The sequence below is a fragment of the Mercenaria mercenaria genome, chromosome 7 (assembly GCF_021730395.1).
Source record: "Mercenaria mercenaria strain notata chromosome 7, MADL_Memer_1, whole genome shotgun sequence".
Lineage (NCBI taxonomy): Eukaryota > Metazoa > Mollusca > Bivalvia > Venerida > Veneridae > Mercenaria > Mercenaria mercenaria.
The window spans coordinates 77,687,036-77,831,214 of NC_069367.1; the positions used below are offsets into that span (position 1 = coordinate 77,687,036).

The window sequence follows — 144,179 nt, forward strand, 5'->3', positions numbered from 1 at the left end:
CAAAAAAACTAAGGACTATTTGTGTCCGCCATTATGCGACTACCATTTTTTTTCGCGCCATTTTTCTATTTAGTGTCTGTATGCCTATAAGAAAACTTTTTTCTCTGACAGTGTGCCAGTTTCATTTGAAATGTACAAGAAACCCAAATGCATGAAGAAATACAAGGTTTTAGCTTGATATCACCAGTTTCCAAGTTTTTACGGCATTTTCAGTACCATAAGACAAAGCATCAGATTTTGTCAAAAATAGCTGTCGCGACATAATTTTGAAGCAGCTACCCTAAATTCAGCCTTGTTTTGCCCTGTTTTGACATTTTCTACTCTGATCTGCATGCAAAGTACACATTTAAACTGTTATAGATGTTCACTTTTACCTCTGATGGCCAGAATATAGCAATCAGTAGCCTATAAATATGCAGTTTTTGAAAAAAATACACCCAAAACAGTGAAAATGTGATATTTTTGGGTTTTATCCTCATTTTCAATAAAATTGCAATTAATTTGTCATTTTCTATCAAATTCTAATCAAACTAGCCCATTCCCACCATCATCTGGCCAGATTTCATTTTTTACCAATGTCATGTTATATACGCCAGTTCGGTAGGTTCATTGATATGACGAATCACGGTTTCATAGTGTTTAATGTATTTCTTGTATTATGATATTGATAGTCTGAGATACAGGTGTATATTAAATAACCTAAAATTGAAACAGACAATGTTATTTTGATCAACAAACATAACAAACAATATGAATAATAATAGCATCATATATCATGTATATTTTTAAAGGCACTCGCTACAGTTTTTCCGGACGGGTCGATATTTACCCCAACACCGTGCCAATTTGTAATCGATGTAGCTCACTGCAGATTTGGTGCGGTCTTCTGCGCATGCCCGGAAGTGATTATCTAATGTCGCGTACGGCAAAAATTCGCAAATTATTGTATGTTCGCATGCATTTAATGTACAAAATGTATAATATACTGACTAAAGGTTAGGGTAAGTATCACCATTGTTACAAAATATATACATTTAAAGTACTTTTAGTTCAAATTGCTTCAATCCGACATATACTGGAGTCTGTTATTTATACCAGCGCTCAAACTATTATGTGAAACTCGATACAATAGCAGAAGTACCAACTTAAAACTGACAAAAATATGCAAAAATAGCCCTTGGGTCTGCTGAACAAGTATTCCTTTCTTTACAAAATCATGTTCTTTTGATTTCTCTGAGCATGTTTCAAATAGATATATTGTTTTCCGTTATAAAAATCTTAGATAATCAATTTTATGCTGATTATTGTACTTTACTGAAATATATTTTAGGATTACAGAAAGTTTGAAAAATGTTTAAAATAGCACCATATCTAGGGGCAAATTAAATTGAAACAAAGCTGGTGACCTAGTATTTTTATTTCATTTTTCAATACATCATAACATGGTCTTTTAAAGTGGAATTATATGCATTTTTCAAGTATTAATCAAGCTTAAATAGATGTGTATGTAAAAAAGGTGGAGGAAATTATAGCTTTTAACCCAACATACCAAACTCTTCCTGTCACCAGTACAAAATAATAAGTTTCCAAATATGACTTTTCTTATTTTGACTGGGGCAGTCTTAATTATGGTGGATAAATATGTCGTGCCGGTACCCGCTAAACGTCTTGTTTTCGCCTCGCCAACAAGCCAGAAGGACATGACAGAAATCAACCATCATACCTTATTTACTTGTGTTTCATGGAGAACATTCAACTTTATTATATTTTGATATCCACTTAAGCTAGTACTAGAGTTGAGAAGGGTGTTGCACTTTTCATAACTTTCCATGCTTCAATACGCTCAGTTAGTTATGTCGAGACTACTATAACGTTGCTTGGTTGCATTTCATGCTTCAATACGCTCAATTGTATCGAGACTACTATAACTTTGCTTGGTTGCACTCCATGCTTTAATACGCTCAGTTGTATCGAGACTACTTTAACGTTGCTTGGTTGCACTCCATGCTTCAATACGCTCAGTTATATCGAGACTACTATAACGTTGCTTGGTTGCACTCCATGCTTCAATACGCTCAGTTATATCGAGACTACTATAACGTTGCTTGGTTGCACTCCATGCTTCAATACGCTCAGTTGTATGGAGACTACTATAACGTTGCTTGGTTGCACTCCATGCTTCAATACGCTCAGTTGTATCGAGACTACTATAACGTTGCTTGGTTGCACTGCATGCTTCAATACGCTCAGTTGTATCGAGACTACTATAACGTTGTTTGGTTGCACTCCATGCTTCAATACGCTTAGTTATATCGAGACTACTATAACGTTGCTTGGTTGCACTCCATGCTTCAATACGCTCAGTTGTATCGAGACTACTATAACGTTGCTTGGTTGCATTCCATGCTTCCAAAGGATCTTTTCCCCGCCCGCTTAGCTCAGTAGGGAGAGCGTTGGTCTACGGATCGCGGGGCCAAGAGTTCGATCCCCGGGCGGGGCGTATGTTCTCCGTGACGATTTGATAAAAGACATTGTGTCTGAAATCATTAGTCCTCCACCTCTGATAATTCATGTGGGGAAGTTGGCAGTTACTTGCGGAGAACAGGTTTGTACTGGTACAGAATCAAGGAACACTGGTTTGGTTAACTGCCCGCCGTTACATGACTGAAATACTGTTGAAAAACAGCGTTAAACCCAAAACAAACAAAACAAACAAAGGATCTTTTGAATGATTTTATTTCGTTTCCTTTTGTCAGATTTTTGTTATTATCTATCTTCATTATTATTTCAAATAACAACTTTAGAGTAAATATCTGATTATAGGCAATGTATAATTTGGTATGTAAAAATGTGCAGTTTTAGTACAGTCATTTCAGTTATTGCTAACATTTATCATCAACACTCAAACAGTTGTACAGGTTGTCATATAACATTTTCTTCCTTCTTCCTTTATATGAACTCCTTTGTCCTTTTTCAATTTTACACGCATGTTTGCACATAATAATCAACTCATCTTTCCTATGCGGACTCAATAGAATATATCGTCAAGATAGTTTGATAAATCTGTTGGTTTGGTGAAAATGTAAATTTGTATTTGTAAAATTCGTTTAGTTCGTCTGCAACCCAATGTGCTATGAAAATAGACGCAATTCAAGAAAAACGTTTGAAGGACATAATTTTATTGAATTAATGTTAATTCGTTTTGAAACTAGAAACTAGTACAACGAAGTCGAAATCGTTCGTAAAGTATATTTTGTTGAAATAAAACTTCTTTCAGGACTTGAAAAATATACATAGCTTTCTATAATGAAAACAGCAAGTTTCTTTTCGCTCTTGAAACAAAATGGTCACGTTTTACTATCATTGTCTGGAATAGGCTGTCTGGTACTATCTTTGTTTTTGATCGCGTCGTCTAACAGCGAAAGTGATCGGAGGTACAACGAGATATTGGATCATCTTGCAGAAATGAAAAAAGGAGGAGGTTCCATGAACGCAGACATTGCGTTAAAACAGGTAAGATTCTTTTTCTTTACCTTAAAAAGGCATGAGTTTACTGTTGTCAAAGTTATGAAAAGCGATAAAAACGTGTGTTAACTGAAAAATAAATTATTAGTATTTAGAATGATTTTTTTAAGGTTAAGAAATAAGGTATATAGAATACATATTTTGAAGTAAGTAGTATTGTATAATAGCGCTTTTGGCGTTTTGACCCCATTTTGACCTTAACATTTGATCAAAACTGACCAATGCTGACACAGTACCAAGGGTACTGCGAAAACCTTAGGTTTGATGGACCCGAGTCCCCGGGAGCTGGAAGCTCACACAATTAAAAAAGCATTCGGTATGGTCAATTAAAAAAAACTCCGGTTTGATGACAAGGTCCACTTACACAATTAAAAAACCCCACAAGGTTTGAATCCAGGGAAGAAAACATATATTTTATATAAAATATATTTCATTAAAAACCCGGAAGGAAAATTTAAACTCCACACTGAAAAAACAATTTACAATAGTTTTTTCCTTATTGGTAATTACGGTGTATAGGATTTACAACGCTTGCTTTATGAATGACATTCCCACCTACTTTTAAGTCAACCAATGAAAATGTATTGATTTCCACTTCCGCATCTAGAACATTCGAACTTTCGTTTACGTAAACAAGTTAAAGCATAGCAAAAGTTCCTTCTAGGGCACATCTATATAAATATAAAATGATCATCTTGTAAAAGTTTGGTTGCAATGTCTGTTTTATACTGTCAAAAAATGTCAGGTAAGTATTTACGTTAATTATTTAACATAAATTGTTAAATCCAACAACAAATTAAATCTGTTACCACTTTCAGTAGAGTAAATACGGCAATAGACATTGACCCGGTCATTCCTAAACGATTCCATGCGTGAATTTGTTGCGCATAGTTAAGAGGGTCGCAATGGGGTTTGTTTTCACATATTAACCATGCATTTGAAGGTAACGATAATATTCAGTTGTTCACATTTAAATTTGCTGATATATGTCTATCTGGTCGACAGAATGTACATATGTTATGTTCTTCAAGAATAAAGGAAATAAAAGAATCATGCAATCAATCCTCGGGTTTAGTAATATGTAATCCATGGAACGCGTTCAGTAAGACAGTCGCCTCAATTAGGAAAGAATAGTTTAACGTCAGAGGTTATTTCTAAGGTCACGGAGTTTAATTGGCCAGCTTGTAATTACAACAGCTTTCGATATCAGTAGCTCAGTCAAGTGTGACTTACCGAATTAAAATATTCCATCTCAAGAGATGGAACAATAAGCAAACAAGTTTGTGTTGTTGAATTATACAACGGAAATAAGTGGAATTAAACATCTAAAATGTAAGTTTAGCTTTTAACAAGCTTTAGAAAAATAATTATGTGTCTAACTATTTACCCACCGCTTGAATATTTTAATATTGGTGTAAACAGTTTATTTATACGTTGCATAATACATGAGTTGAGATGATTTTTTAAAAGTTATTTTGTTTATTTCGTTTTAGGAGTATATAAGAATTGTTAAGAATCTAACCGGATATTTGAAAGAAAAATATCCCAACAACCCTATATACAAACACGGAATTCGTTATACTGTGGAAAATTTAATGGACTCATTCAACAGTATATCTGGCATCCAGATGAATTACAACGTCAATATGCAAAACCTCATGAAGAAAACGATTGCTTAAAACAAAATATATCTGAAAATACTACTAAGATAAACGAATTACAACAGCAATTGGAAAAACTTCAAGAAGAAAACGTTTTCACTCGTTACTTGTAATCACTCGAGCGTAGGAATGTTTCACAATTGCATACGTGGCTGAATATCATAGATGTTTACTTGTTACTTGTAATCACTCAAGCGTAGGATTGTTTCACAATTTTCTGCAGGATATTAATCTGATGTTAGAAATATCAGTTAATGAGACATGAAATAGGAAGTGATTGTTTGTTCATTATGTTTTACATTGTTAACTCTCAGTATTTTATACAATAAATCATAAATGTTTATACCATCTTGTAACATTTTTAAGAGCTGGTCTTATAGCAATGGTAACAGAAACTAGATGTGTGTCCCTAGGACACAGGTGCCACCACTCCTGCCATGGTTTAATGACTCAGGTTAAACAATTTTAAGATGTTTGCAACACAAGCTTTTAAGAACCTTATGTATATTTTTCACTTAGTTGGCCATAACTCTGGTCTAGCTGAGTAAAATCCTAAAGAGAACACTTCATAGGCTATAAAACAATCCTCTAATGTTTTATGATTCTAGGTCAAGTACATTTTAACATACATGTTTCACAAACATTATTTAGTAAGTCTGAACAAGAAGTCTGGTCTTGTGTAGTGAAATAATGACTGTAGGTAAAATATTTTCGAAGGTGCGTGCGACAAAACATTAAAATGACAATTTTTTCCTAGGTCAGGGGCCATAACTCTACAATACTGAATGGATCCGGACGCGAAACCCCAGGTGCACAACTGTACATGCTAATGTATTCAGAACGGGGATCCCGTGCGATCGGAAAAAAAGATTAATGGCGACATATACCAAACTGTTAGACCATGTCTGAGTGTCACAAAAAGACATGTCGCTAGTCCGAGTTCCACGACTGGACCGATCTATGACGTCATCAATATGGCGGCCAAGTATAAAAATATAACTTTGCGTAATTCATTATTTATTTATGTTACACAGCAAAACTGGATCTTATCATTTCTGGTTTTCCATCCTAGAATATGTGTTGTCAATGTAATAACAATATTGAAGTATATAAACAATTAAATAATGTGAAATAATAAAAATATATCTTACACACCCACATTATTTCAACATATTATTTTCTTGTTGAATATATTTGTTTGATATATGCTATACCATCAAAATATACGAATATCATCATATTCCAATACTGCGGTAGCTGTTTATGTGTGCTTTATGTCTCTGCTACACATGAACCGCACTGTACCAATTTGCTGACCCACCATTCGTATCGTGTTGAACTCTACAATGACCTTAAACATTCGCACTTAATCAAATGCAATGATTAGAATTCCTGCTTTTTTCTAACGTTTCTTTCCCGATAGATATGTCTTATTTTGATAGAAGCCTTTCAGAGTTAGGATTAATAGTTTCCATAGGATCTCAAAACATTACTGAACAATAATGGAGTCTTTAAACAATAAACTTTCAATGTTACACAGTTTGGATTGTTATTTTCATTTTAGAATAAGTCGGTCATATTAGCCCAGTTTGTGAGAAGGAAACTTTTCATGATGGGTATCACGATTTTGTGAGGAAACATTTGCTATCGTCTGGCATTCTGAGAAATCCTGAAAGTTCTGTGATAATTTTGTCAATTGTCAAGGGCTGGCACAACATTTGATAACATTTTTGGAGAATTTTCATAACAGTTCTACGACAGAATTCTTGCTATCAAAAGTGTCTTTCTTGAAATCACAATTGTCAACAGCAAAGAACATATGGCGCCCATTCGCAAAGTTTCTTGGAATATAGACAACCTAATTAGAGAAAGGTTAATAATAGCTATCTGATTCTAATGGGCTAAGAGTAGTCTACATAAATATATAACCTGTGTAAGAAGTATTTTAGTTCTATACTACTTCTTGATGTTTAATGTATGATACACCGGCTGCAACCTGTAAATGTTATTAGTTATAACCACGAAAAGTTGCAGTAGGTTTGTGGATGTATGCGTGCATGTAAGGGTCTAGCACATACGATTCTGTGACGAGTTGGGAACGTGACTGTCCTTGACATGTTTAAATTGTCATTCATGCTTTCCGCGGAAGGACCCAGAATCAACTAACGTAGATAACATTCAATGAAATAGGTATGGACTTCCAAATAAGATCTTGATTATCATGGTCCTGTAAGTACCAGCCTTAGGGATGAGAATCATTTTACCCTAAAGAATTTAGCTGTAGAGGAAAGCTATTGTTTGTAAATCTTTCCGTCCAAAAACTGATTTGCTGTTTCATCGACAATAGTTTGGATTATTCGTGTTTAGTGCCGAATTTAGACGTATTTGAAATATTGTAAGACTTTTTGATCGCCGTTTGTAATTTTTCACCCACAAAGCATTGGCCTCTTTCAACAACTAATATTTGCTATTGCCTGTCTTGACAGAAAACAAACAGGCTTTATTCTACGCCCGAAGGGGGCGTATTATATTATGACGCCGGTGCCGGTTTGTCCGTCCGTCCGTAAGCAATTCCATGTCCGCTCTATAATTCTTGAACCCCTTGAAGGATTTCGAAGAAAATGACATAAATGTTCACAAATATGACTCTTGTTTCGTGTCCGCTCTGTAACTCTTGAACTGCTTGAAGGATTTACTAGACACTTGGCACAAATGTTCACCAAATCGAGAGAACATGCAGAGTGCATGTTTCAGATGGCTGGCTTCAAGGTCTAGGTCACACTTATGGGTCACATGTCATACCTTCGGGGGCGTATACTGCTCCGCATTGCGGTGCCCTTGTTTCCTAAAAAAATCATTATAACACTTCTAGTTAGTACAAGGTGCGTTTGTTTATTTTCAGTCACATTTGACTCTATTGCTTTTGCAACAATAATCGTTTCGTAAGTTATTATAGCGCGATCCATTGTATCCCTACTGACGCTCTATCAATCTTTACAAGATGCAAAATCAATCTATGTCAGAGAAATCGCAATCATTATATTAAATGCATTCTCGAATGGTAGAAAAGACTGTTGCATATACACTAGGGCTCATTTAACCACTGTATGTTTAATGTATCATACCCGTACTTAGTTTCCATGTTGTGTTAAGTTATGCTACTGGAGCTAAGTGTTGTTGTGATCAGACATTTTGATACATATTTACAGAAGATATTAACGAACATATGTTAAAACACTGTCAAGAAAATAATATATATAAATATATAATTAGAAGCAAATTTGTTGATGTTTCATACAGCGGCTTAAACATTTCTGAAATGATTGTAAATGCTTCTCAGACGTCAGTTTTCACTGAATGCTGTGTATATTTTACGGAAGAATGATATTTGATGGTTAAAGGGTTTGACAACGACACATCAATTTGAATGGGTCAATAGCGAAGATACATGAATGTCACAACGAAAAGTAGAAAATAACTTATAAATGTCAAAGATGAATTAGATATAGTTATACTCTTTTATTGTATAGTTATGTCCAGCTGTGTTAAATAGCAAGAGAAGAGGTCACTAGAAAGCAAAGCGTGCACTCATTCAGAAAGATACATGTATAATTATATTAAAGTATATTAATATACAATTTTGAAGGGTCGTGATTGTGCTTTTGGTTATAAGTTTGTCTAATCTATTATTACTGTTTTCAATTATGTAAGATTATTACTACTAGATAATTATTAACAGGTTTCTATTTTTGAATTACATATAATTATGACGCAGCATATAAATTACCTCAACAAAGCTTTTCCTTTATTTCACGTCCCTTTAAAGATGTACTATGCTCACCTTTTACATAAATATTTCATCATTGCAAATTGATCTAAATCTAGTAAATCCTCATTAAACATCTTTACCTTGGCTAAATATATAAACTAACTGTGTATACTGCAATGATAAATCACAATTAAATGTCTGTAAAGTAACAACATTTGTTTCAAACAAACTTCTAGAGTTTTAGTAGCTCAATATATTCATACTGTGTTTACTTACACATTAATTAGCATGTAGTTTTTAAACCTTACACACCGCCTTTCATACTCACAAACATGGTTATTTTATAATTCCATAAATGATATGCGATAATTGTTCATATATTCAGATATGAAATTTGGGCACAAGATATCTTTAATATTGTATAAATGACGCTTTTTTATTTAAAATAAGATAGTGCTAATGATTATGTATGTATACAATGTAAACTACAACAAAATTCACTTTCAGCAACAAAAGCAAACAACAATCAATCATTTGAAGATGGTGATATATATATATTTTTTTTCAAAAATGGCCGCCATTTTGATGACGTCATAACTCGGTCCAGTCGCAGTATTCACCCTGGCGGCATGGCTTAGAATGAACTGCAGACGTTACGGAACAGATTGATATATGTCGCCATTAATCTTTTTTCCTGTAAACTTTGGTGACTCTAGGTCAAATACTTTTGGAGCTACGCGCGACACAACATTAAAATGACCAAATTTTTACTAAGTCTTTGCCATAACACCTACACAACTGAATGAATCCGGACGGCAGACACGAAACCCCAGATGCATAATTACACATGCTGACCAACATTCCTGTAAAGTTTTGTGACTGTACGTCAAATACATTTGGAGCTAGGTGCGACACAACATTAAAATGACCATTTTTTACAAAGTCAGGGGCCATAACTCTTACACGACTGAATGAATCAGGACGCAAAACCCCAGGTGCAAAACTACACATGCTGACCAACATTCCTGTAAAGTTTTGTAACTGTACCTCAAATACTTTTGGAGCTAGGTGCGACACAACATTCTCGGAAGGACGGACGGACAAGAGCAAATCTATATGCCCCCACCACTCATGGGGGGCACAAAAAGGACAAAATTATATGTCTCCCATTATGGCCTGTCAGTGGTGACTGTGCATGTAACTTGCATTTATTTTCAGTATGGTTTGAATTTGAACTTTGACCTATTTGCCAAACACTATAGTGGTCATCTACTGAACATAGGCATTCATGCTAAAATGATGGATGATCATAATAAGTGAAAGTGTTCTCAAGCTTATATAACCTGAATCACTCTTTATCTAATTGTCAGTGACCTTTAACTTTGATCTACTGACCCCAAATTATTCATCTGTTATGATTTAAAGCCTGATGACCATGGGCAAAATTACCATTCAGCTTTCCATAATAAAATATTTCAGTCTTAGGGTCACTGTGATATTGACATTTCACCTACCAACCCCTTAAAGAAAGAGATCATCTACTAAACTACAATGAATTTTGACAGTCATAAGCTAAAGCATTCTGCTATTATTGATCAGTTACTGCTTTCAGTCTTCTCTATATTTTGTGTATAATCATAAATTCCATTTATTGCCTTCCCTTTCCAGTTATTGAAGGCCAAAAATGAGATATGACCAAATGCTAACTATTACTTTAGAAAACGAATGCAATGTATTTTCAGTTAAATACACAAATGATATTAGAATTCATATAATTGTGATACTTGACTATCTTATATGAAGTTAAAGAAAGGAAATATGGAGCTAGTTCCAGTCATAATTATGCAGCTTACTAGAAGACTCTAGACTGTATATATCAGCCTTTTTTCTCATAACAAATCACAATTCTAAAAAATATATATTTATCATATAGCTGCATCATACCTTATCAATATTATTGCCGGTAAGTATTTATTGATTTATATTTGTAAGACCATACTATATTAATTATTATCCACTCCCAACCCACTATATTTATGCCTCCCCTTACTATTTTTAGTTTCCAAGATCATCTATGGAATATTTCTATAAAGAATGTTATAAATTATTAACTTTCAGTTATTATTGCTTATAATCAAATCCATTTGACAAAAATAACTATTATAATTATGTCATTTTAAATCCTCATTAAAGCAAAATAAAATATCTGATCTGAAATAAAAAAATAAATAAAAAAAACTTCCTTCCCCTTGTGAAGAAAATTTAATCTAGCAATTAATTTATGATGGCCCCAGATACAAGTTAGGAAAACTATACAATGTTATGTATATTCTGCTATTCCATGAACTTGTGAAAAGTAACTGCATAACTTTTCATAAGTTCTGTTGCATTTATAATAACTTTTTGACAGATGATGGCCACTGAATGTATCATTTTCATTTTTCAAAAAGCAAGATATTTACACAGAAACAAAATTTATTACCATTTAACCTGACATATATTATATAACTACAAGCATTTTATATAAAATAATGATGTAGGAATGTGATAAATTACACAGTTTGATAAATATTTTCATAAGTTATTAAAAACACTTGATTATCAAGAATTTAGAATTAGCATCCACACTGTAACTTAAATTGAAATGTAACACGGGTAGTCTCTTTCAACACTGTAACTATTACCGCCAAGTAAATGTTACAAACATGAATATTGGACTTTAACATAAGCATTAGCCATTTCTCAGTAAATGTGTATTGTGCAATTATTTATTCCAAGTATGTACTTTCTGATGCTCCAGCATGCACCTCCAAATTCATTGTCCATGGCTGTTTTCAGCCTAGATAGTATACCTAGAATGAAAGAAATAAAAAATATCTTTCTGTGTAAAAAAGTGTAAACATGTTGAAATGTAGATGCAAATTACTAGAAAAAGACTTAGTGTCATGACTAATTGAAATGAAATATTCAATCATAAGGTTAAAAAGAGAAATCAAACATTCAAAATACTTACAAGTCCATAGAAAAACAGCTTAATCTTTCAACATTTTGGGAAGCTGTATACTCTGGTCTGTAATGTAATATAAAGCAACTTCAATGATAAATTTTTAATATATCCTTTTGAAATGAAGTTACTGAAATATTGAATTTTGTTATGACATATATTGAAATCTGTCTGCTTTTGTCATAGTTGATAGAAAATTGATTCTGAATCTTGTGCAGAAACAAATATATACCTACATGAACTATCTTCTCATCTTTATAAAAATAAAAATGCAAGGTACAATCTGTGTGTACATCGGAGCATAATTAGTGTTTTGAAGTTTTATTTATCAGATCTTCCTTTGGTAAATCAATTCCTCAGTTACAGGTTTTGTAATTTTGTGAAAGGCAAGGAAAAGAGTTCTTAATTACCTTCTTATCATACTTGTTGTTTTGGGGCATTCAATGCTTCAAGACATACAGAAATACTCCCTGAAATAAAAAAAGTAAAATAATATTTTATGACATAACCAATATGCACAATTGTGTGATTCTATGGAAGATTATTTATGCAAAAATTCTATTATTGTATTTGATCAAACGCTTTATGATTAATGACAACTATTATTGCATTTGGTAAAGTGCTTTATTGTTGATGACAAACGCATGCTACATGTTGCAATTTAGATCACTTATATATGGATATAAGTAAACCAATTAATGCTTTAAATGCCAAAATCCTTAGTATCTTATGTATAGCTTCATGATAATTTTTCAAAGTATTTTTTCTAACGCCAAGTGCCAAAAGAGAACTGGTAGTCATTTACTTGATTTGGGCTATTGGAGACTAGTTAAATGTTAGCAAATACGTTCTCTCATTGTTAATCAACTGTTTTTATTACAGTTATTACATGCATACACTGTAATGTCATTAAGTACTTGTGTAATGTCAAGAGAGCAACGATTTCTGTATTGCGCTTTATGCTTATTCATATACGTAATTTCATGTCTTCATATTTTGTTAGCTGGGTCCATTTTCGTTTAAATGAAGAACGATAACTCCAGCTTACTTATTTGAGAATACAGTTAATAGCTGATCCCTTCAAGAAACTCTCGTAGAAAGAGGTAGCCGGGGTTATTAATAAACCCGGCCCGACCCAAACCACAGAAATAGCCGATTCCGATTGTACGGAAACCACCGGAAACTTACGGACGGAAGGCTAATATAATTACGAATGGTGATACCGTCATCTTTATCAAGGCCATTATGTGTATTTTATTTCATTATTACAAAAGTAGAAGCAAAGTATTTGATATTGATGATACGTATGTTTGATGAAGTATTGCACTTGACATAAGCGAAGACCTAAAATAACAAGATATTTGAATCACACTCAATCAAAGAAGTAATACGTTCGGCAGTCGATGTGTCATTTTGTGTACCGGACAGACACGAGATAGCAGTTTGCAGGATACTTTCAACAGAACTGGACAGGCTAGTTAAATGTACGTCGTTATTTCACACCTAACGATGTGACATAAGGCGAAGGGGTCTATACCGTGCACTGGAAGTATTTATAAAATTAGGTTGCCCGACCAAGATAGCGTTTTAGCATATTAAGTTTTAATTTAATGAAAATATCTTGTCTTAGGGAACATATGAATATAAACACTCTTATATTAAGGTTGTCAAAGATTTGCATTGGTAAGTACACATTTTGCGAAAATTAACTAGAAATGTAAGTTTATGAAATTATTATTATACCCCTTTTGCCTATCTCGGTTGCGCAACCAAGATAGATCGAAAATAGATGAACTACGAAGCTATGCGCTGTTTTCATACTTGCCATTTGTTTCAGGTTGTTGAAGTATTCAAATTTGAATATAAAACTAAATAAACTAATAAATTATATCAAAATCTAAAAACACAGTCCACTTTTTACATTTTTGTTCATATTAAAGGGGGGCAATTACAAAATTTCATAAAAAATATCAAAGTAAACATTTCCAGAAGAGGTATAACTTTATGTAATAGAAAACTGAAAACAAAATATCACAAAATGTTGCTCAAATGATAAATCATATGATTTAGCTTTAAACAAAACCGGGTGATTTTGTATGGAGATGATACCCGGAGTTACAGTAAGTTGTAGAAATGAATGAGCTGGAGTATAAAATATGAAAGATTGGTGGCAAAGTTTCGAACCCGGACCCCCCCCCCCCTTCCACACCCCGAAACATGTCCGCTCAGTCTGTTTAAAACAAAACAATAAAAAACGGTAAATATCTAATACGAATAAATGGGAGGGTAGTGATAGCAATGAACTTTCATGTTTTAACAATTTACTGCTAACGTTAGTTTTGTTTTTAGATTATTTAATTTTTGATTTCTCTTTCTTTTATATTTGAAATAATACTAGCATATCTTTTTAACACAGAATTAAAAAAAAACCGGTCCGGTCGGACTACGAACTATGCTTTTGCTATATGCTTATACAACTATTCACACAATGTTAACTTTTTTGTTTTTAAAATGAACATTTTAAAGCATGGATTACAAATGTGTGCAATTCAGATGTTAAATTATTATACCCCACACAATGTCCAATGCACTTTTCCCATTCGTTTAACTTGAATAATATATCATAAACGTTTTTATATCTCGTGCGCAAAATCGTTATTTTCAATTTCTGCGCATGTGATATTATACAATAATTGCCTTTTGGTGAGGTCGATATGAGCCGCGCCATGAGAAAACCAACATCCGCCCAGTCTGGTCAGGATCCATGCTGTTTGCTACGGTTTCTCTAATCGCAATAGGGAGCGGTGGTCTAGTGGATAACGTGTTGGCCGCTCAATCCAGAGGTCGTGGGTTCGAGCCCCACTGGGGTCACGACCATGACTTCTCATATGACACCAGTACTGGTTTTTCCAGGAAGCGGACTCGAGAGTGGTTACAATAAGCTTGAAGCTTTCATCAAAATCGAGCTAAAACAAATTTGTATAAACTAAAAACTAATCGCAATAGACAATGTTGGTTTTCTCATGGCTTGGCTCATATGTGGATTTATCGGCCTGATAAAAGCAATATCAACCTCGAGCGAATTTATCGACTTGATATCGCTTTAACAGGTCGATAAATCCACATATCGACCACACATAAAAACGACAATTGTTTTATTATCAAATCCAGCCTACTCATAAGTATAAACATTAGATACAAATGTCTGCAGCCTTAGGTCATCTTTCGTGGTTAATTGTATACGACGTCGCATTGTTTTAACGTAATAACGTGTGGACGTCACAGCTGGAGGTCAATATGAGTGTTTGGCTCCGCCTTCGAGAAAATACGATTTTTTATCGTTGAACATGTGACTACATCTAGAACAATGGAAAGGACTATAAATATAGATTTAATGATAAAAACAATAATTTCATATCACATGCGCAACAACGCTATTTTGTTTTTCTGCGCATGTGATATTACATTTCGTGTCTCCCTATGAGAGATCGATACTTTCGTACTGATTAAAAGACGATGCGCTTATTTATACATAGGGTTAAATTACTTTATCTTGTGTTCATACATGTGTGAACCCGGCCTATTTTTTGTGAAAAAAGAACACACTACTTAGTCATTCCATTTGAAAACATATAGGTTTTAATGGGCCTGCTATACCAAATGAAACATAATCACTTTTTGGATATAATGGAAACCCAAAAAATAAATCAATCTCCGTAAAACAGAAACGTCACAACTATATATATTTAGGGTTGAGCTAAAATGTGATTTCTCGACGCGATTTGCGTAAGGAGTTTCAGTACAATGCAATATCGGGTGAAGATCAACTTTTACTATTATTTAAACAAGTTATGAAGGATGCAACTTGTTTCTGGAAAATCCCGCTCATTACACTTTCTTTACCGTAAAGTTGAAAAAAAAATTGTAAGGTTAAAAACTTTTCTGAGATGCTTTATGGATTTGGCCACACATGGGCAGTTTAACAAACCAATTATAGCTGAAAAATTACACTCAGATCTTTCGTAAAAAACTGCAAACTATCGTACAATTACTCGGTATATACAAAAGAAGAGCAACAGTTTTATTTGCATAATACAATAGGTTTGGTTCTACCAATGAAAAACTCACAAAACGTAAGGTCTCAGAATGCGACAGCATTAAAGCTGCTCAATATAGATCCAAGTACAGTTCACTTCCGGTGTGGTCACGTAACCATAGTAAAGTAAGCAGTGTTAGAGTAAATCGTCTGCAGTACATTGTGATATTGATAAATTTACAAAAAAAATCTTAATGAAGAAATTTGTGAGATTTGAAGAAACAACATCCGTTCAAAGTTGTATTTTGCTTTTTCGAGACTTATTTGTAAATTATGATTAGCGGGCTCAAACGATCCTTCTGTTGTTATTGTATCAAAAATGCGAGCACTAGCAAACTGACTGAAAAGGTATTCTGTATACAATATATATCAAATCAACCTAAATAAATTGCAAAGTTTTGCAAGATATGTCTAACCATTGAAGTTTAATTTTGAAGTATCTAAATTCATAATCTGAAAGTGTAGAGCATTGGTAAATATCCAAACGAACCTTAACAAGTTCAAGTTTACTTGGTCTTTTTCACGAAACAGTGTGAATCGTTCTGTATATTGAGTGCAGTTAAATGGTAATTTGTTCCCATTTAAAAGATTTCTTTTTCGCGTCGAGTTTGGTTCACCAACTAATGTGAAATACACTCGATGACTGCTTCCTGGAAAGTAACCAGTACTCGCACCGAAAGAAGGGACTGTTGGAGTCACGGTCAAAATCCGCTGACAGGATTCGACCCCGCGACCTCCGGTTTACGAGACATCTGTACAAAAATGAAAAAAGGTAAAATTTGTATCTCGATTCTACTCTATATAGTTTTGAACTAATTTGAATATAACTTAAGTATTAAAGTCAGTTTATTCAGAGATCACTTGCAAACTTAAAATATATATATATAAAACATTATAGGAACCTGCCGAATATGAAATCGATTATGCCACAAACTGCAATGTACCACAATATATTCAATTTGTGACTTTCATCGTACGTCAATTCAGTCGACTAAGTTCAAGAGATACTCAGAATCCTGCGTGAACAAACCTATCTCACTATTTGTTTCTATATATTTGTTTTATGGTCTTTGAGATTTTTTAAAAACTTTTTAATAAAAAGTTTTAAAAAACTGCTCATTCTATTTTCTAAAAATTGTCAGTGATATTAGAAATTATTCGTATTCATTTTTTTTGACATAAAAATAATTTCCGTAAAGTCTCATTGAACAAAAAAGTATAAAAAATCCTGCCTTTTTACTACCTATTTTTTAGGCATGTTACCGGACACAAAGAATTATTTAGGCTTTGGGAATGCACAGGTGAAACAAAAACTCTTTGAGGCCCGAGAGGAATTCCTTTCTTCGAAATATAACAACTTTTTGGACAAAACGTGATTATAAGATAGTATATAATGATAACGATACAAAATATCGGGAACTAATTAGAAGGCTCGTCAAAACAACGCTATGTATAACGATTTCCTGTGTACAAGTTTACAAATTATATTAAGACGTTTTTGCAACCAGAAAGAACACGCAGTTTTAACCCATTCATCAAAGAAGTTCCTCGCGGCGGGCATCATAAAGTTCAGTGTTTTTTTTTTTTACTAAATTCTAAATATGTAAGTTGATATCGACACGATATCATTCGTAATTATATTAGCCTTCCGGCCGTAAGTTTCCGGTGGTTTCCGTACAATCAGAATCGGCTATTTCCGTGGTTTGGGCCGGGCCGGGTTTTATTATAACCACGTTTGAACGCGCTAAATTTAGAACCGGAGATCTATCTTACTTTCATTTTCACATTTTTTTATTTTACGATTATGACATTTTCTGTAAGTTTTTTTTCACATGGAAGGTACTCTATATGTTGTTTGGATAGATTGTAAGCAAGTTAGTGAAAAAACAATTTTTATTTTTAAAACATACTGGCAATTTAAAAGAACTTGTTCGTTGTTGTTCCTTTATAGCAATTGAACAAGCCTAGGGATCAGTCCTTATAATTTTAGGACATGTGGCGCCCCTAGCGTTAAAATTTATCAAAACTTGCCGGTTCCCGGCTTCGTTGAAGTCAAGGAACTTAGTGTATGGTGGATAGTGCATTGTCGCTGTGCCAAGTGTCGAAATTTCTTTTTTTCCTATTTAAAACTGTAATTAATGCAAACGCATTATAGAAGAGCTACTTTACAAAATCAAAGTATGGTCATACATGCAAACAGTTGATTTATTCTGTGCATCAGACTAATAGAAGTATATGCATGCGAACATTTGATATAGAGCTATGCAGGAAGTATGTTATCAAACACCAAGCATATAGTGTTTATATTCATCAAAATTGCGTTACATAACATACATTTGTCTACAATCATAAAGCATTTGACCAAATGCAATAATGTTTGTCATCAACAATAAAGCACTTTACCAAATGCAATAATAGTTGTCATTAATCATAAAGCGTTTGATCAAATACAATAATAGAATTTTTGCATAAATAATCTTCCATATGATTCATCAATTAATTTAATTACAGAGTCATATTCATAATGTTTCTCATATTTTAAATTAGAAAATATTTCAACTTCAGGTCTCTAACAAAATATTGAATATCTTACATGAAAATAATCTTAGAAGCTTTATTAATATGCCCTCACGTTTATAGATATAGAGCCACAAAACTGATTTAAAAGCAACTTTCTTGAATTAAAAGGTAATGTTCTGGCAGGTACATTTGTATGATTAGCATTCCACAGCAGCTGATCTTTCATTGTGTTATGAGAACAAGTAAGTCACACACCACAACTATATTTTGAGTCTCAGTTGATCTTGTGTTACTCTTGCAAAATATGACAAACATTTTCTTTTACTCTAGAAAATATAGGTCACAGAAATTTCAAAGAGATCATGTGATACACTGCAACCCTGGATATACAGAATATAGAATAGTTATTTTAAAGTGTTTATGCTTTCAGTAGAAATAAAGTAGGCAGATGGTAAGAACTGTGGAGATTAACTTGGGAGGCCATTAATTATCATAAGAAAAAGTGTGAAAGTAAAATTTTACAATTATCAAAAAGACATACCTTTTGACCACTGACCAGTTGAAGGCAAGTAAATAATAGCCTCAATATTCATATCTGAAATATAATACAAAACAAACAGTGATTAGTGCAAGACATCGCAATATGTCAATAATAATGATAATAAGAAACTACATTAATGGCCTTTATAATTTCAATCATATTCTGTTGACCTTCAATCATTCTTTTATAGCTTACTGCTTCATTAATTTCATATACAGTACATGTATTCAATGTGTACACACTGTTCATCAGGTTGAATCAGAAAAATAATGCAAAATGTAAACACTGTCACTGTGTTAGTAGATTTTTTGTCTTCCTACTGCAAATTATTGTGAGTGTCACAGATAACATTAACAGTCTGTACCGTTGTGCCACTTGTGTGTCAATAATTCTGCTCCATTTCCATTTAAATAGAATGGAATGAATACTTCCCTAGTTAATTTAACACAACAAAAATGGCATTTTATCTACTTACCTTAAAAATTCAACGTAAAAGGGTAAAATGTTGTAATAATTCCTAGATAAACAATCTACTTTCGTTTTCACATGCACATGTTGACAGCGGCGCCACCTATAATATTGCCTGGCAACGAGCACCTGGCTTCAAGGGAGGCCACTCTTATACGTGAGAAAGGCCAGACAAATAATACCATTTTTTCCAAAATTCATTTATTAGCAACCCTTGCTTCAGTTTCTGGTTTAAGGAAAATATTAAATAGAATTAACAAATGAAATAGCTGTATATTGTTAACTGAAGCAATGGTTGCTAATAAGCGAATTTTGAGTCTGAAATGGCCAAATTCAGCAATTTTAACGCGAAATGCCTGCACCGGTCGTACTCTAAACTCATTTTACATCAATACTGAGAAAGTGGTATTATCAAAAACGACATAGTTAGGTAGTTTAAAGTTTATTTTAGTGAAAACTGTCGATTTTCAACACTGTCATCGATCTTATTATTTTTCAAAAATTGGGGCCATCTGCCTATATAAATCCTACGTACGCCTTTAAATATGTAAAGCCGCCATGGCTGGTATTATTTTTGCTTCTCGTAAAATAGAGTTAAAAATTAGTTCAACAGCCCGATATAAATATTTTAGAGTTTTACAAAATAACAAAGCTGAGCCTATTTATAAATTCAAATTTATGTTTATTTTTATTTTTTTTAATTTGTTTCAATTAGTTAGCACAAAGAACTATAAAAATGTATTCTAAGTTTTATTTCTTTTGTTTACATTTAATATTTGAGAGAATACAACAAAATCATAATGCGAACACTTGAAATCTACTAAACATTCTTAAGTAGATATAAATCATACATGTATACACTTGTCCCAAATGAAAGAAAAAGAAGAAATATCCGACACTTAGCAATTTACTAACAAAGAAAAAATGGCATTCACAATGTAAGTAAGTAGGCAAGTAAGTAGGTGATAAGTAGGTAGTTAGGTATGTAGGTAGGTAGGTGTATGTAAGTATAGGAAGGAAGGTAGGTAAGTAAGTTAGTATGTTTTGTAAGTAAGTTACTAAGTAAGTAAGTAGGTAAGTAAGTTACTTTAATAAGTGAGTCAGAGTAAATAAGTAAGTGAATGAATGGTTACTGTAACAAACAATTAATATACCTACTTACTTAAATACTTATCGTATGAATTACAATGCATGATATGAAAGTCCTATGAATTTTAATATTTTTCAGCAATTTAAAAGAGGTAATCAAGCTGAAGACAGAAGAAAGAGGGATGTGGATGAGCATGAAAAACCGAAGCATGTACCTCATTTATATGAGTCAGGTAATTCAGATATATTTCAAACTGACATTATTTTATTCATATAAGCATTTATCATGGTATCAGTCCAAGTTTGTCAGGCGGGATTATATATGACTTATTAATATTATCAGGAACATACGAAACGAATACATTACTCCGTTCAAACAAAAAGACAATAAAGGAGACATTTAGAAATCATTCAACAAAGATTTTTGCATGCACTCTTGGATTAAATTGATTTCTTAGATAAAAGCAATGGTCATTTAATTTCAGAAAATTCCCCTGTGTTTGTCTCAAGTACTGTGGCAAGACTTGCTTATCACCCCTAATGTTCGGTGCTCCGTTAGGGCCAGCGCCTGCTCCCTTTGAACGCGAAACGCGAAGGTACGACGGCACGATGGCAAAGCGCGGCAGTACGATGGTGACAACACGACAGTACGATGGCGAAGCGCGATAGTACGATGATGACGGTCCGTCGTACTGTCGTACTTCACCATCGTACTGTCGCGTATAGGACTTAATCACCTGTACATATATGTCATAAACTGTAAATAAGAAATGTAAATATGTCACCTCCTAGAGTTTATTTATGTAATTATATATCGAAGGTGGTGCACTATATGTAAGATGGGGACGAACATCATGTCCAGACAATTATACAGAATTAGTATATGACGGTATGTATTTGCAGTTACACAGATACTTGGGGTTTGAACCAGCTAGAACCTTGCTCTGATCTAGATAAGAGATCGGTAGATGTATTTATGGTTTAACAAATGTGGATTGGCTTTGATTAAATGTTATTCTTGGAGATTTTATGATGTTGGTCCATGGTCTATGTTGTATTTGGCCAAATTGTGGACCAGGGCAAGGTCGTGGCTGATCCAACCCTAAGTATATCAGGATTTATGATTATAAAAATAGAAGAGTTAAAACAATTTTTCTTAGTTATTTCGCTTGGCTTACTTAAACTCATATCATAACACTGTGTTCGTTATCGGCATGTCAACCTGACAAACAGCCGAATTCAATATGACCGCTCAAGTTCCTATCCTACCAGGCTTACTACATTACTTCTTGTAATGCACCAGCAATGACTGTTTTAATTAACATGACGGGATGCTGTTTTGTTGTAGATAACTAGTCTATCGAACAATCTGTAGACCTCGTGTTCAAAATCCAGCGCGGCATCCGAGATCGCACTTCTCCATAAAACACTAGTTCTGTCTTCTCGAAAATTGTAATATAACTCAAATATGTTTATTGTTTAGTTGCAATCGTGTCATAATGAATTCATTTAGATTAAATGTACCGTTTAGTCAAACTGAACTACATTTTCCTACAGCAAACCTTCATCACAATCTTTCTGCTAAATTCTATATATAGGTATTGTGGGTGGATCTTGGCATGATCATCAAGGAGCAGCTACAAATTTCCAATGCTTGCCACACAACCCTGTCTGGGGCCGTTTCACAAGCAGCGCTGGGAATGCCTTCATGTATGGCGTGGAATATAATGATGGAATGGTTGGCATAATGGATTTAGTCAAGGTTGAAAACAATTTACAAAATCAAAATGTCCCATGTGCCGTTTGTCGAAGCAGTGTTAGAGTTAGCTCACTGATGGTTCCCGGGAAGAATGATTGCTTTGACGGCTGGTACCTAGAATATAATGGATATCTCATGGCTGGTCACCACGGCTCCAAAGCTGGTACTCAATACATATGCGTAGACGAATCACCGGAAGCAGATCCAGCCGGTTACAGGGACGAAGACGGAGCTTTGCTCTACAGAGTTACAGCTCAGTGCGGGTCTTTGCCTTGCCCGAGATACGTTCAAAACAGGGAATTTACATGCGCAATTTGCACAAAATAGTGAGCATTACGCCTTCCACTCACTGTATTGGAATGGGTAACTGTCAGTATAAATCACATAGTGGTTTATGTATTTTTGCCGGTATTCACGATCAAAATTGTTGAAAATAACTGATAATAATAACAACAGGCTGTGGATAGTAACGGCAATGTTTACATGAAGACCTCAAGGATTTTTTTATAAATGATAAATATGCTATAGAATCCAATTGTTTCAGATTTCTGCAATAAACCTATATTGCTTTTTTACTCGATTTTTAAATTAGAAGACAGTTTTATTTTGACCACTTACTTCGTTTAAGCACTATTATATTAAAGTCATAACGCTTGAAAGCGAAATTTAGTCTTCTGTCGTAAAACCGTTTCTTTACAACGACAACGATGTTTCTTATTTTTGAAACAGCGAAAGTGTTGATCATTACATTACTTGCTTTATTACCATACATGGTCTTAGCGGCTGTTCTTAATAATGGTGGATAAATATGGCGTGTCGGCGTCCTCTTAACGTCGTGTTTTCGTTTAAAATATGTCGAGTTTTCGTGCAGTCGTGTCAATCACATACATTATCTACTTGTTTTTCATAGAGAACATTCAATATTTCCTCTTAAGGTAATTCTGCACGTTTGATAAACCGGAAGTAACGGCGTTACGTCATTTATCCGGAAACGTAGAATAAAGCCTGGATTCGGTGTAGGCTGAACACCACTAAATCCAGCTGTTCTTTATTTCATATAAAATCCACTTACTTCATAACGGTTTTTTGACATTTTATAGCATATCAGATTTTCAGAGACTTATATTCCCATAAAGAACTAGATCGCTACTTAAGAAAAACAAAACAAATAGAAAAGGGGGTGTTAACTTTTATATAAGAAAACTACAGTTCGTTAAATACAACCCGCTGAATTTACTATTTTTCGCTTCTTTCAATTTCTCTTTTCGAGTCATTAAATTCTTACGCCGCCATATTTACCTAGCATGCGATAGGAACATGCCGATTTCAATAGAATGCAAAGTGATACATACTGTAACGCGGTAGGGTAAAAATAAGCACGTTGCTGCCGAGAAAATGCACTAGGAAAGGAAAAAAGATTAATACTATTTATATTTGGACTACTTGTGACTAGACCTGCGGAGGCTTACATTCTATTTAGTAGTGATCAGCCTATAAGAGAAAATTTTTGTTTGGTCTTTCCATGAATTTGCATTCATTATCAAGGTACACCTATTTTACAATGATTCTGCTTAGTTTTGGTGCAAAATATTGAGAAAATCTAGAGAAATGACAATTCATTACAGGCCACCCCCTTCCTCAAAAATACGCGAAATTTAGCACTGTGCAAACAGTATTTCAATTTATTTTACCTTATTCGTAGAATTTTTATTTAAGATCCATTTAATCGTTACAATGATTGTCATTTTCATTCAGAAACATGCTAATTTCAATAATATTTAGACAATTGAAGTGCAAAAATGCGAGAAAAGACATTTACTAGGTTCTAAAACGAACCAAAAACACAAGAAATTTAACACTTTTCAGCCATTTGTTACCGTTTTACATCATAAAGAATAGATTAATTGCATTTCCATTCATTTTGAGGAGTTTCAGAAAATACCATGTATTGCCCCCTTATAGGCTGAACACCACTAAATCTAGCTGTTCTTTATTTCATATAAAATCCCCTTACTTCATAACGGTTTTTCGACATTTTCTAGCATATCAGATTTTTAGAGACTTATATTCCCATAAAGAACTAGATCGCTACTTTAGAAAAACAAAACAAATAGAAAAGGGGGTGTTAACTTTTATATAAGAAAACTACAGTTCGTTAAATACAACCCGCTGAATTTACTACTTTTCGCTTCTTTCAATTTCTCTTTTCGAGTCATTAAATTCTTACGCCGCCATATTTACCTAGCATGCGATAGGAACATGCCGATTTCAATAGAATGCAAAGTGATACATACTGAGACGCGGTAGGGTAAAAATAAGCACGTTGCTGCCGAGAAAATGCACTAGGAAAGGAATAATGATTAGTACTATATATATTTGGACTACTTGTGACTAGACCTGCGGAGGCTTACATTCTATTTGGTAGTGATCAGCCTGTATGGTAATGGCAACAGGTGAGTAAATTGATTACAACGGCAACGTTACTATCTTTCTAAAGTTAAAATATGATATTATAACATCTGACATGTTAAATAATTCCAAAAAATGTCTCAAAATCATCTAGAAATGCGCGGATCTCTTTAATCATTGGCAAATATCTCGAAACAAGCACACGGACCTGCACATTTTATTTCACCATATTATAAGCCATATGTTTATGTACAACTGTGAGAGGTTCCATTAAAATATTCATTGTAGAACAAATTCTTTTCGCGAAAATGTTGTCAAAGTTGTGATTTTCCCATAGAATCCCATTTAGGTCCAAATTTTTCAAATCCGTCTAGCAAAAATCGAGCACACCTTTTTCTACATTTTAGAAAAAATTTTGATCCGAACGTGCAGAACTACTTTAAGCGGGAAGAGTGTTGCACATTCCATAACCCCTCATCAATAGGCTCAGTTATATCGAGACTTAATGTTGCTTTCAAGAGAGAGAGAGAGAGAGAGAGAGAGAGAGAGTCTTCGGCATAGGAAACAAACAATCGTTTACAAACATATATAATAAAACAACGGCATTACTAAAACAAAATAATTGTTTACAAACATATAAACATATATAATAAAATAACGACATTACTAAAACAAAATGAATGTAAGTTTCAGTTGAGAAAAAAATAAAACTAATTAAACCATGACATGCTTCCAATACCAAGGATAACACAATAAAGCGCCAGCGCTTATTTCCATTGCATAGGTCCTTATAGTATTGGTGACATGACATAGAGAGGCAAACTTAAAAGACATTGACATAAAACTTAGATAAATTTGCATATCACAGGTTGAAATGTAATTATCACAACTAACTGAATTCAATTTGTAGAGACAAAAATCTAGTGGACAAATTTAACAAACAAAAAATATCACAGAAATACTTAATACTGGTTAAGCAATACCAAATTTTTGAGAAGGCACAACTTGCAAATCGCACTGTAAGCATACCAAGCATCTTTCAAAGATTTTATTTCGTTTTGTTTAGTCGTGTTTTTTTTTGGTCATTATCTTTCTTCATTATTTCACGTATCAACTTTAACAGTAAATCTCTGATAATTGCACATTGTTGATATATAAAACCTTTATATAAACATGTATATAAATGTACAGTTTTAGTACAGTCATTTCAGTTATTGCTAACATGTGTCATCAACAAGTACAGGTTGTCATATAACATTTTCTTCCTTCTTCCTTTATATGAACTCCTTTGTCCTTTTTTCAATTTTACACGCATGTTTGCAGATAATAATCAGTTCATCTTTGTCCCCATGCGGACTCAATAGAATATATCGTCAAGATAGTTTGATAAATCTGTTGGTTTGGTAAAAATGTAAATTTGTATTTGTGAAATTCGTTTAGTTCGTCTGCAACCCAAGGTGCTATGAAAAGAGACGCAATTCAAGAAAAACGTTTGAAGGACATACTTACATTGAATTAATGTTATTTCGTTTTGAAACTAGAAACTAGTACAACGAAGTCGAAATCGTTCGTAAAGCACATTTTATAGAAATAAAACTTCTTTCAGGACTGGAAAAATATACATAGCTTTCTATAATGAAAACAGCAAGTTTCTTTTCGCTCTTGAAACAAAATGGTCACGTTTTACTATCATTGTCTGGAATAGGCTGTCTGGTACTATCTTTGTTTTTGATCGCGTCGTCTAACAGCGAAAGTGATCGGAGGTACAACGAGATATTGGATCAACTTGCAGAAATGAAAAAAGGAGGAGGTTCCATGAACGCGGACATTGCGTTAACACATGTAAGATTCTTTTTCTTTACCTTTAAAAGGCATGAGTTTACTGTTGTCAAAGTTACGAAAAGCGATAAAAACGTGTGTTAACTGAAAAATAAATAATTAGTATTTAGAATGATTTTTTAAGGTTAAGAAATAAGGTATATAGAATACATATTTGGAAGTTCTGTAAACGCGATGAAAAGTTTACATGTACTGATTTCAAGAGTACATCAGACATAGCCCAAACGAATTATTTGGTATAACTAATTCGGTCCGAATAAATATGTAACTTTCAGTTCCATTTTGTCATATTCTGTAAAAACAGATATCAAATATTGTAGCACTTATTCTTGGTCTTTATATAAATATAATAACTTGACTTCATATGCATGCGTGCATTTTAAGAGAATATGCGATGCTGAAATGCTAAATTTCTTGTTGTTTTTTCCCCATCAAAGTATCTCGGTAGAGAGCTTTCCTATATATTTCATTATTACATATTTAGTCCTAATCACTGAATGGCTAGAATTCACTAAATTACTCTATTGTTAACTCGCGTCTTTTTTCGAGTAATAACATCCGCAGAATCCCCGAGGGATAGGTCGGTGCACAAGCGTGTTATCGTTTCTTGAATAAAACACATGGAAATATAGGATTATAAATATAAAGGCATACTAAAATACTTTTTAAGACACTAACCTTCCGGCTTCGGCAAAAGCTGACTCGTGGTCCAGTTTTTTGTTTACGTATGGACCAGAAGAGCTTATCATAAATGTTCATTTACACTTGATTAAGGATAAATGAAAGAACGTTTATAAGTTCGAAACAGAACAAAAACATATGTGGCGACCACTGTCCAGATTTTACACTTCTACGGAATTCAATGTTGTTTTAAATGTTTGAAGATTCCGCATTACTAGTATAGTAAACATAAACTGATCGATGTGGGTTCGAGCCTCACTCGGGGCTTTGAATTCTTCATGTGAGGAAGCCATCCAGCTGGCTTACGGAAGGTCGGTGGTTCTACCCAGGTGCCCGCTCGTGATGAAATAATGCATGGAGGTGCACCTGAGGTCTTCCTCCACCATTAAAGCTGGAAAGTCGCCATATGACCTATCATGTGTCGGTGCGACGTTAAATCCAACAAAAAAAAAAAAAAAAAAAAAAAAAAAAAAAAAAAAAAAAAAAAAAAAATTTGCAAGGACGTATTCTTGAAAATTCATTTGATACAGATATATATTTTCTGGAGAAATATAGCGAAAATGATACTAGTAAAAAATCTTCCATTTTTTTTTTGAATTACTGAAGGCAAAAACTTCCCCGAAATGCATTCGTCTATAGGATAACTCCATGTTAAAATAGGAAATTAAGTATGGCTAATTTTGCAGGAAGGACTGAAAGGGAAACTGAGAAAAAAGAGAGGGGATACTGAAAGTGAAAATCGTACAAGGAGTAAAGGTATTTATCCGATTACTAGTAAGTATTTTACAATAAATCGTTAGAGCGAAATATTACGTTGTTTTCAGAAACTATAGAGTCATGTGAATAAAAACTTGTTATTAAGTAACCTTTCTATGCGGATTTCCGTCGCGAATGGCACTGAGAACTAGATAAATGTAACCTACCACTTGCATTTCTCCAAGGGACTAAAAGTTATTTTAAATTTTGACCGTAAAAGGCGCAGCTTACTTTGTAATGTTCATTAAAGTATCTATTTTATGTCGTAACTGGACACATTTCAGGCGGTGCAGTATACATCAGATGGGGCCGTAAAACATGCCCATGGAACGGCACAGAATTAGTGTACCAAGGTAAATATCATGTAATCAAGATTATTTTTCAACATTTAGTATCGCACAGCATTTATGCATTAATTAAGTGAATATCAAATTCATACTTGCTTAAGTAAAGATATCAATGTCCTCACAATTTGACTAAACATTAATAGGGCAATACTAAACTTACTTATACCAGCTTGATTACAAGTAATTTGATTTCTTTTGAATTTATCATCAGTAATTAATTGGAATCGAAATTTGATCAACCACAATTCTGGTTATTTAATTTTTGTTTTATCAGAAAGTAATTACGAAACAGCTTTTAGGACATGTAAGCAGCACTTTTCTTAAAATATGTAAATTTTAGAAAACTAATGTATTCGTTTTTGTTAGGTTTTAAAATTTGAAATGAAAAGTATATTTAAAGAGACTTTCTACAAAACAATTGAATTTCGTTACTGACAAAAGTGTTCTACATGTACGTGTTCCAATAAGTTTATTTTCAATATCGAAGCTGTGAAAATTGTTAAAATCGGCATACTTTCAAAGATTTCAATACTTAAGCAATTATAAAAATGCACAATTAACCACGACGCATGCAATGCCAATGTCAAACAATGCCAATGTCGGGCTGCAAGAAACCGAGACAAAAATATTAACGATTATGTGGAAAAATAATTAACACTTCATAAACCAAAACATTCAAATTATCTAACTGAAATATCGAAACTACTGTTAGCGGCCACCTTTGTTGATTGTTGACATCCGGGGATTTTTTCGACGTATGAGAAATCCGACGAAAATACTGTACACAGTACTTTTAATTTTAAGTTCTAAATATATGTTTCTATACTCCATAAAAAATCAAGAAAATGGAAATTAGATATGCAAAGTTTGAAATCATAAATAAAAGATATAAATGCTTGCAATCCGATGGAAGGTAACTTTAAACTATCATAAACTGTCATTTGTCAATATTCAAAATTAAATAACACAAATGAACTTTTCGAAAAGTGAATGAAGATCGCTCTAGATTTTCCTTGTCTTGTTCATCGAATTAGTCAGCAAGATGTTAAGCTATTTTTAGAAATTATCACAGGTTTCAGTGCCGGTTCATGGTACGATCACTATGGTGCCGCTATCAATCTTCAGTGTCTACCAATTAATCCTGTTTGGGGTCGCTATACTGACAAAGCCGGGGCTGCGTTCATGTATGGTATGGAATTTCAGGAGACACTCGATGGACTAATGGACATGTCAAACGCTCCAAAACCGTTAACTAATCATAATGTCCCTTGCGCTGTTTGCCGAAGCAAGAAAAGAATAACCTCTCTTATGGTTCCCGCCATGTATGACTGTTTCGACGGCTGGCATTTGGAATACCGCGGATATCTAATGGCTGGTTCCCATAGTGCAAAGTCTGGTACTCAGTATATCTGCGTTGATGAAGCACCGGAAGCGGACGAATCCGGTTACAGGGACGAAAATGGAGCTATGCTATACAGAGTTACAGGCCAGTGCGGTTCATTGCCTTGCCCAAAATACGTACAAAACCGAGAACTTCCTTGTGCTGTTTGCACAAAATGAAATAACTAGAATAAGTTTCTTTTCTCGAGTTCGTTTGATTTCGATTTAGGTTGAATATTCATTACAGTCAGATAGCAATACAATTTTCCTCAGAGAATTGTGTATGTTTGTTAAATCAAAGCACTGAAAGTACTGGAGGATCGACTGTCTCTGAACAACACAGATTGTACACATTATGTGGAAATATCAAGGGAACTTTTGCAAGTGTAAACAAAATTTGACTTCTTACCATATGTGTGAACTTTACTTTTGATATAGGAACGCATGTGTTTGCCTTTTGCATTCAGTTATCATATTTAACCATCCTATGAAGTATCACGGCAGTATCTTGAAAGGTAATCGAGAAGCTGAACTGAAAGTTCAAAGCTTGCACAACGTTAAACGTACTTTTTGTGAATTCAATTCAATACTTATTTACTGTCTGTAAACAATAGAACATTGCAAACATAAGCTATGTATTGCTTTTGACTTTTGTATTTTTTTTTGTGGGGGTGAAGGGGTGGGGGGGGGGGGGGAGATAGGTAGATCAGACTATAATTTTTACATTTCCATTTTAGTAACCTTTTTTTGTAAAGCAGGTATGTTTTTGTCCAGTCTACAACTTTTTATAGTAAAATACTCTCCACTGGGACTTGAACCCAGACCTCTTCCTACATGGTGTAAGAAGCATTCTTACATTGAAATATGGAGAGGAAAGCAAAAATGTTGTAAAACTGGGAAAAAAAAATATTTAAGCAAATTTATCTGTAATCAGAAGAATTCAGAACAAATGTATACACATTATAATGACAAAGTGAAAATGCATGGCTATGCCTACATGTATTTTCCTCCAACTATCTTTTATTTCAAGAAATTGGGAATCATGACATTAATCCAGCAGTAAATTCTTCAACCAAATTCAAGTTTAAGAAATTATCTATGTAATTATTATAAAATAAGATTAGAATATTATTTCTTCATAAATACTTTTAAGTCTTTGTTGTGCAGCATTTTCTAAACCTTTAGTTCTCTTATCAAACTAGGAATAGTCATTTACACTTAAAAAAAACTAGAGTTGTAAGAACATACAAATTGGACATTATGTCTGTTTTTGGCAAACAGGAACAGAAGGGAAAGCACTAAAACTGTAGTACATCAAATCAAAATATTTTCTACAAGAATAGGGCAAAGTAGTTTGAAACTTTTTAGATAAACTAAAGGTTAAATCTTATTTTTAACTTTTGATAACTGTTTTTAAATTAACTACCGGGAGTAATAACCATTAACCAGAAACATCAGTTGAGTTGTACCTTGATTACTAGTACAGTCTAACCTGTCTTAAGCAGCCAGCCAAGGCAAGCAGATAATTTGGCAGCTTAAGCCAGGTGACCGCTGATCGGAGGTGCAGTCAGTATATGTATTTATCAGACTTCTGACCAGTTAAGCCTTTAGTTTAATTTCTTTTCGGTTTTCTATTATTACTTTACTGTGATAATTTACGTGCATTTGCCTTCGCAATACGAATGGTCTTCTGAGCAATCTAAAACTCTGGCGTGTTTTGTTTTTTTTACAACAAAAATTGTTACTGACAATTTTCCAACTTAAAAACAAGTTTGTTTACAATTTTCGCCATTTTGGTAAGGGAAGCTACTCCCCGCATTTTCTGTCTACGCTAAAATCTACGACTGCCGTTACATCCCGTAAAAGATCGAGTGTATTATATTTCTTCCAAACACGATAAATTTCGTATGGATTTAATAGTGTTTTGATGAAAGAAATATAAAAAAAATCACAATATATAATTTATTATGCTACTAATTAGATATCGAGTATTATCTTTAACCGAGATCAAACTGTGAACAACAAAACTGACACGAGGTGACACGCTAATTGCCGCTAATTACTGGCCATTTGATCTAACAAAAAGAGGATCACAACTTTATCAGTTTTAACTGAGAAGCTCATGTCATTTTGTCGTTCTTGTGGTGAAGTCACACGAAACTTAGCAATCAGGTGTTTCTCAAATTTGGGTATCTTCGGCGATTATCATGGCCGCTGGCCACGGACGGGAGGTGGCCACTGAATAAAGTGATGAAATAAAGGATAATCCGTTGGGGGTGTCATAAAATGACCGCTGAACGGAGGTGACTGCTGATCGGAGGTGACTGTTGGTTAAGGTTAGACTGTATTCTAAAAAGCAAATCTGAATTTCAATGAACTTATGGAATTTTATTTGGCTAGATGGAATCCTTAAAAGCTATTTATTCAGTCTAACATTGTACACTTTTGTATATAGTTGTGAATTCCTAAGACCTGAACCTGACGGAGCCTAAGGACATTGCATACTAAATAAGTAATAATTCAAACTGTCCCATCATATGAACATTTAAAGTAATAATATATGCACATGGGTGTCTGTAATTTAGGACTGGGATGATTACTCAGTTAATCGGATCCGATTCGATTACTTCGTAAAACCCGTTTCAATTTTGCAAAACCGCTAACCGCTCTCAATCAATGGATATCCTATAATCCCAGTAAAATGTATATTATTTCACATTACATTCTTGACAACAACGCAGACCTGCAGTAGCCTGTATTTCCGCTGAACATACATCAACAGAATCAGTAATGACTGTCCCTGATTTTGCTTGAAGTTGATTTATTTAAAAAAAAAATACACCAAAATATATTATCATCACACTGCTTCCAAATGATAAATGTTCACGAGTTCCTAATAAAGTCAGCTGCCGGAGCTACCTTGATATGGTCTTCAGGAAGGAAAAAAACATTCTTAATACAGCGGTCGATTAACCGGTTCGATTCGATTTCATACAAACGATTAATCGGTTTCAAAATTTTGAAATTGTCCCAGACCTACTGTAACTGCATATCTGTTAATGTGTTACCTTGTAAAACTGTCCATAATTATCACTAAATATGAAAAATTGAATGTCATTTACAACATTGGGTTTACATGTGACACTTCTCATTTAGGTAAACATTCATGCTTAATATAAACAAGATTGGTCAGACAAAATTGGACACACGGACAGATGGCCGCACACACATACATCGACCTGCCAAAAGTGATGACTGCAGGGGTGGTAAAATCTAATTTTCTGTATATTTGTCTGATGTTTTTTTTTTCAAGATCTATTTTCAACTTGTCTGTCTAACGGTTATATTATTGTAAAATATGATAACTTCTATTTGAATGAATTGGCTCTGGTTAGAGCTGCAAAATTCAGACCATAGATTTTGCCGCCCCTGCCCTGGCAAATACCAGACAACTGAAAAGAATAAGATTCTTATACATCCTAAAAATAACATAGCTTACATATTTATATATACGAGAAAATTAAGGGCAATTTTTGTATGCAGGTAGATACTAGATAGAGGGAAATTAAACAAGATTTCATTTAAAGAAATAAACAACGAGGACTACATATTCCATCCCCACTACAACTAAATTAGAACTGCTGCCCACCCGCTAGCAGTAAAGATACAGAAGCTAATTGTTTCTTTTATACTTTTGCTTAATCTGGAATTTACACAACATGCTACCAGGGGCCGCAAATTCAATTGTACATATTGCCCAGGTTGTCCCAAAGCTTGTATGGACAAGTGAAATTTGAGCAGAATTTACTATAAAACTATCATATGGACAGTACAAAATAGCAATTGACAAAAACGGACAAGCAAGTCAAAATCAGATTCCACCGCCTCTGTAATGTTCACTTAACGATTACTGGACCTAATACTATTCTAAAATCTGAAAGAAATATACCTGTACATTTTTGTTTAATATTCAATATTCTGACATTATCACAGTAAGAGAACAAAGTTGAATTAATTGTCATCGGTACAAAATTATTAAAATATGCAGTGACTAAGAGCCAAAAAACCGAACCTCAAGACAACACATACAGGACAATATGAATACTGAGAATGGTATTTTACACAGAGGAGACATATTTTATCTTTAAATCTGGAGACGATTTCAAAAGATTGCTCTCGTACTATTTTTTCTCGTCTGTTTACATGGTAAGTGAAGGAAACATAAGTATTTATAATTATTTAATCTCCGGTGAAAATACAATTGCAAATCTGACAAATAATAAAATAGCACTTTGTACGCCATAATTGGAACCTTTTCTTAAATTCTTATTTGCCTCGGAACTGATGAATGAAAATAATGTTTTCCTTAGTATATAAGGCATGGATTGTGCTCATGACTTGTTGAATTTGTTTTACTACTTGATTGAGTAAATATATAACAATGACTACCCCAAATCGCTGCTAAAATTTCATATCTATGCCTCGAATCTGGGCCAAAGCTACATTTTTAATTACAAATAAAACATTTACAAAAATCGTGAAAACAACTAATCATAACTTTTACCAGCATCTACTCTATACACTTGCAATACAGTACATTATACGTACATGTTACTTATCATATATTGGGTACCGGACCTCTTAACCAGTTCCATTAAAATTGGGGACGAACTGACTGGGGTGAAATTACGCCTACAGATTATTTACTAACTAGATTATTTACAGACTAAATCAGCACATTGTTGTACAAAAAAGTTATGATTTGAATGATGATCTGAATAGTTAGAATGAGATATTTACCTCTTTTTCATCGAGGAAATATATGGTATTTCTGACATGCAAAGGACGTAAAAAAACAAAGGGAGACTAGTTTTCGCACATTAATAAGTTACTGTTACGACAGTCAGAAAAAAACACAACAGAAATATGTTATCATAACTGAAAAATACACAATTGTATTTTTTGACGTTTCGATAGCTGAAAATACAGTCGTGCCAGAATAGTTATATTTTGATGGTTGACTAAATCCATAGCATAGAATTACTTACGGCACTATTTTGTTTGGTTTGCAGTGCATGACAATCGATCCAAAAACAGTACCATGTTATATTGGAACTGTCCCTTTTCTTCTCAAAACACTAGTTAATAGAGCCAGGAAAGATCAGCCAGATTAAATGAATATATAAGAGAAATGATCAAAAATGTTAAAAAGATTATCTAGCTGGTAGCCAAACTAGTACAAACTACAATTCATGAAAAGGGTGTTGATTCCAGCAGTCATGATTTAAACTAAGGACGATACGTGTCAGCATAAAAGTTCATCATAGACTAGAAACAGGGAAAACCTGCGTATTTGAACAAAATATTTCAACGTAAGTTATTTACATGTGAGTTCAACTTTGGGCAGAATGTACAAACCCCACCAGCCCTACAATATTTACAACTACCTAAGGTACATGTTTCAATGCTTTTACTTCAAAATCTGCACGGTTCACTAAATCACCAATGAAAGGCTAGATTTAATCTGTAATGTGCAAGCCACTGCCCTAAAGTGCAGGCCAAAGGGCCAAATGATTAATTTGCCATTGACATAATTTATGGCTGTCTTTTGAATTCAATATACAGGACTTTATGGTCTGAATAATAGGATTCCAAAATCCCGTTACTAATTAAACGGCACAAAGGCAAGTCAGTATATATATGGTCTAGACAACTACCATAGTCGGTGGTCACTTGGTCAACCAACTGCTTTAAGCTAGTAATGCTACTGAAAAGCTGCGCAACACCTCTATCTTCTGTGTATTCATAATTGAAATCACCCATCAGTACAAGCTTTGCAGTCTTCTCATTCTGGGCAAAATGCTCAGAAACCTCTTCAACAATTGTCGACAGGAAAACAGTGATATTTGCAATAGTTGCTACTTTTGGGGGACAATAAACAAAACTGGTAACAACATCTTCACCCACAGCTACAAGTGCATATTCTATGCCAGACACTGTTTTGAAATTGAAAAAAGGAATGTCCACACTATTTCTGCAGTAAACTGTGATCCCATGACTTGACTGTTCTTGTGTAGAAGACAATATTTTAAATCCATCAATCTCAAATTCAGCAGATAATGTGCTTAACCTTGTTTCAACAAATCCAATAATATCAGCTGTCAGTAAGGTGTGTTCATTTTTGACATCATTAATGTGTTTCCTTAAAGATCTACAATTTTGAAAACATACCCTCAATACATCAGCAGATGAGTTTCTAGTTGCAGGAAAAGATATTTGCCTTTGTGTTCTCAGACGTTCCATTTCTATCTGAACATCTGGTGAAACACTAATTTTGGCAGAGTTAAGGTTCAAAATATGTATGACAGAAAGACTAGTAACCCTACTAAGGCCAACATAGTGAACATGATTAATTGCCTTTGACCCGAAATGCATTACAGCTTCACGGATAGTTGAACCTTGAGCCTTGTGAATTGTTTTACCAGCAGATATATACAGAGGAAACTGACGCCTGACAATCTGATAAGTTTTGTAGTATTTATACATAAATCGTCTGCAAGTTTCCAGAATTGGAGTTCAGGACATTTCTATACCATTTTGATATAAATGCTTGTACTTGGTTCGCCACTTTCTGCCAATTGTTGGATCATCAAACTGGACCCAAACTATGCTACATCTGCATGAATTTTCAACTCGATAGTCAAACTTCTTTATGCAACAGGATGCACCATTTGTAAGTCCATCAGTAGTGTCAACATTTGAACATAGTTCAACAGGCATGCCTAACCCAAGTTCTAGTTTTTTTTGAAGGCCCATTGTTTTGCTTGGGTCTAGAGGAATCCTTGGAAGAATTTTAGTATGAACTGAAGAACTGACATTACCAGAAACAGTGTCAATAGCTTCAATATCAATTTTATCAGAAGAAACAATATCTGCAAGAATAGTTTCATTGTGAGAGCGAACATCAGCTCTTGTACAGAACAAATGAGGCAAATGTTTAATATTCTCTCCACTAGTTCCTAAGTTCTTGACATGTCTTCCCTCTAAAACAGCTAAGTCCTGTTCTGTATGTTTCCCTTCACGCAATCGATTCAAGAGAAGAGCAAATTCTTGATCATCTTTTTGCCGCATCACCTCTGTAAGTTCAAAAAATTCAAACAAGTCCAGCCATAAGTTTGTGCCTATAGACTGAAGCTGTACAGAATTGTACACCTGGGAAAACACACATGTGTCAAGGACAGGTTTCAACTGATAAAGATCTCCAACTGCAAAAACACTGACATTTCCAAAAGATTTGGTGCAACCTTTTATTTCCTGCAACCTGAGATTTACAAAATTCAGCATGCCTCTGCCTACCATAGAAATCTCATCAATAATTACAACTTTCAGGTCACAATAAAGTGCCCGCATGGTATTTAGTTGCTGCATGTCAAGAGGTTTGAATTGGAAACTTTGGTTGGCTGGAATGCAGAATGCAGAATGGATGGTGCTTCCACCAATATTATGTGCAGCTTTCCCGGTAGGGGCACACAACAGTAACTTGAGAGTATTTGGGTTTTCTGCATGTAAATGATTGAAATATTTCATAAGGGCTTGATTAAGTGCTCGCACAACAACAGATTTTCCACAACCAGCCCCACCAGAAAGAAATGTGTAAAATGGTAAAGATTTTGTCTTGACTTTGTGCAAAATATGGTAAAATATTTGTTTCTGCTCTTCTTTGAGTACTTGAACACATTGCAAATATTGTTCATTGTCCATTTCTCTAGTTGGAAGGTTAGCAGTGCACACGCGCCTTCTACTAATACCTAAATCTTCCCCAAGGTCATAACCTTCATCTTCAGTAGACCCTACTCCTGGGTCAAAGCAACCAAAAGTGGCTGATGGCGATGGACCTTCATCTGAATCTAACATGTCCTCGTGCTGAGCCTGTGGATTAATTGCTAAATCTATGGCTTCTGAATCAATATTTTCAAGCACACTCTCATAAATGTCATCATTTTTCTCGTACACAGATTTATTAGCATTGATTTCTTCTTCTTTTGCAAAATAACTTTGCTCAAAGGACTCAAACCCATCTATCAGATCCTTTTCTTCATCTCGCCATGGAGTGTATAACATAATCTTTTCGCGGAAATGTTCCTCTTTGTCATGATTTATTGATGTTACATGATTGTATATCACTTTCTGTTTTTTCCTTCTCCTTACTGTGGTACCACAGGCAAATCTTACAATATTTCCACTTTCATTTTCATTCAGTTCCAAAATATTGTCATCTGTGTCGTGTTGATAGTCTGTCTCTGGCAATTCAGAGTCACCGCTTTGCTCTACTGACTTTTCTGATTTTTTTTCACTACACAAATCATACCAAGAAGCAAAATCAGCATAGCAAAGTTGCTGCAAAATCTTTGGCCTTCGTTTGTACCTCTTTAACATGTTGTCCATTTCAATGCTTTTAGAAGTCAGTGGAAGTTCTTTCAATTCTGAAAATGGTTTAATGAGAGAGGTTCTTTCATCTGGCTTTTTAGTATCAACATAAACAATATCCCTTGTGCATCTTCTAAGTGGCATCTGAAGAGTTAAGTACACTGCTTCCTGTGCACCTATTTCCACACTTGACAGGAACTGGTTACCAATCCTCCTAACTTGCTGTCTCACATCACTATCTAGCTCTCTTGCCTCATTACAAGCATCTCTAAGGAGGTTGGACAGGCCCCTCTGACCTTTGGAAATGTAGGAAACAATGTAAGAAACACAAGAGTATGGGTCCAAGACATACTGTATGTCCATATTTGCTTTCCAACATTTCAACAAAACAGGATTATAACTGTTTATGCGACTTTCTGAAACTGAGCGTTTTAAGAATACTTTAGGTCTTGCTAGAGTGGAACGTATTATTTGAATGTATGTTTCATAATCAACTTCAAGCTCTGCAAGAAAATCCTTGAACTGCAAATCATTTTGCGTCTTATATAAGTCATTGAGGAGGGATATCACTCTTTCATATAGTTCAGGTCCAACTTTTTCTTCATTTTCGCCCAACGGATTAAGAACAACAGTTTCAGGCATAGGAGGAATAGGAAAACTGAAGCGACAAATAGCCTTACCATTTTTCCGACAAGTATAATATGCCTATGTGTTTGATAATTGATCAATGTAGGTATGGATTCATTTTTATGACAGGTAACATATTTGGAAACAAAATCAGCCACTGAAGAATCTGAAGAAACTCCATGAACTGGAGCACCATTAACCCATATGATCATATGTATATGTGGGGATCCACGCTGTTGAAATTCAACTCAAGAGAAATAGTCAAGTATTTCACCAACTGGTTGTGACTGATGTTGCAATACATGTTTAATGAATATTTGGACTCTATGGTCAAAGTATCGAGCACAGGTTACAGGGTCAGACTTAATCAAAATGCATTTGTCTTGCCAAGTCAGGTCCTCTGCTGCTTCAGGCAATAAATCTCTTCCTTTAATAAGCTTTGTTAAAGACTTTAATAATGGAGTCCACTTTGTTTCAGCTGCTGAAAAAGAACAAAACCATGTTGGAATCCCAAGTTGGCGTATCATTGCAAATACATCTCTTTTTGCTGCTTCCCAGTAAGGTGGCGAACCGCGTAGTGTTCTAAGTACTCTGTAACCATCATCCTGCATAGTCAATTTATCTGCAAAACCTGGAGTAAGTAAGTCGCCTGCAGTAAACGTGACTCCTTTAGTTTCACATTTCCTTATTGCAAGGGAAACTTTGTCTCGGATCTGCTTTATTTGCAGCCTTTTCAACTTAAAAAAGATGTTTGGAACACATAATGCTACCCGTCTATCAACACTCCTTAATTCCCATTTGCAAATTTCACTGTAATGCATCTGAACAAAACGTAATGTTTTTTCTTTACGGGCCTGGCCACAGAATATTGTAGGGAAAGAAAGTACCTCTGACTGATAATCCTGAAATAAACCAATGGGGGAATTTTTTTCTCCTGGTGCAACAGACAAAATCTGGTTAAACTCCCTGAAATCTACTGACTGCAAGTAAGTGTCTAGATTACCAGTAGGCCTGTCCATGAAATTTTCTTCAATCCAGTCAGATTCACAGTGGTCCACATCACTACTATTACCACCAGCAGTTTCTTCATCGTTAATTTCCTGCTCTGACATGGTCATTTCAGGTTGCTGTTGAAGCCAGGTTTGATTAACAACAATACCCTCATTTCTGAACAATGAACTGTTGCGTACTAACCATTTTGCTGCTTCAAAAACTTTGTTAGGCCGTATGTTCTCAAATGCAACATGATGTTTATAAGATAATTTGCGTTTTAATTTCAACATTATTGTTTCATTTTCATCAATCATTCTTGGCAATGACTTAATTGTACTATTAACATCTGCAGGTACATTAACAATATTGCCTTTCAGGTTAACTTGACCCCCTCTAGGCATTTCACGCAATTGCATAAAAGGTAACCTACGAGACACCAGTCTTTCCTCCAAGTTAGATAGATCAAGCTCTACCGGCTTTTCAGGAAACTGTAACCCATTTTTTACCCAAAACTTTGGAACTTTTCCAAGCCGTGCATGATCAAAGCAAAGTTGACAAACCCATTCAATGTTGCCTACACTCTTCTTATTATTGAGATACCTATACAAAGAAGTCTTATTTGTGCTAGATAGTTTTTCAACATTTTTCATGTAATGTTTGAAGAACGTTTGAGTGCAACAGGAACAAACATAATCTGGACCAGCAGAAACAAGTTTGTCAAATTGTGAAATTACTGATTGTGAAATTACTGAATCATCAAGTTCATGTGAAATTAGTGCATCTTCAGAGAAACTAACTTCACATGAACTATTTTCTGTAATGCTTTCCACATTCCTGTCATCTACAAAACTGTGTAATGGTCGCTTATCCAAAAGGTGTTGCAATTTTTCTTGCAGTTCAGGTGAATTTTCACGCAAGCGCTTACGTTTACGAATGTTCTCAATCTTAAACCCCATTCTATTGTCCAGGATTTTCACGGAAAATGAAGAACGTCTGTATCTGGTGCTGAACTTAAATGTATGCAAGTCAAATTGAGTCCCATTATCTGATATGCCTAAAGACCTCGACCATGTTTGAAAGTACACTGTCAACTCCTGGACAGAATGCAAAACTCCTACAACACACTTTCCATTAAAAGAACTCAACCCATTTTCATCACGAGAGTGGCTATCAAAAATGTAGAATAAAGAGTCTTGCAAATGTATACCAACAGAAACACCTTTGAATACAATGATAAAATTCAATCCACTGCCAGTAGCTAACACCAATGCGTCATCAAGACTATAGTAAGTTTGATTATCTATTAGCATATGCTGTTCCATAAACCCGGACAAAACCCCTATGCATCTGACATAAATTGTTTTGTTTTTGTACACAACACGCTCTGGTACATTCTGTGGGTCCACAAGACCAGAAGCAATACCTGAATGGCAAAGAGCACAATACAAGTGGCTACCAGCAAATAGTATGTCATTCAAGTCAACAGTGTTCAAACTTGCACATGGTTTAATGTAAGAGGCAGTTAATAAGAACATTAGACAACTAGGAACACACTGTCTACCCCTTGCTTCAGCAGGAAAGCATTCTGCACCTTGATTATAGTCGGCCGCACACGAAAGTGTAAACACCATTTTCACTGTATTTTTCACTGTATATTAAACAATATAATGGTTACTGTTAATGTGAATGGTAGTAATAACAAAATCCAGTATTTCATTTCATATGAATGGTAAGCGGGTATAATATCATTCCATTTACAGTGATTTTAAATTCTAAAAAAATCCCAGAATAGAAACTCACAAGAATTATATAAGTCAGGATTTGCTATATAATTGAATACAAATTTCTTAACAGTAAGAATGTACTATAGCACTAGTATCTGTGAATAATAACCATGAAAACCAGTAAGAACTCTGTTTACTGCAAACAAACTTTAGGTAACTTACTTACACTAATTTTATTGCAACTCGGAAATATGTTTCTGGTTTGTTTGTTTTGGGTTTAATGCCGTTTTTCAAGATACAGGACAGTATGTGTTGTACTGGGTAAGTTCAACTCCAACATTTATAAAAAAAAGTCAACTCCAAGATGCGGTTTTACAATTCAACTCCAAGATATATTATATAATTAAATTTAACTCCAAGATAAGGTTTTATAAATTCAAGTCCAGGATATAATGAAAGTCAACTCTCAAGACGTGGCTATATAATTCAACTCCAAGATATGCAAGTTCAATTCTAAGATATAACTAATGCGAAAGTTCAACTCCAAGATATGTTATGTAAGTTCAACACCAAGATTATTGTGAAAGTTCAACTCCAAGACATATATTATAATTCAACTCCAAGATATGTTACATAAGTTCAACTCCAAGATGATTGTGATATGTAAGTTCAACTCCAAGATTATAAGTTCAACTCCAAGATTATTGTGATATGTAAGTTCATCTCCAAGATTATTGTGATATGTAAGTTCAACTCCAAGATTATTGTGAAAGTTCAACTCCAAGATATATATAATTCAACTCCAAGATATATAATTCAACTCCAAGATACTTATATATAATTCAACTCCAAAATTATTGTGAAAGTTCAACTCCAAGATATATATAATTCAACTCCAAGATATATTATATAATTCAACTCAAAGATATAACTCATGGGAAAGCTCAACTCCAAGATATGTTATGTAAGTTCAACTCCAAGATCATTTTAAAAGTTCAACTCCAAGTTATATAATTATTATAATTCAACTCCAAGATATGTTATTCAAGTTCAACTCCAAGATTATTGTGAAAGTTCAACTCCAAGATATATATTATTATTCAACTCCAAGATGAGGTTTTATAATTCAATTCCAAGATAATGAGATATGTTAAGATATGTAAGTCCAAGATATATAATTAATGTGAGAGTTCAACTCCCAAATGTGGTTCTATAAATTAATTAAACTCCAAGATATGTTTTGTACTCTTAAAAACTAATCACCTCAACAAACTTCGGTTCTTGATTTTTTGTTGTCTTCTAAAAGTACATATAGCTAACAAATGAGGCTGGTGACAATTAAGTCACAACGGGGAGAAGTGTCAACAATAGAGAACACTAATTTTGGACCGAGATATCGCACTATTTATTCTCAGGACTCCTTATCCTTTTGTTTTATCTAATTTTAAAACGAAAACAGCAACTTATCTCTTATTTGATGACTCAAAATAAATTTAAATTCTGGGTTCAAATGCTTCTAAACAAAAAGACAGTACCTTTTCGACTTGGCAGCATAGCCTCAACAATAAAAAAAGCAAGAAATCAGACTGCATGCATGATGCACAGTAACGCCTGGCTGAAATAAATTCCTATTCTAAATTTAAAATTGCAGTCTGCAAAATTAGCTCTTGTACGGTTGTCTGGGAAAAGTAATTACCGTTTTGGACAAGTAACTTCTGTAATTGTGAACAGAGTATTTATAATAAATGAAAAGCTATTCACTTTTGCTGGACAAGTTGTTTCAAATTCAGAAAAAAATGGACAGTGAGCAAGATCAAGGGTAGTGTTTCGTTACAAAATGATTTTAAAGGGAAGACAAATATAAAGTACCAAGACACACTGATATGCCAAATGAGTTAAGCTAACTTAAGAAAGGGCCCCTAAGAAAGACTGTTACACAAAATAAATCATATAACTAATTAAAAAATGTTTCACATCCTCACAGAGATTCGAAACCGATCTCAGTTACCATAGGCGTACTTTCTCTCCGATTCTCGAACGTTCTTTTTTCTTCCTCAGTTCCTGTTTCTATCAAAATCGCCACAAATACTTACAAATCCTTCTAGCTGTTATCTTCAAATAACGTCTTAAAATCAGAACAGTGAGCAAGCTCAAGATAGGCACATGGGGAAATACTAGTTAATGAATTTAGCCGCTATAAAAATAGAACACCAAATTTTTATGCGTCACCAAATCAACTGATGAATCAAGCTCTGAATATGAAAAGCGATTTTACGATTTTCCTGCCTATTTCTAACGGCTTTTTTTTCAGTTCAATAATATCTTATCGTCACCATCAAACTCGCTACATAAATACTTACAACTCCTTCTAGGCTAACTGTTATCTTTAAATAACGTCAAAGAACAGTGCGTGCGTTTTATGTAAACAAATATGGCGTCGTAAATATATCCGGTGACCTACTTTTGCGCGTTAATATGATAATGCAATCAGCAAAGACACAGAAATTCTTTTTGAAAAAAATACGCTAACATCTTGAATTTCTGACGTATTTCTGACTTTATGTAGCCGAAAAAATACCGTTGTGCAAAAATAATTATATTTTAATGGTTGACTAATTGTATGGCATGGAATTATTGTTTGTACCTTTCGCACTATTTTGTTTGGTTTGCAGTAAGGAAATTTCTGCATTGTTAACTTTGGATCGATTGCGAGACAATCGATCCAAAAAGCGTACCGGTATATTTTCATTAACAATGCTTCACTTTTTTTTCTGTTTCAAATTTATTCATAAAACAGCATGTATTAACAAAGTCCACAATTATATTACATCAAATGAAGTTCACAATATAACATACAAATGTGTAAGATTGTAATACAGAAGATGTTTATATGTTTCAAACAAAATGATAAGCATTACATATAATTTCTTTGGCAATAGTATTCTAATGCGTTCAGAATTTTTATTAAGAAATAGTAACTTATAATCTTTATTTCTTGACAAATATTTAGCCACAGTTAATATATCAGTGTGCAATATTTCGATCATATTAATAAATTTCTTTCTTCGTTCGCTAAAGAGATACGTCTTGTAAATACAGTATGTTATTATACTGAGTAAAATATTAATATCCTGGTATTTTTTATAATCAATTTTGTAACCAATTACTGTTATTCATATTTTTCACCGATTTATTTAAACCACACTTACTAAGTGCTTCATGAACGATCTTCCAGAAATCTGATAAATAACTGCAGTTAATAAAGAAATGACAACTGTCTTCAATGCAGTTACAATGATGGCAGTTCGGACTATCTATTATTTTCCAAGTAAAAAGATTCTTGAAAGTTTGTAGCAACAATACGATGAATCAATTTATATTTTAGCTGTTTGATTTTATTGTCAGGAATAATTTCGTTTAAAAAATAGTAAAATGCATTCCAATTTATTTGATGACCAATTTGTGTTTCCAAATACCTATGAATATACGGTGATTCAATTTTCTTGCTAACAAGTACCATATATATATCCTTATTGGTAACGTCAGTAAATGGTTTCCTTTTTACATCAGGGAAGGTGAAAGGGGGGGGGGGGTGGGGTCCCAGTTAGGTGTCTGCGCAAAATGTTTTTTGATTTTATTTATACTTTGTGGTAATATACCTACATGTATTAAGTTTCATCAACAAGTATTGTTGTTACTAGTTTTGACTTACTTTTATAGATATTCACATTTAAAGTGGGTGGGGGTAATCTGACATGTGACCAGCCAGGAACACAATTTTTGTTATTTTTTTAAAAATGGTTCTAACTTTTTACCTGAAACTTCCATGATAAAATAACTATGCAATGGACATTCACACAACATGTTGCATTTTAAATTGTACTGAATACTTTTTTCATTACAGAGCCACAAAGTGGTCTAATCAAATTTACTGATTTCCAATGGAAGAACTTTACCAAAAAGCTAAACAATTTTTCATTAGTTGAGATATTAAGGTGTTATTTTCAGCAGATCTTGTAAACTAAATAAACATTAAAATGACAGTATATCAGTATACTCTGATTAATATTGGAAGAGTGGTACACTCTCAAACTGGGAAAAAGTGGGTGGGGTAAATAAATATTCGAAGCAACACTACAAAAATTGTGCAGTTGTTAAGAAATGGCCTCAGATTGTCTATTACTATCTTAATTTTATTAAATACAGCATTGATTGATAAATTTTAACAAAAAATTCCCATTTTATACATGTGTGTCATGGAAAAAGCATGGACCTTGAACATGACATGTAGACAAACCAAATTAACCCTGAAAGCTCAAAGTATTTAACAAAATGTTTTGCCTGAGGCAGTATATTTTGAGGAAAGCTATTGTTCAAATTAACATTAAATTTTCTGCATTGATTTTTCCATGGCACACATGTATAAAGTCTTATTAAAGTGAAAAAAAAATTGTTAAAATTTATCAACCAAGTCTGTATTTAATAAAACTAGAATGTGTCTGTAGGACACAGGGTGTGTCCCCCTCCCCACCCCACGCATGGTACATTTGTCACAAATAAGGGGAAATAATTCAAATGTTTGCAGTCTTAATGGGGTATAGCCTCAAAAAACTATGAAAAGGATTCATTATTCTATACCATATACTTTATGAGCATCACAAACAAAAAATCCACTATTTTAGCTATTTCAAGGGCCATAACTCTGTAATAAATGCTAAAATTCTCAAGAAGTGCCATGTGTGCAAAGGTCACATTATGATAAAGACTCAAGCAAGGTTTCACGAATTTACATTTAAATACTTCTGAGTAAGGCACCGAGAATACTTCTGAGTAAGGCACATAATTAGGTAAAAATGTGCATTTATCAGTTACTATTTCAGGGGCCATAACTCTGGAAATAGGGGGCAAACCCAGATAAAAATAGTATATGCGCAAGTTCATATCATGATAAACACTCATCAATTTATATCAAATACTTTTTGAGCTAGGCATGTCACAAGGTGAAAATGTGCATTTTTGACTATTTCAACGACCATTACTCTAGAAATAGTGGCGGGGCCAGACTAAAAATAGGAGATGCGCAAGTTCATATCATGATTAAGACTAATGCAAGGTTTCATGAATCTATATCAAATACTTTTTGAGCTAGGCGTGTCACTAGGTGAAAATGTGCAATTGTTACTATTTCAGAGGCCATAACTCTAGAAATAGTGGCGGGGCCAGACGAAAAATAAAAATTGTGCAAGTTCATATCATTATAAAGACTCATGCAAGATTTCATCAATTTATATCAAATACTTTTGAAGCCAGGCGTGTCACAAGGTGAAAATGTGCATATTTTACTATTCCAGGGGCAGTAACTCTAAAATTAGGGGGCGGAGCCAGACGATCAATAGAAGGTGTGCAAGTTCATATCATGATAAAGACTCTTGCAAGGTTTCATCAATTTATATCAAATACTTTTTGATCTAAGCGCGTCACGAACTTCGGACGGACGCACGGACAAATGCAAATCTATATGCCCCCACCACTCATGGTGGCACAATTAAGATAGTAATAGACAATCTGAGGCCATTTCGTAACAACTGCACAATTTTTGTAGTGTTGCTTCGAATATTTATTTACCCCACCCACTTTTTCCCAGTTTGAGAGTGTACCACTCTACCAATATTAATCGGAATATACTGATATACTGTCATTTTAATGTTTATTTAGTTTGCAATATCTGCTGTAAATAACACCTTAATATCTCAACTAATGAAAAATGTTTTAGCTTTTTGGTAAAGTTCGTCCATTGAAAATCAGTAAATTTGATTAGACCACTTTGTGGCTCTGTGATTAAAAAAGTATTCAGTACAATTTAAAATGCAACACGTTGTGTGAATGTCCATTGCATAGTTATTTTATCATGAAAGTTTCAGGTAAAAAGTTAGAACTATTTTTAAAAGAATAACAGAAATTGTGTTCCTGGCTGGTCACATGTCAGATTACCCCACCCACTTTAAATGTGAATATCTATAGAGGTAAGTAAAAACTGGTAACAATAACACTTGTTAATGAAACTTAATACATGTAGGTATATTACCACAAAATTTTAATAAAATCAAAAAACATTTTGCGCAGACACCTAACTGGGACCCCCCCTTTGTTCTTACTTCAGTCAAATAAGAGTCTTTTGATTTTAAAATTAGTTTCCATTCCTTAGGAATTGCGTTTTTCAGTATATTTATTTCTGATATCCAGTTATTTTTACCTTGAGACTATTGAGTATTTGAGTTATATCAAGTTCGCCTTTCTCTGACAATAAATCATTAACAAAAAGCATATTAGAATCTATCCACTTTTTGAATATAATACATTTTCCTTTATGCTTAATGAAGCTATTACCCCATATTAAATGTTGTCTTATTTTATCAAAAGTTTCTAGTTTACTATTGTTGTGGAGAGATCTGTTGAACTCTATCCATATTTGTAGTACATTTTTATAAAAGGCAGTTAATACAAGTTCTGACTGTGGTAGTGATTTAAGTAAGTAAGTTTTATTTGGCACAAGTGTACATGACATGGCAATATAGCGATAAAACAAATGACAAATCAATGCATAATAAATATTACATAGTGACAAACCAACAAATCATTAGACAGTTATATCATATTACTCAGCAAAGCCATGTAATGCTCACCAATACCAGGCAGGGATAATATAAAAAAGATGAAATGATTCTTCTTATTTCCATTGTGGTCCCTGTTATTGGCGGCATGACACAGAAAGTCATGTTTAACTGTTATATTTTTAGTAATAAAGCAAGATACATAATCTTAAATACTGAATAATTTATGAAAGCTAATTGAGATCACATATATGTATCACAGTAAAGGATTTATCACATAATATGTCATGAGGAATGATCAGTGAAGGATAAAATGATCACAAAGTTGTCAGCCAAAATAGAAAACTCACTGCTTCGGATGAAAATAAAAATATTTATACTTTAAAATGTAAGTATAGCTACATTTAAATGAAATCAGTACAGCAGCAAAAATAAAAAAATATAAATGACTGAGATAAAGACTTGTCTGTTTAAATCAATTAAAAGATTTTAATATACTACATCTTAAAGACTATTAAAATCAATTAGGCATTAAAAAGGATTTGATGGCATGCTTAAATGAATGGGAAGATTCATATTCCTAAGATGTTGAGGGAGATCATTCCACAAAACATCCCATTGTAAGCAAAAGACTTTCTACCAAAGTTACCCATCCTCTCTGGCAAGAAAACCGACCAGTATCAACAAAGAATAATTAGAATCAAAAGAATTTGATGATGGAAGTGCAGACACTCTAGATCTGGTAAATGGTCAAGGGCTGAAAATGGGATGTAAAATGCTCCTTAAGATATTCCGGTGCAGTGCCTGACTTTATTCTATGGACATGACAGAGAGTTATCTGATCTACTCTCTTTGAGACAGGCAACCAATTTAGAGACTTGAATTGCTCTGACCCAACATGAGACCTACTATCCCTGTTCAAAACAAATCTGATCATTTTGTTTTGAGTAGTTTGAAGCCTATTTTTCCAATACTTGGTCAAACTTGGATACCAGCTAGAGCATACATAATCAAAATGACACTGTATCAGAGACATTACTAAAAGCTTCTTAGTATGAAGATCCAAGAACTGATTCTTTCTATGAAGGAATTTTAACCGAGCATTAGACTTTGTGACCACTGAACGTGCAATTTCATCACCTGAAAAATTTTGGTCTAATGTAGCACCCAGATACTTCACTGAACTGGTTGCTTGAATGTTTGTACCATTACAAGAAACATTTAAAGCATTTTGTGTCTTTAACCTAGGCTTAGACCCAAAGAGTGAAAGCTTGTTGTCAATAAGCCATTCACTTACATTTTCCATTTCCATAGATAAAATAGACTCAATATCAGCTATACTTTTACCATATACAAGAATTCCAGAGTCATCAGCATACAGTAATAACTATTTTTGACCACAGCTGACATATCATTGACATAGATTAAAAATAAAAGGGGACCAAGGCTTGAACCTGGGGAACCCCGCAGGTGACAGGGGCCGCGATTTGAATGGACACCTGAAACAGCAACTAACTGGTGTCTATCAGAAAGATATGATTGGAACCAGAGAACAGCATCTGAACTAAGGCCAAATTGCATTCAGTTTCATTAACAAAATACTATGATTAACTGTATCGAACGCCTTCTGTAAATCCAGCAGAACCATTCCAACCATGTTACCTTTATCCATTTGAAACTTGACAAAATCTGAAAGATGGATAAGACAGGTATCCGTGGAAAATCCACGTCTGAACCCCGACTGCAAACTGTATAAAATGTTGTTCTCATTCAAGTAACCTTCCATTTGATCATAAATGACCCTTTCAAAAATCTTGGAAAGTATACATAAAATAGACACAGGACGATAGTTACCAACATCGGTTTTATCGCTTCTTTATAAAGAGGGATAACCCGGGCATTCTTAAGATCATCGAGAACAGAACCCTGATAATTGAAAGATTGATAATATGAGTCAAAGGAACTGGCTATAACTGAAGCACTGTCCCTTAAAAACCTACAGGGGATGCCATCTAAACCAGTAGCCTTATTAGCACTGAGTCTGTTAGTATACTTCAGAATCTTGTTTTCAGAAACAATTGAAAATGAAAAACTATTTGGAAAAATACCTTTAGATAAATAAAATTTATTTACAAATAATTTACCATATTTAAAACAACTACTTGGCAGTTTTTCAATTAATTTTGATGCAACGGTTGTATAAAAACTATTGAATTTTTCAGCAACATTTAAAAACTCAAAGCTAACTTCTCCATCAATTTTCAAACCAATGTTGCTAGAAGAACTAACACCTTTCTTAGATGGCAAACCAAGCTGTTTTAAACATTTCCAGAGCGATTTAGAGTCTGATTTATTGCTTTCTACACTCTCTTTGAAATAATTTTTCTTTGCATTATGAATAAGAGTTTGAGTACTATTTCTATGTTGTTTAAAACTTTCATAATGTTCAGTTGTTTTATTCTTTTTGTACAAATTAAAAGCTTTGTCTCTAGCATTGATACTTTGTAGAATGTCATCATTGATCCATGGCTCTGTTCGCTGTTTAATGCGAACTTCCTTTACAGGGGCATGCATGTCCAAAACAGACATAAAAATGTTTTTGAAATTACACCATGCTTCACTAACATTATCACTGAGTATAACAGTTAGTAGTATTAGAATTACCGAAGCGAGCTCAATCTGACCCCCCTGACCCCTTGTCCCTATTCTATAAGTGCACTTTAACCTTGCCCTAAACTTAGAATACTACTTAATACCCTGAAAATCTTTTAAATCTTTAGTTAAACCGAATGAAAACCTTTGGTTTAACCAAAAAAAAAAGATTTAGTCTTTGGCCAGGACTGACCCCTTGTCCCTATTCTAAAAAATCCAATGCCGGACAATTTAAAATCCACAGGCTTTATCAAAGATACAAGCTAAAATAAAATTGACTTAAATATCAATACAGTACACCGTAAGGTATTTACTTCCTGATTGACAGTGCATATCAAGATAAAGATCAGGTTTCAGTTTAACTGGAGAACAAATACTACGCTATAGTAAATACAATTCTATTGTGGTATTGAGAGCTTGTCCTACTTGTAAGACACATACTTGTCCTTTATGTACCTGTTGTGTCAAAGGTAAATCAAGTGCATTTTTTAAAAATGATTATGCGGGAAACCACAAATTCAACCAATCAAAAGCCTGCCATTTTTCTGCCAAGTTGGCAGACACTGCAACATTCCTGCCACTTGGCAGAACTTTGGCAAAACTTTGGCAGATTATATTATATTATATTTATTAATAAAATGTAAAGGTGGGTCTACAACCCCCGGAGGCAAAGCCTCTGGTCTTTGATCTTATCTTCAATTAGTAAGTATATTATTAGGGTACACATAGTAATTAAAACTTTTAACTAATCTTTTAATTAAACCTTTAATCCAAAAGTCTGTTTATACCATGGGATACAGGTTCATCCGATATGTAGAATCTGATATGACTACCCATCAAAAGCATAAATGTTAATTCTGTAGATTCCGAATCGTCATAAGGGTGAATATCAAACATTGTTCCTTGTTTTAGATAAATTTTATAGTTTTTTCTTATACATAGATATTAACTTATCAGTGTCAAAGTCCTCAGCTGCCTCAGCTGTTATATTTACATTATCAAATATATCAAAAATAAAACATCATCCGGGGCCTTGGATTCCGCCACCTAAATATAAAATGTGATATTGGGCTTTAGTCGGTTTATACGGTTCACCCGGGGACTCGCACCCTTTAATAAAATCTTAATACTATTATATAAGTTCCGGTTTTTTCTGACTATAAACACACCACTCAAAATCATATCTAGTACATCTATTTTATATTCTTGGTTTGTGTTTATAAAATCTTTATAATCTACGAAAATTCCAGGTCTTATTTCAAATATATTTAAATAGTTCAGATCGGCCATATTTTTATATGTTGAATGTATCCAGGCACCACGACGGTCAAAATACTTTTTCATTTGTATGTAATCAAAAGTATGATTATAATAGTATTCAAAGAGAAACACTTCATGTCTCACTTCCTCTACCCTTTTTTCTATTTTCCTGTCTTTCTTTTTAAGTTTAGTAATTATGTTAGCTAAATCATCAATTCGTTTTGTTGTAGCAACTTCAGAAGCAGATAGATTGTCAACAGTATTCTTTGTTCTAGCTAATTGTGTTTCTTGTTTTAAGAAAAGCATCTTTTACTTCTATAATTTTTTCCCAATTATTAGAAATTTTTTCATCATTAGTAGCAATTTCTCCGACATTAGCGGTTATTGCTTTAGTATTAGCAGTAATTACTTGGGTATTAGCAGTGATTGATTCTCCTTGTTTAGCTAATATTTTAACTGCAGAGTCCAAATCATTTATTATTTTTTTAATTTTTTATCATTAATTTGATTATTAAATTTATTAATATCTTCTTGTAATAAACTTTAAGTTTACTTAACTCTTCGTACTTTATATTGTGACTTGCATCAACATTATTTATCAGGTCTACAAGTTGTTTCTTCAAATTTCTATCTGATTATTAACTGTGTTAATGTGCTTTAGTATTAGCAGTAATTGCTTCAGTATTAGCAGTAATTAACTCTCCTTGTTAACTGATTTTTCAACTACAAAGTCCGGTTCATTTTTATGTTCTTCAACTTTATCATTAAGCTGCGTCATATCTTCTTGTAATTTTTTTGTAATATTACTTAAGTCTGCATACTTTAAATTATGACGGTTGTCAACAATACTAATCCAATTTCGAATTTGTTTTTTTAAAGTCATCTATTTTAGAATTAATTTCTTCTTTAAAGTCCTCTAATGCTGTGTCATGATCATCACCTCTTTGTGAAGCTGCCTTTTCCAATTCAGATTTATATTCTGCAAGTTTATTTGAAATTAATTCTAATAAATCTTTATGCTTTTTTTCAGTTTCAGTATTAGTTTATTTATTTCTGTTTGATTTCTAACTGATACATATTTGTAACTTTTTTTCAGCTTCAATAATCTTGTCTTTTAGTTCTTCATGGTTTAATCATACTATCTTTTAATTCTTGAACTTGAGTGTATAACTTTTCAAAATTGGTTCTAAATACTTTTTTTATATTGTCATCTGTCAAATCAGATTTCTTCAAGTTCTTTAATAGAATCAGTCATAGCTTTCATTTCTTCTTCAATTTTACCTTGTAATTCAACTATCAATAATGAATTATTTTTAAAATCTTTTGTTAATTCTTCAATATTCTTTACTTCTGCTTCTAGTGTTTGTTTTATACTTTTAATATCTTCAAGATTATAGTTATCTATTACACTTTGAATTTTTTTATACACAAACCGTCTTGGAACTGCATCAGCGGGTTTATCTGGATTTCCTAGGTTGATTATTTCATTACCTCCCATATCTAATGCTCTGTTCATTGTGTTATCAAGTTCCTTATTTCTGTGAAGATATGATTCCATGTCCTTTCTAAGCTTTTTATATTGTTTTTTAGTAGCATAATCACTTAAATCAATATCAAATTTAACTTTACTTACACTTTCAGTTTCACTTATTTGTTTTGTATCATTAAAAACTCCCATCTATATATTACCAGTAAAGTTTTTTCTTAAAAACTTCCTTGGTTTGTCAATATATAAGAAATCATATTTTTGATTTGTTGCATTAGCAAATGAATCACGATCTATATTTTGTTCATTACAAATCATATCATTTTCTCGTTTACCTGGACTTTCAAATAAAATATAATGTGAACAGTTAATTCGAATATCTTTTGGTGTTTTATAGTAAGACTGACTTAAATAAATAACACAACAGTTTTTTGTGACGTCCTTGAATAAAGTATTTTGTTATTTCATTTTGAAACTTTTTTATCTTCACATACAAAATCATCAAATATTACTACTTTTTGTTTTTCTGATTCAAGATCATTAACATCAATTATTTCATTATTAGAACATTCAAGTATTCGTTTGGATCTACTTTAATTTTTTTTGCAATTTGACTTAAGTGGTTAATTAAATCCTGTATTTAGATTGTTCTAGGTTTTTAGCATATAAGTATAATTTATCATAATATATAAGAGGTTTTCGAAGTATATGCATTAATGTATTTGTTTTTCCAGATCCAAAGATCCACATATTAACATTCTGAAACATGAATCTGCATAAAAGGATAAAATTGTTTAAGTTATTGGATTTATCACTTTTTGTATCATAATTTGGAATTTCCATTTATATAATATTACATTATTTTACAATATCTTACATTATCTTACATTATTTTACAATATCTTACATTATCTTACATTATTATATAAATGCAATCAAAACTTAATGAAATAAGAATAAGAAAAAAATTAATCGGGCAAAAGATGAGAGATCTTAGAGAAGAAATAATGAGAGAAAAAATTAAAAAAGCTACAAATCGAGATATGTACACTGAAATTTATAAGCCAATTACTGAAAAAATAGAAAGTCAAAAAGAACAATTATCAAGTCAGTTAAAAGCATTACCCTGGAATTAAGGAGCAATTAGCGCACTTCCAAAAAGTATATCAAAGATCTGAACACAAGGTATTGCTGAATTAACTAGAGGAATACAAAATGAATCTAAAAACAACAAGCTTTAAAACCAACTTCCACATCGATAGATTGGGAGATGAACCTGTTGGATGGTTCCTCAAGATGAACTTAAGAGATTAGAAGATTATGGAAGAAAAAAGATGGGAATAACTGAAACAACTGATGATACAACTGAAGAATCTGAAGAAGAAGAGTTGGGAGCAAGACCAAAAGAATTTGAAGAAGAAGAGTTGGGAGCAAGACCAAAAGAATTTGATCCGGAGGTATTAAATAAAGAAATTGATTTAGATCTTTTAGATGTAAAACAATATTGGACGCCGCAAGAAGTGTTTGAATTTTTTCACACTGAATCTGAAAATCCTGATGAAAAAATGACTAGGAAGAAGTAGAGGATATCATAGAAAAGGTAACAAAGAAAATAAAAAATTGGGTAATGAATCTGGTGCAATAACCAGAATGAAAAATCCACAGATCTTGATTTAAAGCAACAGGAAGCAATTATAGCTAAGTCGGATAATTATAAAAAATATAGAGAAGTAATCAATGATATTCTAAAACAAGGAAAATATATGGGAAAAGGAATAAGATATCATAACCCATATAAAGTTTCACCAAATGGACATTATGGTAATTTAATTATTAACTTAAATAAACTTTATGGTCAAAATAAGTTAATTGCTAAGGATAGAATAACTGGAAAAGAAGTAATTAACACTAAAGTAGATGATGATTTAATTGATTTGATTAATAAAAGATATAACAATAATAAAAAACATTCAAATCATTCAATAAAAATATTTAAAGAATTAACAGAAAAATCAGGATTACCTATCAATAAAAGATCTATGAAATTTGAAATTTGAGGACAGGGTTATGACGTTTGTCCATGTAATCCAAAAGAATTGGTTAATGACTTGGAGTTAATTTGTGGTTCAATTGATGCTGGAAATAATAATGAAGAACTAAAAAATGAAGGTATTAGAATAATTGATGAACTATTAAAAATGAATTCACTATTACCAGAACAACATGAAATGTTATATAAAAATTATTTTTCTTGAATTTACACTTTTAGTTAAAAAGATATGTTTAATTATATATAAATGGAACAAAAAATAGTATTAAGTTCTGAAACAGTTAAAGATAATAAAAATAAACCGAGTGATTTTACAATCAGATTTAGTCGTTCTTTAATTTTAGATAAAAATAAAACTTATGTTGTTGGTTTGGATAGTATTAACACTATGACCTACTCTTGGCATAATATCAGTGATGAATATGACAATAAAAGAATTCGTTATCATAATGGTAAGGATTGGAAAGATATTATATTTACAAATGGTTCTTACAGTTACACAGATATTAATAATTATATTAGGGAAACATTAATAATTAATGATGATTTTGAATTTAATAAATCAGAAATTGCTCCAATAAGTTTGGAATTTGATTTAAGTAGTTTTAAGATTTTGATTTCAATTACAGATAATTTTGGATTGGATTTGGAAGCATCAAATTTTCATACATTGCTTGGATTTGAGAAAAAAAAAATTGAGAAATACTGAATGGGGAACTACAACACCAAATATAACTAACTCTGTGGATACAATTTACATTCATTGTGATCTTATTGATAAATCACTTGTTGATGGTAATTTCAGTGATATTATCTATGCTTTAAGTACTGCAGATTTAACAAGAGCTTATCCATTTACAAAAGAACCACAAAGAGTTGGATATTCTGAAATTAATAAATATATTATAAAATTCAATTAGAATATATATTACAGATGTATTTGGTAGAATAATTAATTTTAATGAGTTGAAACAAGTTTTACACTAATTTTAAAAGAAATTAATTAAAACTAAAGTTTTAAACTTTAATTATGAAATTATAAATTTTAGTTTTATATAATGTACAAAAAAGTTTATGACAAAAATAAAAGAATATTTATTTATGTTGATGCTCACACAGGAAAGAAATCATACACGGAACAGGTAATCTTTGACACTTTAACGAAATTGTTTTCAAGCGGAGTTGCATCTTCAATTGGCACAGCTGGAAAAAAAGCTTTGGAAACAGCAGGAAAAGCAGCACTTGAAAGTGGAACTAAAAAGGTTGGCACAGAAGTTGGAAATTTAGCTGCTGATAAAATTGTTGAAAAACTTAAAAAGAAACCTGCTCCGGCAGTTGGTAATTTAATTGCCAAGGAATTACAAGAAAAGAATAACAGTAAAAATAATAATAAAAATAATAATAAAAATAATAAAATAATAATGAGGAGGATATTGATATAAGATTAAATAGATTATTGTCAGGATCTGGAACTTCAGCTCGACAAAAACGTATTAACAGATTAATTTATAAAAACTAAAGTTTTAACTTTAATAAAAATAGAATAAAAAAATAAAATAATATATAATATATACATGTTTAGAACAAAACAATATTGTGAAGATATGAATTAACTCCTATTCAATTAGATACAGCTTTAATATCTGTCCTGGGAAATAATGTTAAGCAACAAAAAACGGATATCACTTTACAATTAATGATAGAAGCTCATATTTTGATTGGTTTAATGGTTATTTTGAAGTAGTTTTAAAGTAAATAAGCTTGCTGATGGTGCTGAGTATGATGGACCAAATCGCTCTAATTAAATAATGCAGCTTCATTAATTGATCAGTTAGTGGTTAAACAAAATGGAAAATTGTTTATGATTGTATAATTTATACAAAGTAATAAATGTAAAGAGTTTGGTTGAACTATCTGAAGATTATGCAAAATCAACTGGAACAAATGAAAATTATCTATTTTAGATACTACTGCTACTGCTGCTGCTGATGATAATTCGGGGTTGCTATTAGAAGGGATTTAATCAAGAAAAATAATGAGGTAAATGCTAAAATTCCACTAAATAATTATTCATTTTTTCAGGGTTAGAAACTAATATTATACCTCCAAGTCAAAATCAAATAACACTGCAGCTGCGAGATGTTGATGAATTAATTTTTAGAGCCTGGCGGAGACCCCAGGTAGGGTAATTGGTAACGAAAATTATTCTATGGGTTCCACGTTTGGTTGTTCAATGAAATTGGGTTTGATCAAATTGCTACTGAAAGATTTCAAAAGCAAGATGGTCATACTTTCGGGAAATGATAACGCAATCAACTGATACACAACAAACTAATATAACCTTTAGAATAACAGCTGTGTAATAAAACCACAACATGTAATTTGTTTATTACAACGACCTGATAAAAGTAATTCACAAGAACAAAAAACCCACATTTAATTAGATACATTACAATTAATGCAGATAATGATAATTGCATTTGAGTTCTTGTTCGTCTAGAATTGGTAATGGTGTTGTTTTAATATCCAGAAACAGAATACACAAGAATATCAAGAAATATATGAATGATGTAATTAATTATTATAATAAACAAAATAACAAAACTACTGAAGTCCTCTTAAATAGATTTAATTTTAAAAAATGTTTTGGATTTAATTCAATTTAACTTGGAATATAAAAAGGAAGGAAATAACAGAAGATCCTAAGCATAATTACATAAACAGCTAAATTAAATATTACCACCAGCAGCTAATATTCGTATTTACGCAAATGTATTATATGAGAAAACGAGTTGAAATAAATACTATTGGAAATGAACTAGTCATTGTTATTAAATCAAAATAAATTATAAATTACATAAAATTAATAAAAATTATATAATGACACAAATTAATATTGATATAAAGTTAACCTTACAGATGGACAAAAGAAACACAACTCTTTAGCCGACCTACAACAACAATTCCACCTACTTTTAGATTAAAACATGAACAATTACAATGGAACCTTCCCTTTACTTTAAACAAAAACACAAATTAAATCACATTAAAAAAGCTGTTGCAAATAAAAAAGGGATTAGAAATTACAATTTCAAAAGTCAAATGTCCAGACAAGGTCAAAATGGTGTTTTAGGAGCTTTGGCTGTTTTTGTTAGGAAAAAGCATTCTATCAATGGCAGCAAAAATAGCTCCAAAAATTTAGCCCCTCTAAGGCATTGGAGCCCTGTTCTGACCTTGGCCAGTACTGGTGTTTAGTAAAATACTGGTAATTTATGATTTCAGTAGACTAATGATAAGATAAATATGATATCACCAAATCTTACACTAATCAAAAGAAAGCAATTATTAGGATCTGGAGTGATTAAATTAACACAAAAACAAAAACAAGACGGTGTTTTTAGGTTTGTTGCTGCCAGTCTAGAATACCTTGGAATACATCTTTTTAAGTGGGAAAGGATTTCGACAGATCTGATTCACAACGGAGACCTTACAGACGAATTCCTATAGTAACAAAAAAATAAATTTCTAGTAAAAAAAAATAAAATTTAGTAAAAAAAAAAAAAAATTATATAAACAAACCAATATCTAACTAAGAATTGAACAATGGTAAAACAATTAATAAAATTAAAAACTTTAGGGGTGTATTTAGTAAAATGAATTTACTAAAATTAAAAAGAAAAGGACGCGTGTGGAATTATAAAATTTAGACGATTCTTATTGTCCTGGAAACATTGGTTTGTTACTTAATAATATTATTTCGAATCCATTTGGACTTCCTCCACCAAAAGAATAATTAAATAATACCAAATGAAAAATACAACAATTTCAATCTCAAGACAAAACAAGTATGCTTTGCGGATATTTTAATTGTTTTATAATTCATTAAAATGTTACAAGACAAAGTACCATTGTATGATTTATTGTATAAAATACTAAAAATTAAAATGTAAAACAAAATGAACAACTATTAAAAATTTACTTTAACCAATAAGGACATTTATTTAACTGGAATAATTAATATAATGGAATATTCAATAATATAAATGAAAAAGTAAATAAAATAGAAAGAACAATTAATAAGAAAACCTCCATGTTTTTTAACATCATATACCCAAGAACCGATGGTGGATTATTTTCAATGGAAAACTGTAAATGCTATCCTGGTTAGTTCAAAATGTAATAATGTAACAATTAAATTTAATTGACCATTTTAAATTATACTTGTTGATGCAATTAAATAAATAAAGGAGAAGCTAAATTACAAATAAAAAAAAAGAAAATTAATTCTACAAAGTTACAATGCAAAAAATAACAAAAAAATGAATCTAATTTCTATTAATTATGCAAATGAATTAAAATAAATGATGTATTTATATTAATCTTTAAACGTTATGAATATTCAGTTAACAATTTATGGTTCTATAATTTAAGTTTAATTTAAGAGTTAATATAAGTTTAATTTAAGAGTTAATTTAAGTTTTATAAATTTAAGAGATAAATCAGATTAATTTAAGAGTTAATTTAAGTTTTAATTTAAGAGTTAATTTAAGAATAAGCTAATGTTATCAATACCATTATCAAGAATATATCTTATATCGTCTAACATATAAAGATGTTTTAATTATAACATAACTGGAAATATTGTGTTTAATCAGAACGAATAACTTTAAAGGTGTGATTAGTATTGGGTTGAATTTAAAACAAAGTATCTTTGTAATTTTTATGAACCAATTGTTTTCTTAACAACAGTTTTTAATTCCTTTACATTTTTTAACATTAACTTCGTTGTCTAATAAATAAGAAATACATTTTTACCTTCTAATCCGACAAATACAACAATTGGGAAATGCCGCAGCTTCATCTTTAGAATTTCCAATTACTTTTTTATTATAAAAAAATAAAATTTTGCAATTACTATCGTAATCCACTATTATCAAATAAATCTTGTCCTTTAAAAAAAAAAAATACACATAATCATCTTTGTTTTTATTTCATAACATAATGAATCAGTGTCAGTGAATAGTAATCTACCATTAACCTCTTACTTTTCCTTAATGTAATTATAATGAAAATCGCGGAAAGACATTAAATATATTGATAAATCTAGAATGCACATTCCAACATAACAAGGTCGTTTAATAACAAAACTTTCTTTATCTATGAATACCAAAAAGATAGAGTTAAACATCGTTTGAAACTAACAAATGAAGGTTTGGCTATGAATTTTAATAAAATATTTTCATCATGTGTTACTTTAATATTAACCCTCTTTTTCGTAAATTCTCCATCGTCTATATACCGAAATTTAACAGAAATTGTTCAACACATAAAAAAAGACCTTTTCAAATGAATTTTTTTGCTTTAGATTCATATTGAGGTATTAAAAATCATTATACTAATTTTAAACCAATGGACTTTCATCAAAAGTTAATATTTTTATGTATTTAAGTTACTTTTAACCCTAATTGTGTATATAAGTTTCAATATGTTTAAAATGAACTACATAATTTTTGTTTTTTCATTAAAGTTGGAACTAACTACTGGTACATTCTTTTTCCTATTTCAAATTCTGTTTTAATATTTATTTCTATAATCATAAAGCATTCGTCTGGTAATTTTAATTTTTTCAGAGCTAAAGGATAATCATTATGTACAAGTAGTACTTCTTGATATTCAAGATCACATATTCAACTATAAAAGTTAGTTTAACCTTTTTGGCAATTAATTTCTAAATTGTTTTTCGGATATAAATTTTAAAGTTCCAGAGGGTAAAGGTTGACACATAGCCCAACCGTAAAGAATTAAATGGCTTCCCGGTACCTAAAGTATTGCTTTCTTCCCGCTTCTTTTGAATAATTAATCTTTCATAATTTATTGTTTGCTTTACTGTATCTGTTTGAAAATATAACTTATTCCTCCTCTCAGTCCCTTTTCAATAAAAAGATACATATCAAAAAACAGTTATTAATCTAACTAAATCCAGTCATTTTTTAACATTGCATCCCAAGCTTCAAACCAGGGCTACTAAATAGATGACAGGGATCTAATTTGAGTTCCTAAAACATAATTTTCTAAAATTTTCAAATACATCAGCTAAAAGTTAATACGTCAGTTTAAATATAGATCAAGATATTCACCCATTGTTTCATTTTAAATTATTCAAACATTTTTAGCAATGTTCGTATTCAGTTTGTCCAGATATATGTGATTCATTTAAAATGGAATAAATCTCTTCTTTAGAAGGTAATTCTGTTTTCTTCTTTACATTGTATTTTTAAATGAATCACATTTAAGTCATATGGATAAACCCTTTTGTTTTTTAATAATTCAACACTTTAGCAACAATTAAAATTCTTGAGATATGTATTTAAATTCAGGAAATATTCATTTACTAAGTACTCCAATGATTGAGACATAAATTGGAATGAATCAATAAAAACCGAGTCGGAAAAATCTTAAATGCCATATATCTATACCATATTGTTAGGAATAACATTAATTTTCTTTTATTAAATTTCCCAATTTTTGCATAATAAAATGACCGTCATAACCACATAAATTATAAAAATAACAAATTTTATGTGGGTTAGTTAAAATTAATATTACATTCGGAGGTGAGCACTTCCTCTAAAATATCCTGTAATGACAATGGTCTCTTACTTTGATTGAATCTTCTATATTATTCTTTTTTCAACAGATATGCCAAAACTTTTGTTTTTTTAAATTCCACAGTCATCATTTTTAGACATTCTTAGTTCTTTGTTAAAGTGCCTCTTTACATATTTCTTTACAATATTCCTCATATCCCTCAATCAATTTTTTTCAATAAACTTATAAACTGCATTAGACCTCTCATTAATCTGGGTTGGTTTAGTATATTTATCGTCATAACAACAAACAACTTTATAGCCGTACCACAATCTTATGATTTTTATGAGTGGTTCAGTAAATGAAAATTTAGTTAGATTGTAAAGCAGTTAAAACTTTTTTATAGTTATTGATTCAAAATCAGCATTAAATTAAAAAAGGTACGCAAAACCTTTATGAAATTTTTAAATTGTACTTTAACTTCCCTCTTTTGGCATTTTTTACACTGAAACCATTAATAGCTAAACAATTGGATGTTGTTTCATTTAATATTCTTTCTTTTGTACAATTTTGTAACAACTTTAACAGAAATATTTCTATGATGGTCTTTGTTTAGTTAGTCCATTAATTCTATTAAAGTCTTTTATCCAACTTAATGTTGGACTACGGAGTTCTTGAGGGTTTACAGTCATCATTTTATTTTATCAATTATTTTATCATTAGTAATTAGGCAAACATGTCCACAGTTTCTTCTATTGATATTTTGAATGTACAATAGGATAAATACTATATTCTTCATATCCAAATTATTAAATGATTATTTCATTTAAAACTTTCTATTTTATGTATTTGAATTTAATGTAACAGGAAAATTTAATTCCAGTATAATCAAGATCGTTATATTTGGGGGTGTTTGGGAAACTCTTTCAGAATTTTTTGTTACAGGAAATTTTAAGCTAAATACACCACTAAAACATTCGTTTATCATCATTCTTTATATATATTAATCCTTTCATTGAATTTTGTAAAGGTTTTGGTAATTCTAAATAACTTGAAAGCACCAACGACTATACTTATATCTATTTATATAATGAGCATCAACTGACTCTAATTTCCGCCACTCCTTCAAAAGAAATCCAATTCCAATTCTATTTATATTTCATCAAAGCTTGATGTTAAGTTTTTTTTTATTTTCGTTTGTGTTAATATTTCTAAAAGCCTTTATTGAAAATAAGCTGATTTATATATTGTATCAGTTTAATATAATCCATTTTTGCAAAAGTTATTTTATAAAACAACGTTTATATTTATACCTTTTAAGTTTTAAGTTCAGATTTAAGTATTTCATAAGAGTCGTTAATATTTAAATAGAAATGATTCTTTTGGATCTTACTAATATTTAATTTTAATTTCAAATTCTAATAATATAGTTTTGTAATCTCTCGTTTTTCCATCTATATATTATATTAGAAAATAAAATTCGTTAAGCAAAAAAGGATTAAAAAAATAATAAAAAAAATAATAAAATAAATAAAGTTTTAAATTATCTTTAAGAAAATTAAAAATATTTAAATTTTATATCTTTTCCATTAGTTTTTGATATTCAACATTTTACTCGGTTTCACCTTTGCCAGCATAACATTGTTAATTAACCCAGAATTAATACCAAGGTCTTTAAACTCATAATTGCTTTTATATGTTTTTCTTCATTATTATCACAGTCGGTACAATAAACTTTTTTAGAGGAATGGGGTCAATATATTTGGTGGGGACAATCACATAACTTTAAAAACTATAGTGTGAGACCGAGGTACAGTCATTTTCTTCTCAGTAATAACAACCACAGTCCCCATTCAATAAAGTTCATTTACGAAGATAAGGAACTATAACATTTTGTAATGTATCAATAACATGATTTTTTATATTCTCGCTAACTATTTGATCAAGTTTTTGATTAAATTAACATTTCTTCTGTTTAAGAACATTCTATTATGAATTTTTTGTCTGGATTCATTATTTCTCCTAAAGTGCAAGATAATTTTGGCATAATCAATTCTATCTAACCTTTCTAATTACCATCTATAAATTCATATACATATGAGAAAAAAATCTCTAAAAACACACGTAAAATTTCTAATACAGTCTCATCTTCTTTTTTACTTTTATATCGTTAAGTTTAAATTCCTTCATGAACGTTTCAAAAGGCTTGAATATTTTTTTTCTTTCTGCATTTCTAATAGTATTGTAATAATATCCTGAATAACTTTGTTTCTCTTCTTCTTAATTTACTTTTCCCATCCGTGCTTTTATGTTATAAGTTGTTCTTATTTTGTGATGATTGTGCTTTTAAAATAAATTTCTTGTCGTCAATTTTTATCTGTTAGTAAATATGTTAATTACTGATTGGAACAGCGCCACAACTGCTTACAAAATAGGAATAGCTTGACAAGTGCTTAATGCAGCTGAACAATCCAAAGACACCCGCTGAATATATAATCCGGTTACTTAACTCTCCCAAAAATTTATAACTTTTTCTGTAAGCAGGCACTAGTTAAGTTAAGGAATGATTAAACTGATCTATTTGTTTCTATTCCTTTTATTAGAAATTAAATTTTTATGACCATTTATATAATATATTTTTTTAAAATTAAATTTCTTTCAATTCACATAAATGGTAACCCCAACGTATTAAATTTTTCACAATAACCTTTCCATTTTACTAAAGCTTGTTTTTTCTAATAGTCTCGTCTAATAACTTTATCTATCTAAAACTTTCTTGTGTAGTAGTAAAAGTTCTGTTCATAAATGAACCTTGAATTATTTTCATTATTAAAATCTTTATAGTGTATGTTCTGGGAATTGTATAAATTAATTTAAATTATAAATATTTCCTCTGTCCATTTGGTGTATATTCCTTTTTCAAAATGTCTTTTAAGTTAGCTTAACGAACTCGATCACCAATTTTTAAATTTGTTTTAAAACCACTCTTTGGTATCTTTAAATCAACAATATAAATAAAGTAATACAGTACCTTTATTTAAGTTTTACTAGCTTCGGTTGGTGTCATTTTTATACTAAAATGTTTTTTGTTTGTTATATTTATCAAACCATATCCTGCAAATTAATCTAAATAAGTATAAGTATTATTTTGCTGTAAAATATTTCCACATTAATCTTTTTAAACTTCTATTAAATCTTTCTATTACTACAAGCCTTTCCTTCATTAAATGTATGGTACCTATTAATCTTATTTTTATTCAAAAATGATTCAAACTTTTTATTATAAAATTCTAATTTCCTATCAACTAACCAAAAATTTACTGAAATCGTACCTTCAAAAATTATTTTTTCAAATGCTCAGTAACAGATTCTTCCAGTTTTTATTCTTAAATGGAATATCCCAAGCATATTTACTAAATATATCATAACGTTAACAAGTACTTTACTCCTTTATTATATTTTGAAAAGCTTGCATGTTCAACTAAATCACTGACCAAGTAGCATCAATACACTACCTAGCACTTCTTCGTTTCCTAAATTTCCTTTTAATTGTTTTGTGTAATTCTTCTGCAATTCATCGCTCCATGTGATTCCGGGTATACTCTACCCCCTTCTCTTCCCCGTTATTTGATTTTTGTCCCGAACCAATGTGTATTTCGTTTTGATAGCTGGTTTTAACAACTAAATGTATTGCAATCTTTTCTCAAAAGTTTTGATTTTAGTTTAATTTAAATTGAAAAGCATTTGCTTATCACATGTACCCCTATTTTACACCACTGTCATAAGCAAAAGTCATGGTCCATACATACAGGCATCTTCCAGATCATTGACAGGGAGTCCATTATCCTAGGGGATTTCCTGGCCCCACAATAATTCTATCCTGGAATTGTTAAACCTATCTTAGTAATAAAGGTAACATTGCTTGTGCATATCCTAAATTACCCCCCTGCACTTTAACAAACTTTGATTTTCATTTTCCACAAGATGATCAAGTACCTTTATCATTTTTCTCACCGTTTTTTGTTTATAACATAGATGAGGAATTTTATATTACAGTAAATTTTCTTCTCTTTCAAACAATAAAATTTTATTCTGAAAACTCCATCATATCATATATGAATTTAAAACTTTTAGTTAGGGTTGGTTTAACTGGGATTAAAACCTGTGGGGTTTAAATGTCCGCAATGGTCCAGTTCCTGGGCCCCCCCACGACTAAATCTTTTTTTTGGTTAAAACCAAAGGTTTTTCAATCGGTTTAACTAAAGATTTTAAACGATTTTACAGGTATTAAGTAGTTTCTAAGTGTAGGGCAAGGTTAAAGTGCACTTATAGAATAGGACAAGGGGTCAGATTGATCTCGCTTCGGTAAATCTAATACTACTACAGTTGACCATCAGATGAAAGTAAAGACTGTTGAAAATCGTCTCTATTATAGTTTTCTGAGATCTGATTTTAACATTGTTTGTGTGTTTACTCATTGAAGAACGAGTAATATTCCTGAACAAAATATCGCATAGAAAGGTCACTCAAAGAACAACACAACAACACCACTATTTGAAATTTAATCTTTGCTGAAACAAGTATATGGTCAATGTTGTAGATGATTAATGCGAGATTCTGGTAGGATCCTTTATTGAACTGCTTAAAAAGAAAAGCCTCACAAAAAGGGAAGAGATAGTTGGTAAGAAGTGAACATTTAAAACCACTAACATTTTGAGTTAAAATCACCGAAAATTAAGGTTTATCACGTGTAATTTAAATCATCACAAGAATGCACAGTTTTCCAGGATGTTTATAAAAGTTAAGAGCTGTTTTTGGTGGTCTGTAGATGACTCCACAAAGTATGGGTATGGATTTGGGCAGAGAATATCCACCCAGGTAGCCTCCAGATCCGGGATGGTTAAAACATGACGGGGGGTTAAACGCTAGTCATTCCGTAGTAAGCACAAACGCCACCTCTCGACGTCCGGCCTGTCCCTTCTTTGAAACAAATATAATTAGAAATATGAAATCAGAGTCTGGCACAGATGTATCAAGCCAAGTTTTCAGATATGCATATAGCTGCAGGATAGTTATATTCTGCTAGAATACGAACTTCCCCTCAATATTAGTATCAAACTACGGTATTTAGATGAATGAAATGCAAACCATCTTTCGATGAAAGGTTTAATGCGAATATTGAAGTTCTTTTAGAAACATCATTAAATGAATTAGACAAAGTACTGGTAACACGTATTTTGTCCCATATGAAATTGTCAGATCACTCGCTGTCCACCAGTTTATTTTCTTTCCAATAACTATGATGAATATAATTGATCTCAGCACTCCATATTGGGTGATCACCAATATCAACAAAGTTGTAAAATAGGAGTCTAAAATCGTTTAAAAAACAATTTTTCTATAAAATTTTCTTTTTGTTAACAAAAACACGCCTTTAGGTATCACACCACCAAATAATAGAATCTAAATTCATCCTAAATACTAGAAATTACTTCCATATTGATTTAGGGAAAAAGAAGGGATAACCTTTCAATTCGCGTTTACAAATACATTTTTCCATTGCAAAAAAAATGTTACTTTCATTTCCACTGCTCAGAGTAAAAGCAAAAATTGCTTACAGGTATTTAGACCTCTTGCACTCTCACCCTTCCATCATATCTTGTCCGCTCACACACTTAAACTTTAGTTTATGCTCTCAATCTCAAATAATCTTTACTTGGTAAAATGCAGTTCATGCTCGGAATAAGACATAAACGTTACTAACTAAATTGTAGTTCCTGCTCCCAGTCAGACATAAAGTTTTTAACGTTATTAAGCAAAATGTAGTTCCAGGCCCCAATCAGACATAAACATTATTAAGCAAAATGTAGTTCTAGCTCCAAATCAGACATAAACGTTATTGCAGATACAGTTCAAATTAAGCTGCCTAAGCACTAAGTCTTTCATTACTGCATGCTGAACGATAAGTGGTAATTATCTATGCCTTTGTTTACCATATTGTTTTTTTTTCTGTAAAGTCACAGAAACGAACTACCGACGGCAGGGCGTGTTCCATATGTATTTACAATTTATTATTCATTTGCGTAGCAGAAAGTACACTTGGCACATCTATTAAAATATTGGTTACTTAATATCCTTAAAATATGACGCATTTAACGGTTGATAGTTACAGGCTTTGTCAGTATGATCAAGCCTCAAGTTCCACTAATGCAAAAACCATCATTCGTTTTCGCCTTTGTTTTCAATAATGTCAATGTTAACGTAAAATGAAAGTACATGTGATTAAATAGTAGTAATATTTTTCGGTTTTGTTTTCGGTAAAAGAAAAAGGTTGAAAGAGAGTAGTTTACGAAGGCATAAGAGCGATTAAACAAACAAAAAGTATTTCAGGCAATTTAAGGTATTCATATGAGCAGACAATATTTCAGTGTTCTCTTCAATTCTAAATAAACTCACCATAAAGAACTTCCAACTGCCCAACAAAAAGAAAACGGAAAACGACGACTTTAGACAGTCGTGTCCTTGTTAAAAGCACAGAGAACGGATCATTTAATAGATGTCTTATTATACGAATAGGCAAGATCAAATCTGTACTGGTAAGTCAGCCATTAGAGGTATGATGCCTAACAATTGAATACTCATTTGTATACAATAAATCAATTTCTCCTTATGTTTGTATAGATTATAAGGAATTTGTTTTAGATAAATTTGAATTGAATTGAACTTCATATGAGTATTTGTGTTACTATTAATAAACTTGCAAATTTAGCCAGAACTCTAAATTTGGCATGCATTAATGTAAGTTAATATTAGCAATTATTTATCTGGATTCTCTGAGCTTCTCTTTCAATGTTTAAAAACTGGTAATAATCGAACGCAGAGTAAGCTATTAAGGCAGATAGCTGAAATACTCTTGCCCCAGTGTCATACCTTGGTATTACATCAAAATATTGTTACGACTCAGGGGTGTTGCGGAGATGGGTAGGCTAGGCGTACTGTAGAACGCTGGGCAGACTTCACCCAAGTAGTCGAAAGGGCAAATAGGGTAGAGCCAGGTTGACTCAATGTACCGTAAAACTAACTAAACCAGAGAGACTATAAGACTCAGGATAACAGTTAATGAAATTTATTAATGTTGATATATCATACTCCAGAAAATACAGGTGAAGTCAACACATTAAACAAACATATCTAACAGATATCAAATGTAATCACAAAGTCTTCTTGATAATAAATGTATTCATCTATTGATGGTTAAATTCTGCCAGTATAAGTGCAAACTTGTCAAATAAGATTATGACTGTTCCGGCTTTCCATAGTTTACAGGTAGCGAAGCGAATTACAATGAACTTTAAACTGTTTTACAAAACAATACTGCACACTCTTAATGTACTAAAAATGCAAGATTCAATATACATCTCCTTTAAGATTAATCTACTTATGACTGATCTGGCGTTCCATAACTTGTAAATATTGACGCGGATACAAAGATACTGTTCAGCAACAGAAATTCCTTCTATAAAATATAGTCACTTATATTCTCAGTACTTATGACAAATCCATTAATTGTCTTTACTTTAAATAAGGAATGAATATGCATGTATGTAAATACATCGATTCAAATAAAACTTGTAGAAATGTTACTAAATGTTGTATCAAAAGGGGCTTTTATAGACCTATGGCTTTTAATTAATATAAATTCTGATTGCAGAGCAACTTTCTTACATCTATGTTCAGCATAGTGTTCATTTTAATTAAAATCTATTGAAACAAGCCAAACGTGGTTTTAGGTCTGAAAGCTTGAGCTGGAGTGATTTCAGATGGCCAAAATCGGGCCCTTTTATAGTTTTCCAGAGAAAGTGACCCAAAAAAGTCACCAAAACAGTCATAATGGGTTACTTTGGGTAAATTGACCAAATGGTTAGTGACCGATGGGTCACAGTGACCAATTGGTCACAGTGACCTAAAACGCTAAACTCTATGCTGAATACTGCCGTTTCATAAAAATGGCGATTTTATGAAATGTTTACATGAAAATAACATCAAAATATACACCACTGGGTTAACTCTAGCATGTTTAAGTGATTTAAACATCTTTGATGATGACAACGATAATTTATGTTGCTTAGTAACGGTAAATAGTCCAATGATGCAATGCGAATAAGGACGCATATCCTGTCAGGAAATGTGACAAATTCAGTGAGTTATCATGAAAATATTGTGATTTATGCAAAACTCAGGCTGTACTAAAGGATGACACTTATCTTTAACAAACAATTAAATACTGTAGGTTAATTGTGCAAAGTCTGTAGTGATTCACATGTAGGAAAATGTTACAAAAACTGGATTAAATGTGCACCAGCCGAAACGGATGTCTCTCGGTAAATGTAAACAGAGTTCGGATAAGATTAAAACGAACATGGAGGTATATAATATGAGTTTGGTCTGTCATATTATGTAGATCAACACATATGTGTACAATTTTGTGTTTCGTTACTGTCAGCTTGCAAGAAAATGTCTCTGAAACAGATAAAATCTTAGCCAAGATCAATGACTGCTCACAATTACAAGAAAATGGTAAGTCCCCATTGTTCGAGTCGTTACAAATCATTTAGAATTTTAACTAATATCTTGAACATGGCTAATTTCAAACTCCAACACAGTGTTACTTTCCTTTATCGGTATATTGGACACTGCCATGGTTTTACCAACGTTATGTAATTACTTGGTGTTTGCGGAGGTTGGGCTTATTTGAGCACACAATCTCACCAACATAACTTTCCGCAAAAATCGGAAAACGCCGAAACCGTATAGGCAGAATACGTAATTTGCCGATTGTGATTACGGGTCCGCAACCTGAAGTATATGAGGTGCGTGAAGGTCATGTCACTGATCCAATGATAGCCTAAGTCATAGAAGGAAGGGGCGTATCTCGTTTTTCATTGTCTTTAGAAAAAACCTTCAAACTCTCTGTATATGAACGTCTATTGTTAATCTTAAAAAATACTTCCCTGTAATAGATATTCATCTGTTACTTGTCAAAAGTTTGTGCAACCGATTGTCATGATAACGTGACAATTATGAAAATTTGAAATAGATTTAGAACTTGTTTGTATTTACATGTTAGCTTTTTTACGCGCATTATTAAGATCTAATTCTGTCACTATATTCAGGAAAGTACAAACTTCTTGAGATTAATTTGAAGAACATTTCTGCTATAACTTTACCATTTTCTGTGATAAAATTATCTAAATAAACTGAATACATCGTTCGTAAAGAAGAGGCGGCATTAAGTACTTTTTAAAGAAACAATTTTTATAGGCTGCTTGTTTATTATTTTTCAAAATGTACGCTGCGGGTTTCGTTTCATACTTGAAACAAAAAAAGCATGTTTTATTGTCAGTGTCTGGAATAGGTTGTCTGATTCTATCACTAGCTTTTATCTCGTCGTCCAAAAGTGAAAGGGATAGACGATACACGGAGATATTGAATCATCTGGCAACATTAGAAGAGGGCGGAGGTTCATTGAACATATCCGTAGCAGCACTTCACCGTGTAAGTTTAAAAAAACTCTTGTTTGTCGTTGAATCGCTTAACCGCTACAATCAAAAGCTAAAATATCTTAGCATAAAAGCTAGAAATCAAACTGTATAATACATAAAAATACAAGTACAAAATGTATCTAGTTACACAATGACAGTGACATACATTAGGCCAAGACCTTAACATTTATTGCATCAATGCAGCATTATACACAATATTTGATTTATTTAGTTAAGTTCAGATCACACTTTGTTTCTGCAGTGCTAGTTAGATATTTATCTATTTAAAAAATACTGACTGAGTTCGCATATAATGTTCTGAATTCATGAAACTCCTAAATTGTTCACTGTCCTGTATTATCAGAAGGAAATTCATGAAATATATGTGGAGGAGATGGGGGTGGAGGAGATGGGGTTGGGGGAGAATTAGGCCTCTAGGCATTAATTCCTTGAAGCTGCAAATGTAAAGATTGGTAGGAAAACGTATCCATTTTTACAAAACCCTGATGTTTGGTGATTATATATTAATATTGTTTTACAGGAAGGTTCGAAATCTAGACTACGACAAAAAAGGGATGTTGTAGAACAGAAGGTTTCAAAAAGAAGTTCCAGAGGCAATGGTATTGGTTTAGTGCTTAAATACTTAATTTGCGCGGATATAACAGTAGTATAGGGGTCTCTTTGGCTCCACGTATCACGTGCACAGCACGTGCGGCGGCCATCTTGAAACCACTTTGGCGCCACCAGTCACGTGCACAGCACGTGTGGCGGTCATCTTGAAGCCACTATAGCTCCACCGTCACTTTGGCGCCACCTATCACGTGCACAGCACGTGCGGCGGCCATATTGAAACCACTTTGGCGCCACCAATCACGTGCACAGCACGTGCGGCGGCCATCTTGAAACCACTTTGGCGCCACCAATCAATTAACATAAGTTGTGAACAATACCAAGAGCGAAACATGAATGAGATCGAATGTACATCTGTATATAAATTGCACACTGATATAAATGGATAAAAACATATTACATATATTGTGTATATTTACTTATAGCAAAGGAATAATGTATCGCGCTCTCGGAAATGTATACAAGTACATGAAAAAAAGTTCTTTAATGAGAATATTTCTACAAACAAGCTTAGACAAGTTCATGCTGCGTCAATAATTGATTTGTCCGTGGGTTCCCACTTGTAATTATACGAGATCGTTAAAAACCTATTATTAAAGTACACACAAAAGTGACCTCTCTACTTGTAATTAAAAGATCCCATCAGACCCCTAAATAGACACAACAAATGCATGCGAGATACTTGTAAATCCATTACACCTAATAACCCTGGGAGTACTGGACTCTCAGTATATACAAGAGGCGCTTAGTCCTAAAAAATCGTTATTTCTACGTACACTTTATAATCAATGCTTTGTGTCACGAATAAGGTTTCAATCTACATTGTATTTTTACAACATGAAATTATTGTACACTATGCAATTTCCATCTTATTAAACTGTATTTTTTATAAAAAAAATCTTTATTTCTACGTACACTTTATTATCAATGCTTTGTGTCACGAATAAGGTAAGTGTTCAATCTACATTGTATTTTCACAACATAAAATTATTGTACACTATGCAATTTCGATCGTATTAAACTGTATTTTTATAGACTGATGTGAAATAAACCACAGTCACTGAGTTAATACAAATACAAATACATTTCTATAGCGCAAAAATGTATAAATAATATTCTTCTGTACTTCACAAAGCCATTTCCAAGAAAATAATACTGAAAGTACGCTTCACACTTAATTAATAGTTTGTTCATTCACTTCTATTTTTTTCACAAGATTTATTCCTCGTTCCACAGAGCAGAATACATACTTGTTCATATCTTCAAAACAGAATTCCCATTAAAAAGGCATTAGTTTGAAGCCAGGCGGTGTCATGTTTATTACTATATGATAACAGACAAAATGAGCAAATTCATGTGTGAGTGTAGAAACAAACTGCATAGCTCGCATTTGAATTAAAAATACACCTTGATATTAAAAAAAAAAATCTGGAATAGAGAGTCCCTTCTTTTCCAGGCTTTTAGATTGATTATAGGAAAGCAATCCTCTTGAAGATGCCTCTTGCATTTTTCAATTAAATATTTCTTTGAATGTAGAGTTTTGAAGTGGTGGTCATTTACTTCAATTATTGTAATTACTTGCCCCCTATATATGAATAGAATTTTTTAGAATGTTTTCTCAACAAATGGTTTACCATGCATTAACGGTGAAAGGTAAATAAATCTTTAATACACGCTCTTCTGCTGACAGATAGCGTTATATTTTTCTAATTGAATAGTCCAGTCTATACCGAATATACAAAACTGCTGTTATCACTAACCACAACTTCATAGGACATGACCTTGAAACGAAATTAAATAAAAAAAGTGTAAACGAACTTTACTTTCCTTGCATTCAAAAAACATCATGATAAGTATTTTTTTTTCTCAACAATTTTTTCTCTACCAAATTTCAACCTGAAACATGTAAACAATAGCTTAAATTGATGCATTTCTATTTTCTTCAAATTACACAGCGCATAGCACTAGTATAGCATAGCAAAGCATACACAATAGTACAACAACCAGATATTAAGGTTAAAACCGGAATCATTCATCCGGAAACACCCGGTCTCACGCCTTTACTATTAAAGATAGCCTAGTCATATTGGGTATCTAACCGAAGGTCTCGACGAGTACTATAAGTAGGTACACTCAAACCGGAAGTGAGATCAATCACGCGTAAAATCAACATTATCTGCGCGTTTCTAGACTCGAACCTGGTCAAGTAAGGTATCATAGGAAAGGTCTCGTCAAGAAGATTCGGAAAATGCATACTTAACTCCTTCATTATTGAACAAAAGCTAGGCATGTAGGGTATCTAACCAAAGGTCTCGATAAGTACTATAAGGCAATAAACTTAAACCGGAAGTCAAATCACTCATGCGAGAAATACGTCAAAGTAAGCTTATCCGATCCTTACACTTTGATAACCAAAATGGCAATGAATGAATTTACAGTGAGAAATATAATTAATAGAGCCAAAGCAATGTTCTGATTAGTCAGTATAACTTATAGCAATGCTCTGATTGGCTAGCGATATGACGCATTCTGATTGGTTTAATTCTCAAAGGAAGGCTAGCTTACATGTTAAAACTTGTCATTTATGCGATAGTTTGGTTCAAAGCTGTTCCAAACTAGAATTTCTATTTTTAACCGGCCAATGAAATCACTCCCTTTTTACATAAGCCTTGCTTTGAAAACGAGGCTCTTCGAAGCGTGTATATTAGAACACGCTTTAGTTAGTCAAATCAGTCTGACTTTAGACGTCAAAGCTTACAGTATGGAAGACTCTCGCCAGTCAAATGTCATCATCAAACGACAACTAGCAATCATCATATGCACGATTATACTTATTGTTGTATTCACCTTGCCTTTCGCTTTAGCGTTTGCGACTACGAATTCATCTACATACGTAGATTATGAAATTAAAGTGAATGAAAACCAGACTGCCTGCCACTATATGAAACAGTTCGAGATACAACAAAACGTATATATTACTGTCTGCAACAGAGATAGTGACATCCTGGTGGATTTGAGACGTTTCATAAATCGCACCGCAAGTATCATCGGAATACAACTTTACCTTAAGCAGTGGAAATCCATCATACAACTTCTTCCTAAAATCGACGCAGCCATCATTGAAGCACAAAGTATTCAGAATATCAAATATTGACACAAAGACTAGAAATACTACTATAAAAATAACAACAATAATTGCACCACCACCACCACCACCTCCTCCACCACCACCTCCACCACCACCACCACCATCACTACCATCACCACCTCTACCACCACCACCATTACTGACAATAATTCTGACAGCAAAATATGTTTAAAAAGCGCAAGAATGGCATTAAAAATTTGTAAGAACACAAAGCAGTGTCTTGTTGTATGAAAATAATTTTACATCTGCTTCACAAATGAATAAGTGCCCTGTATGTCACCAGTCATTCTCTAGGCGCGACGCCATGCTGAGACATCAACGTAATAAGCATTGGAGTGACTACCACACTGGGATTTATTCACCATCATTACAAATATTGAACACTTCAAGAGAGACGACGTTTCAACATCCATTTTCTATGGTCGTTTCAGGACCAAGTGGTAGTGGAAAAACTGAATGGACAAGAAAACTGTTATCATCAAATCTTGTAAGACCTCAGCCTCAGCGTATCATATGGTGTTTTGGACAATGGCAACCATTGTATGATGAACTTCAGCGTGAAATCCCCGGGGTCGAATTTGTACACGGTATTCCAGACTAGTTGAATGATTCCCAATATATAAATGTTAGTCAAAGGAACCTGCTGGTCTTTGACGACTTGATGACTGAAGCTAAATGCGATCAAAGAATTGCTGATCTCTTTACCAAGGGCAGTCACCACAGGAACATATCTGTCGTATATCTCACCCAAAATTTGTTTCCTCAAGGTAAAGCCTGCAGAGATATCGCTTTGAATACACAGTATCTGGTGCTATTTAATAATCCTATTGATAGACAGCAAGTAGCTACATTGGCAAGAAGAATATATCCTTCGTCTAGTAATATCTTTATGAAACGGTTTGAACGAGCGACATCAAGACCGCACGGTTATTTGGTAATAGACTTAAAATCGAGCACCGCAGAACAACACCGTTTACGTGATAATATTTTCGAGACAAACAATCCAGAAAAAAGGAAACGAACAGATGATGAATATAAACAAGAAGACTTTTTCAATGGAGAAGGCTACTCATCTGACAAAAATGATGATAAGGTTGAAGATGAGGAGGAGGATTATGATGACCATTATGATGATGTTGATGATGATATGATGATGAAACAAAAAATAGAAATGACACAAGCTTTGTAAAGAAACGATCTTTGCTCAAGGGACCTCCCGGTAAACGTAGAAAAGTAGAGATTAAAGAAGAGCGATCACGCCGTGAGATATGGGATAAGCGTTTTCAGATCCTCTCAGACAATCTATTAAAGAACAATTTTAAAGCTAAAGTTAACAACTATACAGAACAAGGGCTCTCTTTTGAAGAAGCTTACCGTCGCACCGCTAATGACGAATTGCCTCAATTAAGAAAGAGACTGAGACAAAATTATGCCCGATTTCTAATTGACTTTTATGAGCTGCAAAACGACCCTACTCAGCAGCAGATTCTACAGTCGGCGAAAGAAACTAGAAGTCAGCACGGCATGACTGTCAAAGAATCTATTCAGCAAGCCATTGCGCTTAGAAAAGACCTATTTAATGAGTTGTGGCCCGATCATAAAAGCAAAGAAGAATATTCAATGGATGATAATAAAGAAGCTGATGGCGATCAGGAATCGGATGATGATGAATGAATGTTGTAAGAAGGATTGGCGTGCATTAACTTTCACCATGCCAAAATGGGTTCCATAGAGGTATACGATTATAAACAAGAAAAATGGGTACCGGATAAATCGGACCCGGAAAAGTGGATACAACACTTCAAAGACCTGAGGGACGGATACGTACGGCCTGATCATATGGGCCGTTACATTGTGGGTAGCGGTGCTCATCTTAGGAAAATGGCCGAAATGAAAGAGAAACAAGAAAGAGAAGCAATGAAACAAGAACAAATAGGAGAAGATCTCCCCGTAGTAAACCTTGTGACACCTGTAGCCCAAGCGGTTGATATTGCTAGGTTGGAAATAAGACGGTCACGAAAGCATAGTGATCTGAAGCGGCATAGGGATAAAATGGACACACCTTTGAGTCGTGATTTAGACAGCCCACGACGTAAGAAATATCGCGAAAGCATGACCGAAGATACTGTGGATTGGAACACCTATACATTTTAAAATGGATAACTACGAGCTCGAGGAAATGTTAAAAGAGTACCCTGTGACAATATGCGCTGCGGATCAACTTCAAATACGTAGGGGACAATACGTCATTTCGAATACAGACACGAGCCAGGGATCAGGAAAACATTGGGTGGCCTTTTATTTTCCAAAAAGAGGACCCGACGAATTTTTCGATTCACTAGGTAATAGATCAGAGCACTACAAAGTTCATTTTGAGCAAGCGTTAAAGAAGCGTTATTGGATGAACTTCAGTCAAATACAGGATACGGATTCAAACATATGCGGGCTGTATTGCGTATATTATATTATGAACCGATGTTCTGGACGAAAAATGAAGGACATTTTAAAACCGTTTGATGTGTATCGCAAGAAGTTGAATGATGAATTTATTGTGTCTTATTTTAGTTGATACATGTAACCTGTATTAGTGATACAAGCTTTGGCAATAAAAGAATGAAAAAAAAAAACAAAACAATATGCATTTGTTATTTATAACATATACGTTTGAATTTGATTTGAAAGAAAAAAATGAAGCGTTAGTAGGTGTGATGGTGTACACAAATAAAACACACTATTCCTTTATTGTATTTTATTTCTTCATCATCGTTTCACAAATTGATATCATGCTTCGCAATAAGCGTCTCTAGCAGTTCTAAATGAAGAATTGCATCAATAATATCTACAGTATTTTGTAAGTAAAATAAGATATGTTTATTATTTATCTCTTGGACTGGAAACCAATCGTATTGAAATTCTTGGCCACCACCTCGTATCGCATCGTTGACATAAAGCGCTATTTCCTCGTTCTCAGGAATATATGTCATCCAGTTACTTTCACTGATCGCCTCAATACTCAAATTTATCTATAAAAACGAATCATGTCGATCAAAGTGTCTTTAAAAGATAATAAAAGTGCTTTTTGCTTTAACCACTGTTTTGTGCATTCTTGGGGAAAATGTCGTGCTGTTATTTTACTAAGAACCATTCTATACGGCTCATACTCCAACATTTAATATAACGGTATGTAGGGTCTTTCTACACAGTCGGAAAATATTTTTCTACAGAGATCCGATGGTAACGCATCCATCATTTATTCTTTATAAAACTGTCTCTTTAGTCTGTCCTTCATACACATTTTGATCAACACAAATCAGCAACGAATTCAAGTCAGACACGCTTTTAAATCTACCAATTTCTGTTTGCATGATGATCACAGAGCATAGTAAGTACATCTATGTAGGTATTTTCGGTCCTTCAGGTTCCGTACTGATGTTACAGGGCAATAGGAATTTGGTTGCAAGCTATGTTCGCACCACTTGAGATCTATTTTCGGATGATATTTGCTCATGTAGTTTCGGAGCATGTACATCCATGTGGAGTAATTCATATCAAATTCAATTCTCGTTTTTGTTATGTCCTTGTACTTAACATAGAGACACCCCTTGGCTTTCAGGAAGTCGCGTAAAGCACACTCTATGTCTACCAAATAATGACCGTCAGGTAAATTAATCTCCATGTCTGCATACGGATCACCAGTGTGGATGATGGAGAAGTCTACATTCAAATTCGTCCTGTTTCTTATATAGCTTGTCAATAATTCTACCCAAATGTCTTCCGAAAACCCAAAATGTAGTTTACTGTAATGCGCTTCATTAATCCATACTTTGTGATGTACTGGACACACTTCCTTTAGGTCAGCAGCGAAGGAATTCATCATATTCTCGAATACTCCCGAGCTATTTTCCATGATTTGACTTCTGAATGATTTTGCCTGAAAGAACTTTTTTTCATGTACTTGTATTATCATAAGTGACTTATAGATAACTTGTTCGTGTTTTTGGCGATCTTTTTACTAAAATCAGTGCAGAAGTGTTAAGTTGTTACGTTATAAGTACATTTCCGAGAGCGCCATACATCATTCCTTTGCTATAAAACACAGAGGCGTTCAATTTCATTTTGAGGTTGTGAAAGAAATAACTAATTTTGATCATTTCTGCAAACTTTATATTTCACAGACGTACATGTTGAAGCATGAACATGCCTATGCTTGTAAAGTACTTCAAGGGTCATTACTAGGGTTGAACATCTGACCCTCAATGAGTCCGCCTTCGGGACTGTCTAAAAGTAGGATCCAATATGGCCGCCGCGCGCTTGTTCTTCAAGATGGCCGCCGCACGTACTGTGCACGTGATTGGTGGCGCCAAAGTGGTTTCAAGATGGCCGCCGCACGTGCTGTGCACGTGATAGGTGGCGCCAAAGTGACGGTGGAGCTATAGTGGCTTCAAGATGACCGCCACACGTGCTGTGCACGTGACTGGTGGCGCCAAAGTGGTTTCAAGATGGCCGCCGCACGTGTTGTGCACGTGATACGTGGAGCCAAAGAGACCCCTATACTACTTATACAATCCTAAATGATCATTCAGATAAATACGAGCATGAGTTCACACGAAAACTTTTCTAGACATTTAAGATGCAATAGGTTATATTTTTAACTTAACTGTGTGTGTACTATTTTGTTGTTGTTCGTTTGATATAGTCTCCTAAATAAGAAATATTAGCATTGTAGGTAACTGGAAGAGTAAAAGTGAAATGCGCTTTATATATTGTATGTAAGGTATTGTTTACTTAATTTGATAACAACAAAAGTTTTCGTGTGGTTACAAAGTCACGTTTCGTTTGCGGAGATTTCAATACGCCAATGTCAAGATATAAAGCGCGTTATGGTGTGGTCATTTAAAGTGGTTCAATGTGATTTAAGAGCGAAAGGTCGGTGAAGTGCTTTTCACTTTTATATACTGAACTCACCTAAATGACTAAAATTGTTGTTCAGGTGTCACACGTATTGGTGACCGGTTGTGGCTGTTATCACACTTAGATACAAACCAATACAAAGTCATTTAAAATAATCAACTAACAATATCCTGAATATACTTATGCTCTAAGATTTTATTTTCTTCTTTCTTCAGGAGGAGCACTGCATATTAGATGGGGAAGAAAATCATGTCCCGAGGATGGCACAGAATTAGTGTATCAAGGTAATTCTGTTTTCAATCTTCATTCGTTTATCTCTGTTTGAAATAAATGAAATTTGAAATAGAAGAGATAATTCCAATTTCTCTCACTTGTTATAAAATTGTCTTTCTTCTGGCGCAATGTACGTTTGAATAAAACAATTCAGAATAAACTTTGCCTATTGAAACATAATCATTAAACTAAATGTATAAAATGCTCATGCATTGATAAAAAAAATCAGACTAATATGGTAAGGTGTTGACTAATTACATATAGAGGTATTTTATTGTTGCGAAGCCTATGTTAAACTTGTTCAGAAGGGGCCTCAGTGGTAGAGTGGTTAAGGTCGCTGACTTCAAATATCTTGCTCCTCTCCGATACGGGTTCAAGCCTCGCTCGGGGCTTTGAATTCTTCAAGTGAGGAAGCCATCTAGTAAGCTTACGGAAGGCCGTTGGTTCTACCAAAGGGCCCGCTTGTGATGAAATAACACACGGGATCTTCTTCCACCATCAAAAGCTGGAAAGTCGCCATATGACCCATAAGTGTGTCGGTGTTACGTTAGAAAAATGAAATAAAGTTGTTACGGAAAGGGACAATTTTATACGTTTCTGGGAATTTTGATTGACTTTTTTGTTTACTAAGATAGACAAAAAATAAATATATGCATACAGATGTGAGCATCAAAAATAGATAAAGACACACGTCTTTGAATCATTCAAACAATTAGTTTTAAGGTTGAAACAGCAAAGCGGTTGAAACCTATTATAACCGTATTCTTGATACTTCAAGAATTAATGACAGTTTTCACTGAAAGCAGATTAATCCGCCGTTCTATTTCCGCAATACATTTATTGATGATTTACGAGTATACCGACCGCTTATCCTGCTACATAATTTCTGTGTAAAAGTTCCTGGTCAGGTTTAACAATAATTTCAATGCAAATGATAAAAGAAAATATATCAAGTTATACATCTTTGAACTGCTCAGATCACAAGCTTTTGATGTATACCTTTAGACAATCGAAAGAGAAACTATGACACACTGGCAGTTTAAAAATAGCATTTAAATTTCTACAGAAGTTTAGCGTAAAGTAACGTTTATATCTTTCAAACTGTTAAAGGCACTGACCTCCAGATTTTGGCTAGAAATTATTTTTCTTTGTCATATTATAAACATCAGAATATGAGTTTTTGATTCTTAACTATTTTAAAAATACCAAATCAAGAAACAAAGATGACCGCGTCAGGAATCAAACCCGGACCGCCGCGGCAATAAAGAAGTTTTCCGGCTGTCGTTACCAATAGAGCTATGGAGGCTTTAGTGTTTAATGCGTGTTAAATGTAGATATTTATAATCGAGACAGTTTACTCCGAGTATTGTTATTATATTATTATTATACCAGATTTATATAGCGCCCTTTTCATGATCAATTTCACGTTCAAAGGCGCTTTACATAGTGCAAATGCAGCCACACAGGGCGCATAATTCATCCTTTACTAGTACAGACACAGAGCGATCTGACCAGAGGTACAAAGTGAGACAAAGCCCCCACGACAGAGAGCTCAGAAATCAGATACAGACTTCTCCGGCTAACTTAGCCTAGCTCGTTGCGAATAGACAGCCTGGTTCTTTAACGTGCCCAGTGTATAGCACTGATACACGCAAGGATTGCCTGGGTTCCTGACCAGTACACCTCTAGTTGGGTGGGGAAACACTGAAAAGCGTTTCTGAAAATTCCCGGATAGCTGCCGGGGATCGAACCCCCGACCTCAGGATTGGAAGGCCAGTGTGCAAACCACTGAGCTATCCGTCCGAGTAAAGCGTTAGTTTAAACTTTATTTGAACAAATTTGACATACATGGTATACAACAATAATTCCATGAAATTAATGGACTGGAAAACAAGTTATTTAAAACTTATATAAAATCCTCTCCACGTAGGAAATAATTACAATTCATCAAATACCATATTGTCAGGAATCATGGCTAGTTATAACTAATTTTTATATGGCAAATAAGGATAGTATAACATAATTTTAATGCTATTTATTTCAATTAATTTTTGTAAAATAAAAAGGAGTGTTGCTTGAACCTATTATATATTCACGGGGGATGCAAATCGACAGAGCAGGATCCGCCGACCTAGGTATTAAAACCTTTTGTTGCGAGAATAATACACTGAACATCAACGATTAGAGATTTATTCCGCTCAGAAAAAAGCCTGTCGTTTCCATTGAGAAGATTGTTTACTGACAATAGACATAAAGTATTGGAGAAAAAACTTTTCACGAATTGTTTGATATTTACGACACCGAAGCAGTCAAAGTGTCGCCACAGGTGCAAAGGGTGGATTCAATTAAAGATCTTCTTTGGATATTGTAATTCAGAGTAAAGCGTTATAGACGCTTTTCAATTTTCATCGTATAAAGCAGTAAAACAACTAATTCTCACGTGATTCCGTAACATATACTAGTAGTCTGTCAGTAATTAAGTTTCAAAGCATTCTTAAGAAATATAGCATATATTTCCAGATATCTAAAAAATCTTTTTTTGTCGAACGATCTGGAGGCCATTGCCTTTAACTGTTAAATTTGAATTAAAAAATAATATATCCCAAACATTGATTTGTCATTGAATAAAGTCATTGTTTGGAGTTTAGATGCGAAGGAATTATATGAATTGTTGACTAATAACACACAATTTTTAGCCTTCTTTGTTTTATAGGAAAACAAAGCGGGTCATGTTAGAATATCTAATATTTCTATCTACTTTCTCTTTGAATATTTGTGTTTTTGATGAAACAGACACTGTATTTCTCATTGGTATCATTATAGTAAATTTTAATTCAGCCAATATAGGGTTGCCTTACCCAACTTTATCAGTGTGTTTCAAGACAATTGATGGTTTTAGTCAGAGCAGAATTTCTAGAATATAATGTAACATGGATGCAAATGGTTTGAATGTTATACTGTTTCATGGAAGTGACTTGGACTGTTACAGCGGAGTAGTTTGCGGGTTTCAACCTTCCTGTGCTGTCAGCGCTTTGATTTCATACAGTAGTGGCCAATATAAAAGCATATGATTAAAAATGTTGATTATAGTTAGGCGTTTCGTGTCTTACATTTAAGGTATTGCCGCGGGTTCTTGGTATGGACATAGTGGTGCAGCCTCTAACCACCAGTGCCTACCAAATAATCCTGTTTGGGGTCGTTATACTGACAAAGCCGGGGCTGCGTTCATGTATGGTATGGAATTTCAGGAGACACTCGATGGACTAATGGACACGTCCAACGTTCAGAAACCGTTAACTAATCACAATGTCCCTTGTGCCGTTTGTAGAAGCAAAAAAAGAATAACCTGTCTTATGGTTCCCGCAATGTATGACTGTTTCAATGGCTGGCATCTGGAATACCACGGATATCTAATGGCTGGTTCTCATGGTTCATCTGCTGGTACCCAGTATATCTGCGTTGATGAAGCACCGGAAGTGGACCAAGCCGGTTACAGGGACGAAAATGGAGCCATGCTATACAGAGTTACAGGCCAATGTGGTTCACTGCCTTGTCCAGAATATGTACAAAACCGAGAACTTGCTTGTGCTGTTTGCACAAAGTGAAATGAACGTATTAGAACAAACATTCTGATATTTCAGTATATTACGGAGTCCTGTTTAAGCCACTGACTTTACGACAAGATGGACACACGGCAATTTGAAATTAAGCCTTAATTTAAACTTTAAACGTGTTTTTACACGACAATTGTCGCTATCATATACGTGTTGAAGTCAATGATGCGACAATTGTTGTGCAAATGCAACTGATAGACTTAACTTGCAGGGTGAAAAGTAGAAATTTTAAGGGTTTACATTTACTTTTTATGTCAGACCTTGTTTGCGCAACAAAGCAAAATGACAGCTCTTAGATCAAAGTATTTGCGGCAGGATAGATTTTCAGCAGACCATTTATTACGTGTGTATAATTATTAACTTTTCACCTAATTCCGGTAAAGTGGCAGGAAAGGAGACGAGACGTACGTGCGATGAAGGTACAGAACTGTCAAAATCGATTGCAATGTTCTTTTGTGATTAAATGAAATAGTTAAAATAATACCCGAATAAATTGTCCTGCCGAAATTCTGTTTGTCTGGTCGAAAGTCGATGGCGGAAACGGGATTCTGTCGTAAATTTACCAATTCTTTAAATAATCAATTACACGACAGTTTAATTGTGCTCTAAAGTGTTACAATGTAGCCAATCTTACAATTACTTATTTATACCGTTTTTTCCATATGACCATAGTAACATTCGTTATCGGTGATACTGTTAATATATTTTTCAATATTCATCAGGGACATCGTACTTACATATATGTTACATGATAACGTATTATATCTTTCTTTATTGTTCTTAGGATATAGATATTAAATCTATTCTTAGATCTTACATATAATTTTAATCAAGCATTTCATATAAGCTGCAGCAAGTTTATTGACATTTCGAGTACTCTTGAACTATTTCTACGCCGTAGAACTTTTATGCAGTGATGTCTATTTGAATTACTCTTAATTTCTTTGACTTTTACGCTGATATACAATCAAACCAAGTCGCAATGGACATATTTTTTTATTTTCGAGATATATATATGCTTCATTTATCGACACTTACTGCCATTATGTCATGCAGACGCTGAAACGTCCTCATTAACAGTTTAAATAGTGTACATAATATAATCTTTATCATTCTGAACATAACTTTAAAAAAAAATAATGTAAAACGAGTTTTATTGTGCTAATTTTTGACAATTTTTAAAATGCATGCTGTTGTATACTTGAATGAAGAAGGAAAAAGAATATATTAAGATATTTCCAAATTAATAAGTTTTATGTATATAAAATAAAGAAACCTGCACTTCGCACTGTTATTTTTTAAAACCGAATCAAGAAATATATTTATATCTTTCTGACAGTACGTTTATCTGGTTAGCAGGATAAAATATTATCCACCTTCGAATAAACTTTTTGGAGACGAGCTTGATAAGCCTGTGTTGAGAAAATCATTCATTCTGTAACAAAAATCCTATTAAGAGCAAAATATTTCATAATAATTGCTTTCTCGTACAGAAATAATCCATTCACATTCACAAAAAGAAAGAAAGCTGGTTGGAACATATTATTTAAGTGGTTAGTGTATTTGCCTGTCAATGTATCATTTGTACGTCCATTTTATTTCAAATCGCCAAAAATTGAAATAAACCGTAAAATATTATCAATATAGCAGCTTAGACGTACGAGAATTCAATTTTTAGACACGTCTTTTGCATGTTTTACTTTACCTTATTTAGACAAAACCCACCATATCGTATTCAATAATTTCAAATGTACAGAAACATCGCTGACCTCGAAATCAATCTATAGATAACTCTCTCCGCTGCGAACAGGTACTCTTGATTCCTTTACCGGGTACACACTAGCTATATTGACCAAATGCATCTAATTATAGATCCACGCACGAGCAAATCTGACAGATGGCGGGAGTTAGAGAGAGGTAACTACTCATGCAAAATAAATTTATACATACCAAAAAAAAAAAAAAGAGGTCTATATGTCCAACCCCAAAAATCGCAATTTACTTCTCACTGTAATTAGCAGAAAGAAAGGTAGGAGGGTTAGCGGCTTCCACGCCACACACCATAATATAACAGGAGAACTTTGTGTACATTTAAGGTTTTAAAAACTTATAATCCATTTTATACAATTCAATTCAATTCAATTCAATAGTTTATTTACGTCTCATCATATGTATGTCAAAATAAAACATAATAATACCACAGTCACACATACGGCGCAAATAGCTACGTCGAGCTACGGACAGAAACGTAGTAACCCGTATCGATCCGTACCTGAGCCGTACGAATTGGTACGAATTGATACGGCTTACTACATTAAGTTACGTCTCAGGTACGTTTCAATACGGGTCGATACGGATTACTACGTTTTTATCCGTGGCTGGACGTAGCTTTCCGCGCCGTATGTGTGACTGGGGTATTAAATCTTATTAAAGTACATATGCCATTCTTAACAGAATTACAAGAGACGGGTAAGCATAGCTTACTTTAATTAATATAGCTGTTATTTATATTATACAGGTCATTTTATTTCTAAAACATTTTAAAAAATAAAATAAAAGCCTTTCAGGACAGTGTTTTTCTAACAACTCTTTTTTGTGTTCTGTCATAAACGGTCAAGCATGTATAACAGGTGTAAAAATGACCAGTGCTATTTTAATTTCGATGAAGCGTTTTAAATATAATTAACAGGCCTGTCAAACTGTAGTTTCTTACGCTTACAATTGTCATAGACCTTATGAATGAAATGACATGGTATTGAAAAAAGGAACTACATTTACACTGTGTAATCAAACTACGAGAAATAACCTAATGAAGGACAACAAGAGCAATATATCAGGCAATGTTTGATTAAAAAAATACATAGAGGATATTTGTTTGTTTTGAGTGAATATGGAATACGTGTATATCTCACTGAGAAGTGAGAAAATTTCAAATATTATTATAGCGCGTAACCGTTCCTAGGTTTGTATGAAGAAGTTGGTGGATAACGGAAGTATTTATCTAAATACATTTTATACAAATCTTTTGCGTTATGAATTTCGCATTCTCTACGAATTACAGCCATATCGAGGGTTCAACGCAATAAGGGCGTATCTACATATGATTATTATATGTAGATACGCCCTTATTGCGTTGAACCCTCGATATGTGCTTTGTTTTTGACATGGCTACCCGCGGCGTCCTGTTCATCTTTACCATGGGACGTTTCAAAGTAGTTCATTTGTATCTGAGAAGCTGACATCACGCATACAAAATTTAGACTGTATTAAGAGACCGCCCAAGGGACTGCTAAAAAGTGGTCTCTTAATGGAATTTTAGTCAGGTGAAGAGATGAGTTATTTTTAATTGTTAATGTGCTTTGAGTTTAGCCTATGTGGATGCCGTGATGGCGAAAAACTACATGTATGACTGCAAAATCTGTTTTAAGATCGTGAACAAAGGTTAACTGCCTTTAGTCAGGTGCAAAATGTACTCGCTGAGTACACAGGTGAAGAAATGCTCGACTGGAATTTGGTACCCGGTTGCTTAATATATACTTTTGTCGAATATTTTACCTGTCGGGAGTACATTTATGTGGTCGCTAGTCGTTTAATAAAAAAGTCGTTTAATGGAATGAATTTATGTACATTCGGGAGGGATTCTGACCGGTCGTTCAATAAAAAAATCGCTTAATAGAGGTGGTCGCAAGTACGATGTCGACTGTATATTGCTGACTACAGCTATCGGTAAATTCATGTACAAACTTTAAATCGTACTTCAACTGTTCTTTCAGGTAAGTATCAATCAAAAGTTTGCGAACATAGTGAACTGTATCTCTGTCATGAGTATTGCTTTCAAAATTTACAAAAGCATATTCTTTTACAATGTTTGGTACATACGCTCAGCTACATTCAGTATTTTCTGCTTCATGGCGGTATAATACAGTTACATGTATAAATACTTAATTTCGTGAAAAATAATCAGATTGAATCTCGTCCTGAAGTTCACACTTGAAGTCCTCCAAGTAATCATGTACCATGACAACATGCCCTTCCGGTAAATTATCTATAGTACTATGTAGTTGTTGTCTCTGCCAATGATACAAAAATGTGTAGTGGGAAATTGGAAGAAACTTTTAAAAACTGTTGCTTTTTTAAATATCTTTACCGTTTCTGTCTTTTTTACCTGTAAACACGTACTCTTACCTGTTCCAGCTGACAAAACTTGTACTATCATACAATTCTTGTGCCATCAATTTAATCTTACTTACACCACATTTTGTACAATCACGTTTTAAACAGGACATTCTAAACAATTTTTCTTCATTAATTAATACAGGCGGGCACAGACTTTCTTCAGTAATATCAAACAAAGTTTCCCATAAAACATAATCATCTTTTAGACTTGGTGTTTTGTCCAGGTATGGTCCCTTCGGCATGATTGCACGTGCAATCTTGCGTCATTTACAAAAATATGAACAAAATAGCGTTGTTAGAAAAAATAGTTTGTATCTGTCTGTTTGGATTTGCAACCAGATGATTTGTAATTTTGTACGTATGTGAGAGTCGGGAGTCAATGCGCTGGAGATCTGACCTGCACCGCTTTAGACTATGTAGCATTTCAATGACACTGGAAGTGTGGCTAATGTCGGACATAACCCAACGCGCCGCGCGTCTTCGAACCGCTTCTGTTTGGTCTATTTGTGTTTGTGTGTATGGAAACCAGACTGTGGAGCTACATTACAGTTGTGGTCTTGCGAAGGTCTTGTATGCCATGAACTTAAGGGGTTTTGAGTTGACCTTTATATTCCTGCGATTGCTTTGAATTTTTAGTGGACCTGATTTATGCGGGCGTCCCACCAGAGACTGTTTGAAATCTCCACGCCAAGGCTGAGATGACAAATTTTAGTAATGTAAATGCAGGAAGTATTGTGAGGGAATAGGATGTTTTCTTCTTGTGACGTGGATAACATGACGTTTGGAGGGATCGAATTCCATATCTCAGTTCAACGTCCATTGGTCTAATGTTTAAGGTCATTTTTACGGGTATTTAATTGTCTGTCTGATGTAAGTGACATGAACATTGCAGTGTCATCTGCAAAAAGACGCACTTTATACTGGATATTTTGTGGGAGGTCATTCATGTATGCTAGGAAGAGAACGGCTGAAGCACGGACTCCTGTGGAAAGGTAAGGGCTCTGAGCTTGTACTGTTTACGATTACGGATTGAAGCTGATCATCAAGGTAGCTCCATTTAAGGAGTTTGTCACTTATACCATTATTGTGCATTTTAAACAGGGATTTCTTATAGCTCACTTATCAATTTTTAAGCCTTAATTTAGTCTAACAGGATCAGGTCAATCTTTTGTTTGTTGAATACGAGGTCATTTACAAAAGTAATTGGTCTTGCCAAACGGGATCTTCTTTCTCAAAAACCATATTGGAGATAGTACAGAATACCAAGGTTTGTAAAGAGTTTTGCAATTGATCGGATACTACACTGACGAGATATTCAGGTATATGTTCGTCAGTGTACATGCTTCAGGGTTTGGCAAAGTACATATATTAGGAATATGGGCTTATAGCTGGCTGTGTCTGACCTGTCATTTATCTTGTAGATTGGGGCCAAATTTTCTTTTTCCACTGGGAAAGTATAGATCCCTCATCAATGTATCTCTCAAAGATAATTTGAAGGATTGGTGACAGCTACTTTGAAAAAGTGGTTTGAGAATGGTGGTCTTGATTTTGTCTGGCCCGCATGCCTTTTGAGAATTATGATTTGATAGGAGCTTATCTATGCATTGGTATTTACATGGGCACTAGGCATTTTATTATTATTATTATATACCTTATTTATATAGCACTCTTTTCATATAAAAATACGTTCAAAAGTGCTTTACATAAAAGCATCTATATAATGTTTGATAAAAATGGTAATTGAGCTATTATAGAATGAATTTAAAATTACAATACCGCAATAAGGTACATAGCGTTTTAAATTAAAGGTAAGCAGATCAAAACATGAAACAAATTACAATAGCGTAAAAATTAACGGACCTATCAAAGACACAGGTTAGAGCAGAATAGAACAGAAAATATCTTACTTTTTGGGAACAGCAAAATTTAACCTGTATGATCCCTGTGAAAGCATTAATCATGCAAACGTCCGGAGAAACGTCTATGAAAACATCCACAGAAAAAAACACTGTCTATATATTCTGTCACCTAGAGTTTTTGATTATAGTTATTGTTTGGCCGGCAAAGTACCTACATTATTCTACCAGGTAATTTGTGAGATTAGTTCCCAAACAACTGTATGAAATAATGCGTCTTTAACTTCGCAAGGTCTTGCACTCTCTTATGCCAGATGGGAGGGCATTCCATAACCTCGCAGCTGCCGTCTGAAATCACCTGACACCAAATCGCAATCTCCGACATTTGGGCACCACTAGTTTTAATGCATCATTCTGCGATCTCAGATTTCTGGACAGCGTATATATTGCTAACATGTTCACTACATAAGCTGGTGATTGATCTTCGAGTATGTGTTAGAATTTTGTATTCTACCCTACATTGCACAAGAAGCAAATGAAGTTCACGCAGCACAGGTGTTATATGCCGTATTTTGGACATATCGTAGTTGTTCATTGACTAACTTGGAATTCCATATAGAAGAGAGTTACAATAATCCAAACGTGATGTAACAAGAGTTGGTTGCGTTTGCGGTTATGTATTGTCTGATGTGACTATTTTGCCGCAACTGTGCATAGGAATTCCTACACACACTATTCCCATGTTGCTCCATCCTCATGTTCAAACAGGAAAGCACGGGGTTTCCCTGAAAATGCCGGATTGTTTGATTCAGAGCGTCCACTTTCACATATGTTTGAAATAGATTGTGCTTTGTGTTCGATGAAATTTGATTAATTCTGTTTTTTCAGCATTGATTTTAAACATGTTGGTATTCATCCAACTTACTATATATTTAACAATTTCAACGCGATGGAGGGTTTCTCTTCAAAGACATTCTGTTTATAGGATTGATATAACTGCGAATCGTCCGCATAGAAATGATTGTTCAGTCCGTGCTTTCGGCAGATAGCTCCGACTGGTTTTGTGTACATTGTGTAGTCCTTTGGCCCCAGGATAGACCCTTGAGGTACACTGTACTTCATGAGCACTGGTTGTGATAGCTCACCATTTATGCATACGGTCTGGTAGCGGCCACTTAGGTGTGACATCATCCACGGGAGTGGCTTGCCTGTAATACCAAAGTGACGTTCTAGGCGATGAATCTACGTCCCGTGTTTGATAGTGTCAAATGATGCAGAGAGATCGGGCATAACAACAATAGTCACATTGTTCTTATCCAACGACTGAAGAATGTCATTTTGGACTTTTAGTAGAGTGGAATTTCTTATAAGCAGATTGATTGGCTTCATGGAGTTCATTGTTCCTCAGATGATTTTCAATTCGAACATCTACCACGTTTTCTAAGATTTTAGACAGAAAAGGCAGATTTGACTCAGTTCTATAGTTTCTTTAGGACATTAGAATTTAGGCTTGGCCTTTTTAGAAGAGGACTTATTCGTGAATATTTGAACGCTTTGGGCACATACGCAGCGTCTAGAGATGCATTTATGATTTTTATTATCACTGGTGTTAGTTCGTCAAGACATTCTTTTAATAATCATTTCGGGATAGGATCTAGTTCACAAGATTTGTTTGCTGACTTTTTGATTATTGATTTCACTTCTTCTTCTGAGGTTTGAGTAAACTCAGCATAATTGACACCTGTGTATTCAGTTTCTATGTCATCTAAATTAGATACAGATTGTGTTTGCGATGTTATATTGTTTCTGATTGCTCCGATCTTTCTAAGAAAGAAGTCACTGAAATCTTGTGCGAGATGCTGTGGAGATGAATGTGATGGTAAAATCACCTCATTTGTATCGCCAAGAATATTATTTGGTAATCTTAGATAAACTCTTATGGTCACTCACACAAGAGTCAATTTTGCCTGTATAATATTCAACACGAGCTTGTTTTAGCATTTTATTCACTTCAGCACACAGTGTTCAGTAAATTTGGTGATCGATTGTGAGTTTACTTTCACGCCATTTCCGTTCTTATTTTCGTTTCTGATGTTTCGCTTCTTGGAGTTGCTCTGTATACCAAGGACATGAAGGTCTTAACACAATAGTCTTGGTAATCAAAGGGGCGTGTTTGTCTACTATAGAAATTAACTGATTTGAATAATCCCCCACAAATTCATCAATATCAGATGGAGTGCATCGAGTATTAAAGATATCTCTTCTTTGTATATCTTCTCGGAATGAGTCAATATCTATGGAACGTAATTTCCTGTATGACACAGTTTTTCGTACTGGGGGTGGTTTGGAAGCTTTAGCGTCGAATATCACAGCAAAATGATCACGTGACACCTTTCCACTGGAATCAGAGAGTCTAGGATCTATGAACTGGATATTTGAAACCGTGACATCATTATCTCTGGTCACGCTACGTCCAACGTATGTCTAGCAACATGTGTTGGTTCTAGTACATGTTGACGCATGCCACATGCATCTAGTCTGCTTGTAAACTTTTTTGTGTCCCTATTTCCCGGTAAATCAAGATGAAAGTTAAAGTCCCCCACAATGGTGGTGGTTTTGTCAATTGTAGCATATTTAGTTAAGAAATGGGGCCATTCTTAGCCTAGGAAAATGTTTTTGTTTAAACCGTTTTCTTTGGAAGTGGGTGGCCTGTATATAATGGCAAGCCGTAGGCCTATGGCGTGTCCGCCTGTAACTACATTGCAATTCATATACTCAAATTGGGAAATTCGTTGTCTTTACTTGATGTGACAATGCTCACTTGTATTGCTACCTTGTGAATAATCGCTACGACCCCGCCGCGCTTACCACTACGAGGGACATACTTCATTTTGTAACCGTCGGGCACGAGTTCGCTGATGCACGCTTTGTCAACAGAGCTACTGAGCTATGTTTCAGTTATGGCACGAATGTCGAATTCATTTGTAAGGATGAAGTCACATATGGAGAGTGTTTGATTTTACACTGATCGTGTATTGATCGAACAAAATCAAGATTTTTCTGCCCCTTAACTAATGTACAATTTTCAGGTTTTATCCGTATTAAGTTGTTATCATTTACCCCATTGTTAGTGTCCCATGCTCGTCTAATCTGCTTTTTCTCATCTCGAGTCCCTCTATATTGCATTTAAATAATCGAAACTCTTTCAACGTTTTGATAATCATGGGATTAGGTCTCTCTTGTGCACTTGGTAATTGTCCAATATTGTGCAATACTGTAGGGATAATACACGTTTTTTTTGTGTATCAACGTCTGCAGAAGCCCGCGGGAAAGTTTGTGACCGAGACTAAAGGTCTCCAAGGCGACAAGAAATTACAAAGGGAGACTGCCGTTGAAAATATTTTGTCGTTAATTTGGATATTTGGCAAAGCAGAAAAAAAATCGTTAAATTATTCGAGGGTGACGTTTTTAGCTCACCTGTCACGAAGTGACAAGGTGAGCTATTGTGACCGCTTGATGTCTGTCGTCCGTTGTGCGTCGTGCTTAGTGCGTCGTGCGTAGTCCGTCGTCCGTTGTCCGTCAACAATTTCATAAAAAATCTTCTTCTTGAAAACCACTGGGCAGAATTACACCAAACTTCACAGGAATGATCTTTGGATGATCCCCTTTCAAAACTGTTCAAAGAATTGAATTCCATGCAGAACTCTGGTTGCCATGGCAACCGAAAGGAAAAAACTTTAAAATTCTTCTTGTCCAAAACCACAGGGCCTAGGGCTTTGATATCTGGTGTATAGCATCATCTAGTAGTCCTCTAATAAAATTGTTCAAATTATCCCCCTAGGGTCAACATGGCCCCGCCCGGGGGGGCACATGGTTTATATAGACTTATATAGGGAAAACTTTGGAAAATCTTCTTGTACAAACCACATGGCCTATGGCTTTGATATTTGGTGTGTAGCATCATCTAGTGGTCCTCTACCAAAATTGTTCAAATTATTCCCCTAGGGACAAATATGGTCCCGCCCCGGGGGTCCCAATTTTACATAGACTTTTATAGGAAAAAAACTTTAAAAATCTTCTTGCTGAAACCATAGACTTGGCTTTTGATATTTGGTATGATGCATTGTCTGGTAGGTCCCCTACCAAAATTGTTCAAATTATGCCCCTTGGTTTAAAAGAGGCCCCGCCCCGGGGTCACTTAGTTATTATGTGAGTTTATATAAGAAAATATTAAAAAATCATCTGATCCTTTTCCAAGACTGTTTAATTATAATTACCCGATGACCCCAAGTGATATGATGTCACTTGATGTGCTTGACATTTTGACCTACTTTCTTGTTTTTTAAGATCAGTCTTTGAAATTATGATGACATACACAGTTTTACACACAAATCGTAAAACTGAATTTCATTGACCACGAATGTGACCTACTGACTTTCTTAAGACTTTATCATCAGTTTGACATTTGAAACATGTAGCTCATATTACTCAGGTGAGCGATCCAGGGTCATCATGACCCTCTTGTTTTAGTTTATCAAACCATGTTTACTTTGCCGATAAGTGTCGTAATTTTTTTATATATGACACCAAAGTTGGGGTAAACCTTTGGACAGTGGGGGAAATTGTCCGATCGGGCAATACGGGTATTCCCCTCACACCTTTCCCGATCGGGAAATGCACGTTTCGTATCACAAAGGGTATATCTAACATCGTACCGTTCATTAAAAATTCACTTTCCCGTTTTGGCAACTTACTTTCCAGATCGGGAAAGTGGCTTTCCCAATCAGGAAAGTGATTTCCGGAGAGTATATAGCAGCATAACAAATTGAAAACAAACAGTAAGTATCTATAAATGCTTTATTCTTTTAAATCGGTACATTATAGTTCATGGGGTGATCAGGAATTGTCGCAAGAGTTACCACCAGAATGCTCAACCCGCAAATAGGAAACAAAATCATTTGAACGTATGCAAATGGGTGCAAAATTGAATTAGAGTGAGTAAAAAAACAGTTTTATTTTCAGTGTACATGGTGTAGTTGTACTTACAGTAATGTGCATTTGGTTGTGTATAGCTGGATACTTCAAACTTGCGCCTATCAGAATATCCTCAATGATTTTTTTAAGGCGATGAGGGGCAGATACAACATATTTAACTGGTTGAATCACACCTTCACCTCTTTCATGTTGACATGGACACGGGTGTGAACTATATATAGACTCCGAAGGACCTTTGACAATACTGAAATATTAAATTTTGGATGTGTCCGATATAAAATATTTTTAATTTAATATGCATCGCGACACCAGCCTGCACATTCGCAAAGTCAGATCAGGATCAATTCTGTTCGCTAACTGTGTCTCGAATTCCATAGGTTTTGGATTCTGATCAAACTGCGCGGCTTCGCGGGCTGATCTGAATCCATACTGGTCGCAAACGCACTATGTTGGTTTTCTCATGGGGCGGCTCATATGCTATTTAATGTTATGGCTGATTTAGGTTTTAATTCAAATGTACATATAAATTAATAAGAACTTCATAAAATTGTGTATTAACATACATATTGCCTGTACATGCTTCTTAAAATATCAAATCAAGCGATTTAAATTCAAGAACTATAATTTATTATTTGTATGTTAAAAAAGTCATTATGAACTAGATCTATCAAAAATAAAGGTGGAGGACTTGCCCTGTTATACAGAAACAATCTCAAAGTGTCAAGATGCCCAGCAGAAACCTTTCAGTCTTTTGATGTCTGAATGGAAAGTTACGTAGTCATCATTCATCTTCTACATCTTTTGGGATATATAGACCGCCATTTTTCGGGGGAGACACCAGTAACTCAGGCTATGTTTATGACAGAATTCACTGAGTTTCTCGAACAAATAACGTCAAGGTCGAGTCTCTGGTGCTGTTAGGTGACTTTAACATCCACATGGATAATAATTCAGACTGCTACACAAAGCAATTTCAGCAGTGTTTAAGATCTTTTGGACTGGTTCAAACATGTCAATGCTCCTACTCATTCTGGTGGTCATATTTTGACCTGTGATCACAAAGCTAGAAGACAACGTGTGAATGTTCAGAACCTTTTCCAGACTATACATCTCTGACCCCTGCTTTGTAAGTTGTAACATTGAACAGTGTCGCTCCCCTTTATCAGGAAAGAAATCAAATCTCGCAATTGGAAATCTGTATCAAGTGACATATTACAATCAGAATTCGGTCAATTAAATGAAATTGTAGTGAAAAACTTCCAATGTCAAAGATCTTGTGTCTGAGTTCATAGAATCACGTCCGACATTGTTCAGAAACATGCCCTCTAAAGGAAAGAACTATTCTCTGTAGGAACCGACAGTTCCCTTTGGGATCTGGATACCTAAAACAGCTGAAACAATACAACGATCAATAGAAAAAATTTTTTGAATGACAAATCTGACCTTTCAAAGAAAGTGTATAGTGGTTTTAAAAAATGTATATAGCGCTGAGCTTTCTGGGCCCAAAGGGTGAGTATTACCAGAACAAGATTTGGGGAAGCAGAAGGAAACATCAAAAGCTGTATTTCCGGTAACATCCCATTTACTGGGAAGGTCGAAAGACAATCCGCTCCCATTAACACAAGTGCGTATCTTTGGCAAATGACTTTCTACGATACTTTGCTGATAAAATAATCCCAAATTGAGAAAATGTTTTGGACAACATATCAACTGAAACACCCAATGGTTAATTCTTCCTACTCAAATCCACCTGTGACTATGAATAATTTACTGCGTTCAAACCCCTTTCCGAAAACGATATTTTGAAACTTGTATATGCATCAAAATCTAAACTTGTGAACTTGATGTGATACCAACTAAGAAATTAAAGGAGATTTTCACAACTTGTTCCCGTTGTGACAGAAATTGTAAATCGATCATGCTATCTGGTGTGTTCCCTGATGAATGGAAAGTGCTGTGATAAACCTTTGTTGAAGAAGAAAGGTCTCCCACTTGAACTGCAAACTATCGCCCAGTGTCAAATTTAAATTCCTCTCCAAAAATTTTTGAAAAAGCTGCACTTTAAATCAAATCAACAAGCATATTGAAGCTAACAATCTCCTCCCAGCTTACCAAAGTGCCTATAGAACATATCATGGGTTGAAACAGCAATGGTCAAAATGGTATAATGATCTTTTGGAAACCATAGATGAAAATCAAATAACAATCGTGGTCATGATCGACTTGAGTGCAGCGTTCGATACCATCGATATCCCGATATAATTCAAATTCCTTCAAGATGACTTTGGTATACATAGCACTCCCTTGAAATGGTTAGAATCTTATCTCACGAACAGAACAATGAAAGTTTTAGTCGAACAGTCGGCATCTGACACGGAGCCACTGAGGTTTGGTGTCCGCAGGGTTCTTGTGCCGGACCTGTGATCTTTACCCTGTATATATCGGCTCTTAACCGAGTGGTGCAGAAATATCCAGCTGATCTCTATGGATACGCGGACGACCACAAGATTGCGTTAAAAATTCAAGCGGGAAATTCTCAAAATGAGACAATGTTCTTCAACAACTCGACAGTTGTCTAAATGAAATCGTTAATAAATGGTGACAACCTTCAACTGAAAATGAATCAGTCTAAAATGAAATTATTATGATATGGAACAAGACAACAGTTAGCGAAATTGGACATCACAAGTGTAAACGTTGGTGGGTGTGACGTAAAATGCGTCGATCACGTCAGAGACCTAGGTGTAACTATGACCAATACACTCAACTTTGACCATCACATTCAGAAAAGTGTCAGATAGCTCATGTACAGTTACGAAACCTTAGGGCTTATACGGAAACATCTCACACAGAAGTCAACTGAGTCATTTAGTGCATGGACTGGTTCATTCTCACATTGACTTCTGCAAACAGTTTATTTACAGAAATTCCAGCCTACCAAATCAATAAACTACAGCGAGTCCAAATCATGCCGTAGAGTAGTCAAGAATGCTTCCTATGAAAAACCAAGTACCGAACTTCTGAAAGAATTACACTGGCTTCAGTTAAGGGCTTAGACTCATGTTCAAAGTTTTAGTAATAGTCTTCCGTGTCATCAATGGTACAGCTCCAGTATCCTGAGGGAAATGTTTTGTACCTACTCGACAACGATACAGACTTCCTCACAAAGTGACACTAACTTTAACATCCCTAGACGGCGAACAAAACTAGCAGACAGATCTATGGCAGTCGTTGGTCCAAATGGTGGAACGATCTGCCTAGCTATCTGAAAAAACATTCAGTCTGAAGCCAGCTTTAGATCAAAACTGAAAACACATTATTTAGGCAGTTTTATGAACAATGAGTGTAGACTTGTTAAAATACAAAATATTCAGAAGTGGTGTAAAATAGTATTTATATATGTCCATATCTTTAAATCTAAGTTCTAGAATCCTGTTCATATTTTGTATGTATATATGCTAAATGTGTGTTATGTAATTGTAAAGCGCAATAGAATATTTTATAATTTTTGCGCTATATAAATGCCATGTATTTGTATTTGTATAAATGTTCATTGTGTATACAGTATATTACCTCTGATATCGATATTACATTTATCATCATAGTCCGTGTCCTCTCGCAAGATGCTTTAGTCTAAATTTGTTTAGGCTTCGCTTCATTTAATGCGCGATGACATTCACTACAGTTCTTCTCCACATAAGAAACACATCAATGACAATAGGACAAAGTAGTTGCATATTGCTCATTTTTGTAAATTTTGTCTAAATTTTTAAGGGCTTTACTGTTAATATTATGTTGAACAGGAATATTTCTTCCTTTGTAATTTTCCAGTCAGTATGCATAAAGTCGGTGCCACATTTTTTAGTGAATCTGCTAGCCATTTCCCACAATTTAGAATATATTCACTTTCCTGATTGGGAAAGTCACTTTTCCGATCTGGAAAGTAAGTTGCCAAAACGGGAAAGTGAACAAAATGCATTAAAACTGGTCGAATTGGTAATTTCAAGGCTAAATATCTCAGAATCTAGACAATTAAAAAACATCTTGAACGGTAGGATCTAAGATATACCCTTTGTAAGTAAGTAAGTAAGTAAGTAAGTTTTATTTGGCACAAGTGTACATGACATGGCAATATAGCGATAAAACAAATGACAAATCAATGCATAATAAATATTACATAGTGACAAACCAACAAATCATTAGACAGTTATATCATATTACTCAGCAAAGCCATGTAATGCTCACCAATACCAGGGATAACACAAAAAAGATGAAATGATTCCTCTTATTTCCATTGTGGTCCCTGTTATTGGCGGCATGACACAGAAAGTCATGTTTAACTGTTATATTTTGAGTAATAAAGCAAGATACATAATCTTAAATACTGAATAATTTGCCTTTTTATGTATATTACACAATGTGATACGAAACAAGCATTCAGATCATCTCTAGGTCAAATATCCTTATGCACAGGTTATTTTTTCTAAAGTATATAGAAATGGACCATTTTCTTGCCCGATTTGGCAATTTTTGGCGCAATATTTCCCGATCAGGCAAGTTGTAAGGGGAATTCCCGAATTGCCCGATCGGACAATTTCCCCCACTATTGGAATGGAACAGACATTAGTAAAATGACGCTGTTATATAATTCGCGGTTCACTGAATATTGGTTACATGACTTCGCTGCGTTTCTCAATAAACATCAATTATAAATAATAGCCTAGTAGTAAATATTTAAGTGGTTGTGTATTCTTGCTCTATTTTGTGTAATATACATAAAAAGGCAAATATTCACAAGGGTATACAAATAGTGGTTGATTAACAATTTAACTTGAAAGCGAAAAAAGAACGTGTAATTTACTGACGGAATATTTTTGGCAATTTCCTACATGAAAACAAATCATACAGATTTGTGTTTGTGTGAGATTACTAACACAGAGTTATTGACAATTACTTTTAAAGCCACACTTTTACTATTATGGGAAGGCACTTATATAGATTTTAGATAAAGTTATAAATATGGTACGACACGACAATTCTAGAAGACGTCTAGCAGCTGGAGCACTGGCGAGTGATTTGCTAGGGTTCTGTTTCATTCTCGTGGGAGCATTTGGTCCATCTTGGTTTGTTATTACAAGTACAGATGGACAGTGGTGGATAAATGAGGGGATCTGGTTGGCCAGGTACTGTAACAATTTTGAATGTAAAACATCAACCAGAGAGCGATTATTGGAAATGAACAAACAGTATAAGTCAGGTGCGTTTGATTATAGCTAGGCTGATATTATATAAATATCATATGGCAGCGTGTGTTGAAAATGTTTTTGATAGTCAAAATATCTCTTTCTCGGATAATGGGATTTTATCATTGTAGACAAAAGTGAGGTATACACTATTCAATGTGTACACAGACGATTACCGCGCTAAAGATGAAACTGTTGAATTAAATAAATTTAAAACATTTTTAAAACTTTTTTTATGTGCTACATTTTGTTCGGTATAATGAAATAAATATCATGTGCTGAGGGTGACATTCTGCCCTCGGGTTGACAATATCAATGTCACACACGCTGCCATATGATATTTATATAATATCATCTGAAGCGTTTTGGTTTTTTCATTTGTTTCATATGTGTCTTTAATTTCTTACATGGACTGTTAAGCGGTAACTAGTGGTTCTGGTCAAGATTTCCTGTCTTCTTGTTTTTTTTAACTGTTAAACGTTAACTTAAAACAGGTAAAATCCTCATCAATATATTGTATCTTGTTTACAAAAGCACATATATCTATTGTTTAACATGGTCACAAATCAAAGGCAATAGTTACACTGTTTGTTTGGTTTTCTTAAAGTTCTAGATGAGTATCACTGGACAGAATTCAAGGTATTGTCCATACTTGCAATAGGTGGAAGTTTTGTGGCGGTTGTAACAACAGCAGTTGTTATAGTGAAGAAATCAAAGACGTATCACACATCTATATTGATCGTCAGCGGAGTTAGCGCCCTTAGCTCATGTAAGTTTATGTCTTTTTTTGTCAGTTACGTAGCTTCCATCTAATGTCCTTTCCTGATAACTGTTCTTCTTACGTTCTTTTACACGACTTTATGGTAAGTTAAAACCAACGACGGGCGCGTAGCTGCCTTTACGCAGATATGCAGATGCGTAGTGAAAATCTGGCAAGTATACACAATTAAATTGGCTAATCTCTTTCGCTGCAATAAGAAGTCTACTAGTACATCATTGCTTACTTCATATTCTGTTTAACAATTTAGGTACAGTTTTGCAATTTATTTCGTTATCTAGAGCGCTCTATCCTACTATTTGATTACTTATTTTGTAATAATCCTGAACATGTGAAATATTACAATCGTACACCGTCTATGCTAACGGTTTAAAAAGGCAAACTTCTATAATAGAACTATAACACAATATCAAAAATTGACAACAAATTGGTGGCTTTCAAACCTAAAAGAAATTTTGAATAGGATCGCAAAAGTTCAACGTTATGTTAAATTTTCGCCATTCAAATACAATGTACTTCACAATGATATATTAAACTTGATACTAATCAGTCTATCTTTTCGTTAGAGCTATGTCATGTGCACCGACAATGGTTACATGAGCACAGCTTCCTGAGTCTGTATAGTTCACGCCTGCAACCTGCACTTTCTGTGCCACGTATTACAAGCGTGTGTTTGCAGCTGAATACTTGGAACTAAAGATGATCGAACGTTAGCAAAACAGTCACAGTCTCAAAATAAACCCTCGTTTATTTAAGAAGATGCTCAATCCAGCCATGATGAAGCTTTGGGTCATCTTGATTCCTGAAATTATAAATTAAAACGGATAATCGTGAAATAATATGTCCTCTACCTTTTTCTCTGGCCCAAGAATGGAAGCGTTCCTGCTTATATAGTGCGCTAAAAATAGGTCGCAGACTCGAAGACAACTGACTTGATAGTGGTACTAGAATTATACGGTATTATACAATATGTCTAGTAGCTGACTATGTGGAAATAAAGGAGTTTAATCTCTAACGGTTAAACTATTTGTTAGTTGTCTTTAAACATTATTATTATTATTATACCAGATTTATATATAAACATGACTAGCTCTAAATGAGGCCGATCAACTGCCATACGTCTTATTACGTGGGTGCATAACTAAACTATGTGCAAGGAAAAGCTCCACATATTTTCTTTATTATTTTATTTTAATGCTTGGCATGAAAGTTTCCATCATGACTGGTAATTCATTAAGATATAATGTTAAATATTAAATTTGATTTGCTCCGACGTCGGTCGCAAAAGTTCGACGTTATGTTAGATTTCCGCCAAAAAGGTTCTCGAATGATGAGAGAACCTTCTGCCAAGCGGTTTAACATAACGGATGACAACCCAGCCATGATATGGACATGTGCAAAATGTACTGATGCCAAAAAAACCGGTAAACTGTAAAACATCATTTAATCAGTCAGTCAATAAATCAATTAATCAGTCAATTAGCAATTTTGATAATACGTAAGAGTTCAAGACTTTTTTTATAGACAGCTTCATTCCTGAACAAACAAATTAATTAGTCACTGCAAGGGAAAGACAGGCTGTTTTGTGGTGTGGAAAAAATAAATTGCTCCTGAAATTGTGTTCAGCATGATGTCATAGCCCATTGGTGAAAGATGAGTGTCGTCTTTGTCGGACATTTGTGGATTATCTATAATGTCTGGATATTTTATTAAATGGCCAGCATGATTGATAACATAGGTACTAATAGCACTGTTAATTCGTTTCCTTGCTCTTTCAGCTTGTTTTACCTCAACGTACCTCCATGTACGCCGAGGAAGGATCTTAGACCAAATAATTTTTGTTTTAGGCATCTTAAAATGCAGCTTGTTCAAAATACACCTTAGCTGGCCAATTATCGCGGCTGATGTTATACTGTCAATGTCATTGCCTCAACAATGTACTATCAAGTATTCAGGTGTCTCATTAAATTCTAATAAGTAGGCTACTGACTGCTCTAGATGGTGAATTCTCATACCGCCCATGAAATCCCACAATAACTTCGTCCCTATAGATTTGTAGAGTCCAAGATTAATACCGTCAGGCCTGTAACACAACCTCTGATATGCCCCACGTACTAAAGATGCGCCCAATATCCATACACTAAAGGGACCTGAAAATTAAGAGTTAAATGGCCTCCAATGTGACTGATTAGTCCACCTTACATGAAGCGTATTTCGTTTTTAGAATATGTAGCATATGGGAAACATGGAGTTCACTTAATTAAGTACATGTATTATGAATTTCCAATCAAAAGTGAAATGTTAAGAAGTCCCTTTTTCTAGACAAGGAAAGATAAATAAATTTGAAACTGCACAGATCAAAATGTGTTGAAATCCGGGATCAGTCTCCCTACCCTGAGTTATTATTTACACCTAAATGGATTGCCGGTCTAAAACAGGTATATAACATGTAATATTATATATATTTATCTTATGATTCCATCACGAAAATATATTTATCAAGTTATTTATCAGTATATATATGTTATATATATTTACTGGACACTCTCATATACTTCATACACTCTTATAATTCATTATTATATGCATTCATTACAAATCTTCTATGATCACATATCTATGGTCACCCAATTCAAATTATATAGGAATCCGACAGCAGTCTTCCTATACATGGTAGCAAGTTACTATTTACTAGCCAAAAGCGGATCGCCGGCCCAAAATAAATGTATGACTCGTTATATATTTATGCATATCACTATAATCATAACCAAATGGGGTAACTGCTACCAATTAGTTTCAAATTATGACACGGCATCCGACATCTTAGATCGATCATTTTTAAAGAGGCAACTCAATTCAAAAAATTATTGTCGCGGCATAAATGTGAGTATGCAAACTTCGAAATATTGAACGAAATATGAATCTTTTACTTTCATAACATTAAAAGTGAAAGAAGTTAAACAATTAAACAACAATTAACGAGAATTCAATAACAATGAACAACGATATGTACATTTTGTACGGCTTGATAACACTATAAACTAACTTTGCTAATGGGTGAGTGCAGAGTTTTTTGAGTAACAATTTGAAGGTAGTAGAGGACAAGTTCTATAACTCTCGAAACTAATGAGAGTGACCCGTCGGCGGAGTCGGAATATGACCCGGCGTCGGATTCATAGGGTATCAATGGCGAATATATGACTTGTATGCTTTTGACCTCCATCTGCCTGCACGTTTTATAGTATCTACAAGACAGCCATCCCGGTACATCCCAGAATCACCACCAGTCCTAAATGAATGTGATTTTATGTTCTTGTTGTTTAACCCAATAAACTTGAGGGCTTTTTTAAGAACAGCATTAAACTGAAAGGAAGTCAAAGGAGTTTCGTCAAAATGACAAAGCAATGGACTTGCTTCATCGCGCGAAGATTGAAAGCTGAGATATGTCTGGAATATGGTCAAACCAGAACCTGTTCTGCTCATCTATATCGATATCGATAAAAGACCCGACTCCAGTTTGATCAGTCTCCGAGTATTTAAAGTACAACCGTATCTTACTCGAGCCTATAATGATGTCTTGTTTTCTTAACACAGAGTCACGAGACCGTTTATTTGATGACGCAAACTCACTTATCCTAAGTAAAGCTACGTAGGGCAACGAAAAAGCGGCTGCAAATAGCATGTTCTCGTACTGAGAGCGACAGATACATTGCAATACCAAGATAAGCTTTTGTAATATGTGTATTGTTATAGGCTGCCTTGTATCATTTGTACCTCTGATTCTACGTAGGGCTTCAAGCATACGTTTAACTATAAATTTCTTCGTATTATCTTCAAAGTCATTAAAGTTATTGACAAGGCTGATTGCGGAAATGTAGCTATTTATTGATTTATACGCATATTGCTGTAATGACATGTACGCTATATATTCAGTGATTTGCTGTACATTGGAAGGCCATATAAGCGGTTGACCCGATAGAGAGCAAAAGTTTGTAAACGGGGAGATGACATCGCTGTACTGTTTCTGGGTATTCGAAGATAGGGAAGCGGTAACAAGTCTATCTATTTCCGTCTGAAAATTCGAAGAAAGGCTCCTAGGATGTTGCATGGCTGCTTTGCTGCGTCTGGCGGTAATGCCCTGTATAATCTTGACCACTGAAAGCGACTAATAGAATCAGCAATGCTGTTTTGCTTCCCGCGTACATGCTTACCCTTGAACTGAATATCATTCTGTAATATTAAAAGCATTAAGGGCCGGTTCAGGCTCACAACACGCTTATTTTTAGATGATTTACTGTTGAGGATATTTACTTAAGCCTCATTGTCGGATCTTATCATGAGCGTTTCGTTTTTCATAAACGTCCCCCAAAGTTGAAGTACTAGAACTATGGGTATGAGTCCGAGATATGTAATATCAAGAATTATGTCGGCCTCCCAGTGATCTGGTCATTTAAATACATTCCATTGACCTTGAAAGTAACAACCACATCCTAAATTTCTATTACCAGAGGAGTCTGTATATAATTCGAAGTATGTGTTTTCTAACCAATCTTTGTCATTAAACAAGATTAAGATCCGTTAAGATCAGATAAAAAAGTAAGCCAAATTGTCGTATCTCCACGCATCTCTTTAGTAACTCTTATAAAGTGAAACGGCTTTTTTTCCCTGGGACATGACATAATAAAATCTACGTAAAAATGCCCTACCGGTAGGGATCGCTTTAGTTATAAAATTAAGTAACCCAACAATGGATTGTAGTTCGTTTAACAGCACTTTTTTCAATGTAACTAGACGAGATAATTCATTTTTTGCTTTAATATTTTGTCTTCCGGGATAAACATCTAATTCGAGTCCTAAATACGTTATGACTTTAACTGAACCTTTCAAATCAAAGTCCCCCGGCCAAATAGGTCATAATTTGAAAGCTGATTTAATGTTTGCTTTGCAACAGTAGGCTGTTTTCCCTAAATTTTGTACAATATTTACAGCTTCGTCAAACTGAGCATACTTAACATGACGAAATGTTGGGTCTATGAAATCATTAACACTTTGTTGGGGAGGAAATGATAAATTCGTTATAAGCCTCCAGCCACCCGTTCGTTTTGGAATGTGACCTACTGCATTTACTCGGAGATTTGAAATCGGTGTTTTTTCATAAGGTCCGATAATCATTCCTAGTTTTTGGTCTTCAATTAATTTTCCGTATAAGATATTTGGATTTTGCTTTGCAGACACCAGATTTGACGAGAAAATCGGTATTCTATGACCCGAATAATTAAGCTTGAAACCATATTTAAACCCAGAAGTGAATAGTTTGCATCCTCTTGATCATAATCTGATAACTTTTTTTTCTAAATTTAATAGGCTAAGTGGCGTTAAACAAAGGTCCCATAATCTTTCTGTTTGACTGGGATAGTCTTGGTGCAAATGTTGAATTTTTTGAAGCAGGGTTGTTGAGCCTGAAACGAGAGCTGTTAGGTCTTAAATAACGCCCTGGAATTGTTGATCCCGATTTATATAGCAGTGCAAAGCCGGGTGGTTGCCAAATCCACATTTTATGCATTTGTGAGCATAGGTACACTGTTTATTCGCACAGTATCCTTTGTTATGAAAAGTGAAACATTTTTTTCAAGGCAGGGGACGCAACCGATACACCAATAGAATGGATGGGCTGCATATGTAATATCCAAAGTTCGACATAATTTATGCAAAGTGTTTTTAGATGAGGAGCCACGCGTTTCGAAAATCAATTATTAATTATTTATTTTTATTTATTTTAATGTCTTCCATGACTTTGATTCATCATAAAATTAATTTAAGTTTTGTATAACGCGAGGATAGATCTACCACGTGGCGAGCGAATGGAAATATCTAAACTTGTAGTAAAACTAATTTAAATGAATTTTAAACCTCCATGTCAAGATAGCAGTGATAATTAGATGTCTTATATTTAATTAAATTAAAAGTATTTTTTAAAAATTATTATTTTATTTAAGGAAAATTAATTTTGAAGATAATCGTGAAATAATATGTCCTCTACCTTTCTCTCTGAGTTCCAAACGTAAAAGGCCCAAGAATGGAAGAGTTCCTGCTTGTATAGTGCGCTAAAAATAGCTCGCAGACTCCAAGACAACTGACTTGATAGTGGTACTAGAATTATACGGTATTATACAATATGTCTACTAGCAGCTGATTATGTGGAAAATAAAGGAGTTTAATCTCTGACGGTTAAGCTATTTAATAAACTTGTATTTTGAACGGAAAATGCATATGTAGTTAATAATTATTGTTAATAAAATCTGCATGATATAGTGAAGTACCTGATACAGAGGTAGTATGCTTTTTCACATATAAATATAACAGAAAATGTATAATAAAATCTGTAAAAATGATTATTAAGCTTTAATTTAAAACTACTTCAATACAATTCTTATTACCAACTTCGGTAATATCTCAGTTTAAAAATATTTTACAACTTTCATTTTATATCTTTTATCTACAAGTGCTGAGCTGACAAAAGTTTAAAGAAAAATTGATTGATCGATTTCTTTCAGCCTCGTTTCACTTGTAAATTTATTAATTGCTTCAAATATTTTGTCGCTATTATATTTATTCATAAATATGAATAAACTGAGTTCAATGACCTGATGTTTATGGGCCTACATAAAAACTTTAGCATATATATAACATCATAATGATTTAAGTCAGTCACTTGGAAAAAAATCTCTTAAAGACCTAGATCCACTTCTATATAAATGTCCCAACTTATCCAGTTAACAATTTCCGTCTTATCTGCTGCTTATCAGTGACCGTGTAATTATGCAGTGCAGTTGTAAGAATTAATTTTATTTCTGTGAATGTAGAATGATGATGATGATAATAATAATATTTCTGATTGATATATCTGTGTGCCAGAAATATAAGGTTACTTTATGACCTATATACTTTCGGAAATTTGCATTTAAAGGGGGCATAATTTGATTATAAAATCATAATTTTGTGACTCTTAAATTAAATAAACGTGGTCTTAAATACTTGTATTTACATAACTGAAGTCAAACATATGTTGGTAAACTCGATCAAAAGTATTTAATATTAAATAATTTAGAAAAAGAAATACTCGCACCCAAAGTGCCGATTAATGGTTTAACTTTTCATACCAAATGTATTCAAAATGTAGAAATAATTCACACATATCTAAATTTCTTGACAGTGGTGTTAGATGTTGGATTTCTTTCTGTTTAAACCTCTTTGATATCATTGAAGTATTTTTTTTTAAAATTTTAACAGTTCCATGATTATTTTCTCAAATTATGTACATTTCAATTTCTTTCAGCCTAAACCTGAGGACTTAAAATTCCTGTCACCATTACGTTTTCATTAATAGAAATATTAAAACATTCAAATTGTTTTTAAAAATTCTGCTCTCCCACTTCAGCTAAATTCATTTTCAGAAAAAAATCCGCCAGGGTTGATATAAATATATGTATCAAAATTAAAACTCCTTTGTTTCGTCAGTTACCCATTGTTCGATTTTTTTTCTAGGTCTGGCAAAAGTTGTAAGTTTGTCCGACCGAATGTCAGGTAGTCTGTCCATCACTTTTGTATAGCGGACATTTGAGTATAAGAGATGGGGTAATAATTTAATCATCTCTACTTCTTTTATTAATATACTTGCTAAAATATACTGGCGTCAGGACTGGCATTCTGGGGTACATTTGTGGTGTTTTCTTTCACAATAATCTCATGAAACCGACATCTGTCTGGTGGTAAGGACTAAACTAATGTGACCCTAGTGGGATAATTTGAACATTCTTTGTAGAGGACCTCTACATGATGCTACAACCCTTGGCTCTGTGGTTTAAGACAAGAATATTTTCAAAGTTTTCCATAGATATAAGTCTATATAAACCATATGACCCCCAGGGTGGGGCCATATTTGACTCTAGGGGGATAATTTTATCATCTTGGTAGAGAATCACTAGATGATGCTACATATAAAATATCAACGCCCTAGGACCTGTGGTTTTAAAGTTTTTAAAAGTTATTCCTTTCGGTTTTCATGGCCACCAGCGTTCTATATGGAATTCCATTCTTTGAATAGGTTTTAAAGAAGACAATCTAAGAAACATCCCTGCGAAGTTTCATCAAAATTGGCACAGTGGTTAAGGAGGATATGTTGTTTAAAGAAACATGTGGATGGACGACGGACGTACCACGGACGCACGCCGGACGGTGAGCGATCACAATAGCTCACCCTGAACTTTGTGCTCAGATGAACTAACAAAAACTGTATGTTTTACAAAAAAAAACGGTCTTCTAGTTTATAGATAGAAATCTTTACAGAATTTTACAAATCGATAAGTAGTAAAGCTACCGTCAGAGCTTTGAGCGCTTTGATTATATCTGGACACGGATTATGTGATCAGTTGCTAAAAACATACCATTGCAATGGAAAGACATTAATACCTTACACTGTTTCAGGTATATTTTTACTAGTTCCCGTGCTAAAAACGTCTGCAACGGATTCAAAGGCCAATTTTGGAGATTCGTGGACAAAGATCGTGGCAGCTTGTGGTGTGCTTCTCCATTTTATAGCTACCGTGATACAAGTATTTGCAGTTTATCAAAGCTGCCAAAATTATTGTGCCATAAAACAACGTGAAAGATCGTTACAACGGCGATTAGGTAACGTTGTAAGGTATTTGCATTCTCAAGGTGGAATTGTAGCTGTAAATCAAATTTGTCAACCAGTTATGGGTCCTACAGGCGATTTGATATTGTCGGAAACTGTAACTGAAAGGCGAATTTCAAGCACAAGTGAACCACCTCCATATGACGTGGCTACAGATCTACCGGCATATAGCGAAATTACAGAACGATCCATGCAAAACCATGTTATCTGAATATATTTTTCTTAACAAAACAAAATGTTTGCTGTAAAAAAGAACACATGAAACTTTCTCAATGTTATTACCTTTGTAACCAATATATGTTGATTTTACTGTAACTGAGAGATTCTTAGAGATTTGTACATAAGAAATCAAACAGTAAATCGAGTAGAATAGATTTTGGATTGCGGAATTTTCTAGTAAAAGTTACCTACACATATGGATGATAAGTCTAAAGATTGTACCGTATTTTTCAAACAATGAAGATTAATTAACTTAGTTCTTTAGAATTTCCTATAATAGCTTTAGTTTCTATGACTTTTATTCTAGTCTGATTAAACACTGATTAATTTGTTTAAGTTGTTTTATAAGGACAGGAAATACATCTATAAGCTTTCGGCATCTGACCGGTCCACATCTGTCAAGTTGATATATGATGCATTTATGTAATAGTTTATTATATCAAACCCACACGTTTTATACGTCAAATTGTCAGACAGTGCATGTAACTGATGTTTGAGAATTGCTATATATTGCTGTTTTAGATATTTCAGATAGTCAGAAAGGGTATAGGACAGTCCGAAACAAAGACCTAGGAAATGGGTCTCATAGATATTAAGTTAGGTTTTAGATATGACACTTGTTAAGATCAGACTTAAGAAATTACAAAGCGATTTACTAAAGTTATGTACAAAACATTCTTGCATACCAGACGGGGATTTCTGGTGATTTCACCGGTGCTGGAAAACTCCATCTTACACCCCGGGGTGTAAGATGACTCTCGTGCTGTAAATGACGTATAACGAACTACATATGTACAGAAGATGTGTGTAGTAATAATAATGTTTTTCATAAAACGGGATAATACCTTGATAGTTCCTCTTTGTTCCTTATAACATATTTCTCGATTCAAAAAACGTTTTTTTAAGGAAATAACATAACGTTTCATTGCAGATGATAAAATAAAACCGGAACACTTACGTTGTTTTCGTCTCTGTAACGTCATGACGTACTTCCTGTTTACGGACGTAAAGTTCCCGCGCTTTGTTAATACGCTACTATAAGAAAAAAGTGCTATAAGAAAATCATTTGTTTAAATTTATTTTTTACTCTGCTTTGTTTAATATGGTATGCAAGAAAAAGATTCTATCACTGGCTGTAGGTGCAGATGGGAATATCCGGCTCTTGGGTAACTGTTTACGCGGTTACTCGGCTGGAGCCTCGTAACCGCCTAAACAGTTACCCTCGAGACCGGAAATTCCCATCTGCACCTACAACCAGTGAAAGAATCTTATATTCTACTGTGTAAATAAACATCAAAAACGCCCAGACTCGTGTTGTATTACGTTACACACGTAATGTTCACGTAGATACTATACAGGTCTGTTTCAAAAGCAAAATCATGTTTCTTTTACACACAAAAAAGGGGGAAAAACACAAAAAGAAGAAAAAAAAGAAAAAAGGACAAAAATACGTTTTAGATCCCGGTTTAGCAGACATTTAAATTTAAGATTTAAAATTAACATTAAAAATTTAAGAGACAATTTGCAATGTAGTTAAATTTTGAGACGGACCTGTATGTTGTCAATATATACATGTAATACTACTTGTCATTTAGGAACACATGACAGGAGATAAATATAAACACGTTTGTTATTTAATTTGGGTGAATTGATTAATTATAAAGACAAATTAGCATTCTTTACCGGTTGATCATTATAGGAACGCTAGATATGCTCATCCGTAATAAACGTGTTTACAAGTATCTGCTCAAATACTACATTTTCCTAAATGTAATAGATACTAGTATCTTGGTTTTGATATTGAGGTGTGTAGGTTAAAAAGAGGCTTTTAAATTAAAAGTCAAATTCTCGAGTCTCCAAGGCGTACAGCCACAGAGTGAATGTCTGCGGGTTCCAGTCTCGAGGTCACCTTTTTGAGTGCGTGTTATTTTGTTCATATTTTGATATTTCTGCATAACTTTGTCTTTCTTATACACAGTACAGCGTTGGAATGTGCTGTTTGAACTGTATATACTAGTATTTTATAGATATAATATCATAGTTTCATGTTTAAAAATATATGTGATATAATAAAAAATCTATGATTAAATGTATGATTAATATTACAACTTCATGGTTTACTCCCGTACAACATAAAATTCGCAGATATCTAATCCACATCCCAGAACTCAATTGATGAAGGACTTGGCCTATCTTCCCAGCTATAGTCGCTTTACAGTAAGGTCTCGGTTCAATGCTGATAAATATCAGACAAGTTTTTGTAATTGTCAAAAGGATTTTACCATAACGAAATGCACAGACCGTATCATTAGATCCAAATGTACATAATGTCAAAGGGTCATTGGCCTGTGTTTGCACTGATATTCCTTTCAAGGACAAATATTTCTTTTCTCGTAATTGATGTGATACATTTGTGATTAATGCCTTCCTTGCATCTTTTTAATCGAAGAGCGCCCTATCTTTCCGCTAGTCAACATTTTTCTTAAATGTGTTTTGTCTTGATTTGGTGCACTTGCGTATATAATATCGAACAGCATTCCAACTATATTTCGAAGCAAAGACATTCTGTTAAAACATTACTGCGCAAGCAATTGATCCACCTAAACATTATAAATATAATATGCACACAAGCACACAACAGAATTAATAAAATCACAGTAAAAATGACGTCACTTACGCTTCAATGGAGGCGCTATGTAATTTTTGTGGCGCTGTAACGCATAAACAGAGGATATAACCTGAATGTTTTATTTTTTTCATATTGAATTTATTGTACGAGTTGAATAAAAAGATAAAATGTAATTTTATTCAACGAGTAAACAGGAAAGACGGCATGACATTTCAAAGACAAATAACAATGTCTTTTTTTAAATAAAATACAAATTACTACATAATTTTTCTACATATGTGTAGTTCGTAATACTTCATTTACAGCACGAGAGTCATCTTACACCCGGGGTGTAAAATGGATCTTTTTCCAGCACCGGTAAAAATACCGGAAATCCCCGTCTGGTATGCAAGAATGATTTTAATTTTGTTATTATTTCTTGAACATGGTATGCAGGACAAAGATTCTATCACTGGCTGTAGCTGCATATGGAAATATCCGGCTCTCGGGTAAATGTTTACGCGACAATTCGAGTCTCGTTTACCGCCTAAACAGTTACCCCCGAGGCCGGAATTCCAATCTGCATCTACAACCAGCGAAAGAATCTTATATTGACGATTTTCAAACTAGAAATAATTATACCTTTGCATTAGGATAAAAATATGCTTAGAGTGACAGGGCACACGGTTTAGAATAATAGCTAACCGACAGGAAATTCTCAGCATAACAGACAGAACAGAAAACCAGTCATTCTTGACATTTGTGAGAAAATTCGACATTTTATTATTTGCTAACGGGTGATTTTATTTGAACTCTCAGACCTGATTTTAGAAAATAAATATCAAATAATCATCTATAAATGCTTTCACATATCACAGCAGATTACGCTTTAGATGGAAACATATGTCCACAACCGGATTTTTATAATACATAATCATTTTTTGAAAGAATCACTGTTCTCATAATGCAATAAACGTGTACCTCCTTGTAACGACGGCCCTGAAATGTAAACTATTCCCACTATTTTTCTGGCTCAACTAGTGTCATAGTTAATTATTCTATTAGAACAGTAGCTTATATACAGCAAACATTATATGTCAACGATGATGTTATGCTAGAGGTTACTCTGTAAGTAAGTTTGTTTCTTGAAAAGAATATCCAGGCAGTAACAAAGTCGGCGAGAGAAATTTTTTAACATAGGTTTCGATTTACACGCTAGAAAAATATGTGTGCATTAGTTTTTTTTCTGTAACGGAGTAATAAAAAATGATAACTATAATAACTTTGCATAGATATTTAAAAACTTTAATATTTTTTAGCTATTCTGTTACCTCTTTGTTTTCATGAACCTATCTGCCGGCTAACACGCTTGAATTTTCATACGTATGATTTACTAAGCGGCATGTAAAATTATGTCAGTTTTTGTATTTTGAAATAATTTGATAAATTGTTACATCACCAGTAACTTTAATATATTAATCTGTCACCGGTTGTAGATGCAGATCGGTATATCCGGCTCGAGGGTAACTGGTTTCGGCTGAGCCTTTTTACAGCCAAACCTGTTACCTGAGAGCCGGATATTCCTATCTGTATCTACTCTACTACCAGTGGTAGATTATTTTTCTTGCATACCGTACTTTATCAAAGAACAAATAAAACAAACTAAAATACTCTCTTTGTAGCACTCTTTCATACAGTAGCGCATTTAAACAAGTTTATTCAAGTTCAAGTTTATTTATTTAGCCATGGCATATTACATGCATGAGACTATAACAGTATAACATAACAAATAAAACATCAGTGTGGAATGCATATGGATGATTACTGTATAGTATACAATTGGAATAAGTATTTTTACAATAGTTGCAAATACGTATATTTACTTTCATGACTAGAAAGGTTGCAAGATGTAACATTTGTCAGTAAGTAACAATGTGGAATATACATATGGATACTACATACAGCACAATCTGAATGACTAGAGAAAAAGACTATATAAAGTTGTACAAGCAACTGACAGGGATTTAGTCATAATAAGTGTTAACAAGTCTAAAATTATGAAGATATGCCAAACTATGCTTTACACGGCGAATGAGTTGTATGAAATTTGGCTTAATAAAAGTGTGATATCTGGCTAGCTAAAACATGACATAATGGATTTACAAAACAGAGCAAGTTTAATAAGTGAAGGTTTGTCATTGCAATTCATAAGTTTCTCAAATTTGTAGGTATTTGGATTATTCAAATGGTGCTGTTCCAAATATTTAGTTCTGACATTTGGAAATAACTGACATTCCATAATGTAATGATATTCGTCACCGAGACAAAAACCACACAGGCGCTGTTCTCTTTTAATACCCAAGAACCTGCCTTTTTCAATAGGTAATCTGTGGTTTGTTGTGCGAAACTTACAAAGTAATAAGGCTAAATTTGTAGGTAATATATCAAGATACTCTTCAAAGCAATGTTGCTGCTTAAAAATACGGTACACCAAGTATTTTGAAGAATCATTAACAGTGCTATTCCATGACTGCAAGAACTGATCATATAGCCTTGTTTTTACCAAAGCCTTGAAATGAGATACATTTTCAACTTTTTGATTTATGAAATACTCAGACAATCCCAGTTCGTTCAAACAATTTCTAACATATACAATCCATGGAGAGCTAAAAGTACCTGCATTATGTAAAGTTACAGGAGTCCACAAATCTTGTCATTCTTTGCATTCAATATCTTACTCCAGTAACATAATAATCTTGCTTTAATAAGCAAAGTTATGAGTTTAATACCCAGTTCACCATATAACATAACATTTGGTGTAGAAGATTTAAGTCTAAACAAAAATTTACAATACTTTAATTGAAACTGTTCAATTATCTTAATATACCTCCGACGCATATAGTAATATTGGCGTTACTGTTGCATCAAACAAATGCAGTTGTAAAGAGAATGGCAAGTTCTGTTTACGGACTTTGGCAATCAGAGCAAACATTGCTTTTCTGGCTTGATCAACTAAAATTTCTTTAGTTTTCGAAAAGTTACCATTATAACTGAATTTCACACCAAAGTAAGAAAATTCGTCTACAATATCAAGTTCACTATTATCGTAATAGAACTTATACTGATTCCTCTTGCGTTTTGACCTGCTGAACACAACAACTTTTGTCTTACCAGCATTAACTTGTAGACCCCACAATTTACAATATTGGTGCATAGCACACAAAGCATTTTGTAATTCTAAGTGAACTTCAGATAGTATAACAGTGTTATCTGCATACAACAGCAAGAACAATCTGAGGTAAACCTCCACTTCATCATCACTTAAACAATCAAAGGTAGTTTTGCATAGGGTGGACAGACCTTCAAAGTTTACAGACATATATTGAGTAAGGTCATTTAAAAATAATGAAAAAAGGACAGGAGACAAATTTTCACCCTGTCGTACACCAGTTTGACTAGAGAAAAAATTTGACAATGTGCTGTTAACTTTAACACAAGATTTAGCAAGCGAATACATATTATGTATGATTTTTCAAACATTTACCATCTATATTACAGGACAACAACTTATGCCAAAGTGCTGTACGATTCACAGAATCGAAGGCTTTCTTGTAATCAATAAAAGCACAAAACAATGTTTTTTCTTGGCAAGATAAAAGTCTGCAATAAGTTTCAGTGAAAATATATGATCTATTTAACAAATAATCAAGGCCTTCGCGTTGTTTATCGTCTAATTTACCACGGTTCAGAGTTCAGATGCGTAGGAATTGAACCACGAGGGCGTAAGCCCGAGTGGTTAAATACTGAAGCATCTGAACGATGAACCGTGGTAAATTAGACAATAAATCACAAGAAGGTCTTTATTGTTTTCATTCTGACATGGACGTTGATATATTTCAATAAATATTATGCTGGAATTCATTTACGCGAGGAGTAATGTATCGGACGTCAGGCGGCTACATGACGTCAAAATTGACGTAATAATGCTCTCTTACCAGTCCGCGAGTCAACCGTTGTTCATCGCAGGATATATTGCGTTTGATTTTCTTCTTTGTTTAACTGGAAATCAATTCGAGCCATGTTAGAATGTACTGTAACCTTTTCTGAAGCCAGCTTGTTCCTCACACAAAAGATTATTGTCCTCTAAATAACAATTTAATCTGTTATTTAAAACTGCAGTAAAAAGCTTACCAAAACATCTTAGTATAGTGATTCCCCTATAATTGTCAGGGTCATCCTTATTATCCTTATTGTTATAAATTGGAAGAATAATGCCTTTACTCCATACTTCTGGGAAAATACCAGCATCTAGTATAACATTAAACAGTTTACAAATAACATCAATATATTGTTCATTACAGCAATATTTAAGGTATTCATTAAGAATATTATCAAAAGAAGATGGGCTCTTTCCATTTTTCAACGCACTTATAGTTTTTTTTTATCTCAGGAATAGTAAAAGGAGAATTCAACATATCATTGTTGCCAGATATAGAATCTAAATCAATATCATCAGAAGAGTTTTCTGCATTGATATCTGATTGATTTAACTTAGCAAAATGTTCAAAAAATACATGACTTGATATTTTAGTAAAAGTGTCTTTTCTATCACTTGTATACTTATTCAAAAGATTCCAGTATGATTTAGGATCAGTGCTACGTAAATTGTACAACTTCTTGTTTACACCATCTTGAAATTGTCGTATTTTATTGTTCAACAATCTTTTATAAGCTTTGCTACTATTTAACAGACTATTATAACTATCTACAGATCTAGATTTTCTGTATTTGTTCTTATGTACATGATACTGATTTCTGGCATTTTTACAGTCTGCATCAAACCAGGGTTAGTAATATCCTTCTTCTTACACTTGTGATTACTTCTTACAGTAAGGTTACAATTGGTAGCAGCCAGTGACATAATATTTCAAACCTTTTCTGTAATACCACTAATACTAACATCTGAGTAAGATTTTTCAACGAGCATTATATGTAGCTCAGTCAACAACTGACAAATAACATTATTATCAAAACTAGCAATAGATTCGTTCTTGGCAGAACTGTCCCATATTGGTTTAACATTTACAGTTTCAGGTACATCATTATTATCACTTTCAACAATTATACAATCGTTTACAGTAGCAATATTCTGCTGAATGTCAAAAGAAAAACAGATACAAGAGTGTACATCGGAAAATACTGGATCAAATTCATGTACTTCAAATTCTTTAACACGTGGAAAAAGCAAACATTATTACATAATCTACAAGACTTGCATTTCTACAAGTACTTCGACCAATGTATCTATCCTTACCGCATCGGCCATTTGCTATAAACAGTCCAATGCTATGGCAAAACTGAATGAGGCGGCGCCCATAATTGTTTATAAATGTATTATCTTCTGATCAACGTTCAAGAGGAAAGCCAAGATCGGACAAAATATTTGTGGATAAGTTATCACTTGTAGTATCATCTAGTAAGAAGCGCGGTAAATAAGCTTCTTTAAACAGAAATGACGTCATGACATTCTTATGACGGACAACAACGAATTTCTGGTTTATTTTTATCATTTCTCGCGTGATTTTTTCCATCGAAACAATGAACAAAGAACAATTATCAAAGTATTTGGTTTTTATCAAATTTTATATTAACAATATATAATCGATGCAAGAATCTTTTGTTGTCATTAACAGCACAAGAGTCATCTGACATAAGGAATGCCAGATAGGTTTTGTCGGCGTGGGTAAAATCACCGGAAACCCAAGTCCGGTATGCAAAAAATCGTTAGTTAAGTGACGTAATTTGCTCATCAAAAAATGCTATACACCCGTCTAGAAAGACAATACGTATTGAAACAGATAAAATTGAATGTTTTAAAATTGTCACGTAGCCTTTTAATTTCGATATCTGCTCGTATTTAATGTTTTTTATAAACAATACAATGAGTTGTTTACACTGTTATTAGAATTTGTTAAGTCATTTTCATCACCATGTTGTCATTATGACTGGGCATTTTGGGTAGTAAGACAAGTGACCAGTTGTTTTAAACTATGTTTATAATAGAACAAAAAGACTTCAATATAACCATTTTCTTTATGCTGATGAAATTTAATGTGCTTAGCGACTTTAATTTTGTAACAAAAAATAAAGAAAATGACAGAATGATAAAACATTTTAACAACAAACGCAAAAGATATATGCAACAAAAATAGCGCATTAGAACTGCTCCATATTACATTGAGTGGAATCAGTGTCAAGTTGTATTAAATCGTCTACATAAAACAATCTAAGAATGGCTTCATCCCTCCTCTTTCTATTTTTTGCATAAAATTAAAATGTACTTGTTAGATTTTTGAAGCAACCCGACTCTAATATTTTTCCGTTACAGCTTCTTTTTATTGTGGGCCTACTTTGCAAATGCGTGGCTCTGAGGCTGTGTGTTGTGGTGCTCTGTGCGAGAAATCTACCCTTACCTATTATCTTTCATATTACAATGGGTGGCAGTGGTATCAGTATGCATTAGACGGAGTCAAGTACATTTAACAATACACGTAATCATAATATATCGAACAGCTTGGACTTCACTGCATTAATATTTAGACGACGACAATCCGTAAATAGCCAATCGTAAAGCAGTGTTGTACCCGTCTATATTTCATATACAACAGTAACGTTGTATATATATTGGGAGAACCTGGAGCATTAAACGTGGGTTTCGTGTCAATTTACTATCTAACAATACAGCTAATGGGTAAAATGTTTGCAATATTCTCACTAGTTATTTATGGGTTTAAACAGTAGATAAGCGTAAACGTCTCATAAAAAATATGACCTGAAGGTAAAATAAGTACGTTTAAAATAACATTTCAAAAACGCCTCAAGTTACTGGATACCAATAAAAAGAGGTAACATGACAGAAATACGAAACTTAGAATAACTAATACCGGATCTGCACGATACAAATGCAAACATCTGTAACAAAATAGAACAATCAAAGCATATGTGATATATTATTATTCCTATGAGTGTTTATGTATTATATATATCAAAATTAACAACAAAAAATTTAACGCCGATCCGTAAAATGCAGGAATTTAGTAATTTAAGATACCAATTAAAAGTGGTTAATTACCATTAAACAATATACTTAGAATACCAGTATACCTTAACTAACATATAAACGCCTCATCTGCTGTTAGTTTTTTATAGTTTTGGAAACTGTCTATCGTCTTGAATCAAAGTTTCTGCCTTGTTGTTTTCGCAAATATGCCCACTCTGCATAAAAATATTGTCTAGCAGTTTTAATTTCGAGTATTTTCACATTTCTGATTTTCTGATTTGAAGTGCTCATCACTAACGACTGCAGCTGACTCAAAGTGTATATGAGCGTCAAATCCGGTACATATATTTGGAGAACACAAATGGTTTGCAAACTAACATGTATACATTCATATGGGTTACTGTTAAGTAAGCGCTAACGGTACACTTACGGCAATAAAAGCTGTACGGCACAGTTTTGTGATTACAGCTTTTATGTAACGTTGTCTAAGTCGGATAGACAAACTCGTGACCGTGTCTATTCGATATAATACCCTCGCTGCGCTCTGGAATATATCGAATAGACACGGTTACTCGTGAATCATTTCATTTCACACCTCTCGTACTTATGACAATGAATCGTTACAATAAACACTGACGTACTCATGTAATGGCGAACGTCCTCACCTTAGATTGCATTGCATGAATATTTTTACATCTGTTCATAGTACACAAAGCGATTAATAGATGCATAAGACGGCTTCAATTTGAATAAATCATTTCATTTTACACTGTACATCATACACATAATAAAGTCGAACAACTTTACATTCGGCTGCATTAGGTCAGGGTCATAGCAGTCCGAACCTTGAAAACGGTTTCTGCCCAATAACTTGAGAACCACGTGACGCAGGACCTTCAGCATTGATTTGACTGATAAAGAAGAAGACTCAGTTTTGGAGTCATTAGGCCGATGGCCAAGGTCTTTGGGATCTGAATCTTGAAAAAATGTTTCAGCTCAATAACTTGAGAACCACTTGACCCAATATCTTCAAACATGATACTGACATGATTGTACTTAGGAAGTTGATGATCCCGATCATTTGGGGTTAGAAGGTCAAAAGTTAAGGTCATAGTGATCACGTGACAGAAAATGGGACAATCACTCATGGGGGCATACTCGTTTTACAAACAGCTCTTGTTCATGTTGCGTTGAACGTACGCTTGCGGTTTGGTTAGATCGATAAAAATTACAGGTCATGTCACAACAACTTTGTTTTATTAATAAGTGTTTTAATGGTATCGAAATACAATGCATTACTGCCAATTTAGTGGACGACATCGTATGGACGGTGTTGAAATGCACTGCAATGCTTGGTTTGTCAATGAATGAATAATCACCGCCCATACACTTTAAACTATTTTTAATCTTATCTTTATACCGAACTTCTGAAATTTCAATTTTAAAAATAATGCATATAGTTTGATTTTTTATTTAATCTGACAAAGTAATGACATTAAACACGGAATTAAATTGACACACATGTCTATCTAATTTAGTTTATCCGGTGTCATCAGTACACGTGTACTGTGACGGGCAAAATTTTCCAAATTAGTAAAATCAGTGATATTCAAACGTTTAGGGAAGCAAGAACACATAAAAATAATTTAAAAATAAACTCATTGAAAGAAAGATTAACTTTTCTAGTTTACTTCAATAACTTAATAAATGTTGTGAGATGATTATAAATATAAGAATGAATCATTCTAAAAGACCATGTAAAGCTTAAAATCTGTCATTTCCTACAGAAATCAATGGGACTCGGGGTCAAAATTAGTTACTTATTTCAAACGCATAGGGAAGCAAGAAGATCATATTTTATTTTATTAAAAATTATATTGAAAGAAAGTGCAAATATTGCAGATTACTTCAATAACTTAATAAATATTGTCAGATGATGCTTTTGATGTCATTTGATGTGTTAAAGTTTTTCTCTTTCTATATTTCAATAGGCGTAAATTGACCGATAATGGCTATTCGATACACCCGATAACCTGTTTTCAAGGGAGACAATTTCGCCAATAAGCCAGCAAATTGGCTTAGATTTCTGGGTATGCCTTGTAGTAATTATTTTACTGTGGTACTACGGAACGAGTAAAAATATTTAATAGTTTATTACCGCTTACTATGTTTTATATAGAGATATATGTACATTAATTATATACCAGAGAAAGAAATTTGTTTCATTTTTTTTGCAACATACAAAACGTGTATTATGTGGTAAAACATAGGTGTGCACCACGCATAGCCTACGTTATATTTCACAAAAACACCGCCCTTTCTAAGTTATTTTTGGTTTAGATGAAACATTGCATGCTCACTGTCAAGGGGCCAGTGTACATCTTTCCCCTAGGTGTACCCTAAGAACCAGGGTCATATTATAATATTTTTAATCAAGTGTTTTTATATTGGCCTTGTTATGATGATTTAGTAGTCAACTTTTGAATACTGACTAGAACACCATTAAAACTTTTTGAAATACTTTGTGCATTTTTTATTATCAATTTTACTCTGAATGGCCAGGCTTCCGAAAGAATCATCATTTCTACCAATAAAAAGATAGATTTGTGAGTAGGTACTTGTAATTAATCTTTGTTAAATTAATCCAGCAACAAGGGGAACTTACTATGTCCAATTTTTCTTGTGATGTGAGCCGGTTCATTTGATGTTGAGCTGTGCTAGAAACTGCTTTTAATGACATTTGTTAGCAGGCTGCTGGTTACGAGACACAAAATTGATCAAAATAATATAACAGACCAAACACATGCCTCGTTTTATTCTCATCCGAAATTGTTTGCAGTTATTTCTACATGTATAATACTTAATATGTACCCTTTTCCTATCAAACGGATCACTATTGTAATTGCACAGAAAATCAAGACTATCAAAATATCTGTGTAAGGTCAGTGTCATCCTTTTAATTAGTCTGAGGTTTGCAAATTTTTCTCAATATTTTTCAAGAAAATGTGAGACTTGTTTATGAACTAAACTAACGCAGAAGTTGAATCTAGTAGATGACATTTTTTGGTCAAAACTTTAGAAAATATTGTAATTGTATCACACTTATGTGAAAAATGACGCCGTTTAAAAATCAAACGAAAGTAACTTCTCCGTATTGGCCGTTTCGTTAGAAAAAAGAATCAAAATGCTTGAATCCCGTACTGGCCCTGTTGTTTCGTAATGACTCCAACTTTCTCATATTGGCTCAGTTTAGTCTGATATAAGTTAAATCTGTTTAATTTACCTAATATCGTGTTCAATGTTCCATTGTTTAATAATAATAACCCATATCAATCACGTATTGCTCGCCAATAAAAGAATCCATAAATTGATAATATTCTGTCTTATTCTTTATTTAATTAAACAAATTATGCTTTTTGCTGGGTACTTTATTTTTGATTTCCTTTTGGCTAAAATATGATCTTTCTTTTACATTGAAGTTTTGTCATATTATAAACTTTAGAATGAGTATTGTGAGTTTTGTTTCTAAACTATCTACATCTGAAGGAAAGCCTCTTCAAATATTGACGATTTCTCGCACCCCTTATCTACTGTTGTTTTTAAAAGCTAGACATTAAGACTATGGTAGTCAAAACACGAATACTTACACTTTCATATATTTGTCTACTGAAGAAATCAGGAAGTCTTAAGATGCAAGGAGGATTTTCATTGGTTGACTTATTTAGGAGAGTTTTCGTCACGATTTTAAGATATTGTCATTAAAGTTCATTTACCTTATGTTTTTCCCATGATAAAGAGCATAGCTCAAATTGTTTTGGATTTAAAAATGAGAGCAACAATAAGTCAGATAAGAATAAAATGACCTTGCATTTTTTCTGTGTCAAATTATGGACTTTTTATGTTAGTTATTCAACATATAGGACGTACAAACAGAGAGCCGAATGTTCAGTTCCACGTCAAATGCATAATCGTGGTGAAATAGCATTTTCTTCAATGTTATGCCATTACGGTGTTGTACCAGAATTTAAGTTTTGAACCACATGCATCTTAAGTCCTGTTCTCGTGACGAAATATTAACACCGGATAAAAACATTGCACTCGCCCATTATTTGCTTAAACTTAATCAAACGGATACAATTGTTGCAAATCCAGAGCTGAAATATTAAATCTACTAAAAATGCCAAATCTAGAGAGAAACAACGTTCGCGAGTCGGGAATCGAACCTGAGTCGCCGCGGCAATAACAATTATCATGCGGTCTTGACCAATACACTATGGAGGAATACATACTAAACAGTCGTTTAATATAAAGCTTTGTAATTAAGGCAGTTTACCTGCGGTACCCCGGTAAAAACGCTTTTCAATTTTGAATGGAAAAATTAGTAAAAACAACATACTCGTATGTGTTTCCCTAACTTATACTCATTCAGAAAATAAGTTTCAAGGCCTGCTTAAGAAATATAGTAATAAGTTTTTGCGTTAAGTACGTTAAGAGCACAATTATAAATGGCTACTATGCAAGACTGACCGAGTGGTAATTTATCTTCCATCACGCACCAGTCGCATTATCCTAATATTTCTTATCGCAGAGTCACTCCGCGGATTTTTTTTATTTTCGTCAATGAAACAGAAAAAAAACTTCGATGAACTTCCATATTTTTTTTTTATTTTTTAAAAACGGAAAGCAGCGAATAGTCCATACATACTGACAAACCCCTTTAAGGCGACATGAATAAGAAACTTCATTAAACAATATAATTTCATTATGAAAAAACAGGCGAGGCTACCACTTCCAAAATTATGAGGCTTACTTTTCATTTCCTGACAGGCTATGCAGTCAAAAGGTCGTTTACAAGTCACGATAACAATCTACACTTCGTCTTAAGGATCATGCAAGATTGTGTTTTATATATCCTTTATATATCCCTCAATGGACTTTTATGCTTCATAGATCACTTACCAAACTGTTCAAAAAGTTCTAAATATTGTAAAGAACATTTGTCTTAGATAGAAAAACTTGTGTGCATTTCAATGTTATAAATTTTAAAGCATGAAAAGGGTACACTGTATGTAACTTATTACTGAAGTTGAAAATTTAATATAATTGAAATGCTAAGTAAGTAAGTTTTATATCTAAATTTTATAGCGAATCTATGTCATATAAAACAAATAACAGTAAACAATATAACAATATGTCCTGATAGAAAAACTTGTGTGCATTTCAATGTTATAAATTTTAAAGCATGAAAAGGGTACACTGTATGTAACTTATTACAGAAGTTGAGAACTCACTAAAACCATAACGCGTTAATAGTGTAACATGTCTCTGTAGATCTAGGTCATCCTTCTTTCTCCATATAAAGCCGCCATTTTGTTTTGAGGAGTCAATTTTCCTTGACGGTTTCCTCGTCACTGATAGGTGGGATCGTTCGGGTGGAACGTTACGGACAACCGCCCTAGACACGGTGAGAACAATAGAGGATAGGTCGGCACTGTCGTGTAAGTAACGGTGTCCTTTGTCACCCAGATTTCTTACATAACTTGATGACAGTGGTATACTGTCGTTTATTTAACTGAATTGACAACAAAACCACGGGCTATGTTGTTATTTTATTTACACGCATTGTAATAAGCGTGCATTTGAATAAATATCGAATGTCAATCCAGGTCGACGCACCCTTTTCGATGATTCATTACATTCAGATATAATTTCTATTAATTTTTATAAACAACGGTTTTATATTATTTGATATAAAATTATTTATTCAATATCAATGTCCATTATTTTGTAAATATATTCAAAATGAAAGCATTTTATACTGAACAATGGTATAGGGTTATTGTTATACATTTTTTGTATAGAGTAGTCATTATAGGCTTGATCGCCTCGCTGTAAAAGATACTGTTTAGAACTACCTTTACCGAGTCAGGTGTAAAATAATACGCTCCTTTTGTGCGTAGACCGATACAGTTTCTAAAGGTTTTGTCAATTATAAACTGATGACAATAAAATTTATGCATTAGATTTTATATCCGTTAATGTTTCTGTTAATATTAGGGTGTGTTGATATAACGAAAGCCTGCAAGTTTGAACATGATCGGTTATGACTCAGTAAGAAATTGGTAAACCTTTGTTCCGGCGCTGGAAGAGCAGTTTGGGAGCGCCGGGAGCGCATTTTGGGAGCATCGGGAGCGCATTTTGGGAGCACAGGGAGCGCATTTTGGGAGCGCCGGGAGCGCATTTTGGACCGTTGGGAGCGCAAGGAGCGCATTTTGGAGCGCCGGGAGCGCATTTTGGAGCGCCGAGAGCGCAAGGAGCGCATTTGGGAGCCCAGGAAACACTACCATTACAAGAGGATCCTAAGAGCACGACTGTTCTCCAACACCCTTTTACCATGATGATTTCCGGTCCAACACGTATATTTTAATTAATTCACGAATTTTAAATTAATATAAATGACTGTTACTATTGAAATTAGATGCAAAAGTTTTGTTTAAACCTAAATATAGTTTTATTGCTTTTCAGCTTGCGGAAAAAAACACTTTCGTGAAGGACTTGTTGCTGCACCATACCACTAGAATCCAGCCAGACATTCAGAGAATAGTGTGGCTTTACAAACGGTGGCAGCCCCTGTATTCAGTAATTAAAATATCCGTGTTACCACAGGTGGAATTCGTTCAAGGCATTCCAGTAGACCTGGAGGACGATGATTTCTTTGATCCTAGACTAAACAACTTACGTTTCTGTATGACCTGTTTAGTTAAGCCGGAAAAGATAAACGGACCTGTTTTTCTGAGGGCTCTCACAATAGATCGTTATGTGTGATTTCCATCAACCAGAATTTATTGAATTTATTTGCCAACAAAGATCCGACTCAAAGGAGGAATTGTCATTATTTAGTTCTGTTTAATAATCCAGTTGATCGACAAGCAATAATGACATTAGCTCGCCAGATTTACCTGGGTAATACCGAACAATTTCAAAAAGCCTTCGCAAAAGCTACAAAGAACCCTTAAGAGTATTTGCTCGTAGATTTGAAACCTTTTACGCCAGAAAATGACAGGTTGAAATATGCTATAGAATGGTCAGAAGACAATTTGAATCAAGACATAAACGTATTGACCAATCAGATGCAAGAGCGCACGGAATATTGTATAAAAGACCAAAACGCTGGAAGCATGTATCATTTGTCAGTTGGAGTTTAAACTGTTCACATCTACGAAGAAAATATAATGGCGGAAAAAGGGCAAGCTTGTGACGATTGTGGGCTCTTATTTGATTCAGGACACGATGTTCAGAGGCACGTGAAGAGTGGGTGGTGTCCAGAAAATAAGGAGCCTCCTTCTAAAAGGGCAAGAACGGAGGAGGATGAAAATCAAATGGATGATGATGTGGAAGATAACGAGGGATATAAACATCTATGGCATCTTGCAAAAGGTTGCAGCAAAAAGGTTTAACAAGCTATATGACCAATACATTGACAATGGAGAAAACGAAGACCATGCCAAAGAAATGAAAGAAGAACGTACGCAACCATACGCAGAGAAAGATTTCTTCGAAAGATACCAAACCTTGCTTGAAATATACTGGTTTTCACTGATGACAAATACTATTCATCTTGGGATTGTCCATCAAAGAAAGGATTTCCACAGCAACGAAGTCAGCTTGACAACCGCCGTGAAAAGGGTCTTGAAGAAAAACAAGAAAGCCTTTGAAGACTTATTTGAGTTGGAGGATTCGAATGAAAGCGATGAAGACACGGATATGGAGGACTCAGAATAAAAACATCTGACACTGAACTGTTCATTCACTTGTTGCTTGAACACTGAACTGTTAAGACATAGCTCCGTGGGAGGATTATTTAAAAAACATATACATGTATTTTGATCCATCGCATCCTGCTAGTTTTGCAGGGCGACATAAAATTTATAAAGTGGTGAAAAATGAAAAAAGAAATACAACATTGGTATGCACATAATAAGAAACCTCTTGCACAATCAAGAAGCTTACAGTCTACATAAACTTGTGAGAAGACGATTCAAAAGAAATCATGTAATCAGTGCAGGAACGGATGACCTGTGAATGGCATACTTAATTGATATGGTCAAGTTTGAGAAATGGAACAAAGGATACAAATACATACTGCTGGTAATCGATACGTTCAGCACGTTCGTTTGGCTTAGACCTCTCAAACAGAAAACTGGAAATGATGTGACAAAGGCATTTAAAGACATCTTCACAAAAACTGGGCTCGGATCCTTGAAATAGAATCCGGCCTATTGTTATAATTAAGGGGCTATATTGTTCTCCGTGAGCGTGTCCGAATACGTTTAGGCTTCCCCCGTATTGTTTCTCGATGACTCATCTCGGAGTGTGGCTTTAATCGTATCCGTCGTCTGCACGGGGGTTTAAACCACGCCCGATTTATTTCAAAAAATGACTCCTCAAAAAAACTGAATGGCGGTTTAAAATTCTAAATTTCTAAATTTCACCTTTCTAAATTCCAGTTTGTTTAGTTCTGCTCATTGTTTTCTCGTTTAGGGCAAACCCATTATTTTAACTGGGGACCATACGCCGCTTTTCATGGAACTACACGCTAGTGTAGCATTGAAGGTTCCATGTGCACCGCCGTATGAACACATCTGCGGATGTCTCTAAATTGTTTTTTTTTGTACTTTTAGCATGTGCAAATGTTGAGTTCTGGTCAACCCGGGGCTAGAGGGCGTGGACGGTAGCATGCATTTCCACTACCGTCCATGATCAGCTCAATCAAACCGAGCCTGCAACATTTTCGTTTTTGTTGTGTTGAGCGACCTGTGGAGTTTCCAGTTTTTCTATTTTATATAGATAAAGAAGGGGAAAAATACCTATAGGAACGAGGTACATTATCGCATATTTTCTAATTACATGTATGTTCAACCCATTTCTTTAGGTCTAGTAACTTTTTGATTTTTAACGGGACTTTTATGATATGATCCAAAAAAAGTCAAGGGAAAACATTTTTACTGGAACATATTGGTTTTAATATGCCGACTAAGATATTCCGAATGCTTAATTTGAAATTAGTGAGCCATCATCACTCAAAAGTGCCGCTCTTAATGGGTCAACTCCTTCCTTAACAATTTTCTGTACTGTTTTACTAATTATTTGCCCTTCGTGTCCTTGGTTATGCTTTCTTAAGCTTTTATTTGTAGAAAAAACGAGTTACAGTGTGCAGCACAGAGGGAGTTATTTGCAGTTTTCCCCTTTACCTGATTTAATAACCGAATCCGGCAACATTAGGTTAAGTGACCGCTTATCAGAAATATGTCTGAAAAGAGAGAGAGAGAGAGAGAGAGAGAGAGAGAGTCCAATTTTAAAATCATGTAGTAATTGTTATAAAATTAGTAGTGTGTAATACTATGACACTAAAACAAAGACAAATATTCAAATGAAAAGCCGATTATCAGCTCTTAGACTAACTGACTTATATATAAATGTACACGTACGTCAACTATACTGGTATATGACAGAGAAAAACAACTCTCATTTCTGCAAAATATACAACTCATACAATTTTAATGTGGTAAAAGAAAGGTGCTCAACACGAACTGCCTATTATATATCACCGCTCTTCTAAATTCCTTAAGATATTATATGTTCAGCTTCTGTGCGAAAAGGCGTGTTTTCAATAAATAGCAGTTATCATGTTGGAATAGTTTTCAATGAACTCTTTGTGATAAGCAGTTAGGTATACCTTATCTTTCAGGTCAGATTTATAAGGCCAAATGGTGACAGTAAGGTTAGTATTTATATTTCTGTTATAGACATTGTCTATATCAATTTTTCTTCTCTCTAAATAAGAATATATGCCGCAAAACAATGTTACTTCGGTCCATATAATTTTGTAGAATAATATATATTAAAGGAATTAAACTAGAAATATATATTTAAAAAAAATCTAGAAATTCGTAATAGAATATGGCAATGAATATAAGAATGAAAATCAGTACCACACTTGAATGGAAAACATTTTCGTCTTACTTCTTTAATAAGTTCACAGAATGAAAGATTTCTTCATTTCATCTACAACAAGAAAGAAAAGAAAGCATTTGCTAGGCATTTCCGAATGATTGGTAAAATTCGAAACCCAAATAAGTTATAATTTATTCTAGTCATTTCAGTTGCTCGAAGGCCGAGATAATCTTGGAGCGTAATTCAGGTACATTAATGTGCTTATCTGACCATTGCTACAATAAACTCAACGATGATATAATCATAACAAAACTAACTTTTATATAATGTCTTATTTTAGGGAAACATGGCTGCCAAACATTATTTCATGGTATGTGCAGTTTTGTGGCAAACTCTCGCATGCGGTAAGTGAAAATGTGAAAATCTGATGAGCAGGCATTGTCTTCTATTGTTGAAAAACGAAACTTCAACCCTAAAATTTTACCGTGTAGATATAAGGTTGATGGTACAGAAGTAGTCTAATAAAGCATCGTTTATAAAAGTGTTTGGAGTAATTCCAGACACAGGAGTTAACACGTATCATGCTGGACACGACTGATTCTACCTTTGCGACCAGTGTAGATCATGATCAGCCTGCACATCCGTGTAGTCTGATCAAGATCTGCACTGTTCGCTATTCAGTCAGTATATCTTTTTGGTAAGCACCCCTTTTAATAATTAATGGCACTGTCTAAATTGAAAGCTGGACACGTTGATTATAGACATTTTGCATGATAAGGGTTAAAATTGAAGCATTAAAGAGAACCTGTACTTATCACAAGGCATATCAAAGCTGTAAGACTTAATAAACGATCGTTGAATAAGTTTTAAATGTATGTGTAACAACCAGACAGTTTCACTATATCGATAGACAAGCATTTGCTATCAAAAATGAACAATGTAGTTCCAAGAAGTGTTTAAAAACTTTAAACAGACAGCAGAGAATAGCCCATACATTTTGATACGTATTATATTATTACCCCCGAGCTGTCAAACTGAAATTGAGGTTTTATAATTTATAATGTATTGTTAGGAACGAATTGAAGCAATACTTCTGAAAACATCAAACCGTTTTATTGAAACCTATATTCAGATAGCTATATAGATACTATTTTATATCACTACAGATATTTTGTATTTAACAAGAGCACACTCTTTGTTCAAGAAACTGACTATACAAATGTGATCTAAAACTGGCTTCAGACTGAATGTCTTTCAGATAGGTAGATCGTTCCACATTTGGGACCAACGACGGCCATAGATCGGTCTGCTAATTTTATTCGCCGTCTAGGGATGTTAAGGTTAGTGTCATTTGTGATCGCAGTCGAGTAGGTACAAAGATTTCCCTCACATATACTGGAGCTGTACCATTGATGATATGGAAATATATCACTAGGACGTTGAACATGACTCTAGCTATAACTGGAAGCCAGTGTACTTCTTTCAGAAGTTCAGCACTTGGTTGTTCATAGGAAGCATTCGTGACTACTCTAGCGGCATGATTTTGGACTCGCTGTAGTTTGTTGATTTGGTAGGCTGGAATTTCGGTAAATAAACCGGTGTGGGAATGAACCAATCCATGCACTAATAATTCAGTTGACTTTTTGTTTGAGATGTTTAAGTATAGCTTTAAGATTTCGTAACTGCACATGAGCTATCTGACACTTTTTCTGGATGTGATGGTGAAAGTTGAGTGTATTAGTCATGGTTACACCTAGGTCTCTGACATGATCGACGCATTTTATGTCACACCAACCAATGTTTACACCTGTGATGTTCAATTTTGCTAACTGTTGTCTGGTTCTATAAATAATTATTTCAGGTTTAGACTGATTTATTTTCAGTACGAAGGTTGTCATTCATTTTATGATTTCATTGAGGCAACTGTCAAGTTGTTGAAGAACAATTGTCTCATTTTGAGAATTTCCCGCTTGAATTTTTAACGCAATCTTGTGTTCATCCGCGTATCCATAGAGATCGGCTGGATATTTCTACACCACTCGGGTGAGAGCCGATATATACAGTGTAAAGATCATCGGTCCGGCACAAGAACCCTGCAGAACACCAAACCTTAGTGACTCAGTGTCAGATGCTGGCTTTTCGGCTAAGGATTCGATCCATTTCAAGGGAGTGCTATAAATACCAAATTCATCTTGAAGGATTTGAATCAGTACCGGGATATCGATGGTATCATTTGACACCAAACGATAGTTTTGCAGTTCTAGCGGGAAACCTTTCTTCTTCAACAAAGGTTTAATCACAGCACTTTTCCACTCCTTATGGAACACACCAGATAGCAGTGATCGATTTACAATTTCTGTCACAACGGGACCAAGTTGTGAAAAATACTCCTTTAATTTTTATTTGGAATCACTTCAAGTTCACATGTTGTAGATTTTGATGCATATACAAGTTTCAAAATACCATTTTTGGAAAGTGGTTTGAACGCAGTAAATGTATTCATAATCACAGGTGGACTTGAGTAGGAAGAATTACCATTGCTGAGTGTTTCAATGATCATTTCTCAATTTGATTATGTTATCGGCAAAGTATCGTAGGAAGTCATTTGCCGAAAGATTAAGCACTTGTGTGTAATGGGAGCGGATTGTCCTTCGACCTTCCCAGTAAATCTGATGTAACAGTATAAATTATAGCTTTTTGATTTTTCCTTCTGCTTCTCCAATCTTGGGTCCAGTAGTACTCATCTTTGGCCCAAGAAGTTCAGCACTATATATGAGCCGTGCCATGAGAAAATCAACATAGTGGCTTTGCGACCAGCATGGATCCAGACCAGCCTGCGCATCCGCGCAGTCTGGTCAGGCTCCATGCTGTTCGCTAACAGTTTCTCTAATTGCTATAGGCTTTGAAAGCGAACAGCATGGATCCTGACCAGACTGCGCGGATGCGCAGGCTGGTCTGGATCCTTGCTGGTCGCATACCCACTATGTTGGTTTTCTCATGGCACGGCTCATATGTTTCTTACACCACTATATACTTTCTTCGACAGGTCAGATTTGTCATTCATAAATATTTCTCTATTGATCGTTTGTATTGTTTCAGCTGTTTTAGGTACTAGTATCCTGAGTACCCTGGAACTGTCGGTCTACAGAGAATAGTTCTTTCCTTTAGAGGGGCATGTTTCTGAACAATGTCTGACGTCGTTCTTGTGAATTCAGACACAAGATCATTGACATTGAACGAGTTCACTACAATGTTGTTTAATTGTCCGAATTCTGCTTGTAAGATGTCACTGGATACAGATTTTCAATTGCGAGATTAGATTTCTTTCCTAATCAAGGAAGGACGACACTGTTCAATGTTACAACTAACAAAGCAGTGGTCAGAGATGTAATAGTCTGACAAAGGTTCTGAGACATTCACACGTAAAATTGATTAAATGCTTAAATAGACTAGATTTGTATCTGTAGAAAGCACTTAGATTATCGTCACAGCGCTAATATCTTTGAATTAAAAAAGTAAGACGTTACAAGCTGGAATACCATTTAATTGAATCTCTCTCTAAGCTATAGATGAACTGTGTGTTAAACAATATCAAGGAGAAGCATCATATATATTTTGACAGAATTTTTTCATAATTTCATAACTAAAAAAGACAAACATACAAAAGTTATAAAATAGCGGTTTGCATCCATTCTAATAAAGAGAAGATAAAATCGAGCTCTGGAGAATTAGGTAGGTGGTCGTAATTTAAGGTACGTCTTAATGCGGGGGGTCTTCTCAATCAGTTTACAGATATTTAAGCATTATACCTACAAGCCCTTGTTTTATATTTCAGCTGGGACACGGTGCCTGTATTGTCAGTTCTTCCTAGTGATTGCAACACCATCACGACATGTGGACAACATGAGGTAACTAACGTTACGTAAACAGTATTACATTTAAAGATGACGCTTTGTTCAGCAAACAAGAATGAAAATCAACATCTCTCAATACCATTATCCGTGCAGGGTAGAGATTTATATATCTGTTATTTGCTTGAAAAGAACAACACAGTCACTCTAAAGCAAAACCCTACAGCTGTGTTTGTATCAACATTCACGCACAAATACATTGAGCGGCAACAAGAACAAAACAATCAAACATATTTTGGCACCGCCTTAGAAGGTCAGTTCCCCGTTATACTTGATTCATTCAGACATTGACGAAAGTCTTAGATATTCCTAAAAATGTTTGTAAAATTTTGATTTAAAGGAGCGTTGATACATTTTTGTTCTCATTGGTGATATGTTGGGATTAAGGACAATTTGCAATGGTAATGCATGCTGAATAAAAAAGCCACAACATGCCCTTAATACTATCCTAGTGAGGTGTGCTTTTTGAATTACCACTCTGTAATCTAATAGTCATTTATAGAAATGTGTACTAATGTGGCAAAGTTTACGGCAAGTCACAATCACATGTATAATTGCGGTGCAGTGCCGCGATAATTCATTGGTATTCTCGCTAAACCCACTATAAAATTTTCCAAGCGTTTAAGAAAAATAAATCAGCGCATATATTTTATCCAGTTCAACTTGTAGATATGTGTTATGTAAGATTATAGGAAAGAACTCGTTTTTGGGCGTGTATCGCTTTTAAAATACTCATCTTACTTTTTAGCAATGTTATTTGGATACTTACGTCACTTCCATCGGCAGTATTCGGTATAGCCTAGGATGCAGGGACTCACTGGTAATATTATATTTGTTTTATCTTAATCTGGCATCGTATCGGAACAACTTTAGTATTCTGCCCACCCTGCTAATGATTAATGTTGGTTCGGAAAGTACAGGGCAAATCGCGGGAGTCAATACAAAATGGTGTCATAACCTTCTTTTATTATCAACACGTGGAATTTTATGCTTGAGATCTGTTTTGAATATTCAAATCAATATATTTTTTAACCATGGACTTTCATCAAGTGTTTCTATTCTATGTATTTTAGTAACCTTTAAGCCTAACTCTAGATAAAGTTGAAAAAATTTGAGATGAAAACGTTGATTTGTTTTCTTTTTCATTAAAATTTGAACAACCTTATGCCTCGGTCACAATCGTAGCGTGTGGTCATAGTACCTGCGGGTCCCGTACGAATTTTAGGGGATGCAATCGTAAGATATCCGTACGGACATCGCAGACAAGTCGTGCAGTGCTCCCAAGGAGCCCGGTCATACCTCTTGGGTTAGTACGGCGCTCGCACGGCACAATTACGGTGTCCGCACGGTGTCCGTGCGACAAGAATAAATCAGTTCGGTGACGTCTGAGCGTTCAGTTGCTCTTATAGCAACAGTGCTGTGAGTATTATGTCATTTTGGGTACGAGCCTGGTGCAGCGCGAGCTGCAAGCGCATCAGTCTGAGACGATGTGACTCCATTCTGTACCACGCCTCGACAGTACTTGGTGGAACTTAGAATATATTCCTGTTTTTATACTACCTTGAATCACCAAGGAAGTCGTATGGAGCCATACGGCGATCGTAACGCACTGCGAGCTCCGTGCGCATGTTCTCCGCACGGTGTCCTTAATATCGTAATACCGTGTTGGGCTTTTGCGAGCTGCTCCCGACTTCGAAAATCTCTACGTACTCGTACAGAAGAACTCAGGAGCTCGATGAAACTTTTTTCACCGAGTTCCCGAGTCCTCTACGAGTTCAAAAAAATCCGTACAACGCTCATACGAGTCAACAATGCCCGTACGGACGCCGTACGAGACTGTAAACCTACTCGTAAGGAGCTCGTAGCGTTCTTGTGACCAGGGTATTATGTACATTACTTTTTCCTATTTCAAACTTATTTTTGTTAGTTTCGATGTACTTAAAAAGCTATTGATCTTAAACAGGTATCTTTTCAGGAGCTTAAGAATAATCATAGTGAAATCATGCAGTACTTTTGGGCACTAAAGATCACATTCAGCCATAAGTTTGTTTGATCTTTTTTCAATAAATGAAGATATTGTTTTTCGGGTAATGGTCGACTCATGGCCCATCTATAGAAGTAGATCGCGTCGGGGTACAAAATGTTTTTACTTTTTAATTTAAGTAACAGTTTTGACCCAATCTTTATGACACTTAGTCAGAATATTTATCTTGATGGTCTTTAGGCCAAGTTCGAAACTTGGTCATGTGGGGTAAAAAAACTAGGTCACAAGGCTATATCAAAGGAAAATACGTATAATTTGTGATTTCAAACAAAACCTTTTACAATACTGAACATCTGAGAAAACCGGCCAAAAGCTCCGGTCCGGAGGAAGTTTTTCAGAGTGCACTATATTTATAATTTTAAATGTGACATTTGTATAAAAGCTTAATTAAAGTAAGCAAGCAAAAGGTAAACAGAAATGTTTTTATCCTGTCACTTGCAGTATTTTCGACCCGATATCAGGGTGCCGTATATCTTTTTTGATATACCGTCAGTTGACACGTGACCAGTGATATACGGTCAGTTGATCATGTGACCTTATGATCAATATTATTGTCATAAGAAATTTTGCATTGAAACCATCACCATTGTGTTGGAAATGTCCGAACTAAGAAAATGAATGGTCAAATAATGAGTTTTTATTCAAAAACGAAGAAGTTATTGCGATTTTGTCGGTGATTACGTCATTATATAAGTGACGTCATTACGAATATGACGCCATTGAAACGGTTGTCGCACACTCATTTTTGTGAAATAAATTGCCAAATATCGGAAAATGAAGTGATGACAAGATAAATAAAATAATAGGTTAGTGCCTAAGATGGAGAAAGTTTATCTTGCTCGGCTCCGGAGGTTATCAAGTTCGCCTTCGGCTCACCCGATAACCTCCTCCACCTCGCCAGATAAACTTTCTCATCTACGGCACTAACCTATTATTCTCTATATATACAGTATGTTTGTTTGAATCACCGTCTTCAGATGCATGACTTTATAATTCTTACACACCTCCCAAACCTGACAGAAGTTTATAGCGTTTTCCTTGTGCTGGAAAACCTCGTCTTACACCATAGCAACCTGGTAGTAAGATGATATCGTGCTATAAATGATGTCAGTTATAACGTCATGTTGACGTCATTTATTATTTTATTTCTTTCTACGATTATTGTAAGTGTGCAAGAAAAAGTATTCTTACCAGTTATCGAGTCAAATATTCCAGTGTGCTCCTGCAGCTAATGAAATATTTTTCCAATCTTTTCTTTTTAAATTTATTTTATTTATTTTGTTGGGTTTAACGTCGCACCGACACAATTTAGGTCATATGGCGACTTTCCAGCTTTAATGGTGGAGGAAGACCCCAGGTGCCCCTCCGTGCACAATTTCATCACGAGCGGGCACCTGGGTAGAACCACCGACCTTCCGCAAGCCAGCTAGATGGCTTCCTCACGTGAAGAATTCTACGCCCCAAATGAGGTTTCGAACCCACATCGATGAGGGGCAAATGGTTTGAAGTCAACGACTCTAACCACTCGGCCACGGAGGCCCCTCTTTTTAAAGCAATGTAGAAGCCATGGTTTAGTTGGTAAGCGTGATGCATTGTCAAATAAAACCAATGAACTATTCAGTTCCATAAGCAACATAGGAACCGACAAGAGAGCCTTTGGAAAACTGATATGTTCTGAATGCTGTGTCGGAGAAATGTGTAACAACGCTGGATGCGGAAATACAGGTATCATGCCAAGCTCAATTTACTACATAAATTCAAATTATTTGAACGAATTATTTCCCTCAGTTAATGTTAATGACAAAATTATAGCTGTTCGTTTAAATTACAGTCATATAGGCCGGTATTTTAAAAGAGAGTCAAATGACTGAATGAAAAAAAAGCTAGCAGCAGGGTATCCAAATAAACAAGTGTAAAAAGAAAATCCACAAAATTAGAGCTCTGTCACCTCTAGACAACATTAGACATGATAAAAAGTCTACTGGTCACTCAATAACGTGCTTTAACATATTAAAACTAAACAACCAATTAAAAGTAAATACGTTTTATAAATATATATACTATGAAAGAGCAGCTACCTTTTTCTTCTTTAGACGCAAATGAATCAACATAAGATTTAAATTGAAGCCACATAAGGGCATATGTATCCAAACTGACTTCGCAGTCATTATATTGATAATGGCCTTAAAGCATTAACATAAAACAAATACTGCAGGCCTTTATTCTTATGTTTGATATACAGGGTATCCCATACCAAGAGGTCCAAAATGCTACAACTGCAAGGAGCAGAATGACACAAATGATTGCAATAAGTTAACTATGTGCAGCAGGGACGAGGTACAATTTAATATTGTTAAAATCCTACTGCATATGTAAATTGTACACATACTGATGTCAATCTGTAACCGGATTGGTTGTGTTTCTAATCAATATAACTATATTTCTTGAGTGCCTTGTTAGTGTCTGATTATCATCAGAACATAATATCGTGTTTGCATGGCTTTATATAGAATTGTGACCTATTAACGCCTGGGTGTCACATTAAACCCAACAAAAACAAAACAAAATCATTGTACCTGGTAACAGCTACAACGTAATCGGAACTTTAAACTTGATTACTCATTAATGATTATACATTAATTAAAAGGTGTAGTGTAAATATTTTGATTTCAGAAACCGTGGCTATCAGCTATAAAGTCCACATAATTATAAATATGATTACTCATCAATGATTATTATTAATAAAGAGATGTTTGGTTAATGTTTGTTTCAGATACGGTGTCTATCAAATATTACTTTTTCTGCTTGTCAGTGCTAGTCTGCACTGTCTGCTGACTTTTTCCTTTGAGCACAATTCACCAGTGACCTACGCTCATTGAAAAAAAATAAAACTATTAAATGGTATCAAAATAATTATAACTCTTTATTCGGTTGAAAAATTACAAATGGTAGCTTCAAGCTACTTTTCCAAATAAATTAGTGTTTATTTTGTTGCAGGTCTGCATGCTTATGACTACTCAGAACTCGGTGACGCATGCTCAAAGATACCAGTCTAAATTTAAAGGCAAGCAAGTTGGATACTTCTGAATAAAAGATCAATAAATATCATTTTAAACGCATTGTTATTAGTTTCAATTTGCAAATATGTACGTAGAGTTCAAATAAAATATGTCCCCTAATTATCCAAGATTTTGAACGTTGATGGCAGCCTGTAACATAATATGCTTTTATTTTATTGATGTCTACCCTGATAAAAATATCACACAAAGCAATGAAGATCTTAGTTACAGTAACATATAAAGTGTTTCTTAATTAGCACTGGTATTGACATTTTCTCCATTTTTCGTTCTAAAAAACAAAAAGTCAAAATATCTATACTTAATTATACGTTTACACATTATAATAATTTGGAGAACCAAATAAATTTTATGATAAAAAGCTCCTTTTAAACAGTTTTTGAAGATGGAAATCCTTTTTTGTACAAAAACTGGCCATATCTGCAGTAATTCGGAAACAATTTATTAGATGTAATAAGATTTCCATGCGTTATGTTATATATATCTAATTAGATTAGATATTAATGCGATAAAAAACAAGTTATATTTTACATGTTATCATCAACGTTCTGAAAGCAGGTGACCATTTTCTTATGCAATTCATTGTTTTTTCCCTTCTTACCTAATGAAGAACTGTTTGCATTTGTTAATTCAAGCATACACAACGAAATCAAATGACACATAAACATCAAACTCTCTTAAAACCAAGTGAAGACAATCAAGTATCGATAACCATTTATAATGCTTGAAAACACCGTTTATTTACTGGAATATAGAAATATATACGTTATAAAATGATATATAAAGAATATCATATTAATGTGTGTATCTTATATTTCATTTCATTACATTTATTTCGTTTGAATGCAATGGAACATTTTGATATATATCGTTACTGAGCCTCGTTTAGCATTCTTGTCTCTTCGTTTTTCATTTGACAGGGATGTGAAGACAAAATTCGAAGACACCAAGGTTCAGCCTCATCGACACTGATCGGCCGGCAGAAGGAACACGCTCTATATTGGTAATTGCGATAAAAGACATAAAGAACTTATTTCTGAAACAGATGCTAAGGCTCGCAAACAGTCTGAGAGGTTCTTACACGTGTTTTTTGTTTTTAAATTTTCTTACGTATACTATGACTAATTTTATATTGATAGTTTGTTTAACCTATATAAATGCCATGCATTGAAAGTGACAAATCTATGTTAATGAGGTTTGTCTAAAATGCAGTGAAATGTAGAGATATCATACGCGAGGATTTGTAGATATTAACCAACAAACAAGGAACACGCACTAAATAAATGAATTGCATAATTGAACAAGAGTTACAGAGCGGACACGAAACAAAGTCATATGACCTTGTCCCCTAAGTGTGACTTTGACCTTAAAGCGGGCCATCCAAAACCATGCACTCTCCCATGTTGTCTCAGTGCGGTGAACCATTGTGTCAAGTTTCTTCGAAATCCTTCAAGGGGTTCAAGAGTTACAGAGCGGACATAAAATTGCTAACGGATAGACAGACGGACGGTCGGACTGACGGACAGACGGACACCAGCGTCATAACATAATTCGTTCCTTGTGGCGTATAAAAATACTCCACTCATTGCAGATTTATACTGTTACGAACAGGATTGTATGCTTAGTGTGCTTACTGAAACCCAGTTAGTCGTTATTGATGCTTTAAATGTCACGTCCACTTTAATGGTATTTTTATTATGAACAACGCTCATTTTTCAAACATGGTGAATGGCAATTATCCAAAACAACAAAGTTAATACCTCTGATTTAGAGGCGTCGTTTTGGACCTTAAAGACAATTTAAGAACAAATTGCTGAGACTAAGGTATAATTAGTTTTGGGTCTGAAGCTTTACAGAGCTTATGTCCAATGTTTCACGAAGCGACAGTAAATAAAATTTACCTTTACCGTTATCTTTATCCTCATGTTGCAGTTTTGCCATTTGTTAATTTCAAAATTAGGGCCAGTGTCACCCAATCAGATGCTTGATATTTGAAAGTAGTCTTCAAATCGGTTTTATTAACGTTTACCCTTGTCTGTGTTAGCCTTTGGTATACTCAGCTACCAAGACAAAAAAGGAGACGCCTCCTATACAATATCCCACAGGTTCTATATTTTACAACGTTTTCGTTATATAAGAGCGTGCTCCAAATTTAGATGATTTTATAACACCTCTTTAACTTGATCTTGTACAGCCTTGGTACTATGGAGATGTTATACGTAATGCAAAACAGGGAAAACCAACCTTAACCTTATTTTCAATAAAATATTTCTTTAATTTGTTAAAAAGTTAATTAACAAGAATAACAAAATATCACAAAAACGCCCTCCACAGCAAGTAACTTTTGACGTATAAAATACTCTATTTTTTTTATCAGATTAGGTATCATTTTTTCCTATTTTGACTAATTCCAGGATCATAACTCCAGAGCGACAAAGACTAAGATCTAACTAGACGTGATATTATACCCATAAACATTGTGACCAAGTTTTGAGAACATTGGATAAGAACTGTCCAAGTTAGAGAGCAAACACTATCAAGTTTCGTAATTTTTGCTAATTCGAGGGTCATAACTCCAGAGAGACTAAGGGGATAAAATTATTATCAAATCTGGCCGAGATATTATACCCATAATCTTTGTGACCGAGTTCGGTAAACATTGAATAACAAACTTCTGAAGTTAGAGAGCTACCAATTGTTTTGGAGGCCATCTCCGGTGATCCCATAACACGTTCCGTTTCACGGGCGTATAAACAGGAATATAATACACACGGCATGGTTTGTGAGTGGCCGCTCTACAATTACTATCTACGCTTTCCTATTTGATAGTGTGATGACTACGCAAGTTTAAGATTCTGGGTTTATGCAGCTTGGTATTCTGATGCTAGTGTTTAGCTCAGCAGTGTGTTATGTATATGTCATTTCCCTATTAGGTTTAACATTGTTTATTAACCTAGTTTTGAGACATCATGTAAATATATTCTATGGTGTTCTAGAATGTTTACCACAATACTGATAAACAGGGTGTAACAATTATTTTCAAAAGAATTGTTCTTGTTTTTTCCATAATGTTCCTTTTATTCTTAGTGTTACATGAAAAGTTTGGAACCCTCCGTAATACATTAAATAGGGAGCTGTCTAAGGCTAGAACCAGAACTTACACTAAGTTTTATAGATCTTATGGAAACTTTCCTGAATTTCTTAATAACAAAATATTACCAGTTTGGATATTTAACAATTGAAGGATTTATATTAAAATTGTAGATCTGAAAAACAGTCTTTGAAGAGAGGATTTATATTCACTGGATATACTAAATTCAATTTTGAACTGTTGTGCAATATTGTGGAATTTATAATGATTGGACTTAGATATGACCAAGACAGGATCTGGATTTATTTTTACAATAAGATTGGATTTTACGGCCATTTGACATTTTTAAGGTATTTGAATTGTTACTTTTACGAATTAAATTTTGTTATAGCTAATATTTTCCTGCTGTAAAAAGCAATTGATACCGTTTGACGTAACAAGTGAAATAGTTTTTATACTGTCTAGTCAAACAATTATAAAATTAAGGGTAAGTGTGATGTTTGCATGAAATAAACTCGTTAAGTCATCATTTCCCGATATCAGAATTACTGACCGTTCGGAGGCGGTTTTCCTATTTCATCTCGCTGAACGGGAATATAAAAACAGAAACATTATCAGTCATTATTTACCAAATCAGCCATGTTTATAATAACAACAACATTCCTAGTTAGCATTCTTCGATAGCTGAAGATACGGATAGAAATATGTAATTTTGCAGTCAGTAGTTGTTAAGCCATAACTAAACTAAAGATGCATTTATCTCGGTCCCTTTGATAGATAAATGTACTAAAAAGACACAGTTGTTTGACTTGAATATACTTTAACTGCAAAACTGCGTTTTTACGTTTATCTATTTATGAAAACTTTAGTTTGTTCAGATCGTTCTGGTGATACATCAGATTGCAAGATATGAAGATTTAACTACCTTGAATATCGTTTTTGGCTTTTAGGTACCTCTTGTGACGTTGAATGCTGCACTACAGATTTGTGTAACGACAAGTGTACATCCCAGCCTGTTAACCCTTGTTTTCCTGATCCTTGTATGAAAGGCACATGCATTTCAAATAACTCATCGTTTATATGGCACTGTGCTCAGGTCCTACTTGTAATCAAGGTAAAGCACAGTACATGTGGAGATATAAGCTTAGTAACATCTATTTTGTAGTGGCATTGACATTTATTTTGTGACTTTATAATGTTTAAGAAAAACTTGCTTCTTAAGTAATGCCCTCATTTGTTCATTTATGTCATAATTTTGTATTGCTATATTCAGTGTCCGTGTTGTGTTTACTGGTAAACAGTAAATGTTTTTCTATATGATAGTCATTTCCACCAGCAAAAATTACAGATAACTTTTGATTTGAGTACTTTGGAAATATGTATAACATCAATTCCATAGGCAACTGTGATAAAAAGTTACAAACAAATTATTATAGAGAACAGCAATTATGTTCTTTTTTCTTTATTGCACATTTATAGTTACCTTCTGTAAGATAGCACTTTATTTCACATTCATAGTAGAAACAATTATGTTACCTTCTGTCTGGTAGTGCTTTACTTCACATTCATAGGAGAAACCGTTCTTTTTCCTTCTGGTAGATAGTGCTTTATTTCACAGTCATAGTAGAAACTGTCGCATAGTGCTTTATTTCACATTTATAGTAGAAACCGTTATGTTATCTTCTGTCAGATAATGCTTTATTTCACAGTCATAGTAGAAACAATTCTTTTACATTCTGTTAGATATTGCTTTATTTCACATTCATAATAGAAAGCGTTCTGTTAGTTACTTTCTGTTATACAGTGCTTTATTTTACAGTCTTAGTAAAAACTGTTCTGTTACCTTCTGTAAGATAGTTCTTTATTTCAAATCTATAGCATAAACATTTCTGTTACCTTCTGCATTTTTTCACAGTCATAGTAGAAACTGGTTTGTTACTTCTGCTAGATAAAGCTTTATTTACATTCATAGTAGTAACCGTTCTGTTGCCTTCTGTTAGATAGTGCTTTGTTTCACTGTGATAGTACAAACTGTTCTATTACTTCTGCTAGATGGATCTTTATTTTACATTCATAGAGTAGAAACCGTTCT

General features: G+C 33.9%; 3 protein-coding genes and 1 long non-coding RNA gene across 7 annotated transcripts; 3 read left to right on the forward strand and 1 right to left on the reverse strand.

The window, feature by feature from the left end:
* Positions 1-2,988: 2,988 nt before the first annotated feature.
* LOC123553877 (uncharacterized) lies at positions 2,989-23,005 on the forward strand. 2 transcript variants are annotated; one of them, XM_053548708.1, is made up of 4 exons: positions 2,992-3,513; positions 20,813-20,906; positions 21,494-21,562; positions 22,272-23,005. In XM_053548708.1, the coding sequence occupies exons 1-4, from the start codon at positions 3,307-3,309 to the stop codon at positions 22,757-22,759; spliced, it is 858 nt and encodes a 285-aa protein (XP_053404683.1). In that variant the 5' UTR covers positions 2,992-3,306; the 3' UTR covers positions 22,760-23,005. The 2 variants fall into 2 exon arrangements, with proteins under 2 accessions (XP_053404684.1, XP_053404683.1); XM_053548709.1 differs by lacking the exon at positions 21,494-21,562 and having other exon boundaries at positions 2,989-3,513.
* Positions 9,322-19,926, reverse strand: LOC123553878 (uncharacterized). The gene is made up of 5 exons (XR_008371811.1): positions 19,592-19,926; positions 19,117-19,170; positions 12,370-12,429; positions 11,969-12,025; positions 9,322-11,807 (listed from the first exon to the last, which is right to left on the reverse strand). It is a non-coding gene; the product is annotated as an uncharacterized LOC123553878 (long non-coding RNA).
* A 3,023-nt stretch (positions 23,006-26,028) lies between the features above and the next one.
* On the forward strand, positions 26,029-85,718 carry LOC123553879 (uncharacterized). Of its 3 annotated transcripts, none has more exons than XM_053548712.1 (4): positions 26,029-26,683; positions 28,048-28,117; positions 28,402-28,470; positions 83,884-85,718. In XM_053548712.1, exons 1-4 carry the CDS (start codon positions 26,477-26,479, stop codon positions 84,369-84,371), a joined length of 834 nt encoding a protein of 277 aa, XP_053404687.1. In that variant the 5' UTR covers positions 26,029-26,476; the 3' UTR covers positions 84,372-85,718. The 3 variants fall into 3 exon arrangements, with proteins under 3 accessions (XP_053404687.1, XP_053404685.1, XP_053404686.1); XM_053548710.1 differs by lacking the exon at positions 83,884-85,718 and adding an exon at positions 29,525-30,492 and having other exon boundaries at positions 26,043-26,683; XM_053548711.1 differs by lacking the exon at positions 83,884-85,718 and adding an exon at positions 29,537-30,488 and having other exon boundaries at positions 26,068-26,683.
* Positions 85,719-127,242: 41,524 nt separating this feature from the next.
* On the forward strand, positions 127,243-139,006 carry LOC123555221 (uncharacterized). Its single transcript, XM_053547288.1, has 9 exons — positions 127,243-127,461; positions 129,759-129,791; positions 130,305-130,368; positions 133,064-133,118; positions 133,800-133,872; positions 134,624-134,695; positions 137,473-137,644; positions 138,162-138,256; positions 138,917-139,006. Exons 1-9 carry the CDS (start codon positions 127,243-127,245, stop codon positions 139,004-139,006), a joined length of 873 nt encoding a protein of 290 aa, XP_053403263.1.
* Positions 139,007-144,179: the final 5,173 nt, after the last annotated feature.

What these genes read in the sequence shown, in the direction of transcription:
- LOC123553877 (XM_053548708.1), top strand. Translation starts at nt 3,307, where the DNA reads ATGAAAACAGCAAGTTTCTTTTCGCTCTTGAAACAAAATGGTCACGTT. An exon ending in CAGACATTGCGTTAAAACAG is followed by an intron (nt 3,514 to 20,812) that starts GTAAGATTCTTT and finishes AATATTTTTCAG; the next exon opens with CAATTTAAAAGAGGTAATCA. An exon ending in TACAGAATTAGTATATGACG is followed by an intron (nt 21,563 to 22,271) that starts GTATGTATTTGC and finishes TTCTATATATAG; the next exon opens with GTATTGTGGGTGGATCTTGG.
- LOC123553879 (XM_053548710.1), top strand. Translation starts at nt 26,477, where the DNA reads ATGAAAACAGCAAGTTTCTTTTCGCTCTTGAAACAAAATGGTCACGTT. An exon ending in AAATCGTACAAGGAGTAAAG is followed by an intron (nt 28,118 to 28,401) that starts GTATTTATCCGA and finishes GACACATTTCAG; the next exon opens with GCGGTGCAGTATACATCAGA. An exon ending in CACAGAATTAGTGTACCAAG is followed by an intron (nt 28,471 to 29,524) that starts GTAAATATCATG and finishes AGCTATTTTTAG; the next exon opens with AAATTATCACAGGTTTCAGT.
- LOC123555221 (XM_053547288.1), top strand. Translation starts at nt 127,243, where the DNA reads ATGGCGGAAAAAGGGCAAGCTTGTGACGATTGTGGGCTCTTATTTGAT. An exon ending in CAAAAGGTTGCAGCAAAAAG is followed by an intron (nt 127,462 to 129,758) that starts GTTTAACAAGCT and finishes CTTATCTTTCAG; the next exon opens with GTCAGATTTATAAGGCCAAA. An exon ending in GGCCAAATGGTGACAGTAAG is followed by an intron (nt 129,792 to 130,304) that starts GTTAGTATTTAT and finishes GTCTTATTTTAG; the next exon opens with GGAAACATGGCTGCCAAACA.